The sequence below is a fragment of the Sus scrofa genome, chromosome 11 (assembly GCF_000003025.6).
Source record: "Sus scrofa isolate TJ Tabasco breed Duroc chromosome 11, Sscrofa11.1, whole genome shotgun sequence".
NCBI lineage: Eukaryota > Metazoa > Chordata > Mammalia > Artiodactyla > Suidae > Sus > Sus scrofa.
This window is the reverse complement of record NC_010453.5, coordinates 1,729,010-1,851,692: the sequence shown is the minus strand read 5'-3', so window position 1 is coordinate 1,851,692 and position 122,683 is coordinate 1,729,010. Positions and strand designations below refer to the sequence as shown.

Genomic DNA, 122,683 nt, shown 5'->3' with positions numbered 1-122,683 from the left:
CGGTCGGTTATTTCTAGAGCCTCACACACAAACCCTCTGATTTCAGTCTCCAGCCCCATCCTGTCCCAGCCAACTTCCTTCAATTAATTTCTTTTCCTGCCAGAAGGAAGCTGCATTCTTTTCATACGTTTAGTGTCTGGCAAGGCCCCACCTGGACCGAGGTCACGATACTAAGTCCCGTTTGTGACAAAAACGACGAACTCGGCCTCTGTTTCCGTGAGCCCAGCACCCAGAACACGTAGCCCCGGAAGCCTAGCCTCCTTGGACAAGGCACGGGTCAGGGTGATGGAGCTCACGCTTGCATTCAAAGGGGTAAAGTTCGTGCCACCCAGTGGGACAAATTACACGAGAAACCGGATGACTGTGACAGAGAAAATACGTAAATGCTGCTGGACGCAGAGCTGCAGAAGAGACTATTTCCAACCTCTGAGGGAGTCTGAGATGGGGAAGCTGAACAAGACAACAGAAGCCCCGCACAACGAACTTCCCACCTGTGCCTGACGTCAAACACACCCCTCCCGGAAACCGTATGAATTCTAGCCGGTTTTGACACACTGATGAGCTGCCCCACGTAAGCTCTGTTTTTCCAGGAGACCCCAATGAATTCCTCATCAGCAAGCAGTGGATGCAGCTGCAAGGGCTGGAGGTTTACAATACAGCGCTCGAATTTCTCTTGTTTCAAAAGATTTCATGGAAAACGCTAGCTAGAAATGCATTCAGATCCTGGATTAATTATTAGGCAAAACTATACAAAGTTGCAACTTATGATTCTCAGGCCACAATTAAAGGAGCCCCGAGAAAAGATGAGAACGATGATGCTGGTGGGGTGTCTTTACAAGATGAATACTTACCCAAAGACTGAACGTAAGAGGAACTAACTTGAGGGGCCAAACGGCACACGCACAGAGAGGAGTAACCAGAGCTGGAGGGGACACTGGTCGAGCAACTCTGTATAAACTCAGTTTTACCACATCGAAAACCAACAGAGGACCTTGGAGTTTTATTCTGTGGTTATGGGTTTCTGGCATATTTTTCTTTTTCTTGTCTTTTTGCCATTTTCTAGGGCCGCTTCCCACGGCATATGGAGGTTCCCAGGCTAGGGGTCGAATTGGAGCTGTAGCCACCAGCCTACGCCAGAGCCACAGCAACGCAGGGTCTGAGCCTCGTCTGTGACCCACACCACAGCTCACGGCAACACCGGATCCTTAACCCACTGAGCAAGGCCAGGGATCGAACCTGCAACCTCATGGTGTCTAGTCGGATTTGTTAACCACTGCACCACGATGGGAACTCCTGTGGCGTATTTTTCTTTTGCTGTTTCATTTCCCCGATAGTCACTAAAGACTCCAGCTGGAGCCCCCAACCCCACTCTGAGCCGCCTTGACCTAACCTTCCATCTGGGACAGGAAGCCAGAGTCGGGAGCTGAGTCGCGATGTGGGTCCTGATACAATCTGCCAGGCGTCTGAGCAGAGCCTCTGCAGAGCAGGTCAGCAGTCACTGGGACCGAGACCATTGGGACGTGGCCACGGCTGCCAGACAGGGACTTCTCTGAGGCTGACCACCACCTCGGGGGCGGGGGGACTTCCTCGGGAAACTAGAACATGTATCAGGTGGGGAAGGCAGAGAATAAACGGGATCCAGAGATCGGAGAAGAGTGATGAGAAAGTACTTTTCAATCCTGAAAAACCGACTCTTGATCCACCCTGATTCCTGCTATCACTCCACAGATAAGGGTGGTGCCAGCAGAGCCCAGCTGCCCAGCTGTATGCACCAGGCACCTTCTTACCCTCTGCTCAGGACAGCCTCCCCTGGTGTCCTCACCTCCCACAACCCACAGCCGATGAATGTCCTTGCTTATCTATTGGAAGAGAAACTGTAGTCACTTAAAAAGAAAGGAGGTTGGTTTTGTGTGTGTGTGTGCACGTGCACTTTCAGCACATGGAAGTTCCCGGGCCAGGGATCGAACCTGAGCTGCAGCTGCAACCGATGCCATAGTTGTGGCAACACCACATCCTTAACCCACTGTGCTGGGCCAGGGATCGAACCCATGCCTCTGCAGAGACAACACGGATCCTTAACCCGCTGTACGCACAGTGGGAAAGCAAAAAGAAGAGTTTTATGACCCAGTGAAATTACTCTTTGGGGCCATTTTACTTAAGGAAAGAGAAAAGTGACTTTGGCATCTACATGGCTGCATGAAATTGTGTCCTAGAGCTAATTCTTTCCTTTTACTGAGAGGTTAATTAGACCCATGGTAAAGTTCCCCTGGCTGGTTCTATGCTCACGGTGACAAAAGAGAGACTGGAAAGTCATAGCCTCCTAGGAGCATTTCCTGAGGCACTCGCACCATCAGAAGTGCTGAGAGGTGGGAGATCCCGTCATGGCTCAGCAGAATTGAATCCAACTAGCATTCATGAGGACACAGGTTCGATCCCTGGCCTCACTCATTGGGTTAAGGATCCAGTGTTGCCGTGAGCTGTGGTACGGCAGGTTGCAGAGGCGGCTTGGATCCCATGTTGCTGTGGCTCTGGCGTAGGCCAGCAGCTGCAGCTCCAATTTGATGCCTAGCCTGGGAACCTCCATGTGCCACGAGTGCAGCCCTAAAACAACAACAACAACAACAAAAAGCAAAAAAAGCAAAAAAAAAAAGAAGAAGAAGAAGCGCTGAGATGTGGTCTGTCTCGGTGTCCAGGGCCCTGGCTCGGTGTGCAGGGCGAGGCAAGACAAATGAATAAACACTGGCGCTGAGAGAGGCAGCCTCACTCCCCAAGCCCACGTCCGCCTCTGGCCAACTCCCCATGTTACACGTGTACACACAGACACACACGCATTAGTGGGAGAAGCAGGTTCAGCAGAGATAAGAAGGCTGAAGCAGCTCTGCTTGGTCAGGGCGGGTCTCCGGGACGTACAGCCAGCCCTGCATGGGCTCCGCGGGACAGCTGTCTGGCGGGAGGAGGCTCTTCACGGCGCCTGGGATGGTCTGCACCCTTCGGCCGCTCTTATCTGGCAGAGGGGCCGCTGCAAGTTCAAATTCTTTTTCCATCATTAGCCCCCAGCGCTTGCAGCAAGCGCCCTGGACAAATGATGTGAGTGAGGGCTGAGGGCGGACAGCGGGCAACCCGGGCAATCGCGCGTTTTCAGTCCCGGGGAACGAGTGACTTACTGGGTTCGGACAAACAGCAAAAACACTGGTTAGGACAGACGGCCAGTGAGCCGAGCCGCCCGGGAGGGCCTCGGGGCTGCTGTTCCCCACAGGGCACAGAAAGACCGCCCGGCCTCTGCCCATGTCCCTGCAGGGCCACTGCCAGCAAGCAGCCCCCACGGCTCCCAGCCCGCCTTGGGCCTGTTCAGACTTCACCTTCTTTCGCCTCCTGCACAGTCTTTTGCAGGCTGACCAGCCGTCCTGCGCAGCGTTCGTCTCCCTGACTGCCCAGAAAGTCCCTCTGCAGAGTCCCCAGGAGTCCTGGAGCTCAGGAGCGCGGGGACGCGGGGCCCCACCTCCAGCCGTCGGGACCAGGCCCCAGCGCTCATCCCGGGGGCCGGGCTCCCTGCTCCACTGGCAGCTGTGGCACGTCCAAGAGCCCTGGTGCCCATCCCGCGGGGCTGTTCCCTGGGCGGGAGGCGAAACGCGTTTCAAGGACTAGCGCCACCCACTGTCACTGCTGCAAACCCACCGCCTCCTCTCTAAGCTGGCACCACACATCCTGCTTTGCCCTCCCAGTCCCGTCATCCCCACACGCTTCTCCTCCGCGAGGAGACGTCGGGGCTGAAGGACACGCGCTGTGACTCACCTTCCTGGCGTGGGACCCTGGCTCCCGTCGCGGCCCCGCAGGAGGTCCCGTCCTGGCCCGGGCTTCCCTCTCCTGCTGCCGCTTCTCCACCGGCACTTCCTGCGAGCTCACTGCCTGCTGCGTCCAGCACCTTCCGTGAATGGCCTTGGCTGATCCTGCTGACACAACCGCTCCTATCACAGCCGGAGACGCTGAGAGGGGGGAGCTGCAAGCCCTCGGAGGGGTCCCTGGGCCTGGACGCTGGACGCATCGGCCCGGCAGGCGGGCTCAGCCCCAGAAGCCCCTACTCTGTCCCCACAAAGTGCTTCCGGAAGGACGGCCAGCGGCGACCACGTCTCTCCATAAGCCTCGTCCCCGGCCTTCCTTTGGGTTCACTGTCGATCACTCTAGAAGTGTGTTTCTCGAGGGCGGCAGAAAGGAGCTGGAGCACTCTCTGACTGTACTGTTGCCCCACAGTCCCTGGGGCCCTCCAAGTGCCCTGGCCTTCGCAGTGCCCCCCAAGGGGGGGAGAGCGCTGCCGGACGCCGCCTCGGCCCCGGTGTGGCCGAGGCCCGCGTGCCAAGCACTTTGGGGCCGACGCGGGTGGGCACGCCTGTCCCTCAGGAGTCACCGCTCTGGGTGTGACTGAGAAACTCCCCTGCGCCTCTGCTCCTCGTCGACACCCACGAGCTACCTGAAGACACGGCCTTCCCTCCCCCGCTCCTTCCTCGCGGGAGGGGATGCCCTGGGAGAGTTGGAACACCTGGACGGCAGCTGGGTCTGGGCACCAGGGCACTTCACCCGCAGCTGGTCGGCCTGTTCACCGCCCACTGACTCGCTCTGCGGTAAGAAGGTCACGCAAAAGTTGTCACAAGAAATCATGAAGTGCTGTTGTTTTAAGCAATTAAGTTTTGCGGGGTCTTTTTCCTTAGAGATGGACAACTTCACTGAGGAGTGGGGGCCCTGTGGGCAGGGCTACGTGGGCAGGGGCAAGGGTCATAAGGTCAGATGAGAAAGAAAAGCACACACAAACCGAATGTAAGGATATGGAGTCCAAAGAGCCCACAAAGGAGAAAATTAGAAAGTGGCAAATTCCAGAAGTAATTCTACAAGTACAACACAAAAACAGAAATTAAGAATTAGAAGTTTAAACATGACCATTCCCAAATAAAAGCAGTTACCCATAAATCTGGCGAACAGCATGAAAGTACTATGTCTGGGAAATTTTGGCTCCAAAAGTGTCTCAAAAATGCCTTCTTGGGCGTTCCCATTGTGGCGCAGCAGAAACGAATCTGAATAGCACCCATGAGGGCACGGGTTTGATCCCTGGCTTCACTTAATAGGTCGGGATCCGGTGTTGGCATGAGCTGTGGTGTAGTTCTCAGACACAGCTCAGATCCTGCATTGCTGTGGCTGTGGCGTAGGCCCAGAGCTACAGCTGATTTTACCCCTAGCCTGGGAACTTCCAAATGCTGCAAGTGTGGCCCTAAAAAGCAAAAAAAAAAAAAAAAAAAAAACGCTTTCTTTACGTAAGTTAAAATCCCACCTGATGCGGTTTGTTTGTACTGTTCATGTATCTTTACATCTTCTTGCTTTTCCTTATTTTATTTTTTCGCCATACCCGCAGAATGGTGAAGTTCCCAGGCCAGGGATCAAACACACCAGAGCAGTGACAACGCCTGGTCCTTAACCCACTGAGCTACACGGGAACTCTGCCTCCTCACTTTTCAGTCTCAGAAGCAGCCCACGGCACAAACGACAGTGGAGGACGGAGGCCGAGGAGTGGGAGAGATGCTGACACACGAGGAAGCCGTGAGCCAGAGTCGGGGTCACTCGGGGTCCGGTACATTGCACTGGTTCATTCTTAGAGCCACTGTGGGGTGTAGGAGCCAAGACACCATGCGGTCGGAGTCTGCCTCTTTGTAAATCATGATGCTGAATTTTAAAGACACATTCAAACATTCTGAAAAAAGCTCATTTTTTCAGGCTCTCTGGAAGTGATTTCTTTGCCACTCAGTCCAGAAAAGAGGAATTCCACCTGCGCGTGTCTTTACCAGGATCTGAGCCCTGAGCGGTCCTGGGAGAGAGAGAAAGGCAAACGCCTTCTGCAATTTTCCACGTTATCAGTGAGGGAGGGGCGGTGCCCTTCCATCCCTTTATCACCCAAGAGGAGGGTGTGATAACGGATTCAAGTTCAGCGCTTTCTCTGGGCAGGTGCTGGGCTCTGCTGACCCAGAGCTGCCTGTCAGCTGGAGCTGGGAGGGTGCCCTTGGGAGACAACGGGCTCCTTGTGCGAAGGTGGCCCCGAGGGGGACACACACCGGGCTCTGAACAGGAGAGGGGCCGCGTGCGCCTGGCACAGCCTCCCCGTGTGGTCCCTGCCTCCCCGCCAGGTCCCTCAGCCTCTGCCAGGGAGCCTCCTGCTGAGGTCACCAGCCTTTCCAATTTGTTTCTTCACACACTGCACAGCAGCGGGTCACAAATGCCAACCTCCTCTCCAGAAAGAGTGATGCATGCCCACAGGGCTGCACAGCGTCACAGCTTCGAGACACAGGTGCCCTCGAGGCCACAGAGGCTGCCACACAGAACGGCACCTGCAGCCGCGGCGCAGATAGGCTCGGGGACAGAGGGGACACTGCGGGGCTCAGACGAAGGCAAGGGCGGCTGGGGTCTGGGCTCCATGGGGTCACGTGTGGATTTTCCAGACCAGCGAGGTCCTTCCTGATCTACCCAACCTGCTTTCACAGCTGCAATTCTGGGGGAAGCTTCCTGGGTCATTGCACAGGAAAGTGGGGGACCCAGGGGAAAGCGGGCTGGGGGCTGGGGCCCCCAACCTCAGCACCCGCTCCACCCCACACCAGGTGGACGTGCCCGGCAGGCCACTGCTGCCATCGTTAAAGGACTGATAACACGCCATGTGTGCCGGACACGTGCAAGACACAGGCGACCATCTCCACCCAGAAGGACACTGCACGTGCTGCTGCAGGGGCCACCGAGGCCCAGGGCGCGACACCCAGATCCCCAGAAGGACGCTGGGGCTGGCAGCTCAACGAGGTGGCCGGCCTCCAGCGCCCAGGACTCGAGACAGGACACCATCCATCACACTGGGGACTACAGACGACGTCGTGTATCTGAGGCCAGAACGTCTCCGTCAGCAAAACGGGGAGGCGGCAGAATCTGAGCCCTTCCGGGGTCACATGAGGGGGTCGTACCCAAGAGCAACCACCCAGGAAGGCACTCGCTACCCGCCAGCCGCTGCCCTCCCCCGTCCTGGCCAAGTCAGATGAAGCTGTCACCACACGCGGGACTCAGGCATCCGCGACAGCAGGAGCGACACCCCTTGTCACGAGGACACGTAAGATGGGAGGCACCATCACGGGCACCCGACATCAGGAGCCACTGCCCCCCAGCTTCTCCGAATGGCAAGTGCGTCTCAACCCAGTGTCCCCGTGTAACTCGTTCTCCGTCCCCCGAAGCGTGGCCTCTCACCCGCATTCCTTGTCCTGATCAGCGGCCCCTGCGCCCCAGTCCCGTCCGGGAGGCCTGCTCTGCGGCGGTCCAGGCCCCTCGTCCTCCGCGTCCCGCATCGCCGCAGGTCCCAGGGAGCCCGCCCGCCGGGGACGCTGCCCACCTGCAGAGGCGTCCATCCTTCCCAAACCCAAACCGTCTGCTCAGAGCCTTTCGTGGCCCCCACGGCCCAGGAGACAAGGCCCAGGAGGCTGCAGGTCAGTCCCGAGTTTCGGGGCCTGTGATAACCTGACCCAAGGGCCGGCCTCCTCCCAACGCAGACTCTGCCCAGGACGCCGCGCTCTTCCTCCCACCCCAGCGCGGCTCCTGCAGCCCTTCTGGAAGCCCCTTCCCCGCTCTGCCGCCGGGTACAGTAATGCTGCCCCCAAGGGTCAGCTCCGCCTGGAAACTTCTTCCTCCTGCCCTCACTCCAGCCAACACATGGGGTTTTCATGTCTAACATGCCGCGTGACACGCTTCCTATAGACAAAGATGAGAGCTTAGCACGAGCTAAAATGCCTGCCCAGAGTCAGGACGACGAGGTGCCAAGCCGGGCTCAGGTCTCCTTCAGGAGCTAAAACGTCCCTGCTCCCGCCTAACCCGCCATCGCTCCCATCCGCCTTCTGAGGCTGTGCTGGCACCCCACCTGGCTTCCTTGCTCTTGTGCTCGGGTAACCACGTGAATAAAGGAAACGACGCCTCACCCGGGACAGCATTCGGCCAGGACCCCCGTCTCTGCAGACGCTGCGATCTCACTGCCTGAGGGGCAGCGAACGACCCCAGGGCACAAAAATACGCAATTCCTGTTTGTAGCAGAGGAAAACCTGTGAGCCTCACTGGCCCGAAGTGAGGGCCGGGGCTGGGGTGAAACGCGGGCTGCTCCTACTGGAGCCTTAGACTTCACGAGACCAATCAACAGAGCAAACCCCAACCGAGTGAATAAAACAAAATCATTAAGGAATGTACAGCCAGATGCCGTGTTCTTTTTCTGGTTTTTTGACCAGTTTGCGGTAATCTCTTTCTCCCCATTTTTTAATTTTTTTTTATTTATTTTTTTCCTTTTTTCAGGGCCACACCCGTAGCACATGGAGGTTCCCCGGCTAGGGGTCAAGTCAGAGCTGCAGCTGCCGGCCTACACTGCAGCCACAGCCATGTGGGATCCGAGCCACATCTGTGACCTACACACAGCTCACGGCAACGCCAGACCCTTAACCCACTGAGCGAGGCCAGGGATCGAACCCACAAGAGGTTCTTTTTCCCCACTTTTTAAAGTTTTACTGAAGTCTGGGTGATGCACAAAGTTGTGATAATTTCTGCTATCCAGCAAAGTGATTCAGTCACGCGCGTACATACGTCCGTTCTTGTTCAGATTCTTTTCTCACAAAGAGCATCATAGAACACCGGGTTTCGTTCTCTGCGCCGCGCAGCACGTCCCCACGGGCGGTCGTGCCACAGACCTCAGTGTGCACGTGCCAGTCAGCCCCCCCACACACACCTGTCCCCTTTGGTAACCAGAAGTTTGTTCTCAGAGTCTGTGAGGACGCCTCTGACTTCCTGATGAACTTGCTCCTGTCCGAAGAGCCCTCCCGTGCTGGCATTTTCCTGCCACATTTTGGGGAGGTTAGGGAGGCCGACACTGTTTTCTTTTTCCCACGCTTTCACGGTATTTCTTTCTGTGCCTTCTTTTTTTTTGAATTGATCAATTTCCCCCCACATTTTCCTAATATTTTAGAACACCCACTGTGTTTATATTTTTGAACGTTGTGTTACAAAGTGAACAGAGACACTGAACCACAGACTTTTCCTGGAACTGTTCCACATGCATAAAATTCGTCCCCGGACAGGACACTCGCGTGGCACAGCGTGGCACACTCCCCCTCCTCCCTGTCCAGTTTCCCATGTTGAAAACACACAGGATTTACTTTCTGAATTTTCGCTGAGGGGCAGGGGCTCGCTTTCTTTTTAAAGCTTCGCAGCCTTTAACTTCAGGGTCAGGGGGTCCTCGCTGTTCCTTGGCTGCTGCTCTGGGAACGGCCTCCCTACCTTCCCTTGGCCAAGCTCACCCATCTCCCTGAGTAAGTGTCACATGGACGTCTGCAGCTGGTACGTCTTAGAAGGTGTTTTTATCACTTCAAAGCATTTTCTGGAGTTCCTGTCATGGCACAGTGGAAACGAATCCAACGAGGAACCATGAGGTTGCAGGTTCGATCCCTGGCCTCACTCAGTGGGTTAAGGATGCAGCGTTGCCGTGAGCTGTGGTGTAGGTCGCAGACCCAGCTCAGATCCCGTGTGGCTGTGGCTCTGGCGTAGGCTGGCCGCTGTATCTCCGATTCGACCCCTAGCCTGGGAGCGTCCATGTGCCGTGGGTGCCACCCTAAAAAACAAAAAAGAAAAAAAAAAGGCATTTTTATTTACCCTTCACAGATGAATAAAAACCTCACCAGGTGCCTAAGAAATCATTATTCCGAGCCGTTTCCCCAAAGCACTGGGAGTGTTGCTTCCCCGGCATCATCGTCACTGCTCTCCCAGGTGGAGGGTGAAAGGTCTGTGTCATCTGCTTCTCTTTCATTTCCGGCTACCTGGTTAGTCTTGGTGGAAACTTCTCAGACAGTCTGCTTGACGGATGTCTGTGGCTTCGCCGGACCGTGGCAGGTGTGCGCCTCACTCTGCTAGGCTGATTTCTCCGGGTCCCCTTCCGTCCAAAGACCCGGGACCTTCTTCCGCCTCTGGAAGGCTCAGCCCTGTGTTCATCTGTTCCTTCCAGAGCCCGCAGCTGGGCGTTTATTCCAGACCATCTTCCAGGCCTTCTAACGCCCCCTCCTTCCTGTCAACTCCTGGCCGCCTGTGTTAACCTAATCTGTAGCCTCCCTGGCCCGGTCTGATCATCCGATCCTCAGCTGTGTCTACTCAGTACTTTTGAGTCCAACCGCAATCACGGCCACCGTCCAGGTTCTACGCGCCCCTCCAGAAACCTCCCGCGCCCCGACAAGGGCTGGAAGCCCTTCTGCCTCCTTAGAACCCAGACAGAACCTCACACCTTCCCCAAGGTAGAGGTGCCGGTGGCCCCAAGGCCGGGTCCGAAAGGTGCCTGGACCTCCATCCGGCCCTGGAACCCAGACGGGTCTCAGGGTCGCTGCCCTAGGACCCGGCCACCCTGCGGCGAGGAAGCCCAGGCCTCACAAAGTGCCAGCCTGGGACCACGGAGCTGAGGCCATGGAACGGGGGTGAGCATTGCTCGGAGCCCTGCCCGGGTTGGAGAAGCAGAGGCCAAACGTTTCACAGCAGCATCTGCAACGTCATGAGCTCGGGTGCCAGCGGCCCACGGCCAATACCAGGCCACGGTGCAAAGCCCTCCAAAGCCAGGGCCGGTGACCACTCCTTTTTAAACAGTAAAGGAAACACCCGACCCAGGGCTAAGGAAACAGGATGCTTCTTGCAGGAGATAAACCCTCACAAAAATGTGTCATTCATGTGTTTAATGATTCAATTCATGCCAAAAATTAAGCTCCCGTTCAGGACAAGCACGTTTTGTGGGGCAAGGAGTGGGGGCGCCAGGGGCCACCTCTATGATTAAAGCATCGTCCGCATGACACCGAGACGAACGTCCGATGGGGAGACACGAGCGGCTGTGATCGGGAAACGCACATCAGGGCTTCGGGCACTCAGCTGTCCGTTGGGTCCCTGGAGTTTGTCTTCCTCTGTTGTTACTGAATTCAGGCACATGGCTTGTGAGTGTCCTCACAATCTGAGAATGTGTCCCCACAAGACCAAAATAAATGAGGAATCACTGATTCGGCTGTTGGTCCCCGAGACAACGGGATGCAGAAGTGGGGGTTCAGGGCGGAAAAGCCCAGGCGTTTTCCAGCGCAGGACCCACAGGCCAGGCCCAGTGCTTCCCCCTGCAAAGACCTCCCAGCAGCGCTCCTGGAAGGGCTCTCTGAGGGGACGCAGAGGAATCACAGCAGCCAAGCCCAGGTGGAGCCCCGACTCTGAAACAGCCCGATCTGGTGGCGGAGTCAAACACGAGAGGCTTGGACCTCGAGGGGTCACGGTGCTGAATGGCCCGTGGGCTCTTCGGCCAGGATCCCTAGAACCCTGTGGACGCGGGGAACTCGGATGCCTCCCCAGACGAAGTATAACCTAACCCCGCGGGAAGCCTGGGCCCCGCTGGACGCCAGGGCTGGCTTACGAACACAGGCCCTGACACAGCCACCAGCGAGCACCAGGAGAAGCCACCGCCTGCTGGGCAAGCTTCCCCAACGGTCAATAGAAGTGGCGTTTGCTCTGCTGATCCCACAGTGAAGTGAGAAAAAAGGAACTGTCCTGAGTTCATTAGAAGGAAGCTATTCGAAGATCTAAAAATAAAAAATACTCTTTCACTGTGTACAACACATTACAAATGATAGTTGTTCAGGTTTTAAAATAAGCCCGTGACCTGAGATCCCTCCTTGCTTGGGAAACGCCTTGGGATTTTCAGTGTGTCCATCTGTGCGCGTGTGTGTGTGTGTGCAATTGTGTGTGAGCAGATGTGTGCGTTGTGTGTGTGTGGGGGGGTGCTTCTAAGAGTCTCCGTTTTCCTTCCTGCAGAAGCGTCGACAGCTGAAAACTGTCCAGGTTGTTGAGGGGTGAGCATCATCCCCAGAATGCCAAGAAAACAGCTTTTTTCTAGCAAGAGGGGTCAGGAGAGCCTGAGAAGCGGGCAGGCTCCTGGACTCAGGCTGCAGCGTGAGAGGGAAAGGCGGGGCCCCAAGGAAAGCATCCCTCCCACGGAGGCTTGTCCTCGCACACCTGTCACCTGTCACCTGTCAGAGCTCCCCGAGGGCCCCAGGGTTTGGAGAGCATCGTACATCCCTTCCTGAGACCCCAGGCTCGAAAGATGGGGGGCTCCCTCTGCCCTCATCTGGGAAGGCCCGGGCTTTTCCAGACACTGGCTACACTTTCTTTTCCAAAACATGGGGTTCTGGACCTGGAGCAGCTGTGATCAGTAAACAGATGAAAACTCCTTCAGAGGAAAAAAGGTGCAGAAGCTGGGGCTGCCCCCCAGCACTGGAGACGAAGGGAAGTTGAGGGGAGAGAAAGGGGGTTGGCGGGGCTGCTGAGCCGTAGCAGTGACGTGGGGCCGGAGTGTCCCTGACTGGAAACGCCTGCTCTCCTTCCCGGAATGAGAGGCACCCTCGCCTCCCTCGCTGGGCGCTGAACACGCGCGCCACCAACGCCCGTTTCATCGCGGGGGGGTTGCTGTCTGCCTGAAAGTGCCGGGGCCCCCGTGTGGCCTGGGAACCTCAGCAAACATCCAAACCCACCTGCTCTTCCTCGGGCACAGTGTCCGACGCGCTCAGGAGGACAGACCTCCCCGGAGCACCTGCCATGTCGAGATGGACCCCGAGCCTTTCGGATGCTTTCAATCCTAGAGTCGCATCAGCGCTGCCTCCAACCACACAGCCCCGCAGATGCCCTGCCTCCTTCCCAACACAGAGCCTCCTGCCTCCCTTTGCTGACAATGGTTTAAACTGGAGGCATTCCCGTCGTGGCTCAGCGGTAACGAACCTGACGAGTCTCCATGAGGATGTGGGTTTGATCCCTGGCCTTGCTCAGCGGGTTAAGGATCTGGCGTTGCCTGAGCTGTGGTGTAGGTCGAAGATGCAGCTCGAACCCTGTGTTGCTGTGGCTGTGGTGTAGGCCAGTGGCTATAGCTCCAATGTGACCCCTAGCCTGGGAACCTCCATATGCCCCAGGTGTGGCCCCAAATAGACCAAAAAAAAAAAAAAAAAAAATTCCAGTTTGTTCCAAATTAGCCTTCTCTCAATTTTAGTAAATTTTTCCCATTTTTAAAAGTTTTACTGAAGTGTAATTGACTTACAAAATTGCCATAACTTCTGCTGCACAACAAAGTGATTCAGTAACACACGTACACACATCCATCCTTTTTTCTCCCCGCCCCGTCCGGGGGTCCTTTGTAGGGACCCCATGTTGACATTCCAGGTTCCCCATCAATGGGTCCTGTTCTCCCCTATTTTCCCACGTCTTGGGCACCTATTGTTCATGGCCATAAACTTTCAACCACCCCTGCCGTGCTACATACCTGAGGAAGCCCATGTGAGAAACCAGAATACTTTTCTTTCAGAGACCTAACTATCTATTATTTGTAGGAATGTGTGAAATCTTAGGTGAGCAGCCGTGAGAATAAGACCTAATTGAGGAACTGGGCTCTCCCAGTAAATCTCACTGTTGCCAACATCCTCCAACAGCAATTCTTTGTAAACATTTCTTCAAAACCATCCTGTTGAATAAAAGTACTAAGTTCCCAGCACCCGTGCAGAGTATGACCCTGCAAGTGCAAAACGATCCACGCCGAATTTGCAAAAGTATAAACGTACAGAGGTTTCAGCGACAAACCTTGAATTGTGGTTATTTCTAGGCTCAATCTCATATGAAGAACTCATGTTGCATAAAGCCCGGACCTAAAAGGGCTTATCTGTATTGGCAAAGCGTTCTTGGTTAAGCTGCAGAGTAGCTAGAAGAGAGAGAAGTGCATCATTTTTGTATTTGTTTCTAAGTGTGAAGCTTATCATAACATATATGGGTAAGAAAAATAAATCAAATATCACAAAGCTATCCAGATAAGGGGGAAATGTGTTGATTGTGACGGCCGAAAGCAATTGTGTGTATCTTGTTAGAGCTTGGGATGATAGATCTTGGAAGAATCAATAAAAAGAATTTCAGGAATAAATAGAGGAAAATGCTGTTCACTAAAAGAAAAAAAAACTGGACATTTTTGATATTGCAACAAGCATTTCCTTGGCCACCGAGTGTTACTGGAGTATAAAAGATGCACAAAAATTTACAATCGGCAATGATAAAGCCACAGAGACCACCACCAAAGTTGCAGGCCCCCCATTTTTCAAAGCGCATCATGTGAGCTGGACTCATTTTCTGCACCTCGTGTGACCACTTAGCCTCAGGTTCTGAGATGACCTTCCCTGGAAACTGGAGCAAGGATTCGGAAATCAGAGCAGCCCAAATGCGAACCCCAGCTCAGCCTCCTGAGCGGCTCTCTTTGGCCAGCCCGTGGGGCTGGGGGTGCCATTCTGACCCCACAGAATCCAGCTACTTATAGGGCCCCCAGAGCCCCAGCATGGCCCCAGCCTGGTTTGTTTAGCTGCAAACAGATCACCTGAAGAAAGCAGCAGAGTCCTGGAACAGGAGAGGTGTGAAGTACCCTGGCCCACCCTGCGGGCGGATAACTCGTGCCCCCGTTCAGGGCCACCCTGAGGCCCTGATGCCGCAATGTCCCCATGCTGAGGGGCCTGCCTGCCTAAAGTACATCAGTCACTCTGAGGCTTAATGTCGCTTCTTCTCACCTGCCCAGCGTCGTCGTATTTAGCAAATACAAGTCAGCCGAATTTGAAATTCAGATAAGCAATGGAGAATTCTTCAGCATAAGTGTAACCCACGCAGTCTTTGGGACACATGTATACTCAGCAAGGATCTCCTCTTTATCTGAAAACCAGGGTAACTGGGTATCTATCCTACCTTGTCTCTGGCAACCCTCCACCTGACACGTGCACTAGCTTATGAGCCTCGCAGTGTTGGAAAGAAGCTAGATGCATCTCCAACAGTGAGGCCCATCCACATAAAAATACACAAACCAACTGAAAAATGAAGCACTTAATCACTGCCCTTCAATCTGAAGAGTGTGGCACAGTCACAGTAGCAGCTGCTCCGTAAGAAGCACTCGGTGTCAAACTTTATTTCCATAAATAAACGGAATAATTTATAAGGCAGAGGCTGTGATCCCCACTTTATGGTGGTGACGCCTTGATCGGCACTGGCCTGAAAGCTACCCTCTGAACTTGGGACTCCTAGTTCAGCCCTGGACGCAGGGCTTTAGGGCATGTTGGGACCACAGCTGACCAGTCACCACTCTGGGAACCAGACTCCACAGCACTGGTGAAGGTGGTGGTGACGTCATGATGGTTCATGTGTGACGTGGGCTCAGGGCCACCCAGACACGTGACAGCCCAGAGAGCCCACACCTTGGGGGACTCGGCGTGGGTTCACTTTCCTTCTCGACCCTGTGGGCCTTCTTTCCAGCCCTTCTTTCCAGACCAAGCAAATAGTACCAACATCCGAGCCCCTTGGGGTCGCGGCCATTTTTGTCCTGAGCAGGGTAACTCGGACTCTTGGGAAGAAGGAGAGCAACCTCTGTCTCCAGCCGCCCCACTGCTGACCACAGCACAGAGAGCCCCGGCCCACAGCACGGGGAGGTCAACCCAGAGCGAGGGTGCAGGGAAATCAGTGTCCCCTCCCTGGGGACAGCCTGGTGTGGGACCCCACCCGGCAGGCCGGGGGACGCAACAGCACACAATGTCACCCATGCAGGGCCTGGCCCGACGCTCCACCTCATCTGACATCTAACGGCCAATCCCCAGGCGAGGAGGCGCTGCGGTCCCTGACGCCGAGGGGTAAGTGTGGGCCTGGCTGCCTTGCCCGAGTCCAGCTGGGCAGCGTCTGAGCAGGGCAGCTGGTGGCCCTCCCAGCCCACTGAGCACACTTCGGGCCAGGCCTGGCTCGGCCACCTTGTGTCAGCCTGGCCCTTCACAGAAGGCGACATTTGTGCCATGAGGTGACATCTTTGCAAAACACCAGAAGGCTTCTGCCTGGCCGGGGTCGGGCTCAGCAGGCCTGGCCGGCGTGGCTTCTGTGGCCGCAGCGCCGTCTAAGTGGAAAAGGGGAAGGCACAGGGACGGCGCAGCCAAAAAAGGACAACAACGAGGCCCAGTCCTTCTCCCTGTTTAGAGCAGCCCTGGCTCCACGCAACCGCAGGGTCGAGGAAGCGCGGCTGAAGCCTGGTCCTTGGCAGCCAAGCAGGCCGGCGGGAGAGGCGAACACGGGGCAGCTCAGGGACCACGGGTGGCCGAGGCCCCGCAGACACTCACAGGCCCTGGAGGCCTGTCACTTTCACTCTGTGCAGGAACGCACTCCGTGGGATGTGAGCTCGGCACCGTGAACTTGGAAGCTCTCAAGGTCAAGCTCCACCTGCAGACGCCCCTCTGTCTCACCTCCCTCTGGGAAAGCCCCCTGCCCTGCCATCTGAGGGGACCCCCGCTCAGCCACTGCGCCCTGCCCGGGGCTGCAGCCTCGGAACGTGTCTGACGTATAAAAGAAGAAGAAGAGCGTGCGTCCTCCCGGGCACCCAGGCAGATGAACTCCCCTGGACGACACGGGGGTTGGGGCACTGTCTCCCAGCACCTGTGCCACGAGCCGCTGCGGGCGGGCTGCCCACGGGCTCCGGCTGGCTGCCCGCTGCGGGCCCAGGACTGGGCACGCAGGAAAGAGCGGGCGGGGGACGTGCCCAGGCCTTCCCGCCAGCTCGCCAGCTCAGGGGGCTTCCGACGTCGAGGCCGCGGCCGCAGGCCTCACCCTTCCCCGTGACGACCTAAGACCAAAGGTCTACGCCGCCCCTCGCTGCCTAAGAGGAGGGAGAAGAGGATGTAGGCGATTCTTTCTCTCGTGGCCAAGGACGTGGCGTCCGGGAAGGGGTCCGTGTAGGTGGTGAAAGAAATGCCTATTTTTATGACTGAGAACATGGCAGGAATCACTTTATTGATGCTCCGTCCCTCAGTCCTGTATTAAAAATTAACTTTCTCCGACATGAGCGTCTGCCTCCAAACTTAGCCGTGTCGGAGTACGTCATTTTTCTCCTCTCATCATAGACAGTCTGAGAACACGTTCCTTCTGCGGAATAAGAAATGAGATGAAATCACGGCAAAACGCGTAGTTTCCAGAAGTCCACACTCATCTTTGGACGGTATGTTCTTTTCTGCCAGAGCAGCGCTAATGTTTCAGTGAGGCCGGCTCTTGAGGCTTCCCCCCTTCACCTCAGCGTACGGTGGGAAACTAACGGTCTCAGCAGCAACTACAGAAAAATCCAACAGAATATTCTACGCAAGAACATGAAGAGTTCTTCCCAGGGTCTGAAACACGCCCTCACGGAGGAGGGCACAGCGCCAAGGCCCATGACGCTGAGGGTTCTGTCTGTCTGTGGCGGGAGGAAGAAGGAGAAGGTTCTGGGGTGTGTCTTCAAGGGCCTGCGGGACCAGGGAACGGGCTGGAAGTGGACCAGCGGGCCGGTGAAGACACAGGCGTGACAGGAAAGGGCACACGCTCTCCGGAGGGACATTCCAGGCCCGGAGTCGGGCTTCCGGACCCCGCGTGGAGAGAAAACTCTGCAGTGTGTGTAAAAGCCTTAAGCCTGCAGAATGATGGCTAGATGTGGGAATGCCTTCATCACTCGTCACTTTGCCTCCGTCACTCCAGGACGGCATGTCCTTCCAGACGCTTCTAAGAAGCTGAAAGAAAGCCAGATCTGGTTAAAGACGGCGCAGTGGGGCTCTGGCCTGGGAATAAGAGGATTCAGGACTTAGATTTGCACAGCTACCCCGACACCATCAGGCACAGCGGGTGCCCCGAGGCTTCCCAGCCTTCCCAGCGCCTGCCACGTGTGTCACCGCAGGAGTAAGTGAGCTGAGAGCCGTAAAAGGCTTCCGCTTCCTGGAAGACAGAAAGCACTCAGAAAGCAGCATCCGTGGGCTCGTTCTTTGGTCGATCTGTACTTCACACCTCAACCCAGTCTGTCTTCACCTGCCCAGTTTATGCAGAAGGAAGCAAGGATGGTGGTGGCTCTGGCGCTAAGCGAGGTGGCATCTGAGGACGTGCTGACCCCCAGGCGGCAGGACTGGGGCCTCGCTGAGCGCCTCACCAAGCAGGACTCAGCGCCGGGGCTTCTGGTTTTCGGCCTGGGACCCTCGCCGATGGGTTCTTCTGACGTTTAAAGGTAGGACCGGAGAACATAAACTTTCGCTGAGCTTCTTTACCGAGCAAAGGAACCCTGACGGGAGGCCCGGGTTAGCTCTCACGCGGCAGATGTTCACGACGTAGCAGGTCCCCCCGGCACCCCATCTGTCGTGGCGGCTAAGTCAGTGCCCCCCGGCTCCCTGCCTGTCGTGGCCGCTAAGTCGGCCTGAGCCGCGGGGACGTCCGGAAGGCTGGATGGCGTCAATCTGGTCCCCGGCGCGTGTGGCCTTGCTTTCGATGCTGTCACTTCGGATGGAGCCAGTTACGCCCAAACCCAGGGAAACTGGGCAGAGACGCTCATCTGTCTGTTAAGAGACCAGCTCAGTGCCACACACCCACATCCCACACGGCTTCCACCTGCCGCAGAGAAGCCGTCCAGAGGGCGGCATCGAGGCCCCGGCCCCACCAGGGAGAGGGTTTCAGAGCAGCGTCCGCAGCTTTATCTCCCGGCAGGCACTGGCTACAGACCCTCACGCAGGGGGCTGTTCCCCCCGACCAGCCGCTGAGAGAACCAGGGGTCTGACTTTCTGTCCTTCGCTCGGTCTCCTTGGACGCTGAAGGACCACTTCTAGGGGCTGCTCTGCTGCACATAAGGCCCATGGTGGGAGAAAAATGAACAAGGGAGTCCTCCAGTCTTTAAAGAAAATCAATATATGTAAGTTTATTAAAATGGTGAAAACACTAAACAATTTTTTTTTTTTTTGTCTTTTTGCCTTTTCTAGGGCCACTTCCCACGGCATATAGAGATTGCCAGGCCAGGGGCCGAATCGGAGCTGTAGCCACTGGCCTACGCCAGAGCCACAGCAATGCGGGATCCGAGCTGCGTCTGTGACCTCCACCACAGCCACAGCAACGCTGGACCCTTAACCCACTGAGCAAGGCCAGGGATCGAACCCGCAACCTCATGGTTCCTAGTCGGATTCGTTAACCACTGAGCCACGACAGGAACTCCCAACAATTTCTTGAAATGAGAGAAATACTCTATTTTTTTGGTGTTGTCACCACCACAGCCCAGGTTCAGACTCTGGCCTGGACGCTTCCACATGCTGCAGGCACAGCCAAAACCAAAACACAATATCCCCGGGACAGGATTTTAAGACCCAGAGGGAAAGCTCACTCCACAAGGTACAGAAGTTAAAAGCCACAGCATGAAGATTGCTGGGAAAGCCACCAAAAATGACATCCAGACCCCAAATTGATGCAGGTATTGGAAGGGCACTGCCCGCAGTCTGGGAAGACGTCAGGGCTCGCCGCCCGCCCGGGGGCCCTGTCTGCAGGGGCAGCGCCGTCACTCCTTTGGAACCTCTGACTGCCGCTGCCAGGGATGCCTCCGTCTCCCGTGGTCGCCAGCGAGGCGAGGCTTCCCGTGACCCAGGTCCTCAGGAATCTGCATTTCAGGTCTTCCATTTACAAAACAGCTCGACTACTACGCTCAAAATCCCAGGACTCCCGGGTCACACTTGAAAAAGCAGGAGTTGCTCAGTCTTCCTTTTGCTCCTGGATAAAAATAGTCCAGCAAGTTACTGCAGCGGAGGAGGAAGAAAAGGTATCCACGCCATCAGCTGCGTTAGGACTGTGGTGACAAAGTCAGCGTGGGCTGTGCTGTGACCCCTGTGAGCTCCCGGCGTCCACACAGCCGCCCGGCCGCTGCCCACGCCCACCCGCTGCCCACGCCCACCAGCTCCGCCCAGGGGCCTTCCTGCCATCTCTGGACCCGGGCTCTCCTGCGGGCAGACTTCGTCCTCCCACCTGGCAGGCGAAGGGGCCCGAGGACCAGGAGGACCGCCACCTGCCCCGTTCACACCCATCTGATGCCAGTCCCTGCAGGTGACACCAGTTGGCACCTGATACACCCCCCCGGGGTGGGAGGTGAGTTTCACACAGACGGAAATATCCGGGAGCAGCAGGAAACTTGTTCTAAGGACCCTTCCTCACTCACGCCCCAAGCGAAACCTGTCTCCCACCTAAAGCTCAATTTCACGAAGCGAGGGCGGAGTATCACAGACCGCGCGCGGGTGGAAGAGAAGCAGGTGCTTTTCTCTAGTTTTGGTGACGAGGGCTCATCTTCTCCAGGGACAACCCTGGGGCTGCGCTCAGGTAAAGAAGGGGCAAGCCGCAGTTATCCCCAAAGAACTGGCCCGAAACAGCAGCTCACGTGCTTGAGGGGAAGAAATTAAACATCCTAAAGACGGCCTCTGCCGCCTGCAAGAAAAGCACAGCGCTGGTGAACGAGCTAAAATGTTCAGCGCAGCACTCAGTGGGTTGCCATCTGGGGAAAATGAGAAGACTTCTGACCTAAAACGCAAGCGGACCCGTGCCGGCATCGTCTCCGAAATCCGCGCTTGCTCCTGATTTGACGGTGGTGGCCCGCGAGGGGGGACAGAGCGCGAGCTTGCGGGGACGGGGGCATGAGGACCCGTCAGGGAATAGCAGCGAGACCGGCCAGTGCTCGGTGGGGAGGAGCGGGGGGCCCAGGGCCACGGTTCCAGCGGACCTGCTGCCCAGTCCGGCTTGGTTCCCAGTGACAGGAAAACTCGGAGTCCCTGCCACTGACCCTGACCGTCCCTCAGGCCCTCAGGGCCGAGCACTCAGCGCGGACTCTCTGTGCCAAACCGGTGGCCACCAGGTGGGCAGATGATTCTGGGGCTGAGAAGGGAAGGTGCCCAGGGCCCGGGGGACAGAAGGCTCGGTGGCCTGCAGGAAACAAAGAGCAGCAAGTCCGGAGACAGACCTGGAGTTTGGATCCAGGCTCTGCTCCTGGCCCTGGAGCGGCTGAGTCCCGTGTTAGGAGGGAACTAAAGAGCAGAGCATTGACCCAGCTCACGGGACAAATCAGAGCCTTGGTCCTTGGTGCCCTCATCACCAGAGCTGAAAAGCCACTGTCACCACCATGGTGAGACCTGTCATTACGGAGACACACAGCCCAGCACTGCCACCCACCACCCACCCTGGGTGAGCAACCAGAAGAGAAAAGCCCATTTCGTGGAGCTCCCTGGTGGCACCATGGGTTAAGGACCTGGTGGTATCACTGCTGTAGCATCGGTTTGATCCCTGACCCAGGAACTTCTGCATGCCATGGGCGAGGCAGAAAAATAAAAAATGAAAAGTTCCTTTTCACCTAGTCTCCTCAAGCCTCCATGACAGGGCCTGGCCCAGGGCCCAGCTGTGCTCCCACCCGCAGGGGCCCGTGGGAAAAGCTGGGCCAGGTGTGCAGACCGAGGGTCCAACGCAGCCACTCAAGAGGGAGCTCCTCATCACCACATACAGGCCCTCGGCTTCGCAGCCCCGCAGCCGCTTCCCGGCCCCGCAGCCGCTTCCCGGCCCCGCAGCCCTGCAGCCGCGCCCCGGGAAGGACGTCGCAGGAACCAGGGTGGCATGAGTGGAACCCCCGCAAAAACTCGGAAGGACCCCCCGACTCCTACCTAAGAAACAAACAAATTCATCTTTTTGTAAAACAAAGGATTCCTGGAGAATAACGTATCTGCTGGGTTTTATGTGTTGGGGATTTAAGGACTTTGGTTTTTTACTAAGTACTCTGAATATTGAAAATACTAATTCAGGGCTGCCTGTTTTTTCATTGAGGGTGAAAATAAGACTTTCTGGAAGAGACGATCGAGGTGGGTTAGCTGACCAGAAAAGACTGCTCCTGTGACTTTGTCCCACCCAGATTAAGTCCAGTATATAATAAATGACCCAGAGAAAGGGGGCCTTAAAAGATGCTTGTCCGGGCCACTGAACACTAATATCCAGGGACTATAAGAACGTGTTCAGCCTCGACCTTGAGTAGCGACCCTGCTTTTGCCCCATGGGTCTACTTTCTCATTAAGCCCGCGTGGCATGTGTCCTCACAAGGCAGGAGCACCTCTCAGGCCCGCGGGGGTCACACGGCCGCCCCATCTTCCAAGACGGCCCTGCAGAGGCTCACGGCCCAGGAGGGTCAGAGACCAGCCGGGCACCGTCAACCCTGGAGATGGAAGAGGGCGCCCCCCAGACACTCCCCAGCCCCCGTCTCAGTCGGCCTCGCTAACACCCGAAGCCTTTGTTGATCTCCCCAAAGAGCCGGCCTCCGCCTTCGGCCTCTCCCCGCGCTCCGTCCGTCTGCGGGCTCTGGGCCGCCTCTGCGCCCTCCCCGGGGTCCCTCGCGCAGGCAGGCCTTCGTGTGCGGTGCCGCCTCCTTCCTGGTGCGCGTGTATACGGCGGCAGGGGCTTGGGTGGGCTGTGCTGACGCCTCCCTTTTAACCGTGAAAATGGCCAACGGTGCTGGGAACGGACAGCGCGAGGGAGGACGGCGGTCCTCGGCTGTGCTCTGCCCTGAGCTAGAACTGACCCGGAAAAGGTGAAGCTGCTCTTAAACTGGGCTCTTCCCTTGCCGACAAGAGAAGCTGTTTTTGCTGAGGAAACTGTGGTCCAGACAGGAGGCCCCCGGTGGAGTCTCCCCAGGGGAGCGGATCGACGCAAAAAGCAGCAGGCGAAGGGGTCGGTCCCGCAGAGAAAGACAGACACCCCCGCTGATGGGGGGCGTCTAATAAAAAATGACCCCGAACAGAAAGAGACCCAAGGATTCTGAAACCAAGCTTACGGTCACCAAAGCGGACACGTGGGGAGGCTGCAATGGGCAGATACACCCTGCTCTGCACACACTGGCGACAAGGACCTGCCGTACAGCCCGGGGAACCCAGCACAGTCTGTGCCGCCGGTGTGGGAAGAGAATCTGGAAAGGGACAGGTGTGTGCAAGCGAACAGCACACTGTGAGCCGACTCTGCGCCCATGAAACTAAGAAGAAAATCACGCAGACGTGAGAAGCGCAGGCAAACTCTACCCGCGAAGATCAGGGCAGCCGCCCGCAGGTGAACTTCAGGACAAGGGTCTGTGCGGCTGGAGGGGACGGTCCGTAGGGACCGGGCGTCTCCGGGCGGCATCCTCTGTTCCATCACCCGGGCCGGGCCCCCTGCGCATGTCACGGGGTCGGGTCACCAGCATCCTCACGCAAGGCCACCTCTCCCTGCGGCCGGCCTCCCTCGGCGGCCAGTGTGGGGAGCTGGCCACACTTCAAGGCCTGCCCGCCCCCTGCTCCCACCACCCGGGTGTGGTCTGGGACCCGGGGTCTCGCAGGCACCGTGGGCCCGCACGGAACAGAGGCGCTGGCCTCCCCAGGAGACAGAAAGCTGCGGGCCCGGCCTCCCACGGTTGGGAATGACCCTTCCCAGCACAGCACGGCTCAGCCCAGGAAAGGCCCCAGGTGATTCCAGCTGGCGGCTCGCAGTGCCCCCGCCAGGCCCTTGCTTTAGATCGAGCTCTGCGTTACCCAACAGCTGCCCCTGCTCGTCCAGGGAGAGGTGGCCGCCTTCCACGGCGGGTGAGGTCACTCCTGCTCTTATGCGCCGTTGCAGCGAGTTTCAGAACCTTCTGGCATGAAAAGCATCTCATAATACATCATGACTTATGTCCAACAATAGCCGGAGGGGGCGCGGGGGGTGCTCGGGCCCCTCCCCTCACCGTGAAAGGCGATAAGCAGCCAGGAACAGCTTGTGACAGGTCCCCACTCTCACCAGCTGATTGGCGCACAGCTGAGAATGTGGCTTTAATGGTGAAACAAATCTCAAGGTAATTTCTGGAAATGCGTATCTGATGGGCCGAGGCTGAACAATGGTCCACAAACTGAGTTTCTGGAACAATGGGAACCAGCGCGGGAAGCACCAGGTTTTTCGGGCTCTGGGTGTTGTGGTCACCACGCGCTGCTGCGCCCCAGCGACGGTGGAAACCAAATTCTTTCTCCCAGAAAGCTGCCCCTAAAAGGCCGAGGGTGGGTACATTCAAACCAAACCAAAGCTACGCATTTCCTAATCATATTCCCACTTTGAGAGCTCATCTCTTCAAGCGGGATAAAATTATTCCCCAGGCAGCGGCCCAGTTGTCGCCCCAGTGTTTTACAAATAGGACGAGTGCAGCAGACAGAAGCTGGGATGCACGCAGACCCTGGCCGCGTCAGAGAGAACCTCAGAGCAGCCCTGCCCAGGGCCAAGGTCAAGGGTCACACTTTCAGGCAAAACGGCTCCTCAGTGTCGCGTGTAATAAATTCTCAGGGTTAGCCTGATTCAAAATTTCATCGTGAAGCAGAAAGGAAAAGGAAAAAAAGGATAAAAATGGACCAAAAAAAAAATATATATATATATACAGTCAAATGAAGCCTATTTGTTGACCAAATGCAACTCAAACTCTTTGTTAGAAATAAATAGAAAACACCAGGACGACAGGCCATTTCCTTCTGCTGAGGTCGGTGGCTCACCCGCCAGTGCGTCCTAACTGTGACCTTGGGGAATCCGTCACCCACAGGCACGTTCCTCACAGCACAAACCTGCGAAGTGGTCTGAAGTGGTTGTTGACTACCACATGACCCAGCAATCCCACTCTTGGGCACATATCCGGACAAAACTTTCCTTGAAAAAGACACATGCACCCGCATGTTCACTGCAGCCCTATTCACAACAGCCAAGACATGGGAACAACCCAAAAGTCCATGAACGGACGACTGGATTGGGAAGACGTGGTACATATACACAATGGAATACGACTCAGCCATAAAAAAGAACAAAGTAATGCCATTTGCAGTAACATGGACCGAACTAGAGACTCTCCTACTGAGTGAAATCAGTCAGAAAGAGAAGAACAAATACCATATGATATCACTTCTATCTGGAATCTAATATATGGCACAAATGAACCTTTCCACAGGAAAGAAACTCATGGACTTGGAGGCATGGATTTATAGTTGCCAAGGGGAAGGGGGAGGGAGTGGGATGGACTGGGAACTTGGGGTTGATAGATGCAGACTCCTGCCTTTGGAATGGATGAGCAATGAGATGCTGCTGTGGAGCGCTGGGAACTCTGTCTGGTCCCTTGTGGTGGAGCATGACAATGTGAGAAAACAGAATGTATACATGTATGTGTGACTTGGTCACCTTGCTGTACAGTAGAAAATTGACAGAACACTGTAAAACAGGTGTAATGGAAAAAATAAAAATCATTATATAAAAAATTAACTAAAAAAAAAAAGCAAATGTCTCAGGCCCTTCAAACCGAGAAGAGGCGCCTATTTTCAAAGGTGGGCCCAGGACTGGGTGGAGGACTGTACCTTCCTTCACCCAGGGAAAGGAGGCAGCCAGACATGGAGCAAACCCTTCCTAGTGCCATGCCAGCTCCAAAGAAGCTGGTTTTGCCTGTCTTCTGAGCCCCCTCCCACATGTCTGTCCGCCTCTGATCCTTAAGCCACAACCCTGAGCCCTGCAAGGGGAGAGTCTGCAAACCGGGTTCCCGCCAACGTGCAAATTTTACCTCTGCTCAGCAAACACGGGGTCTGGGGAGCAGCTTCCGACCACCCCCCACCCCCACGCCGGCCTTGCTCCTGCCTCCTTCCTTCTACAGGGAGCGGCCGGCCTGGCAGGGCTGGGCGTTGCTGTGACCACTGTCCCGTAACCCAGCGAGGTGTGGGCAGGGGGCTGAGAAAGAGGTGGGGCTCGGAATGCAGGAACCAAGGCCAAGACCGCCCTGTGCCTGACCCACCCAGCGGCACAGGGTTCAGATGCAGCAAACCAAGGCCTCTGTGCTCCCCGGGGGGTGGGCAACCCGGGTCCGTTCAGGACACCCTGCTCCCTGCCTGCCACCATGGGGGGTCCTGGATTGCACTCGCTGTGGACCCAGCAGCACCGTTTCCTGCAGGTCCCTCCTCCCCCGCTGTCTTTCCACCCTCCCTCGGTTTGCAGCTCAGCCATCGCCCATGAGTGGCATCCAGGCCTCCACGCTCCCCGTCCCCCAATTGAGGTCCTGGGCATCCAGCCCCATGTCCCCTCCTGGCCGCCACGGCCACGGCCCCTCTGAGCCAGGCAGAGGTGCTTCGACGACACGCACCCTGGGAGGAGGGGGTGCAGGCAGGCCAGGACGCTAAAGCACAGCCTGGTTAACAGGCAGGATCTACGTGATCAGAGGGTGACAGCCGGACCCTGGGTTCGGGAGAGCCCCTGCCAAGGTGGCTGCTACTGTCCACCGCATCCCTGACAGCCCCTCAGTGCACCAGCCTTCCAGTCCTGAGCGCCCCTGCCCCCCCACCCCACAAAGCCCACAGCGCCCTCCTGCAGCCTCCACACACACCTGCCCCGCCAGCATCCCGCACGAGAGAATTAGGGAGACTGCAGTGCCCGCTTAATTATACATGAGATCACTTGGGGAAAAAGACACATCCCCAATCAGAAAGAGTGCCCAAGAAAAGCTTCTGTGCATCATACATACACCATTTTCGGAAAGTACTAGCATTGCTCAAACTAAACTGAAAAACAATTCCACAACAACAGCGTCAGAAATAAAATTTTCAAACGGTCTTGCAGGACAGGGCCCCAGACTTAGGCCCCCTTTACCCCTGGAGCTGATGCAGACAGTCACCTGCCTCCAGGAAATGGAGTCAGAAATGCTCGCGGTCACAGACACTGGCCCCGAGTCATAAATTCGCCGTCCCCAGAGGAGTCGCCTGGACCTGCGGCGTCTGGCTGTGGTGACGACGCTCAGACACGTCCAGGCTGTTGTGACCCTGCGTGCCCTGGTCATCTTGCCCCTCTCGGGCTGGGCTAACCCTTGGGCTCTCTCGTTTCTTCCGCAGATCACGCTTCGCTTTCCCAGAGTCAGCCGTGCGCCTCCCCTGCTTCTCCATCGGGCTCGCACTTGACCCAGTGAGACAAGGAAATCCACCACCCTCCTCCTCTGTCTCCAGGACACACGGCTTCTCTGCCTCTGTCCTGTGGCAAGCTTGCTTCTGGGCGGAGGCTGCTTTGTGGGTTCTTGATGGGATGGATTCACTCTATGAAATCACCGCCCTGTGGAATCAGCTCCTGAAACCCCTGGCGTTGGACATAGTGTCTGGGTGGGAGCCTTGGACTGAGATGAGCCACTAGTTCATTCCTGACCATAAAGCTCAGGGATGGGTCTAGGGCCCCTTAGCCACTCTGTTTAGTGTGGGGAATCCTTGAAAATTCTCCGTCACCAGACGTTTAAAATGATACCACTGAACAGCAAGACACCCGGCCACAGCCAGGGTGACAGCAGGAGGACACCTGCAATGAACGCTGCGAGCCATAGGCTTGGGCTTCACTCCGGCCCCACGGAGCTCAGCCGCCACAAGCTCCCTGCTGTGCCGTGTGCTCTGCACCCTTGGCCTCACAGGAGGTCCTCCGAGCCCTGCAGCGTGGATGGGCATGCGGTGGCACCAACAGGACGAGACAGTCAAGAGTCACCTTAAACCAGTGACTCCAAAGGAAAGCTCTGCTGTGTGCGCTGGCATCACCCATAAACCAGCGCCCTCCCCAGGCACGTGGCACAGACGCCCCTTCTCATTGCACACGTGCCCGCGGCACATCCAGCCTCTCGGAACCACCCCTGGCTTTGAATGTTTCCTTTGATGTTTATTTTCGGCGCCTCCTCGCTCAGTGGATGCCCTGGGGGAGAAGCAGCCAGGCTGACCTGCCCTTCCTTTCTTTCACCCCTGGCCTGGATCCGGAACGCCAGGGCCGGGCAAGGGCGGGACCCCACTGGCACTGGGGGTCACACAAGGGCACGGAGAGACCTGATAGCTGGGGGCCGCAGCTTAAGGAGCACGGCCGCCACTGTGAAAGTGGCCAGAGTCCAGCCAAGCCAGCGAGAAAAACTCAGGGCCTCAACCACCAAACACCATCACAGCCCCACCAGCATCAAGGAGGCCTGGCCAGGATCGAGGAGGAAGCTGCCGGCTCCCCAGCTGGAAGCAGAAGAATCTGAAATGGGAACGCTTCCAGGGCATCCTGATGGGCGGCTCCTTCCTGCCCCCACGTGCCGGTCTGGTGATGCCACAGCCAAGCGCCACCATCCTCCACCCCCAGGGCGGTCACCTCGTCCCACTCACTGCACAGTCAGGAGGCAGCGACAACCACCTCCCTCCCCAGCCTGGGTGCCCAGCCTCAGCTCCACCACCACCACTTCTGCTGAGGCGCAGCCACGGGCTTGCGGACCTCAGACGCAAGGCTCCCGACCCCTGGGTGACCTCGCAAGGGACTGACTCTCTGAGCCAGCTTCCTGGGGAGGGGGCTTTCCTTGTTCGTCAGCCAGAGAACCCCAAACCCCAGGTGGAGAAGCGTGATGGGCCTCAGGAGGCTCGGGCGGATGGGTGGGACCTGTTGGCAATTTCCCAGGGCTGGTGAAGAATTCGCCTCCAGAGTCAGACCAGCAGCAACCCAGAAGCCGGGGACAAAGCAGGCCTCACGTGGCGGCAGCTGCGGTCAGTTTCGGCGCAATTCACTTTCAGGAAATCTTTCAGCCTGGAGGGTCTCCGAAGAGTCAGGATTGGAGGCCCAGGTTGGACAGGCCACTGCGCTTCGGGAACGCGGGACAAATGGCTGGAAATTCTGCAGCGGGAAAGGTCTTGTCAGGCAGGCGGGGCCTGCGGTGCGGGGACACAGAGCGGGACAGTCGGGGCAGCTGGAGACGCCTGCGCCACTTGCCTCCCGCGTCATGGGAGGTGGCCTGATGCAGTCAAACCGCGTGCCCCAGATGCCCAGCCACCCAGGGCACCTCATGCAGGACTCCGCTCCACGCCGCCCGGGGCACGGACCCCGCTCTCTGCTAACGTCTGCGCCCCCCCAGGCTGTGGGCTCTCGGGACTGGCTGGTCTTTTCTGCAGGGGGCGACCGGGGCCTGGCGCTGTGCTCAGAAAGGAGCCTTGAACTGACCCAGCAGACACGCTGACCAGCCATCCGCTCCCTGCAGGTGTCTGCTACGCACCCTCCCACAAACAGAGGCCCTGCTGCGTACAAGGAGCTACCCCCGTGACATGAGAAAAACCCACCTCGGGAAAACCTGTTTGAAAGGCGGGAGCGCTCGCCTGGCATACTGTAAGCACGACCACTTCCTCAAGAGCTGTGTCGTTCTAAGCCGGCCCTCGGAGAGGGGCCTCCGCTTTAGCCGGCCTGACACTTCCCGGGGAAACCCCAACGACACCAGTAATAGTAACGAGTCTGCAGAGGGTCCCTCCAGCTCTGTTAGAGAAACCCGGGGCAGACCTCGCACCTGCTGGTCGAAGGCGGAGGCTTCGCAGGCGCTCTAGGAAACCCGCGGCAGGTTCCCCGCAAGGAGAACCCTGCGCCTGGTCCTCTGAGCCTGCTCGTGCTAATTTCTACACGTTTTTCCGGCTGACAGCAGCCCTGGCCTCAGGACGTCTCTGGGGGGCGCTTCCCAAGGCCTTCATCCAGAGCAGCACCTGGACGGGGCAGTCGCCTCACGGGCTGCCGAAGGGGGGCCGCGGGACCCTTGGCATCCTTGAACTGCAACTGTTTTCTGTCACCGTAAAGAGAGAGCTTATCACTTTTTCCAGCAAACCACCCCTCCGTCTCCTGCACAGACGATTACGAAATTGCCAAAGACCACACACTTGGCTTTCTCTGTTTTCACAGTTTTAACGGCATCATCAGAAGGCAGAGGAGCCCGCGAGGAGGGCTTCTCTCCAGCACAGCGTCTGAAGTGGAATTCCATCCGTAGGATGCCATTCTCTGCTGGCCCCTCTCCACAAGCTCCATCTTCTTGTTAAGTGTTTATCATCTCGCTTAAAGAAAAAGGAGAAAAAAAACCCCCAACTGCGTCCAACTGGGAAAGAGCCGTGCTGCCCGTACAGTCATGCTGTCGAATATTCTGGAAATGAACTTGAACGCCCCCAAATTTAGCTCATAATATGAAAGTTCAATTTATGGTAACATTTATCTCCACGTTAATAAGGAATTTGCAAACAAAGATGCTTATCCAGGTCTTTGAAGCTGTGTGCCATGAATCAATCCAGCTATGTACTACTGATACAAGGCAGTTGGTTTTAGCAGAGTTGGCCCAACGTAAGATGTTTCTTTTTTATGTGAAATTATGTTGAGAGAATTTTGAAATGCACACCATCTGAGTCACAGGCACTGGCTTGGAAGCAGGAATTTAGCACAAACATTTTTTAGCGGCAGATCCATGATGTAGAGTTTGTTTTCAAGGGAGAATAAAGTAAGTGTTTCGCTTCCCAAACCGGCCTGACCCACGGCGGGGAGGAGTGACGTGTTGCCGGGCCCTAAGCGTAGGGAGGCCAGGGGGCCTCCTGGGTCGAGTCCTCTGTGGCTGCCGTGCCACCTCCCTCACCCGCCCAGCCCACCCTCTGCCCCTGACCTGCCACCTCCAGGCCGGCAGCCTCCCGCACGGCTCAGCCTCCCGTCCTGGCCTCGCCCTCCCACAAGCGTCCAGGGCGTCATCCACGAGAAGCCCTGAGAGTGTCTGTTCATCTCCAAGGAGCCCCAGTGCCCTGGAATCGAGTGCCCACCACGCAGCATCTCAACGCCTCCGGCGCCCTCCTCATCCTCATCCCGCGACCCTCCCTGCCAGGCGACTTTCCAAACCCGACTCCCACTTCCAGGCTTAATGCTTTACACCATGGGACACCGTCCCCAGCTCTCTGCCTGCCGTTTGCCACTTCTCCCCGGTTCTGGTCCCCGCCGAGGATCCGTGGCCATAACTTGGAATTTATGATCAGTTTTTATTAGCCTGGAACTGTCTACATGCAGCTTGGTCTCCCTCGTAGACAGCCTTGGGTGGGGTCATTTGCCTCTGACCTTCCCCAGAAAGCCGGTCACAGAGGGTCCCTCGGTAAGCAGTCACGGACGGGGACACGCCCTTCAAACCTGGGGGCCGTCCTGGCTGAGGGAAGGACAGTCGTGCAGCCAGTCTCCGAAACACTGTCTCCCGGGCACTGACTTGCACTGGACCTTCAGACGTGCTGCTCTCATCTCATCACTTGTTTGTCCGGAGGGAGGGAGCCCAAGGGGACAGACTGAGGGCGTCTGAGAGCAGCGTGGCCGGCGTGCACCAGAGAGCTGGTTACTACAAATGAAGTTCAAGGCTTTCAGACTCACCCAAAACTGTGCTGGTTCTTCTGCGGCACAGCGACGCCTCTCTATCGAAACCGGCTCCTGGGAGGTTCTGGCAGCCGGCTTGGTGCAGGGCCGGCTTGGTGCAGGGCTGGGTCAGCATTTGGGAAGCCTTCGTAGGTTCCAATCCCGAGTCTGCAAGCAGAGTTTAGGAGAAGGTGGTCAAACGCTGATTCCCCACCATCTCCTCTGTGAGCCTGGGAATATTAAACCCCAGCGCCGTGAGGGGATGGCCTGGGCCCTGGGGTGGCTTGTCCCCTGGGCCTGGGAAGGTAGCGTCACTTCTCCTTCGGGGGGCTCAGCCACTTCAGTACCCGCCCTCCTGGGGGCGCTTTAGGCTGGATGGCAGCCCCGAACCCCAGGTTGGAATGCAACCTGACATGCGCATGCCGGGCAGGGCGGGGGGTGGCGAGGTAGACTCTGCAAACAGGAGGCAGGCTTGGCGCTCGGCCTGCAGAGACCTTTGCGAGGGGCGGACACCCGAGGGTGTGAGAGGAACGAGCTGTGCATCCCTCACTGTAGACATCAGTCTATTACTCTGGAAACCTAGAAAAGTCCGTTAAATGCTGCAACCTGGTCCAAGCTGTGTAGGAGGAGACGAAGAGGAAGGGCCTGTGTGAGCCTGGACCAAGGCGGAGGAGGAGGGACCAGAGTCATGCCGCCCACGCCCAGAGGGGAGGCAGATCACGGCAGGAAAGGGCTGAAACGACGCGGTTTCGGCCACAAAAAAAGAGGCTTTTACATCCACCGCTAAAGTCAGCTGACCAGTCTTCATACACAAACAGGTGCTGCAAATGCCTGCCGATGCCACTGCCTAGAATCTGAGCCCACTGACGACAGTGAGGTACGGGGCTGCTGTGACAGTGACACCCGGAGATAAAGGCCTGAAGGGGGTGGCAGGAGCCCCCAGGCGGGCAGTCCCGCCAACAGGGCCAGCGCCAAGACGGCCTGTTGAACACAGAAAGAGCCGGGGCCTGGGTGTCCTCACCGCGACCTTGGCACGAGCCTGCCCGCCTTCCGCCACGCAGTCAGGTACCGCGGAGCCCCAGACGCCTGGCGCCCCATCTCTGCGCGTCCCCGGCGTCCTGGTCAGCGGGGGTGCACCCCCACCAGACTGGGGGTCATCAGTGGGCTGAGCTCAGCCAAAGACATGCCGCCTAGGCACATCACGGGGCGGGGGGAGCAGGCCGGCGGGAGACCAGACCACGGGAGGTCCCCAACTGCCAGACCCAAGGCCGATCGGTGACGGAGCCCAGCCCCGCAGCGCCCGAGGGCTTAGAAGCGCTTTTCACCTGTTAAAAAGGAGGCTGGCACAGCTCCCAGCCCACAAGCCGCTCGGCAGAACCACGCAGGAGAGAGGGAGGAGAGCATCGTGTCCGACACGACGGCAGGGGAAGTGGAACAAGTCAGAAAGGCATTGCCTTCGCTGGAACCTGACCGGAAAACCAGGATTGACACCCCACAGCCTTCAGGGAAAGTGCCAAGAGCTCCGCGAAGACCTCACCACTTCAGGCCTTGGGGACTGAGGACTGGGGGGGCCGCACAACCCTCGACCCGTCCGTGGCGTAAAACTACAGGAAAATTATTGTGACTCCCCGTGAACGACGTCGAGCCTAATTCCTGAACTGCTGGCTCGGAGTCCTCCTGGAGGAAAAGAGGCAAAGTCTATCATCATCTATGAAGGCCGCGGTAAATCCATAGACACCTGGGAGCCAGTGGAAAGCCCTCCGAGACTCCGAAGAAGGTGGTGCAGAAGAAAGGGAAGGGGACCATCCCCTCCGCGCCCCCACCAGTCACCCGAGCACTCGCCGCGGTTCTCTGCACAGAGCGGAGCAGCTGCTGTCCAGCCGGCGGATGTAAGCGGGAGCGGGTGATGGCGACCCCCCCTCCCCCCGCCAGGAGCCCATCAGGGAGCAAAGCACAAAGGTGAAAATGAGAAAAGATGGGGTGAGCAGGTGTTGAAATAGCCACACAAGATTTCCAGTGTTCCGAGATCACTGCCGGGAGAGCGTCGGAATTGTTGGGAGGGTTTTCACCTTTGCCCAAAGTGACCTCCAACTCTAAACTCGTACTTTCATGACCGTGATTTTTGGGGGAAACAAAAGACCCCATTGTTCCTCCCCCTGCGAACCCTCATTCAAGTCCCAGGGCACACTGAGCGCCTTTCGCTGTTCTTTGGTTTCCAGCACAAAACTCTGGGGCGTCTTCTTCATTGACGGCCAAATGTTTATAAGCCTACCTTTCTGGACAGGTACTTTTTATATGAAATGCCATTGATAGATTTAATTATGTTAAACTTTCTTAACAAAACAGTCCCACTGGCATTGTAAAATACATTGAGTTTGATGTGTTGGCTGAAAACACTTTCATCTGGCCAAGGCCACGTAGTCTGAAGCCTCCAAGAGTCAATTACAGTGTTACCTGAGATGAAGCGGAGAGACACGTGCAGCGCTCGGGACGACACGCCATGCGACACGCTCCGTCTGCAGGTGTGACATCGGACTCTGTCGGCCTGGCATTGTTTCAACACAGCCAAGCTCGGCTGAAGACGACAACAACGAAACAGCACCCAGCGAGAGCAGATTTTTCTTTTAAAAAGAGAAATGATGGGCAATAGTGACAGTGAGCTAAACGGTGACGGCTCTTTGCCTGAGCAGCACAGACATCTTCCTCTTTACAGGAGTAGTTCCAGGGCTACGAGCAGCGAGAAACAAAGCCAGGGCTGGGGAGTAATAATGAAGGTAAAACTAATGATACGTGGATTTTTACATGTGAAAATAATACCGATGACTTTATTTTTCGAATACAGTTAATGGCTATATCCCGGGTCATGCATTTTCCCTCCACAACCAGGGTTTCCCTGGAGAGTGCCTGAGGCCACCTACACCTCTAAGTCAGAGGAAGGGCGGGACCTGGCACTGCAGAGCATCATGCTCAATGCCTACTGGCTGAGGGAATGACTGACTTCATCATGCTCACTGCCTATTGGCTGAAGGAATGACTGACTCATCGTGCTCAATGCCTATTGGCTGAAGGAGTGACTGACTTCATCGTGCTCAATGCCTATTGGCCGAAGGAGTGACTGACTTCATCGTGCTCAATGCCTATTGGCTGAAGGAATGACTGACTTCATCGTGCTCAATGCCTATTGGCTGAAGGAATGACTGACTTCATTGTGCTCAATGCATATTGGCTGAAGGAGTGACTGACTTCATCATGCTCAATGCTTATTGCCTAAAGGAATGACTGACCATCATGCTTAATGCATATTGGCTGAAGGAATGACTGAATTCTCCCCTCTTTCTCCTGGGCCAAAAGGATGGATCTTTGCAGAGGCATGAGCCTGCAAACCAGACAAGTGGTTGAGCTGCAGTTCTAGACCCTAATCATCAAGCAGCAAAAAATCACTCTCACTATGAAAACGGAACCTATGATCTTAATCCTATTGAGGTGTCCGCCCTGCCGGGCAAGGACCCTCAGGGCACATAGTGATGACCAGCTGCATCCGCGGATGGAAGTCCATCCTAAGACTCTGGAGGGCCGGAGGGAGGCAGGACTTGCCAACATGATTTCGAATTACCATGGACACGTTTGGATGTTAGGAAAACTTGAAAAATTGATCCTGTCAATGTTGGTGGGAATTCAAACTATGTGGCTCCGATGATTATCCACCCAGATGTCTGGCCGGACAAATCTGACAAACGCTCCTCCTTCGAGGGGAGGGAGGGACCTGATAAAGGGAGTCGTGGAGCCCCAAGCCTCTCTCTTGAAGGAACAACTCTAGGAAGATGAAACCTCCATTTATGTGCTCAGTTCCCTCTATGAGGGAGAGGAAAGCAGTGATTTCATTTGCTTAAAATTCAAAGATCTCAAAGTGATTCTATACTTATTATCTCATTGGATCCTCAGACTGTCCCCAAAGGCAGGCAGGGATTCTGATCATATCATGTGGGTTCGGAAGGACGTTCACCATGGGCAGACCCCACGTCCCGTGTTTCTTCAGAGTCTCTCAGTTTGCCACCTAGTCATTTACTCGGGCTGGGGGCCTTCGGAAGCTCAGACCTCTCTCACCCACACCCTGCCCTCCTTGCTCCTTCACTGCCCTGTAGGTTAGACGGTTCCATCCTGTGAAACTTGTGACCTTGAAGCTGATTTTTCATAAGCTCCACACTTTTGAAGGTCAAACCTGGCACCCCATCTCCTCTCACTGACGTGCCAGGGGCAAACAGAAGAAACTGCAATTGTTGCTTTTGACCAGGGTGTGTGGTACCAGAAGGCTCCACACAGCCACGTTCAACCAGAGGATCCAGCCGTCACGGAGCAGATGCCCCTAAATCTAACCAGGCTTCCTCAGCGAGACTTTTCTCAAGTGCTGATAGGTATCCGGTAACATCTCAAAGCGGTTCTGAACAAGCGGGGCAGTGCCATTCCTGCCTATGTGTGAATTCACACCCTGTTGCTTAGCAAAGCCAATGCTAGGAAAGCTTTTGGCAACTTCTGAGAAATCATCTCAAAGCCATTTTATACATGTTTATTGAGGTTTGTTTGTTTTTTTCCCTTTGTAAGTTTCTTGGAGGAATAAAAATGGTGCAGATCATTGAGAAAATACATATTCATTCATTCACCCACCCGTCTAAACTTGGTAATTTCATAGAATGGAAAACAGCTATGGAAATCTAGAAGGAAGACAAACCAGAGAGAGACGGTGGTGGGGCGTTTCCATTTCTCCCTAGGAAGGTCCTGAACAGAGACACGGCAGCGCCTAAGACGCAGGCGTGCGTCAGGCTGCGTGAACTCCCGGTGTGCACAGGCTGAAGCTGGGTCTGCTGTACTGAAAACCGTCAGAAGAGAGAGGACGTTTAAGGAACGTGTGAAGAATGAGTAAGAGGTTACTTACCAGGTTTAGTCAACTCTCAAGACTAGGGCAGCCCTTTCCCCAAAGATTTAAGGGGCATGGCTGAAGCAAGAGGCAGATGAGAACACCAAGAGACCCCAGAAAGATTTCAGAAAACTCAGAGATACCCAATTTTTCAAAAAAGGGAATGGCAAGTATGTTATCAGTTCTCTTGATCACTGAAAATGTTACGGAATGAATGATTTAACAAATACTCCATGAATACCTAGAAAAACAAAGATTTACTAGGAGGTTCCAAGAGTTGACCCAGGAAAAGTTATGTAAAATGGTATTAACGGATGGGTATTTAAGGGTAGGAGAAACACGTACACAGGCTATTTTTTAGTGTAACTACACTGAATAATTACAACAAAATTGTACAGTGGTGTTTACTTTTCTGAACGTTCAGCTAAGATTACGGGACATGATGAACATAGTTGTCTAAGGTTGAAAAGGACGGCTGGCAAGCTTCACGGGATGCTTCCGCACGTAAAAGGAATAAAAACGGGATTGATTAGGGTCCCGCTCAGGGTTCTCCGTGCGCCATGACGAACAAGCTCGGGCTTGCAGCGGCTGCATGTGATTCACGTGTACTTCTCCCCGTACGACAATCCCGTGCGGGTCAGTGGAGGACTCTAAAGGATGCCACCAAGCCTGGCTCCACCCTCTCTCCACGGCACAGCTGTGCCTCCTCCAGGTCTCCAGAGACAAGCAGAGCGAGAAAGGAGGGAGCCTCGCAGGCTTCTGAGCACCTTGCCCGGAAGTGGCTCGCACGCGTTCCCTAGTCTCAGGGCCACCCCTACCGGCCAGGGGGCTGGGAAACCAGGTCCAGCCGTGGGCAGAAGGCGGCAAGGGAAGCACAGTAACACGAACCGTCGTGAGCACTCCCTTGCCACAACGACAGGACAGTGCTGGCGTCTACACAGCTGTCAGGGACCTTCTGTGGCCTCACCGCGCCCTGCTGCACCTAATATGTTTAGAAACAACACAATCTGAAGGCTAGAGGTGTTCTAGTTTTCGGATGGCACCTGATTGGCAAAAAAGCTAATTATGCTGGATCGGTGGCTAGCAAACCTGCTCTCGAAGAGAATTAGAAGGACACCTCTCGCCTTCTGATTACGCCAGACGGGATGACCTCCGTGCCCTCACCCACTCCACAGAATGTGTGGACCGAAGCTGCACAAGACACGTGCCTGGGAGTTGCAGCTCAGGATCTGGCATTGCCACAGCTGTGGCTAGGGTCTGACCCCCTGGCCTGGGAAATTTCATACGCTGTGGGTGTGGATGAAAAATAAAAATGAAGTAAACAAACGAGCCTCGGCGATTATTTGCACTCACGAGAACCGAATGTTCTGGAAGAGGAAACGCACGCTCTTAAGACAATCTTCCTGACCTTGCTCCCAGAGTTCTCCCCGCCCTTCCACTGCCCAACTGCCACAACAACCCTGCCGGAGAGTCGTCAGGTCTCAGCACCAGAAGAGCCATACTCCCACCCAGGGGACTCGCCTGGGTGTCGGCACCAGCCAGCGCCCACTCAGCTCTGCGCGGACACATGGAGAGCCGGGGCACGGGGCCTCATGAGGCCACCCACTCGCCCCACAGTATCATCTGCTAGAAGCCCATCCACGCGTCCAGCCAGGGTGCACCCTCTTCAAGTCTCATCTGTTGGTCCCCAGTGTTGCCTGCTTTCATTTCAGCGGCTCTCCGACTCAGGTCTCCTTGGAAGTCCAGCCTGGGCCCCAGGTTACTTTGCTACCATGCGTATGTTAATCCACCATCTGAAGCTGACAGCTCTGCTGGTGAAGATACGGGGTCTGCCCAATACCCATCATTAGCAGTATCACTAAGAGTAACAGTAACTGCCACTGATTAAGGGCCTGGTGCTAGACAGACAGGAATCACGTGAGTCACTCGGGGTGTATCACCAATCCTCACAAGCACAGCAGCAGCTTTAGTACTGCGTATTAGTATTTTTAGTATTTTACAGTTGAGTAACCGAGACCTAGATCGGTGCACTGATAACAGCCAGGGTTCAGACCCAGGTGGGTCTGCTCCCAGGTGCATGCTCTTTCCACCTGCCCTCCAGATTACTGTTTACCTGTCCAGGTAAACTGCATCTTAGCCCCACTTAATGGTTTGTCATCACATTTTTCCCATCTGTGACAACCACGTCACGCTGCAGCCCAGACTTCCAGAGAATCAGTGATGGCTAACCAGACAGCACAAAGCAGAGGGAAATACGGTAAATGTACGAGCAGAGCCCTGCGAAGCATACCTAGGTGTGTCTACGTACCACACACTAACCAACTGCGCCCCTGGAGCTCCAGGTACTTGGGTTTGAATCAAAGAACATTACGATGTACAGTAAAAATTAAGACATCGTTGTCAATCTACCATATGTCAATAATTAAAAAAAATAAAAATAAATCAGAAAAAAAATTTCGATGAAAGCACGAAGTCTAAAAGAGAAAGGGCCTGCCCTCTGCCTGCTCTGGGGAGTTCCAGTCTGGGGGACAGAGATACTGCCAACCTCACCAGAATGTGCGGGTCAGAAAAGTCGAGAGAGATGCTGTGGACCGTCTCATCCCACACGCAAGGCGTGCAGCCCTCTTCCGACACCTGGAAACGCACGCCTGCAGACCACAGGCCGATGACGTGCACAAGCGCTGAAGCCAGGGCGGGGAGAGAAACATTCTTCTGAACTGCGAGACCTCCACTCGCACAGGGAGTCGCGCGGACGTACTGACTACGCCTCGCAGGCGATCCCGGAGGGCCAGCGACCGTGCTGGGTTTCTCTCTTCTTCACAGGACAGGAGGACCGTCACACCGGGCCGTCTCTGAGGTGCTTCCATCTGAAAGAGGCTGTCGCACGAATTCTCCAGCAAACTGTCATCTCCGCTGGAAACCAACCCAAGCCCTCATTTCAAACAACTGGCCCGATGCAAACAGTTACTAAACAGAGCTCTGCGAGGTGCCCAACTGCTCCACAAAGGAAAAGACGCAAAAGGACCTGCCGCTCTGAGTTGGTTCTTGATGTTTTTCACAAATTCGCTCTTACACAGCCATGTCCACTCCGGCTTTTCATTTTTCTGCCTCCCGAAAGGAGATGTGCATTCTTCCAGGACTCTGTCCAGCTCCGACTACACAGTGTGGGCCAACTCCAAACACCTGGTTTGCAGAAAGAACCATGAGGGCCCCAAAGTGACCGAACTGGCACCCACCTTAAGCCGTGTGCAAACCCCGGGGCCCTGGACCAGAAACCGTGGGGCTGCTGTTCGCTCGGCATTCCTGTGATGCGGGTACAAGGTTCTGGAGCCAGTGACCAGGCGCTGAGCTCCGACACCAGGTTTGGAGGAGGTGCGGAGCCCTCCACGTGGGTCTGGGGTGTGTCCACCTCAGTGGCCCTGGGCCCTGGGGCAGCTGGCAGGGGCTGGTCTGCAGACCGAGGACCCTGGGAGCACAGGCCGCAGGTATCTCTGGAGGGCCCCTCACAGGTCCCAGGTCCCCCAGCCCCCCATCCCCTCACCTGGCCTGACAGACTGGGCTTCTGTTCCCTGTTCCCCCCACTCGCGCCTCCCCTCAGTGCCTTGGCATGAGCCCTTCCCTCTGCCTGGAACTCACTCATCGGAAGTCAGCCCAAAGATCCTGCCTGGATGGGCTCCCCTCTGACCCCCAGCCATCAGTCCGGGAGCCTGCACCCTGCAGGCGGGTTGAATGGGGCACTTCTGCTCTGGGACACAGCCCAGCCTGGCCAGGGCACAGAGGCCACCTGAGGACGGGGGCCTGGCCGCCCAGCACGGGGACCCGCATGTCCCAGAGAACCTCCAGCAAGTCATGTCAAAAATGTGTATTGAATAAAAGGATGCCTAACAGGGGCAAGCGTGTCTACTTTACAACATGACCACAGAGACGGATAAGCAAGTCAGGAGCTGCATTCTGGCCTTTAAAAAATTCTTGTGTTTTTAAATAAAAAGCCCACAATATAAAATGATTCCCCCAAGAGCCAGCTCGCTGTGTGCCCCCTCTGCCCCGCCTTCTCTTTTCTGAAAGACCAACTCCCCAGATTAAGTCAGCTAGGGTGTGAAGGGTTCCATCAGCCATTTGTACAGATTTGGTGTACTTTTCATTTATCAGAATTGAAGGCCCTCTCTTTTTTAAAAAAAACTCCATCCAAACTTTACCAAAAAAATCTAACTTCACTCGGGACGCCTCCGGGGAATGAGAGCATCACTGTATCCTCTTTTCCCTAAAGTGAAATAGATTTGAGGCTCCGGCTCTGACGATCCATCCAGAGGCACCCGACTGACACGGACCATCACAGAAAGCAAACCTGGACAGGGAGGTGGCGTGGAGCGCTACCTCTGAAAAGCCGAAAGCGGGCACCCGCCTGGCGTGGAGCGCTACCTCTGAAAAGCCGAAAGCGGGCACCCGCCTGGGGCGTCTTCCCGGGGCAAGGCCGCACCCACCGGCAGGAGTGCCACTGCAGGGTGCGAGGGGTAAGCAAAGGGAGGGAGGAGCCTCTTCCCCAGGTACACGTGTGTGTGTGTGTGTGTGTTTGTGTGTTTAGGGCCATATCCGAGGCATATGGAGGTTCCCAGCCTACGGGTCCAATCGGAGCTGTAGCTACCGACCTACACCACCGCCACAGCAACTCCGGATCCTTAACCCACTGAGCAAGGCCAGGGCTCGAACCTGCAACCTCGTGGTTCCTAGTTGGATTTATTTCCGTTGCACCACAAGAGAACTCCCTGCTTGTGTGTTTAAATGAATGAGATGCTGACGACGGATCATAACCAGGCTGCTTTCTCACCGTGACCATAATGAGCAAAACGAACTTAGAGTTTAAAACATGTGCTTCTGACTGGGCACCTTGCGCAACAGCGGAAGCTGGCACAACACCACACATCCACTCCACGCTAATAAAAAATGTCTAAGAGACCGAAGATCCACCAACAGCAAACTATGGGGTCAGTGCATATAAATCCATTTCATCACCAAGCTTATCACTGGTGAGGAATAAATGTTTCTTAAAAACAAAAAATAAATTTAAAATGTACTTAATTTAAACGGTTTGTTAAAATACATGATCCAGATTGAAACGTTCAGATGTTAATAATAACCAAAATCAAAATCTTGTGGAAAGGACAAAGGATGCTTTCCCAAACAGTTTGCAGTTGCTTTTATCCATTTTTTTGCGTTTAATCAACCTGTAAATCAGCAAATTAATGGCAATCTGAGTTTGCCTTGGATAAACGTACATTCTTTCTCTAATTAGAAACACCACCAGGGAGTTCCCGTCATGGCACAGTGGAAACAAATGCGACCAGGAGCCATGAGGTTGCAGGTTCGATCCCCGGCCTTGCTCAGTGGGTTAAGGATCCGGCGTTGCCGTGAGCTGTGGTGTAGGTCACAGACGTGGCTCGGATCTGACGTTGCTGTGGCTGTGGGGTAGGCCGGCAGCTACAGCTCCAATTAGACCCCTAGCCTGGGAACCTCCATAAGCCACGGGTGTGGCCCTAAAAAGACAAAAAAAAAAAAGGAAACACCACCAGATTTTAACTTGTCAAACATACACGTGGCCCATCTACAAGGAAGCCGAGCAAGGCAACGGCTCCGCCCACAGGTAGAAATGTAATAGCTGGAGAAAAGGGTGACACAGCTAAGGATGGAAAGATTCCCCTGGACCCACAGCAGTGCTGGAAGCAATGATGTGAAACCTCTGTATGTGCCTCAACGTCCGTACCTGGAGCCTCTCACTCTGAAGGAAGGATGCCCTTCGAACACCTTAAAATCCATCCTGTGCTATGGCTGCCGCCTCTCCAGCCACTCCAACCCCTTCCTCCTGGCGTCAGGGACACAGCAGCGTCGCCTGGGGCAGCTCTGGGGCACCGTGAACAGAGAGCCCAACCTGCTGGGTGACGCTTCCCATCAGGCTGAGTTGCCTTTTCTGCCAGAACAAAGCGAGGTGGAGAAAGGAAAGGAAAGAGCAGACGGGCAAAGGAAACGGGTGCACAGCAAGGCCCAGACGCCTCCCGCCCGCAGCTGCGCCTGTGCCCGCCTCATCGTCCACGTCCCTTCCCTGTGTGATAAGAAGGCTGAGTCTGCAAATCACGAGGCTTCATCGAGACTTCACCATCCTAGACTTGCGAGACGTGGCTCTGCTGCCGGAAGCCAGACTCTGAACAGTGACAGCCTCGGGTGGATTTTCTTTGAGGCTGGACCCATGGGCAAACTCAGCTCCCACGCTGTACCAGCGACTCTCGGTCCCGCACTGCCTTCCTGCACCTCCTCCACCTCTACCTCCAGCCCGGAGGACCGCGCTGGGACCAGAACACGGCCGGGAGGGGCCATCGTGAACCGGAAAACTGGCTTCCTGACAGTCCCGCCAACTGCCCATCCATCCTCCACTCTACCAGCTTCATCCCCCAGGATGCCGGCCCAGACGATGCCCAACTGGATCCACGGAGCGAAATCAATTCGCTCTTTCGAACAAAACCTCAAAGAAAGCCAAAGAATGCCCACGTCCTGCGCCCACGCCCACCTTCCCTCCGGGTCTCCATCTCAGAGGGACACTTTCCGCGCCCATTCCTGAGAACACCCGGCCGGCCACCCCAGAACGGCCAGGCAGGCTATGGGCTACGCTGCAGAAGCGTGGTAGAAATCCCCAGAACTTCACGCACTCACGCAGAAGATACTACTGATGGTCTACTCGCTTCGCAGCTTGCGCCCCTCAAAAACACGGAAGAGGCACCCACAGGCGCTCCCTGAACTGGGTGTCCTCCGATCAGACAGGCCGAGACGACCGCCACCTCCTGCCTGCCACTTCCTAGCTGTGTACCTACTCAACTGAGTTCGGAAGCTCGATTTCCTTCTTAATAAATCAGCATAAACACTTATTTCAAAGGACTGCATGGAGAGCAAAGTGAGGCGAAAACTCATAGTGAGTGCCAGGCACACGGACAGCGCTGCCCAAATAATAACCAGGCATCGCCTCAGCCCTGCAATCAACGCCGCCACTCAGCACGCTGGTCGTCGCGAGCAAGTGGCTGCGCGTGTTTTCTCCTGATAAATGCTGATGAGGAAAGAGGAAGGAGCAAGTGGTTAAAGGTCTGCTTTTCTCCTCAAGGAGGCACCTCTTCTTACTCTCAATGTGGGGCGACGGCTCAAATCAATCAGCTTTTAAATTCTTAGAAATCCTCTGCAGATGGCTCTGCCAGCAAGCTTCTCATCCCCTGAAACTCATGGAGTTCGAAGGAACTGGCTTTGGCCAACTTTCGCTGAAGATAAACAAAGCCAGGCTGTGGAGGGAAGGCCTTCCGAGACCTTCGAGGGAGCGACCCAAGCTCGCAGGCATTTGGGAGGCGTGGTGAAACAAAATCACAACAGTGCCATCCCCCATACGTTTCTCTCGCTCCGAGGCAAAACTGTTTGTAAAAACTTTCCTTTTGATTTTTGTTATCCAAATAATTCCAGCTTAAATTGGAACTCGAGTATTAATCTGATAATGACACCGTTGAGACACATTCTCTGACGACTGATCTCAAATGACTTACGAGGCTTTACTTTGCCCATATTCTGCATTCCTTTCCAGCCAGGGTTTGCCCGTCCTTTCCATCAGCCCCCACCCCCGCCACCGTCACCACCTCCACCGTCATCTGGGAGCCAAAGAGACCCTGAAGTGAGTGTCTTAAGGTGATTACTACGTGCCTAGGAATATCCTTTAATTTAAATTTTGTCGTATTTTATTTTTAGCTTCAAAGCTTCTTCAGGAATGAACACCTGTCTTTCAGGGCATTATAAGAAATTGTCAGGTACCTGACATACTTTGTTTTGTCAAGTCTTCCCACAGTGACACCACGGATAGAAGTCACATTCTAATTAATGATCAAAGCAAAGGACACCTGTAAGGCTGGGTGAGACTTCTAAATTCTTTGATATTAAGTTTACAAATCTGAAAGAACCCTTTGATGCGCCCGTGCATTTGTCCTTTCTTGGAGATCAAGCCTTGTTTTTTCTTCCAAAGCAGCGTATTCAGCTAATCTGAGGCACTGAAGTGATGGGTGACAACGTCCATCCACACAGCAAGGCTCAGCACCCTGTAAGAGCCGCTCTCTGTTTCAAAGGACACGAAGGCATCCTTGGAAAGGCCCCCGCCTCCCCCCAGCCGGAGAGCTGTTTGGCACATGAGCCCCCCCAGGGGGCTCTGAAACCCTGAGCTTGGACCCCACTGTAGGGAAAATGTGCTTGAGCCTGGTTTGTTTTTTGTTTGTTTGTTTGTTTGTTTTGGTCTTTTTGCTATTTCTTGGTCTTGGGCCGCTCCCGCGGCATATGGAGGTTCCCAGGCTAGGGGTCCAATTGGAGCTGTAGCCACCGGCCTACGCCAGAGCCACAGCAACGCGGGATCCGAGCCGCGTCTGCAACCTACACCACAGCTCACGGCAACGCCGGATTGTTAACCCACTGAGCAAGGGCAGGGACCGAACCCGCAACCTCATGGTTCCTAGTCGGATTCGTTAACCACTGCGCCACGACGGGAACTCCGCTTGAGCCTGTTACTGTGAGGGGAGAAGGTAAGACCCATGGGGACAACTCAGAGCCAAGTTCAACTCGAATCAGCCCATCTCGTAGGCAGAAACCACTTATTTTACATAAACTAAAATACATGCCTAGATGTACACACGTATCTTACATGACATGTAACGTCAACCTACTGATATACAGCTACTCACCGAGAGACAGCCCAACAGGTATTGATACATTAACATGGTCACACGTTACTGCACACACACACTACTATACAATATAGATGCAACACGGACTGATAGTATGGAGACTAATTTTATATACGTGCCCACTAATGACTGCTGTGGTGAAGATGCAATTTGTACAGATGTGTAAAAAGTAGCTTGGGGTCTCCAACTGGCTACTAGAAATAGTACTTCAGGTACAAGAGTGAAAATACAGAAAAGCATAAAGAACAACGTCCAGAAATAATCTGCTTCATATTCTGGTGTCCCTTTATGAATTTTTTTTTTCTTTTTAGGGCCGCACCTGCAGCATATGGAAGTTCTGGGGCTAGGGGTCGAATTGGAGCTGTAGCTGCCGGCCTACACCACAGCCACAGCAATGCCAGATCCCTGACCCACTGAGTGAGGCCAGGGATCGAACCTGCATTCTCATGGATATGAGTCAGATGCATTTCCACTGCGCCACAATGGGAACTCCCCCTTTAAGCAATTTTTAACGTGAACAGAATTTTTCAGTTCGGGTCCTGAGTGTACCATTTCGAATTTCTTCTTTCTTATAAATAACATGAGCATTTTCCTTCAATGTTTAAGGGAAAAACTGTCCAAGTATCGTCTAATGACTGTCCCATGATAATTTACTAGAGTATTTCTAATTTTCTGTGAGCCTAAAAATGCCGCAGTGAAATAAAATAAAACTGTTTAGACATTTCCTGATGTGCAGCGCTAACCGTCCTTTCCAATGGCTCATACCAGTTGGCAGCTCTACCAGTGACACACAGAAATGACTATTTACCATTGGTGTCACTTTCCATTCTTTGATCCTACTGTAGCTTTTAAATTTTGCACCGTTCTTATTATTAACATGATTGAATATTATCAAGCATTTCAATTTTCTCTTCTCTTACTTACAGAGATTGTCTTATTGACTATACATTCCAATTATTTATTTGCATGAGCTCTTTATATATTAAGAAGAGTAATCTTTCATCTTTAGGTCTACAGCAGATAATTTTTAAAATTTTTATCAATGGAAATTTTAGTGCGTAAAGATATATAAAGATTTTTAAAGTCTTATGCAAGCAAATTTACCAGAATCAAAAATCTTTTCCATAATGGAGAAAAAATTTTTAAAAAACCATTTTAAAAAAGAATGTACATGTGTATGTGTGACTGGGTCACCTTGCTGTACAGCAGAAAATTGACAGGACACCATAAAACAGCTATAATGGAAAAAATAAAAATCATTAAAAAAAAAAGTCTTTTCCCATAGAAAAATGAGAGCAAAATTTGCCATTGTTTTCTTGTTGTTTATCTCACATTAGCTCCACTTAAACCCATATTCCTGCAAATTAAATATCTGTAACAAAGCTAAGCTTTTGTTATTCATCAAAGCACACTTTGCAAATATTCCCATTATTTTTCAGAAACTAACCAAGAAAAAAACTAAGTCATTCCCCAGCTAAGAAATCCATGAAAGCATCAAGCTATACTCCATGGGGTTTTAAGGAGTTTCCATTTTCCTCCTGCCCTGAGTTCATAAAGAACCAGTGTAATGATCTGTCACACAGAGAATTTTAATTTCTCATGAAGAAATAATCTGAGCATAATTTTTGACTCTATAAAGGAGAAGGTGATTGTGGTGGGTTCTATGTTCTAATGGGGTGACCTTCGGGGTTGCTGTGACATTCTGAATAAAGGACAGCTGCAGAGTTACACGTGCTCCCCGAAGAGGGAATGCGATGAGAAGGAGCACTTAGTATTTGCTATGAGGTCACTCCCCTTCAAGCAGCTTTCAACAGCTTTTGAAGAAATCACCCTTTAAAGCTTCACTGATCAAAGTCAGAGGCCCTCCCTGGCCTGCCCATTCCAGACGGCGGAGACTCAGGACCCAAGGTCAGTGGAGAATCCAGAGTGGAGTTGTCCGCCGGCTGCCCACCCATCCGAGAGAAGGATGCGAACGAAGCCAGGACCCCATAGAAACGCGCCCTGGAGACTTGGTTGTCAGTGGCATGATCAGAAAATGATTTCCCTCCAACCCCAATCAGACCACAAGTGGTTGGAGAGCAGCAGGCCTCCTCCTCGTCCACGACTTCCAGAGCCAAGGAGAAAAACACTCGTGCAAGTGCCATGCTTCAGAATCTCGCCCGCATGGAGACCAAGCACCAGCGGCCAATCTGGGCTTTAGAAAAACGGGGGAAATTGCCTTAAACTTCCCGAGAGGAAGGGAATCTGGCCATAACGATGAAAGATAACCAAGAGAGTTTACAGGCCAAAAGGGAAGCTCTGGTTAAAAGAAATATCACAAGAATAAATGTTCACCTTGGGTAAAAATGTAGGATGGAGAGGCAGAGGAGAGGCACGAGACGGAGACGAAGGAGATTCTCCATCTAAACTTAATTAGACTTTGATGGCTGTGGTCACTGTACTGCAACGTGTTTGCTTCACATGGAGCTGCCGCAAATTATGATTTATCAGGTCCTGTGTGAATTACATGAAAGGAAAGCCCAGTTGCAAGGCATTATCCAAAATATCCCCAGTTGGGATCATGAAATCTGGGTCTATCAGAGTAGATATAGGTCCCATTCCTAGTCCACGTAGGCTAATGTCATTTGCTATTACTTTTTATTGTCTAGAAAATAACAAGTCTGTTCCATTAAACATCTGGACCCGTGCAGACAAGTGCCTCACGTGTGAAAAATAAGGTTAGCCTGAGTGTGAGGACGGCGCATGAGACGGATCCTTATCCTTAGAGGAACTGAGGCGAGAACCAAAAATTCCTAGGAACACCTTTCCCGGGTCGATGGCACATTAAAGTGGCCCTTCTCTGTCCCCAAACCTCCACCCCACCCCACCCCCCGACAGCCCTTAGGTGCACCAGTAATTTCCCTGTAATTGAAACAGAGCTGGTGGTTTTTATGGAGAGTTAAGTGAAAGCAACTTCGGAGCCAAACCCCAGCAGGACTCTTTCCCTCCACAAAGGCGGACTGTGGACACAGGCGGGGCTACCAGACGGCGGGAGGAGGCGGGTCCTCGAGGGTTGTCACCCAGCATGCCCTGGGCCCCCGCGGGTTCCAACTCTATTCTCTGCATGTCTTCAGAGGAGGAAGATCAGAGCTGGCTCTGGTGGAAGATTTGTGCCTATTCCCCCCCCCTCTTTTTTTTTACCTTTTTTAATTATAGTTGAGGTGCAATTTATTACAGTTGAGGTTCTGTCAGTTTCTGCCGTACAGCCAAGGGACCCAGTCAACACAGATGTGCATTCTCTTGTATTACGGTCCGTCATGGTCTATCCCAGGAGACTGAACAGAGTAACATCCTTGCACAGCAAGACCTCACTGCCGGTCCACTCTAGATGGAATATATTTTCCTCTTGCTCGTCCCCCTGGAAACCTCCCTTTGAACAAGACTTGCACATGCAGAAAGAATAGAGACGAAAGGCCATAACGGTGTGTTCAGGGTTTTGACAGCTCCTGCAAGCCTGGCGTTTGCCCGCGATGTCTGCGGCCTGTCTCCCCCGTCGAGGGCCGTGCTGCATCCCTCCCCAGTGCCACTGCTGGTACTCTCGTTCCATGCCAGCCTGAAAGCCCAATTTCCCTGGGCTTCCGGTGTTGGGCCCTAGGCTAGGGATGCACACATCCCAGGGCCTCCAGGGAAGAAGGCTAAGGGATTCCCCCAGTAAAACCCTTGTCCCCCGGGATCCTGCTCTTCTTCAAAGACGAGGCCAGCGGTTGAGAGAGGAGGAAAGGGGGCAGGACTTAGAAGCGCCCCCCCACCCCCCACCCCCCGAGGAGGACAGAGTCTGCATCCGAGCCTGGGGTGCAGGGAGGTCCCAGAGACCCACCCCACCCACGAGGAGGGCAGCTGGTCCTTGTTCACTTTCCACAGGGTTTGGTGCCTGGCTGTGTGTGTTAACCACCCTCCAGAACAAAAGGCAGCCAGAAAAATGAGGTGCGTGCCAAGCGTCCTGAAGTGGGGAGGTGTGAGCCGTTTCCTGGTGGAGCCTCAGCCCCTATGGCCCACCCGGCTCGCCCCTGCTTCCCACGGGTCAGGGCCGGTCAATCACCAGCCTTGTTCCCCCACGAACAAGTGGGGATTGTTCCCGGTGCTGGCTGCCGGCTGGGATCAGGTTCCAGCCTTCTTTGGCACGCAGGCTTTGGGCCACAGAAACAAGGGAGTCACGGGGGTGTGAGTCATAAATAACCCGCTGGGGCCGTCGGTGTGGCCGTGGGCAAGCTTGCTCTCGATGCCAGGGCCGCTGGACGGCCCAGACCTGAGCCAGGAGCCCCAGTTTTCCCTCAACCCACGGCCAGACCTGCAGCGGCCTCTCCATCAACAAAACCGCCCCAACACAGTGACCTCCGTCCTCACGGCGCTGCCGGGCTGGGGAGGAGAGGAGGACGCAAACTGCGGGGGAGATTCGAGCTCCGCATGCCAGACGCTTCACGAATGAAAGTACACTGGCACCACCTCTGTGGAAAACAGGATGGAGGTTCCTAAAAAAACTAAAAACAGAACTACCATGTGCTCCAGCAATCCCACTCCTGGGCATCTATCCAGAGAAAGCCATAAAACTGGGAAAGATCCACGCACTCCAATGTTCACTGCAGCACTATTTACAGTAACCCAGACAGGAAGCCACCTAAATGTCCATCGACAGATGAATGGATTAAGAAGATGTGGTGTATATACACTGTGGAATACTACTCAGCCATAAAAAAGAACAAAAATAATGCCATTGGCAGCAACATGGGTGCAACCTGAGATTCTCACACTAAGTGAAGGTAGACAGTGAAAGACAAATACCATATGATATCACTTGAAAGTGGAATCTAAAAAGAGGATACAGATGAGTTCGTCTGCAGAACGTGAACAGACTCACAAACTCTGCACACAAACTTATGGTTACCAAAGGGCATGGGGGGGTGGCCTGGGGGGGTTGGGATTAGCACATGCACACTGAGGTATGTGCAATGACTGGCCAACGGGGGCCTGCTGAGCAGGGAATGCTACTCAGTAGTCTGTGATAACCTGCACAGGAGAAGAATCTAAAAAAGGACGGCTGTGTGGCCATGTGTAACAGAATCATTTAGATGAGATTCAGACATTACCACAGTGTTGTAAACCAACTAGACTTCAGGGAAACTTTTTTTAAAGGGCGTAAAAGTATCTGATAGATAAATGCATTTGGCGTTACTGTAGTTTGGATAACATAGATTTATATGTATGTTTATAAACACACACGTGTATTATAGTTTTAATTGTAGGAATAGTCAGGAGCTCCCATCATGGCTCAGTGGTTAACAAATCCAACTAGGAACCATGAGGTTGCGGGTTCGATCCCTGGCCTTGCTCAGGGGGTTAAGGATCCGGCGTTGCCGTGAGCTGTGGTGTAGGTTGCAGACGCAGCTCGGATCCTGCATTGCTGGAGCTCTGGTGTAGGCCGGTGGCTACAGCTCCAATTCGATCCCTAGCCTGGGAATCTCCATATGCCAGGGAGCGGCCCAAGAAATGGCAAAAAGACGACCAAAAAAAAAAAAAAATTGTAGGAACAGTCAAAGATCTCCAAGGTGTAGGAGATAAACGGCTTCTGTGCTCAAGGAGCATGTGCCCTGTGGAAGCCACAGCTGAAGGTTCTGGCATCTTGAAGACTTAATCAAAAGCAAGGTAGCAGTATGGGCTGTCAGAATCTCTGGGTCACAACTGAAATGCGGTCACATCACCCATCATGTGACTTTGGACATAAGTTCACCTCCTTCAAGTGCTGGTGTCCTAAACATAAAAGAGAGATAATGACGGAATTTGCTCAAAGACGAGTCATGAGGCATGAATGAGCTGCTGAATGGGAACCTTGTCACCTAAGGTCCTGGCAGAGTGAGACCTGAGAAAACGCCATTCATGCGGTGCTGTCAGAGGCCCCCTCGCCCTGGCACCCGGTCCCCACTCCGAGAGCATTTCCACATGTGTAGAAAAATGAACCGTGCAAGGAAAACTAAAGCTCCAGGAGCAAAACATTTGCTTCTACCTAAGCTTACATTTGTTCGTTTTTGCTTTTTAGGGCCACATGTGCCGCATATGGAGGTTCCCAGGCAAGTGGTCCAATCGGAGCTGTATCCGCCGGCCTACACCACAGCCACAGCAGTGCCAGATCCGAGCCGTGTCTATGACCTACACCACAGCTCACAGCAACGCCGGATCCTTAACCCACTAAGCGAGGACAGGGATCGAACCCACTCTTAATGGATACTAGTCAGGTTCATTTCTGCTGAGCCACAATAGGAACCTCTACGTGAGTTTAAATTTTAAGTCAGCTCAAGATCTGAAACCTTCACGTGTCTTCCCAGGCCAGCATCTCCTCCGGGACCTCTGCATGGCCACGCCAGCCCACGTCCCCCGCAGACTCAAGGGGGTCGTGACAGCAACCATGACAGGCCCTGAGAAAGCACACTTGGCTCCTGGGATGGAGACACAGTTTGTATGACGATGCTGACCTTGAGCTGGAGGGACCCAAGGACCCTCTGAGTCAAATACCTGCATCCCCGTGACACAGCCGCAGAAGGAGCAGCCCCTGCCCCGGCGTGGGCGGAGCCCATGAGTTAGACCCCTGTGGCCGCTTTAGGGACGAGGAGCAGGAGACTGAGGCTTGGGGGGTCACCCCTGCTGCTGTGCTCAGGGGCGGACAGCCTCGCCATCCAGGAGTCAGGCAGCCGCTCTGGGGTGGCCTGAGCTTTGTCGCCACTCCCCTCCCATGAGAAAGGTCTTATTTCAAAGCGCAAGTGGGGCTTGCCGGCCGCTTCCTCACAAACCGTGGGGTGGTGTTTATTCCACCTTGCACTTGGGCGACCCTGCATGAGCGCTGTGTACGAGCCCCAGAAACTGCCCAGCAGCTCCTAATGCAAACCAAACCCCCAGCCGTCGCAATCTGTTCATCTGGACAAAATGCAGGGGCGGTCCGGGCTGCACCGCGTCCGGGCCCGGGGCTTCCTCCGGGGGTGATGCACCTTTAACGTCAACTTGCGTTTCTCAGCTCTGGCCCCGGCCTCACGGTCACGACAGTCAACAGCAAAGCGGAGCCCAGCCAAAGAGGCGGCACAACAGGAAACTGGGGGAATTTTAAAAACAAAACCAAAACAGAGACCCAAAAAATCCCTGTCAATCTGAAGAAAGGTTTAGGCAAAAAGAAGACCTGTCCCAGCGAAACCAAACACCAAAACCACAAGGCAGTGGCTCAGCCCCCCTGCGGGGCTGGAGCACAGGCACCAATCCCACCCCCGGAGCCTGCGATCCGGCCCTCAGCCTATTTTTGGCCACATGGCGAATGATCGGTTGGTGCCCACACTTATCACTGCCACGACGGGGGCCTCGCAGCTGAAGCACAGCTGGCCCCGGCTGCCCAGCCCTGTAATTTAGTTGAACAGCTTGACGGACAAGAGGAAGTGGCGGAGTGCCCCGGAGCCACACACTTGCTGCAGAAATGAGTTCCGTCCCAGGCTGGATATACACTCGCAAGTATTTTAGGCAGACAGTGTAGGCAGGGCAGGCCCGGCTGGCGGGGCACAGGGCCCTGTCACTCTGTGCCTCAGGCTGGGCCGTCTGGCTGGGGGAAGGGTGTGTGTGTAAGTGTGTGTCTGCAAGTGTGTGTGTATGTGTGTGTGTGTGTGTGTGCAAGTGGGGGGGATGCTTGCCTCCGAGGCTGGGTGGGCTGGTGTGAGCGGCCGTGTGTGTGTGTGTGTGTGTGTGTGGTGCCTCGAAAACCGCAGGAGGCATCCTTTACGCACACATGAGCCCTGTGCTCAAGCCTGAGGCTGCAGGCCCCTCGGGCGCTTACCCGGGGCCCTGAACCCCAGCCTCGGCCGCGCTCTGCACAGGCCGGGCCTGGCCGAGGGGAAGGGGCTGCTCCTCCCAGAGCCTCAGCCCGGCCCCCTCTGCCCCGTCCCCCACCCGGCCACCTCACGGGACCTGCCGGCCACAGCCACCCCGCGGGCGTTCAGGCTCCAGACCCCGGAAAGCCTGTCCCCTCGGCCTGGTCCTTCCCCCCGTCCGTCCTGCCTCAGACAAGATGCAAGAGGCTCCCTCAGGGAGCGGGTTCCTGAGGAATGAGCGTCCACGCGGGCAAACGGTCCCGTTCAAGGCAGCCCAGGGCCCCGTCCAGCAAGGCAGGCTTCCCGCGGCTCCATGAGGCCCGGGGCACACCCCTCGGACCCCGGCCCACGAGCCAGCAGTGTGGACGGCAGGAGAAGAGGCGGAGTCTCTGGCCCCGCGCCGACAGCCCCCGCCTCCGAAGCCCCGTCCACGGCGCCCAACCCCGGCTTCCTGGCTTCCCGCTCTGGCCAGGCCCCCTCTCCCCCGGGCGCCAACGGCTCCGTCCCCAAACCCCGGGGCTCTCTGCGGGGGCTCCAAGGGTCTCAGGTTGTCTGCTTTCCGCCAGGAGGGACATGGGCCATCCTCATCATCCCAGTTGGTTCACGGTCCTACAGACGAGGCTGCAAGTAGCCGCATCGCCCGCGACCCGACCGGGGACGCCGGACATCCTGGCACAGCAGCGCGTCGGGACGGACGCCAAACACTGTTCATCTCACAGAACCGACACCCGAAGCTTGAAGCCAGGCCCTTTGGGGACAGGGACCAACTTCGGGGGGGGGCTGCAGACACCAGGAAGGAAGAGCACACGGCCCTTACTGACAAGTGTCCTTTCATTTTCCCTGAGCCTGTCCGAGCTCCCGAGCCGCCCTGAGGAAGCTGCCTCCTTAAGGGAACAAGGGGGTCCGTGAGCCTCTCGGCCAAGAAGACACAGTTCCTGCGCTTAATTCATCTTCCCGGGACTCCGACCTATTCGAATTTGGCCTGAACACCTTGAGAGGGGGTTTTATCGACACATCTGACTCAGTTTCCAGGGGCAGAACTGGCATCTTTTTGAATAAGATGTCCTCCAGCAATTTCTGCCACCCCTGCCTGTGGTGTGTCGCCTGGAGAAACGAGAACGTGGTGCCAGGCCGTGTCCTCGAGGCCCCACGGTGAGAGGGAGCCCTCCCCACACTCACTGAAAATCTGCCAGACCAAGAAACGGGGATCTGGAGGGCGTGCGACGTAGGGGTGGGTGGGTGTGGGTGTGTGTCTCTATGTGTGTGTGTGTGTTTGTGCGTCCGTGTACGGAGTCCATTGTTTAAACAACTTTGCTCTCACGGAATCTCACCTTTTGTTCCAAAAATTTTATGGATGGTTTTGAAGCTAATTCCTTCAGCTCCCAGTCAGAACAGCTTTCTCTATCTGGCTAAGTCTATATTATTATTATTAGGGGCCTTCGACCAGCTTCCCTGAGCGTTTTTTTGGTTTTGTTTTGCATGTTGCCAGGCTAGGGGTCGAATCATAGCTGCAGCCACCAGCCTACACCACAGCCACAGCAACAGGAATCTGAGCCGAGACTGCAACCTACACCACAGCTCACGGCAACGCCAGATCCTTAACCCACTGAGCGAGGCCAGGGATCAAACCCGCATCCTCATGGATACTAGTTGGATTCGTTACTGCTGAGCCAGAATGAGAGCTCCCCAGAAATGGTTTTGAAATGATTCGTGAATCTCTGGACACGCTCTGCAAATTGTGCCTGTTGGTGTGTTTACCCCTTGTTCAGGAAGAGAAGCTATGGTCGGATTCTCATAAAGGTCCAGGATTGCTGCAAAATTAAAAACCACTGAAATTAAAAGGAAGGAAAAGTGGTGCCCCAGCTCTGGAGGTGAACTCAGCAAGCACTGAAGCTCCATCAGCCCTTTAAAGGGAGCGCCAGCCCGCAGGAAAGGTTAGGAGCAGAGGACTCAGTGCGTGTCCAACCCTGAGCATGCAGAGGTGCTAAGAGTTTCGGCCAAAAATAAGCACTGGTTAATCATGTCTACACACTTACCCCACCCCACCCCAAGGACCGGGTTGGAGGGAGGCCAGGGGACAATGCTGCCCACGGCTCAAGTTCAGGGCCCCTGGTTCCTGCCTCCTGTGGCCTGTCGGGGGCGCCATAAGCAGAAGGCCAGGTGCTGACTTCCTGGCATCTTTCGTTTCTGAGAGGAGCGTTCTTCAGCCACCAGAGTGTGGAAGACGCGCCAGTAAGGACATCCACCGTCCACGAGCCCCAGTCGCAACCCCTCCTAGGCCTCCTCTCGGGGGAGATTACCCGTGACGCTCCGCTGATCACACGCCTTCCCAGCTGCATTTCTTAACAATCTACTTCCAACAGTGGGTGGCGAGGTGGAGACCTCAGTTCTGGCCAAATCACAGACCCTCCTGGCCCGGAGCACCTTGGGGCAGGGGCGTCTCTCCAGCATCCGAGCCCACCCCCAGGGCACCAGGCGGACCAGCACCCACTGAATCCCAGTTTTGACGGAGGCACTGCACGAAAACCACTTACATCCATCACCATGCCTGTCGTGCACAGTGCACTCCGTGACTTTCCTTCAGGCCCTAGCAGCTGATCAAACACAGAACAGCAGACGCTCCGTCTGAAAGCATCTGTACAGACTGTACTAGTTTCTCACAAGTCTTCCTTCTTTCCCGCCCTTGCCTGGCTCTGTGCGGGCAGAGCAGGCAGACCCATTCCACTGTGAGCCTGGCCGTGGAGGTGGGGGCAGGGTCACTGTGCTGGGGCCAGGCCACGGCTGCAAGAATGATCTGCTGGGGCTGGTCCTCCTGCTCCCATTTGAGGGCCACATCCTCAGCCGGGCCCCCAGGTGGGACGTATTCAGGGCAGTCCTGAACCCGAAGGTGATGACCGGCCGAGCCGTCACGGGTCCACAGGTCCAACCACCACGACTGTGTGTGTGTTTCAGTACACAAGACGGCGAGCTGTCTGCTACCTACCACGACTTGGCAGAAACCTGTCAGTGTGACTCACCTGCTCCGGAGGGACCCTGCCTGACTGGACGTGACTTCCACCCTGGCAGATGCCCAGACCACCCACGAGGCCCTCGGTCCCGCACTGCTTTCAGTTGTTAGTGACCAGCTCATGCATCACCTTCGTGGCCAGAAAGCAGACAGACCCCTGGATTCAGGAGACATGTCCCCTGCTTGCCTGGATCTCCTCCTCTTCCCAGATCATGCTGCTGCTCCAAATCTAAGGGTACGTGGACGTGTTCATCATCATGTCTCTGGAATGTTCCGTAACCGCCCTCGACGGCTACTGCAGCGTGCCGTCCCATAGGAACGGGCTCGGCAGGTCTTGGACATAACAGCTCACATTCACCGAGGACGTGTTCAGCCCCAGACAGTTCCAGGCACTTCTATTTACCCACTTCATCGTCAGGCGGCCAGGCGACAGAGAGACGTCGCCTTCCCCAAGTTCACAGGACCAGCACGCAGTCCCGCCAGCTAGAGCTGAGGCTGCAGTCACAGACCCCACACCAGCAGCCGTGAGAGCTCAGGCCTGGGAGCCGGAGGCCTCCCTCCCTGGTGGCGCTGGGCCACTCAGCCCCGTGGTCTCAGGAGGGGAGCGCCCTGGCCCTCAGGCGGCCTGTCCTCGCAGGACAGCGGCAGCTGTCAGGACAGGCTCCAGTGTGACCCCAGCGCTCCTGCTCTGCAGAGCCGTGCAGAGCATGTGCTGGTCTCCGGCCACGGAGGCTGGCGGTGTCCCCGTGGAGGTCTCCCCACTGCCGCCCGGAGGTGGAGAGGCTGCCATGCTTGCTGTGGACAAGCAACTAGGGGTTGTGGCTCCCGAGGCCGGGCTCAGGGTCTGGTGCTCCCCACGTGGCCTCGCCCCTCCTGTCTGCGAAAGGGCTTTAAAATCAGCCAAGCTTGGACGAAAACAAAGGCATCATGAATAGTCCCAAGTGATCGCCTGGGCAAGAGACCCCTGTCAGGCGGCGGGGGGCGGGGGGGCCTGCTGGGAACAAGGTCAGGAGGAAGCCCAGCTGAGGGTCCCCCTCGCGACACAGCCCTGCCCCGTGGAGGCCGTGAGCTCAGCAGGTCCACACTCAGCTCTCCCGCTACAACCACAGAAGCAAAGGGAGCACGGCGAGGGCTCTCCCCGTTCCTGAGCCCTCCCACTGCAAACTCATAAAGGGGGTGCTTCTGGCAATTCCTCTTCCGGGTCTGGGAAAATCCACGCGACCTTCTCTCGGAGCCGCCCTCCTACAAACTCAAAGGCGGCGGCTAGTGAGACGGTTAAAATCAGCCAGGATCCCAGTTCTGGACCCCCCTTTATGAGGCGAGTGTGCTGAGCAGAGGCTGGGTCTCAAACTCCTCCCAGCTAAAACGGAGACGGCAACAGCCAGAGGACTGGTTCAGGCTTAAATGAAGCAAAGCCACTAAGATGCAGCCAGCCCACAAGCAGGAGGCCCCACCCAGGTGCTCTGGGGTTGGCTGCACAAACCGGGAAGCGGGTCCCCACCTCGGGAGTCATTGTCACTGCTGAGCACGGCTGCTCAGGCCACACGTTGTACACGTGGGAAGAGCCCAGAGCCCCTGGCCCTCACTGTGAGCAGACTCGGGGGGCTTCAGTGCTCCCAGGGCCTCAGCTTTTCTCTAGAAAGCGAAGGTGTCGGCTGGCAAAGCTTCAAGCTCCCTTTCTCCATGCTCCACAGGCTACGAACCGGCTTCGTGAGCTGGAGCAAAGCTGTAATTGACAACAAAGACAGAACACGCTCTCCAGGGACAGGCCGAGCTCGCCTCTCACGGGAGAGGAAGAGTATGAGCTACCGATGGAACGGATGGAATGTCACTGCTTGAGCTCAGAGAGGGGGAGAGGCGCTCAGCGCCAAAGCTGAGGCCGTGGGTGATGTGCCCTCTTCCTCCGCGCCCGCGCGGTCCGTCCTCCCTTCCTCCCGCCCACCCCTCGCCTTGCGTGTCTTCTTCTTAGTTCTTCCGGCGGGTTCTGAGTGTGTACCGCGCGCCTGACTACCTGCTACGAAGGCGAACAAGGCCCCGGCCACGCCCCCAAGCAGGTGGCACTCCGGCAGGACAGAGACCCTTGAAGAGAAACGCACAGCCACGAGCACAGTGTGGTGCAGACACCAAAGAGAGCCCGGGACCCGGCCCTCAGCGCTGGAGAAGATCCCAGCACTGGGCACACGGGGAAGAGGCTGGCTCTTCAAAGAAAGGCCTGTGTGGTCACCGTCTCTGTTGGACTGAAACGTTCAAACACGTGCTGACTGCCTTCCTGAGGTATCTGTCCCTAAAGCCCAGCAGACCCAGGGTGAGCGCAGTGACTTCGTGAGACGTCCCGCCCTCAGCACAGACGGAACCTCCTCTGTGGCAACAGAAGGGCAGGTGGGGGGGGGTCCTTCCCTGAAGGTGGATTTAAAAACTGATTTCATCCAGAATGTTTCTGTTCTCTGTCTGTCTGTCCCACGCGTAGGGAAGGGGCAGTGAGTTGAGCGGTCCAGTGAGCTGGGCTCTTGTGTGCCCCTAGCTCGGACCAGCTCGGGTGTGGACACGCGGGCTCACCCACCCGAGGGGGTACCTGCACATATCCCTCAGGGCCGCAGAGCGCCCACCACGAGGTGCTGTCAAAGAGGCCCAGCTTTGTCTCAGAAAGGCCTCACCTCAAATTCTGGGTCTGACGCAGGCTGCCTGGGTGACTAGGAAAGGCACCTGCCCTCCCAGGCCCTGAGCTTCCAAAGGACAAAGTGCGGTGACACTGCGGTCCAGGTGTGATGACCAGTGAGGTGGCCCAGCCTCCAGCTGCCAAGGGAGAGCGTGTGGGGCCCAGGCACTGCCAGCACTCCCACTGCATCTGCCTCTGTCTTAAGGAGACTGGGTAACTCATCAGAGACACAGAGGCAGTGAGGGCAGAACCGCAACGGCAGCCCGGGCTGTCTGTATCCACAGACAGGAGCCAGGAGAACTCAGCAGTGTCTCTGGGTTCTGCAGCTGGAGCCACCATCCAGAGCAAAGCTACACGAGATGTGACGGCAGACGTATGGCTCACCTCGGCCGGGAGACAGGGCCAGTTACCGGCTCCGGCACCAGCCTGGACATTGCTGTGAGGCTGGGTTTTTTTGGCCGCACCCGTGGCATGCAGAAGTTCCCAGGCAGGGATCAAACCAGCACTGCAGCAGAGACCAGAGCCACAGAAGTGGCAATGACAGATCTTGAAACGCTAGGCCACCAGGGAACTCCCTCGAAGTGGTTTTAAGTGTAATTGACATTTGCAACCAGCAGACTCTGAGTGAAGCGGGTTGCCCTCTGCAGAGTGGGCGGCTTCGCCCAGGCAACAGAGGCCTGAGGGGCACCCGCTGAGGTCTCCTGGGGAAGGAGGACGCGGCGTAAAGGCAGTGACCCAGAAATGCTGCCCGCCTTTCCAGCCTGCTCGGCTGCCCCGTGGGTTCCAGGCTTGTCAGCCCCAGGACCACATAAACCAATTCTTCAAAATCAGCATCTCTCTCTAGATGACAGATGGATGGATAGGTAGATAAACAGGTATAAATTCTACTGGCTCTGTTTCTCTGGAGAATTCTGAAGCCTGACTGATAGGCAGACATTAACTGAAAAAATAAAAACTCGTATGCGACAAACATGAACCTGAAACAGCTAAAGTCACAATATGGGAGTAACTCTTAAATGTGCTGAGACGGTATAAACTTCACCTTCAACTCGGAGGTCAAGAATGTACAGAGATCCAGACTGGGATTCACCCTCGTGACTGGACCTTTGAAGCCAGGGGCTAAACAAACTCTGAAGAAGCACGTTCAGGCCCCTGTGGTGGCCAGGCAGCGCCCTGGTGCACTGTCATTTCTGGTGTGGAAGGAGGAGGGAGCAAGAGCCAAGTGGCTCAGAAAACGTCCCAGCAGACAGTGGACACCAGGCCCCAGCCTCCCTGGCCTCTGAGCAGCTGTGGACCTTCGTTTCTCCCCTGCCTCCTGGCTTGTCTCAGCGACCCAGCTGATGCAGGGCCTGCCCCCCGGAGCAAAAGCTGCCAACGCTTCCCATGCTTTATGCTCCCGGCCCAGCCGTCTGTGCACTCGGGGCACATGGCCACGGCAGGCAAACCAGCATCCTGCCCTTGATCTGGATGAGGAGACGGTGGTTCCGAGAAGCGGGGCCGGCAGGTAAGGTAGCCTAACATGACTTTCATTATAAAACACCCAGAAATGCCAGGTACATTGAACATATTCTCAAACGCATAGTGAGATCACAAAAATAAAAAATGAATATTTAGGCACCAAAAATAAGATACTGAAAAAAACAAATAAAAAGATATACACATGAGCTGAGGGATCTGGCAGCAGATACAAGTCAGGCTGTCATTACATATTTAATTCCCATATGGGAACTGTAGAGTTACCAAAAGTAACAACTAAATGTTAAACAGATAATCACTAAAATAAAAAATGCAAAGAAAGAACTAATAGTGGATGAGACACAGCTGAAAAGAGACTTAGTTAACTGGAAAACAGATGTGAGGAGAATATCCAAAACGCAGATCAGAGAAGTATAGGAAAAACATGAGACATTTCCTTTTTTGGTAGTACTCTCCCACTGAAGATTAAAAAAAAGAGAAAACAAAAAACCTGCTGCCTACAATATTTTTAAAGTATAAAACTTTCATCAATGAGATGGTCAGATTATAAGGCTGCTTCAAAGAGGCAGTAAATAAATAAATAAAGTGAAGATTCCAATTCAGAGAAACAACATGAGTGCTGGAGACTGGATTGTGCCAAATGAACCCCTGAAACAGTGAGTTACTGTGGGTTCAAGGACTAGAAGAAAAATCACAGGGGCATCTCAGAGGTGACATCTGATCAAAGACCAGCTAGTAAAGTCGGAACCTTAAAGACTTACTTTGCTGGACTAGAGACTAACTATAAACAGTGCAGACCCACACTCACCAGCAACCCTAAGAAAAACCATCTACAGCAAAATATCACTAAATAGAAAAATATTTCCTCTGACAATCTGTAACCACAAGCTGGCTACATGGCAAATCTATAGTCCTAGGTGATGGGCTGGAAAACCTCAAATTTAAAAATGTAAATGGTAACCCTAGTTTTACAGTACCTAGGTCCCTGACAGATGTAAATCCAAATTCTCTCTGGAAGAATACATGTTTATCTCAATTTCATGTAACTGTCACTAATTCCAAGTGATGTGAATTTGCAGCATCACAGAATACAAAAGGAAATAAGGCAAAAAAAAAAAAAAGAGAGAAAAGAATCAGTAGGAATAACAGACAACAGAATCAGACCCCTAATGGCTTTAAATATTGGAATTACCACATATAATCATAAAATGGGCATACATACTTGCTTAAAGAACTGAATAAATGAGCAAAGAGCAAAAATTATTTCGTAATTACTCAAAAGAGAACGCTTAGTGATACAGTATTCTAATTCAAACTAGAAAATCGGTGAATGTTTTTAATAGATGCTTAGACTCCCTTGACGACATGTGAAGAAGTTTTCCAGAATGAAGCCCTGTATTAATAATTTAAAAGAAAAAAAAAAAAGGCTTACGACTGAGGCCAGATTGCCTCTCCAAGAGCCAGCTAATTCCTAGAGATAATCAGTGCATTTCATCCATAAACCAACCAATCCCGGGTCCACACTCCCAACGGCCTCCTTGTGATAATAACTCACACAGCAAATCACTACTTCCTCTGCTCCAAATCAATCCAGGGCCAAACACCAGCCAACGAAGGACAGCCCTCACGTCCCAGAGCCCTTGAAGTTATTCAAAGCAGCCAATCCTCAACTGTCAGCCTGCCCCGCCTTGCCTTTCCCACGGAAACCCCAACTGGTTCTGTGGGCTGGGCTTTCCCCTCACCCTTGCTTCTGCCTCCTGACCGACTCAGACGCTGCCACGTGTGGCCCCGCGTGTTGTGCGACACCTGGTTTCCTAGGAAAATGCAAGTGACAATAAGGGTTTCTCTCAGTGCCACTGACCTCTTCCTGTTGTCACTCAGTCAACTTCGAAACTTAAAAAGCCCGTGGACACATGTGAACACAAGCACAGAGATACAAAGGAAGAGCAGAGGCAGAAGAGTTGAACAGACAGAAAACACGCAGTAAGAGGGCCTAACGCTGATCTACCTGGGATTCAAAGAAGGGGAGAGAACGGACAACGGAAAACACGTGTGAAGAAACACAAGTTGAGAGTTTTCGAAACTGGTTAAAGAACCCCACTTCTCGGGGGGTTGTTTGTGCCAAGAAGCTCAAAAATTATAGAAAATATGTTCCTGGAAATACAGGGAACCCGCCAACGAGCAATGATGAGATGAACACGCTTGAGGCAGACGGAAATGAAAGCGGTAACGTACAACAGAACAACAACGACTCCAACCTGACTTTTCAACAACAACCGCGGAAGCGGGGGTGGGGTGGAAGGGACGGGGCGCAGGTGTCAAAGCACTGGGAGACTGTAACTGTCAGGCATTACCACCAACTCAGAAACACTATCTTTCGAGAATGGGACAATTTTCAGACAAACCAAATCGGAGGGAGTTTGCTTACCCCGGGTCCTCACTAAAGACAGTTTCAACCACAGGAGAAAATAGTCTCAACAGGACAAGAGCAGAAGACAGAAGACAAGAAAAGAGTCTCTGAGCTGCTGAGGGACACAGATGCCACCTGGAACCCTGGACAGTCAGGCGATTACTCACGACTAAGGGCCAAACAGACAATTTTAGATCAACAAAATCCAAAGCCACTTCACTTCTAACAGAGGTCCATGGAGAGGTCTACTTGGGAATGCATTCCTGAAAGAAAAAACTGCATCTAGAAAGAATGACTGATATTCAAGAAGCTATGATGAGATGGTCACATTTATAGTTAAATCCAATTTATCGCTATTTGGTATGCATTTAAAAACAAGCTGAGGAGTTCCCACCTTGGCCTTGGCGCAGGGGGTTAAGGACTCAGTGTTGCTGCAGCTGTGGTGTGGGTCACAGCTGTGGCTTGGATTCGATCCTTGGCCCAGGAACTTACATATGCCATGGGAGCAGCCCCCACGACCACCCACCCCCCCGAAAAAAGTTGAGAGCTAAAATACTGGGGGAAAAACAGCATGAGAGCCAGACATGGCTCATCAAAGTGAACCTGTCATGAGACCCTTGATCATTCTGCATCTTCCTAAACATCTCAGCTCCGGTGCCGGCTAACGTTAGACTATTGTTTCAAACACACACGTTAAATTTTAAGGGTACCTACCAGAAGAATAAAAAGTTCTGCGTAGACAACCTCCAAGCAACAGAGAGAAGGCAGGCACAGGGATAAAATGAAAGAAGCACAGAAAAATCAGGATTAGGTGGCAGCGATGAAATCAAATATATGAGCAAGTGTAATAATAAAAAAGGGCTTAACTTGATACTTAAAAGACCAGCACTGTCGGCTCTGATTTTTATAAAGACGCTTTGGCTAGACCCAGCAGAACTGGAGATGCATGTGCCCTTTTGACCCAGCCCTTCCAGACCCGGCTCGGGAATGTGAACTGCCGCACGCCTTGCAAGAGCACGCGTACTGGAGACGACCTAAATGCCCATCGCAGAGGCATTGATCAGTGCTGGGTGGGTCTGGTCACACAATGGGAGGCTCTTCTGCAATCAGAGCGAATGAGCTCGCCAGAGCAGCGCCGATCCGCGTGGACGGCTTCCACACGGTTACCGCGGAGAAAACCGTTGCAAAAGTACACGGAGACCACCAAACCATTTTTATATACTTAGCAATACGCCAAACACTGCTAGGTATTGTTTAAAAATACACTCACAGATAACAGAGGTAAAAACCTGCATGGGAATAATATCAAACAATAAATTCAGTAGTTGTTTCTTTTGAGGAGTGGGGATGAGAGACGGGTTAGGAAGGAGTAGGTGGCGCCTCGACCACATCTATATTTTCTTTAAATGATATTGCAGGAATTATAAACGTAGTAAAAATCTATAAGAAAAGCAGTCAGACACTTTAGACTTAACAAAGTTCGATGGAAGATACCACCAAGAGACTATGTTTGATTATTACTTACTATTACTTAGTATTATTTACTATAGTATTATTTACTCTGCTTTTCTGCATGACTTAAACATTTTATCCTGAAATAAGTAAATGGGTAAATGATATCATGAGAATTTAAGCTTTCAAAAGGTTCAGTCTTGAGTTCCTGCCATGCCACAGTGGAAACAAATCTGACTAGGAACCATGAGGATATGGGTTCGATCCCTGGCCTCGCTCAGTGGGTTAAGGATCCGGTGTTGCCATGAGCTGTAGTGTAGGTTCCAAAAGGTTTAGCCTTAATACTCAAGTCAAAGGAAGAGGAAAATGTGACGGAGCACCTGGTATGTCCCAGCCACCAGGAAGGTACCGTGACAGTGGTAGACCCAGCACTGTCGTCGGGGACCTAAAACAGCAGGAAAGGCATGATATGATGTGGCAGATGCAGTAAAAGAGGTGAGCACAGGGCACTATGAGAAAAACAAGAACAAGGTCTGACGCGGTAAGTGCCAGTGGCTGAATAATTGACGAGCGAGCACACCATGCCCAAGCGGGGCGAAGGCGCGGCTGCAGAGAGCTTGCTCGTTCCAGATGCGAGGCCAGATTAAAAGCCTCCAAGGCCACGGTCGGCCCAGCGTGAAGAAGAGAGTCAAGCATGGCTGAGGCTCACAACCCCTTCTGGTTTGGAAACAGCAGGCGGGGGCTGCTGGGCATGGACCAGAGACACAACAAAGTCACCTGGGAAAGTCGGGAGCCAACTGCGCGTGCACATGGGCCGCGTGGCAAGAGGGCAGCAAGCAGGGGCAGCGCTGCTCATCAATTATAGACACGCTCTCCCGGAGCACAGGCTTCGCCTTCTAACTCATCAAGAACCATCACATTCAATCGCTTATCGGCCGAGGGACTTGCCAGCCTGCTCTGATCTGAACGGGGTGTGGGGCGCCGGCCGCCGCCTCCCCGGCCCCCGGGCCATGCAGCGCCCCGAAGTCCTGCCTCCAGGATTCCCGGGCTGGCGGTGTTAATACACAGAGATTATGGGATTATGGGGCTGTCGAGCGCCAGAGCTAAGAAAGAGTATGTCTGAAAAACCCAGGAACGACCTACATTTTAACCGTGTGTGTATGACTGGGAAGCAAACGTGGGTAGGTCGCTGTTTCGATGGCTACTCTTTACCTTACATCTTTATCATGGACTTAAAATTGATTTCAGGAGTTCCCTGGTGGCTCAGCAGGTTAAGGATCCAGCACTGTCGCTGCTGTGGCTTGGGTCTCTACTGTGGCACAGGTTTGATCCATGGCCCGTGAACTTCAATACGCCATCAGTGCAGGGGAAGAAAAAAGTTGATTTCATAAGTTGGTAATTAATGCACATGCACCTGCTTCAATTTCAAGTCTTCAAAGTGTCCTGAGGATGCCCAGGACCCGTCCCTTGGCTGCAATAGCAATGTGTCACCCAAGGCTCATCTGGCTCCCACTCCTGTCTCAGCACTTTCTGAGGACTGGCCACCCTCCTGTTCTGTAACATTCTGCTGACCTTTCCCTGTATGTCTGGTCAAAGGTGTGCCTTGTGAGTTGTCATTACTCAAATTACGGGAAGTCATGAACTGGGAAAACGTCTCCTTTGACGCAAGCACACAACCTTCACAAGGCGTATGTGTGCATACGCGTGCGTACAGCTCCCCTGCCGTTATCACCACCTTTCTCACGTCCACGCACCTCGCCCCAGCCTGCGTCCCTGGAACAGCGAAACACCAAGAAGCACACAGGACTGAATTTAGTCTTTTCTCGCATTCTATTTTTATTTATTATTATTATTATTATTATTATTATTATTATGCTTTTTAGGGCCGCACCCACGGCACATGGAGGTTCCCAGGCTAGGGGGTCCAATTGGAGCGACAACTGCTGGCCTACACCACAACCAGGGCAACGCCAGATCCGAGCCACATCTTCGACCTACACCACAGCTCACGGCAACGCCAGATCCTTAACCCACTGAGGGAGACCAAGGATTGAACCTGTAACCTCATGGTTCCCAGTCAGATTCATTTCTGCTGCGCCACGGTGGGAAATCCTTTTTTTTACATTTTAATCTGTTCTTTCATATAAACATTATTCACAGATTTCTATTTCTACTGCATGTCTTTACTTACTTAAAAATGTTCGAAACTGCTTTAGAAACAACTAGACATTTAAAATAAAACACTACATATGTGAAATAGCTTATTCATTTAAGACTCAACCTAAATGACCCGCAAGAGGGAAAAATAATAATAAGTGGGGGAACCATCCCCTTATCCACCCACACTCTTTGGCGAGCTGTCAGGAACATTTTTCTGCACAAGGAGCTCAGTGTCTCTTCAGTGGCCGAGAGTTGATTAAGATGCTGATAAGCGAAAGCTCAGTGTTTCCAAGGGCTCTACTGTAAGCAGAGACTGGTGGTAGTTTAGAGCCCAGGTCCATCGTAGAGACTTCTGGCCAAACATCGTAACTTAACAGACCCAGAAGCTGAGGCTTGGAGTCTGGGGCTCTGTCAATAGCCCACGGCGAGGAAAAGGGGCCCTGAGCCCAGGGCTGTGTTCGGCCACTGAACCTACTCTACCTTGAGATTAAGGGGAGGGGCACCTGCTGTCATTTAACACAGAAGAAGGAATTCTGCAAATATGGCCTTAAAATGTGAATTAATTAATGACTGGAATTCCTGAGCTGATTATTTTCAATCTTTCTTTATTCATGCCAAAATGATTCCTATATTAGCAAGGAAAATAAAAGCTGCTCTAGATACCAGACTCCTTTGGCATAGAAAATATTGTCCTTTTAAATAAAAAAGAACCTAAAAGAGATACAAAGATTAGCTGAAAGAAATACTATCTTAAAGATAACTCCCTTGAAAGAAACTTAATTTAGCAGGAGATAATTAAGATCGAACGGATAATGATACAGCAAAAAATTCAACAGCAAAAAAAAAAAAAAAAAACCCTGAAACAATGTATCATTTGTCTAGTGCTCTCTCTCTCACACACATACACACACAGAGTCACACACACAACTTTAATAATAACTTTCAAAGAAAGATAGAAAATGACCAGAGGTTGAAAGAAACACAAAGAGAGATGGAAAACCAGAACTGTCCACAAAAAAAAGTTGCGCCTGTGTGTTCTGCTTCCTGCACGGCTCTGCCAAGATGAGAAATCGGTTTGAAAGTCTTTCCCAAGAGTGCTTTTTGGTCAAATATCTAGAAAAGTCATACCATTTGAATGCACAGTTGGGAAATCCCACGACTGTTTAGAAGTCAGTGTGTACAAACGTCATGTAACTTAATATAGAATAAGCAGTGAAAATTGTTTCAGATTAGTTGAAAGAAAAATATCTTTGCTTAAGCAATGAAACATCTTTAAAACTCACTTCAAAGGCTTTATTCTCTTAATGTTTAAAATAATCATTAATTCTCTAAGTATGTGTATATTTCTAAATAAAAGCTTATAAAAATCAAAATTTTAAACACACAATTTTGTGAGTACAGAGGAAGGCTGCAGATTTTGCAGACAGCTAGATGGACGTAGTTTCTCAAAATGACCTCAAAAATCCCTGAGTTAATCAAGATTCAGAAATACGACAATTTGTGTACGCTCTTTTGTAGGCTGCCTCTCTTTTAGAAAAGATGAAGTCATGTTAAGATGTTTTAAATAATATTGCTCTGGTCTTTTCAGAGCCTAAAACAAAATGTACAGAATCTTGGCAAAAATATTTCCCTATCCTATGAGCTCAACTTCCATAATGAGCCGGTGTGGATGGTAACAGACAACAGCTAGTGCTACGGACAGGCGGCAGACGGTGCCCTGTACAGCCTGGAGTAAAACACAGAGACGTCGGGTTGGGGTTCTTCACAAAGCCGAACACAAAACGACCGTGACGAGCATCCACTTCACTCCTGGGCAGGTACCCCAAGGACTGAAAGCAAGGACTGAGCAGAGATTTGTACACAAGTGTTCACAGCAGCACTGTTCATGGAAGCCAAAAGGCAGAAGTCACGCAAATGTCCACCAACAGACGAAGGGATAAACCAAATGCGATACACGTGGAGTATTTCTCGGCCAAAAAAGGAGTGAAATTCTGACACCTGCACAACATGAATGAACCCTGACCACTACAACCAGCGAACTCAGCCAGACACAAAAGGATGACTGCTGCATGACTGCCCTTCTCTGAGGTCCCTGGAACAGACAAGTTCATAGGGCAGACAGTGGGGTGGTGGTGCCAAGGGCTGGGGGCAGGAAGAAAGAGAAAGGGCAGAAAGACGTGGGCGAGGAGAAGAGAGGCCAGGTAAGAGGGCAACCGGGGAGAGCCAGCATCTCCCTGAGTGTCCCCTTGCCCTCTCTCCTGGGTCCCCGAGGCCTGAACCCTGCCAGGGTTGCTGATGTACCCCCGAACCAGCCTCTCTGAGCGCCGGGTTCCCCAGCGGTCCTCCCGAGAGGCCCTTCCAAACTCAACCTTCCCAATCGGCACTCCTCACACAAGCTCTCCTCCTCGGGGAGGACATTTCAAAGCACTTTTCCCAACACTTTGAAGGGTTATTCCAAACCAACGCCCCTCAGCCTCACGACTAGGCCAGGTGTTAACAAGCATATTCCACTGTTACTTAAATCAGGACACATGCACTTCATAACTTATTCCAACCTTCACTGCCAGGATGAGGACATGTTCTCAGATCGGCGTGCCACGCTCAGCACATGCCACGCTCAGCACAAGACAGCCTTCTGTCCACAAAACAGAGGCAGCAACTTACTAGAAACACACACTGTCCGATGGTTAGACAGCTGTTAAAAATTTTCCAGTCGGGATGAGGGAAAATTCTGCTAGAAGAGGGTACCAGGTGGAAAAGTGAGCCACTTCTCTTCAGGCCATAAACGCTGCTCTAAGTGGGTGTGCAAAGCATGACTGTGAAACAGCCTCTCCACAGAGAAGACCCACCAGTTCCCGGCAGAGAGCAAAGCCTCAGCAGCACTTGCTTGCAAGTCCCTCCCTCGCGCGGGGCACAGGACAGGATGCCCAGGAAGAGGAAGCTGTGTCTTTTGTTTCCAACAGGAATGCAGTGGGTTTTGCAGTTTCCCAGAGAATCCCTGCATCTGAGAAGCGAGTATTCTACCAATGAATTACACCGTGCTCCCCCAACGCTGCTACTGGAACATCCTTACGGCAGCTCGTATTTATCTTATCTTTTGCCAGCTTGTTTAGAAAATAATTTTTCAATAAGCCATGGCGACAGCAAAAGAAAATATCATTACTTTTTTTTTTTAAACAATAATTCTTTTTTCCCTTTGAGGCAGCCCCCTCGCTGGATGAACAAAACCATCCCAGAGTCAAAAATGCAGACAGACTTGGTAGCAAAGATAAATCTCAAACCAGATGCAAGATTTTTACACACATTTCACTAGGTTTTACAATAGGCCGTGGTGCTAAAGTCAGTCTTTCCACTGGAAAGGGTGGCTCTCGTCCAGGGCTTGGTGTGATATTTTTTCCAGAACCAGCTATGTCTCTTTTCCAAGAATCTTTTGCTTCTGCGAGAAGAAAGAAAGCGTCAGCTATGTAAGAGCTGGTCTGGCTCAGCCCTCGAGGCTGTGCTCACCTGCCCTTTTTTCACACCTGCTCACACCTGCTCCAGCAAGTGCGTCTGGGAACTCCAACCCAGACCAAGGCCGTCTCGCTGCTCTGAAATTGCTCAAGACTTAGACCCCTTGGCTCCATCTTTATAATTCTGGCCCAACAGTTCTAGATTAACTCAAAAAAAAATGTCAAAGTTAAGCTTTCTGGAGACACTCTCACTCGTCTTTGCAATGCAAAGCTGCTGACTGAGCAGAAATGTCTCAAGTGCTCTGTGCAGGTGAGCTGCATGTCAGACTCCAAGGACACCAGCTGACGGGCATCTCTGTGGTGACACAGGGCTCCAGGGCTTAGCACGCCCTCCTCATAGGTTCCGGCCCTGGGGTGCCGTCTTCCTGTCCGCGAGGGCAGGGCAGCTTCGGCATCGCCAGGAACAGACGGGGCCTCTTCTCTGCCAGCGCTTCACCGAGTTGGGTCATCTAGGGTGCCGGGACCTGGGCACACAGTACACCAGCTCCACGCACGAGTATCGAATGGTTTCTCTGAGTGGACTACTTCTCAGTCTAACTCCCTGCACTTCCAAGGGAAATTTCCTACCATTAGGAAAAACGGAACACAGGGTCACCTGCCAGAACTGGAGGCTAACTGTAAAGAGAAACACCATGGAAGCCCAGCCCTTCGGCCTCGTGTCGCCAGGAACCCTCAGAACGCTTTGCCCCAGAAAAGCTGACGGACGGGAGCCCGGGAGAGGACTCCCCATGGGAAAGGATAGGTCAGCGTGTCCCCTCTGGGCTAAGCATCCTTTTCTGGCCGTGAGCTGGCCTTCCCCAGCCTGCCACTGCTGGCTCGTGGACTCCAAGCTGGACTCCATCCGGCCACAGGCAATGGGGGGAATGGGGGCAAAGGGGGTGGGGGCGCCCCCAAGCCCATCCTCCCATGCGCTTCCAAAGGGCTCAAAGCACCTGGTCTACGCGGGAGGAGTTGAGGACAGAATCCTCCCCTGGCAGGGGCTCCCGCTTCACCCTCCCGGACCTTCTGGAACCTTCCAGATTTCTACAGCTCTTCTGCGGCTGTTCAGCCAACGGGAACCCTGCTGAGGCAGCCTACGGTTGATGGAGACCGCAAGGGAGAGGGCTCCACTGGGAAGCTCTGCAGAAGAGCGGGTGTGACAACTGCCCTCAAGCACCGTGAGGACGCCTGGAAGGAGTAAGAAAACAAGGCGGGCCCAAATTCAGCCCTTCAAGCAAAACTGCTTTCTGCCCCTGGTCCCTGATGGCGTGCCAGGAAGTGGAGATGCAGAATGGGCAGGGGTGTCCTCTGCCTTGGCGAGCAGTTTCCGGGGAGACTTGGCCCTGATTATTTCAATTTCGGCCTTTCCCCCCATGTTTTAGGAATGCACAAATCCACGGCATAAACATCAGGGAGGTAACTTTAACAGCAGATAATTTTTAACTGGACTGTTTCTCAGGCCTATCTCCGTAATTCTAGCTGATTAAATGACTCCCAACGTGGGGATTCTACTAAAGTAATAACAACCAGTGATCTACCTCTAGTCACCCTGGCACTAAAAACACCGTATCACGGGCTTTCACCCGATTTCATAAGCTTCTGTGAGAAAATAAAACTTAGAATGAAGACAGAACAATGATCATAAATACTTTTCCCACAAAAAAAGACCTGTAAAGCATAACCAGTTTCTGTGCAAACTGTGCTCCTTGAAAGGCTTGATTCATGATCGCCAAATGAAAAAACCAAAAAACCAAAAGGCACAGCCTTGACTTTTTTAAAGATACAATTTTCTTCCAATATTTGTCTGTTTATATTGTCACTGACTGCAAGCACTCACGTGACCACTGCTCATGTCAACCCACCATTACCAGGCACGAAGGGCATGTCTCGTCCTTGTCCCCAGATGGCAGGACACACAGGCATTTCTCCGGGTGGCCCAGAAAAGGGCGCTCATTCCATCAAGCACTTTGGGGCACCGCTGGAGCGGGTTCTGCACGCCTCGGACTCAACCACACTTGCGACACCTCTAACCAACCCAGGTCCCGTTACACAGCGTCACGAGTTACGTTCCAAACAGCAAAAGCCAACATGAGGTGTATTAGAAAACAGCATCTTTCGAAGTGTTGGATGCTATTGAAAAGATTAAATATCATTAGCAAAAACATTCCAATCCTGGTGATTCTAACAGGGTATTAACATGTACCGCGAAGGACTCTGATCAGAGGCATGAAACGCTCTTCTTTTTCCCTGAACGTCTGTCCAGGATGAAAGGCTTGGAATTCTTAATCGACCCCTTCCAGGAACGGACAAAACTGCGCAGAGCCTACGAGCTTTTCCACCTCCTGCCCTGCGCTCTAAACAAAGATTAAAAGAAAGATGCTGTAAAAAATGTTTTTGACATTTCCCATTTTGAAATATAAACACATTGATGTATTTTAATACTGTGAAACAGATAAAAGAGAGAGCCATATTTTTAAAGGGTGGAATACTTTATGGTAAAGTAAACAAAACAGAAGAGCTGTCCAGGAAGTCAGAAGTTATTACCCATGAGAAGCAGCATGTTTTCTTCATTATAGAAACAAGCAGGTCCAAGTTGGACACGTGACGGCCAAGGCCACATCCATCTTCCCAGGACTCAGCCCCACGGCAGGGAGAGCCGACTGCCCAAAGCCGCAGAAGGATGCTCCCCACGGGTCTCAGGTGACAAGGAGAATGTCCTCCCAACCCTGCTTCCTGCGTCGCCACCAAGCACCTGCACATGCGTGTGTACACACACACACACACACACACGCGTGCACAGGCACACACAAGGGCCTTCCCTGACTCATCAGCCTGAGTACCTGCAAACGACAGGTGCTCCTCCGCCTCGTGCCTCCACCCATTACCTGGATCCAGTCATTGTGGCTGGAGATGCAGTTCAAAGCCAGAGCCCCTGTCTGGCACAGGACGGAGAGTAAAGACTGGCATCTTCCATGCCAGCCATCACTTCCCCCCAAGCCATCACTGCCAGGCATGCGAGCAGCACAGGAAGCATGTCATCGCTCGTGGCTGCACAGCTCCCTGGGTCCCTGAAACAGCTCGCCCCACGCGCAGAATGAAGGTCACGTCCAAGGAGGCAGGGAGCTGGCGGGGGCAGGAGTCCAGCTTCCCAGGTGTGGTTCTCAGCGTGTGGGTCTCGGCCCAAGTGAGACCCCTGCATGTTCGGGCACGAGGGGCGGTCAGCAATCCTCTCCTAAGATCCAGCACGTGCCAAGAGGACACAGCGTCCTCAGGGAGGAGACGTGCGCGTGCAGCTCATGAGCTGGTCTTCGGGGAAGTGAACCCGTCGCCTCACGCTCACGTCGCCATTTCTACAGAGACCAAGATGCTTCAGCACCAAAGCGACTCACTGTCTGAGGCTCCACATTTATCTTACAAGGTGGGTGTTTGCAAACAACCTGCCCGAGACGCCTCCAAACGACTGCACGGGACAGAAGCGTGCACACATACGGGCTCGCGTGCACACACACCACCAGCATGCAGAGCTTTCCAGCTGACCGACCGCACTTACTGTCACCTCTCATCGCTCAGAGTTCATAAGCTCCTTCCCGCCACTAACTCAAGGTCAGAAAGTCCCGCTACCAAGTTTCAGGAGCCCACCCTTCACGCTAAATACTGCGCCGAGTTCTGAGCATGCGAAGGTGAACCTCCGCCGACCAGCTGCCTGGGTTTGCGGGGTGGGTCGCCCTGCCCCCCGACAGAGCTCACTTAGAAGGCGACCGTCAGATGTCATTCGGCGTAGACAAAACGCAGCCCTCAGTTCAGCATTTCTTTCAGACAACGTCTGCCCACAAACTACGTAAAACTGATGTGTTTTGTTAAGCTGAGGCTTTCGTGAGCGTTCCCTCTGAGAAAACGGCAGTCGAAACCTGACGTGAGTCCACTTCTCTGCGGCGATGCCCCAGTGGGTGGGCCCAGCCACAGCCGCGACGGACGCTGCAGGCACATCACTCCACCAAACTCGGTGCGCACAGCCGGAGGTACACAGGAAGGCCAGGGCCAGAGCTGAGGGAGGACCCACGGGGGCGGGGGGGGGGGCAGACCCCGTGGGCCCTGACCTTGGACGAGTCAGCCTCCCGCAAGCACGCGGGATGGGAACGGTCGCTCCTGCGCCCGCCCGCGGGGCTTTGCAGAGCTGCACTGGGCTCGGCAGGACAGAGTCCCACACGGATGAGGGGAGGCGGGACATCGGCCAGTGCGGGGGCACTGCACAGGGACCCTGATCAGCCCGGCTCCCAGGCCACACCCAGGGCCTCAGCCAACCCTGGGCTGCAGGTCCCAGACACCCTGCCTCGAGAGCGCGAACCACTCGGGGCCTGCTGGAGGTGGAGCTGTGGCCCGGCTGCCTCCCAGGGCCCCTTGAACTACCAAGTGCTGAGAAGCTGGCAGTTCGGGCGACCGGACCCTCCGCATCCGCCCAGTGCTCGGCCCGGCAGGAGACAGACTCTGCAGCCCCGCTAACACACCCCCAGGCCTTTCCCAGCATTTTCTTTTCAAATGTTTGCAGACTCTATATCTGCTCTATAGAATATACATTTTGATTCTGAAAGTAGGTTTAAATTTAGATGTAAAAATTGTAGAATACTCCTGAGTCCTTTATTTTCAAAATGGTATTTTCTTGACAATGAAAAGTTACATTTATCTAAGAGAAAACTCGTAAACTCAAAGCTGCTCCCTGTTCAAGAGTCATAACCTGTAACACACAATTCAGGAGTGTCTGAGGGTCCCCCGTCGCAAGCCCTGAAGGGCAAGTCCTAAAAAGACCCCGATGCACAATTTCTCATTTTTTAATTATACAAACTTTATTTTCTCATGCATATGTGTGTGTGTGTATATACACATATATATTACGTACATATTACATTTGCATATGTGTGTATATACGTATATAAGCAAGTGGAATATTTATATCATAGCACCATCTGTGATAGGTTTTTGGCACCCATAAAACAAGACTTGGTTCGATAAGGTCCATTCCACAATGAACAGAGAAGATGAGCCTGTTGGGATAAGGCTGGAGAAGGAAACATCAAAGTTACAGTGAGTCTTGGCCTGGACGGTGTGCTGTGTTTCTCTCCAGGCGTGTAACAGTGTTTGCATGAGCGAGACAGGCAAACAGGGAGAGGAGAGAGGGTGGTGTTTGTTATAAACTCTGCTGCCGGGTTTCTGACTCGGAGTTACGGCCTCTCCATGCATGTGCAAACGTGGAGAACGCAATTACACGCGCTCACTAGGAACACCTTCCTGGACGTACTCGGAAGGTCTCCGGGGGGATTCAGATCGCATTTCGAAATCGCTTAGCCTTCCAAAGATTTCACTGTAAACAACCGCTGTATCAGCAACGAACAGAGGTTTAGGGTGACTCGAGGTTTAGGGGTGCACAATGGCAGGAAGAGGGTTTCGTAGATTCTAAAACCGCACTCTCCGAAGAGCCCCCCATCCCCTCAAGGACAGAGTCTAATTATCTCTACCGCAGTGGCGACGCCTTCCCATTTCACACACAGAGAGGCCAGTGGAGCTGTGCTCCCGGGCGCTCCGTGACGTACAGCGACCCGGGATGGACCCTCACGTCTGCTGGTTCTTAGTGCGGGAGGTTAGCCAGCAAACTGTCATCTCTGAGACAAAGTGCTGGGGAAAACCAGGATGCACTTAGGTTCAAATCTAGTTGGAAGAGAAATCAACAAACTGAGTGAAAGATTCGACATGACACACAGGAACAATTAAACGGCAAGGCAGTTTAACATGTGAATTACCAAAAAAAAAAAAAAAGATTTCATTTTTCAAATCTTCCAAATGTGTTTTAAGAAATAATCCTTCTGGGAGAAATCAGGACAAACAGGAGTCCCCAGGTCACAAACAGAACAGGGAGCCAGAGACAGTTCTGGTGAGGACATTCCTTCCTGGAGGCCTGTCGGGGGGAAGCAGGTCCTTGGTTTGAAACACTGCAGGCTCTGGGGTTCCAGAAAGGCAGAGTTTAGTGCTAGGAAGACGGGGACAGTCCAGGGAGGAGAGGAAAGGCTGGATCCTGAAGCTTCTTTGCATGGCAAGGGTGCTGCTTCTACCCCAAACTGGTGTTTCCTGGGGGTGGTTTAGGGACTAAAAAGATGGAGGTTTGGGGGTGGCACGGAGCCACCATCCTGCCCCAGCCAGCACTGCCTGACAGGAGGCTTCGCCCTTGCCATGCCACTGAAAAAAAGAAATCCATTCATTTGGTTAAGAATTTTGCAAAGGTGGCTTTTATGCTAGATGTCAGAGACTTTGGGAACCAAGAGATATGGACAGAGGGGTGTCCCATGAACTTCCGGGCCCGCAAAGGAAGACTGTGGTGATGGATGCATAACGAAGCCCCTCCAGGGCGTAGCTCTGTCCAGGCTGCGGGCGGGAGTGGGTTTTGGGTTGAACCTCCCGGTGCCAAGCCCAGTGCAAAGCCAGACACACGAGCAAAGGCTCTGCCAACCAGTCTGGGGGTGCCCCCCTCACTGAGCCCAAGTACACGGAGGTGGCTGCTCTCAGTCAATGACCTTAGACATCAGAGACCACGGTCCTTGAGGAGGCCTGGTCCTGCTCTAACTTGTCTTGGCTCGACGAGTCCACTTCACAGCTGAGGGCTGGTGCTGTGGGTGACTCTGCTATAGCCAGGCTTACACTCCCAACGCAAAAGTTCTCTGTCAAAGAGATGTGTACTGAAATCCATGCCTTGCAGTGCGTGTGGCTTCTGCCCGTGTGAAGCAGGCCAGGGGGTCCCCAGCCAGGGTGCAGTGTCACCTGGAATAGCATTAAACACAGGCACAAGGACGCGACCCTCTGCCCCATGGCCCCGCAGGAGAACCACCACGCAAACTCTGTGCAGGCCGAGGAGTGTGCTGGGTGCGCTTTCGGTGGCCTGCAGAAGCAGCCTTCCTGGAGATGACACAACACTGTCATTAAACCACTTCAAGCCATCTCACTGCAACATGGTGGCACAGGGTCCCCTTTGTAGTCTGCAACTCCTGTCTTGAGGAGGGTTTTAGACTTGCTGCTTCTCAATCTCTGGTTGCAGCAGTGTGCTTAAGAACAAAGGGAAGGTTGAACCTCTCATTAGAAACAAAGTTATAATTCAGGCCCCTGCATTTCCTCCAGTGCGTTTGGCGCTAGCGATGCATCAGGAGCAGACTGTCATCCCGGGATTCGATAAAACCATCATTTTGGCAAAACAAAACAAAACAAAACTTTGGCCTTAGGAAACCGTGAGTCATCTGTGTGATCCTTCCAGCTGTGCTTTGCACGGGGAGTAATAAATCACGCGTAAATAATAATCACCAAAATTAAATGTGTGGCTGTTAGAGAATTCCTTGTCATTGCTCCTCACTAATAACAGTAATTTGGTTAAGTAAACTGTATTGATATCAAATGCTCCTCGTGTGCAGCTTTCAATTAGCAGGTCGAGCCTTCCTCCTTCACAGGACACCTCGTTTCACTTGATGTTTCCTCTCTGATCGCGTGGAAAGTTTCCCTTCCTCTCGGGCCCTGATGCCTTTTTCTTCTTTGATTTTCTGATCTGGTTTTCCTTTGATGGCTCCATACCACACGGGGCTGTGCTGCTACAAACAGCCCCAGGGCAAGGTCAGGCAGGTGGAGTCCTGGGTCAGGCAGGTAGAGTCCTGGGTCAGGCAGGTGGAGGCCAAGGAAACCACATCCATGGAAAAGCTTTGCCATGAGCATTCAGTATCACACGGCGAGAGACAGGCCAGAGTCACGAGGAAGAAAGGACTGTGGGGCGGCCGGGGGCTCAGGAGAGAGGAGCTGAGCCCACCTCAGACCCTGCAGACCCCGTGCCCAGGGTCCTGCCTCCCTCTCCCCCCATGAACCACCTCAGGACCAGGCGGGCCGCCCGCCCCCACCACTGGCCCTGGCAGAGGCGTCCTCGCACTTCCAACGTCTCAGAGAGGTTTCCGAACTAGTAATGACGGGAAAAGGTGTGAATGTTTTAAACAGAAACTTTGATGAATACGCAGTGCGGCCAAGGGCATTGGCCAAGGTCCTGCTCGGGCTGGGGGCCTGACGTCCCGCCGCCCCCCCCCCCCGGGCCTCCCATCGCTCTGGCAGCAGAGGAGGCCGGGCGGCCGCCTGAGCTGTGCGTGTCAGAGCTGTCTCCGGACGTCAGGCCCTCGCTGGGGTCCAGGCTGACGCCAGAAGAACGTCCTGCACCCCCTGCCTCCTGGAGAGCCGGTGAGCCGAGCTCGGGGCTTGGCCTGAGCGCTGCTGAGCTGACGGCCTGAGACCAGGCGGCTGCTCTGGGGAAAGGACGGCAACATCAAGGCTGCGTCCTCCCTGCCCCCAGGAGAAGGTGACCCCACCAGCAGGGGAGGGCACGCCGGCACGCCCTACGGGAAGCGGACAGAGACACCTCAGTCCGAAGGCGTGTTTTCCTTCGGGCACCGAGTCCCCTTTCAAGGGACGATGGCTTCGTTGTCAGAGCAGAGAATACACCACCCAAGATCACCTGCCCTTCCAGGGCTGGGACCACGACTCTGCCCCCGCGTCAGAATGGTTCTGACAGCCGTCCTTTCTCAGTAACCATGCCAGAGCTGCTGACTCTTTGGGGGGGGGAGGCGTCAGCCCGGCTTCAGGATGGCTCTGACAGCCCGTCCTTCCTAGGTAACCATTCTGGAGCCACTGACTTTGGGGGACGCTCCCAGGGAAAGGCAGATCACCTGGAAGAGCCTCCCCTCCAGGCCCCTCTGCCACAGGCGCCCCTGCCCACCTAAGGGAAGCCTGCTGCCTACAGCCCTGACCTCACTCACGACTGCTCAGAGGAGGAGGGCGGGTGAGAGGTCCTAGACGCCACCCCCACTCCTGAGAGCCCGGAGGCACCGGGAGGAGCAGCCAGCACCCGGGCCCAGAATAGTGCTCCTCTGTGAGCCCCAGGTCCTCGCACAGCCAATGGCACTGCCTGGTAGGGTGTCCAGACCCCCGAAAGCTCCAGAGTGGCCGTGAGGGTGGCTGCGGGCCTGCCCCTCACTCCCTGGGTCTTCAGCCACCAGCTCGGCCCCTTGAAGGTAGACACACAGATTGGGGGCTGTGGGAAAGTTGTCTTTCAGAAAAACAAAGACGCTGCATAGGAAGACATCTGCGGCCCCTCCCAGTCGGCCAAGGTTTTATCAGAAGTGGTCCGTGCTCTTCACAGAAACGAGGGGATACCCCGCAGCAGGGAGGGACCGAGGGCCCGGGTTCCCATCAAGCACCCCTGTGGGCATCGCCGGAGTCCTGAGGACCCTGCGTGCTGGATGGAAGCTAATGCCACGTGGGCGTCCCTCGAAAGGTGACAAGAGTGGGCTGGACGGTGCATCTTAATATCACTGTAGCCCCTGCAAGGACACGGCCTTAGAAGAGGACTCTGCCCAGTGTGGAGAGTTAGGGTGCCGCCCTGGCCCCCGCTGAGCCACACCCAGAAACAGGCCACGCTGAGGACGACGAGGCAGGTACCGTGTGCCCCAGACTGTGCCCTGGCCTTGTGCCCCCCACAGGCCGCCTCAGAGCCCCCACCCCCGCCCCCTCCCCCACATGCACACGCAGCACAGCCCAGAGTCCTGGGCGCCTTCCTATGGACCTGAGTTCTACTCCCAGGAAATGACAGACAGGTAAGGAAATCAGGCCTCGGCACTGAGCTCAGGAGGTGCTGTGGCTCTGGGGGCGGAAGAGCGGCCGCCACTCTGGGCCTCGCACTGACTGGGTGACGGCAACCCACGGCTCCAGCCCAGCACTGCCCTTTCGAACCCCTCGCAGCGTCGGCGGAGGGAGAAGGAGCAGCGGGCTCCGGGCGTCCCCTGTCGAAAGGGAACCTGCCGCCGCGTGGAGGGAACGCTTCCCCGCATCTCCAGGGAGGGGAGCCCTACCCAGCCCGGGCCGCGCGCGCCGCTTTCTCCTCCACCACCTGGGGGGCCGCCCCGGTCCGACTTTACCACGAGGACTTGGTTTTCCGCCCACTGGGAGCAGCTCGCTGGCCTGAGGGTGTCAGCGCGGCCCGGCCGGGGCACGACTGGCTCTTAGTGACAACCAACAATCCTGCGGGTGAATCGACGGCAAAGCTTGGAAGACAGCCCGACGCGTTCCGTGTTTGCTCAAGTCGGTGGACCTGCGCGGTGGACTGCACTAACCTGTCCTTGTGGTTTTTCCTTTTCCTGAAAAGGGATATTTGGATCAACTGAGGAGCAGATTTTGCTTGGAACCCCTAAGCGTGTTTCCTGTCCCCAGCTTCCCACCACGCTGAGAAGAGCGCTTCATCGGCTTCCCCTTCAGACGGCTCAGCCAGGGAGACGGCAACCCGTTAAAGTCAGCTCTCAAGCGACAGGGTGGAAGTTATCCTTGGAGAAAACAAGCTCGGGCTGCTTAAAAATAGCCCTTGCTGGAGACTGGGTATTTCTGGACTGTCTCTGCTCCAAGGCTTCTGCGGGTTCCTGCGAAGGAGCCAAGGCCCTCATCTGTCTAAATTGCCTTCTGCTGCTGCGAGGGTCAAGGGGTCGAGCAGACGCGGAAAGACAACGGCAGTCACAGCTGCTCTGCCCAGAAAACGAGGAGAACCTGGGCAGACACCACGAGGCGGGCACAGGGCCCTTCTGAGAAGGAGCGGCCGGCCGGGCAGGGCTCAAAAGGGCCGTCTGCAGCATCAGGCCGGGCTCCTCTGTGATCCCTCCTAGTCCCTCTCAACGTGCTCGACGCGCTTATCTTGCTGGGGCCAAGTGTAACCGGACGCTAACTCGCTCTCAAATGAATGATCTGACCTCCGCGGCCCTGTCTTCTGGACGCTGGGCCCCCAGGCACAGAGCCGCCCCAAGTCCAATGCGGCCGTGGACACAGGATGGGAAAGCGGGGCGGGACGCGCACACCCAAGAGCAAGCCCGCCCGTGGCTGGAAGGAGGCCTCCTTAATGGGCCGGGAGGACGCAGAGGGCTGGGGCTGCTAGGCCCGGGTTGGGGGCGGGAGTGGGGTTCCGGGGCAGAGGAAGCTGGAAGCAGCAAGGGAGGGAGAGCCCGTGGTGGCCAGCCAAAGGGCCACACTGAGGACTCTGGTTTTATCCCACACGATGCATCTTAATATCACTGTGGCCCCTGCAAGGACACGGCCTTGGAAGAGGACTCTGCCCAGAGTGGAAAGGCAGTCCCCCAGCTCCTAACCCGCCCCCTGGACGCTGCCTGGTGAGGGTGGGGCTGTGATCCTGGGAGCCCCCCGCTCCTGGCACTGCCTCCAGCCAGGCTCCGCAGAGGGGGAGGCTGGCGGCAGGGCTCAGGGCACAGGGAACAGCCGGCCCAGTGTTGATTCCTGCCGCCTGGCAGCAGAGCCAGGAACAGGTCCCCACTGAGCAGCTGGGGCTGATCCCCGGTTTTGTGAATTCCTAGAACCCACCCTGTGAGCCTTTCAGAGGGGCCTGTGCTGGCCCAGCAGCGACCCCTCCCCAGAGCTGGGAACCCAGGTCTGTGGGCCCGTCTGCAGCTTGAGGGCAAAACATGGTTTAAATGGTCAATCTGGACACTCGCCCTAAGGACCTAACACGTGTGCAAGTGGCCTCAGCGGGGAAGAGAGGAAGCAGGCTAGACACCCTTCTGAGGAAGCCCCACCCAGGCCAGCAGGAGGGGACGGTACCTGCCTCGTTCTGTGACACTGACATTTTCCCGCTGCCAAAATCAAACCAAAAGATGCACCCCCCACCCCGAAAAGACACCCACATACTTAATGAATGTAGACTGAAAAGCCCTTAGTGAAACATTAAGAAAGCAAATCACACCAGGAAATACCTAAAAAGTACAGTGTATCACGACTCGGTATCTACACGTCAAGTGAATTTAGGGCGGGAACACAGGGTTGGTTTAACATCCCACAAGCTTCGAAAGAAAAGCCGTGGGATGATCCCAACCGATGCAGAAAACGCGTCTGACAAAACCCAATACCCATTCATGCCTTAAAAACAGCAACGCTCCTCCGTCAACCAGAGGCGCTTGCCCTCAGTCTGATAAAAAGTGCCCCCAAGCCCGCAGCGAACATGACCCTTAGAGGGAAAACTCTGGACTCTGTTCCTGTGAGACTGGGAACAAGGCAAGAATGTCCCTCTCATCTCCTCTATTCGGTTATTGTACGAGGTCTTAGTGCATAAAGTAAGAAAGAAAATAAAATAAAGATTAGGTGATAATAATAATAAAGCTGGCTTTATTTACAAACACCATAACTGCCTATGTGGAAAACCCTAAAAAGTCTATAAAAGAAAAAACTACTAGGAGTTCCCATCGTGGCGCAGTGGTTAACAAATCCGACTAAGAACCAAGAAGGTTGCAGGTTCGATCCCTGGCCTTGCTCAGTGGGTTAAGGATCCAGTGTTGCCGTGAGCTGTGGTGTAGGTCGCAGACACAGCTCAGATCCCACGTTGCTGTGGCTGTGGTGTAGGCCGCGGCTACAGCTCCAATTAGACCCCTAGCCTGGGAACCTGCATATGCCGTGGGTGCGGCCCTAGAAAAGGACAAAAACAAAAATCTACTAGAATAAGCACAACGTCATAGGGTATAAGGTCAATATAAAACTGTCAATGGATGCATACGTGTATGTGTGACTGGCTCACTTTGCTGTACTGCAGAAAACTGACAGAACACTGTAAACCAACGATAACGGAAAAAAGTCATTTTTAAAATAATAAAAAAATAAAAATAAAATCGAAAAATACAAAATATTAAAAAAACTGTCAGCGGAGTTTCTGCAATGAGTGATGTGAAAATATAGTTGAAATGCAATAGTAATTAAAATCAAACTAAAAGCATAAAATGTGTGATACAATTAATAAAATAGGTGTAAAACCTACACACTGAAAAATATAAAATGTTAGAGAAATATAAAAAGAAAGACCTAAATAAATAGATGTACCATGTTGGTGAATTGAAGCCTTACTCAGAATTGTTCAGATGCCAATTCTCCTCAAATTCATGTACAGATTTGATGCAATCTCCATCAAAACCCCAGCAACTTTTTTTCCCAGAAAATGACAAAGTTCCTTTTTTTAATGTATATGACATGCCAAAAACAATTAGAATAACCAGAATATATTTGAGAAAAAAAAAAAAAAAAAAAAACAAGCCTAAAGAATTACATCCTCTGATTTCAAGAATAACTGTGAGACAGCAGTAACCAGTCAAAATACATTGAGATGGGACAAATACATTTTTGGGGCAAAAGACAGAAACAGACTCATGCCTATGCAGGAAATTTTTAACAAAGGTGCTGAAACAACTCAATCACCCCAACAATTAGTGCTTGAATAACTGGCTGTCTCTGTGAGAAATACAAATTACCACCCCTGCCAGCATGAACTTAAATGCACAAGTTAAGGCTGCAAAACCTACAGAAGAAAATAGAAGGAACTATGTTTTCAATCTTCAGTTGGAAAAGCTCTCCCAGAACAGAGAAAGCACAGACCAAACGCTTCAGGAAAAAACGGAGGCTTTGTCTGCTCCCGAAGCACTTGTACACAGACGGCCAAGCAGGGCACATGTTCGGGGCGGGGGGCGGGGGCGGGGGGGGTCTACAGGCAAATCTCACGGAGAACCTTCACCTGAGACACACAATCAAACAGCCCAACTGATAAAGGATTATTTAACTCAGCGGCAACTCCGTAAGAGACCAACCGCACTTCAAAACGGGCTGAGGCCTTGATCAGGCACTTCACCACGGAAGACAGAAATCAAAAATATCCCCATGGAAAGGTACGCAGCAGAACCGTCAGAAAAGTGCACAGGGAAACCACGACGAGTGCCACCCATCTAGAATATGCTCTAGAATGGTTCAAGTTAAAAAGATTTACATCAAAGGAACACGGGCCCTTTGAACAACCTGTGCGGAGCTTCTTGCGAAGTTAAACTCAGACCAACCTGGGACCGCCACTCCTATTTCCAGGCACTTGCCCACTAAGACACATATTTGAAAAAATAAAACAAAAACAAGCAAACAAAAGCCCACGTAGCGACATTTAGAACACCCTTCCTTAATACAGTCAAAAATGGGAAACCACCCAAGTATCCATCAACAGGAGAATAAACAAAGGGTCCCAGTTCATGTCATAGAATATTACTCAGCCACTGAAAAAGAATCGACTGCGGACACCTGCAAAATGAGAGTTGAAAGAAGAAACCGAGACGTCCCGGGTGACGGCTCCGTTTCTAAGACGCCCCACGACAGGCGAGAGGTGTTTGTGCCGCTAGAAATCAGACCTGCAGCTGCAGCGGCAGAGCTGGAGGCAGACGGGGGCTCTCTCTGTGACAACGGAAATGACCGGGGACTCGACGGGGGTCAGTGAAAGCCTCAACCGCATCGCAGTGCCCAGGTGAGATGTGTGCATTTCAACCAAATCCGCTGTTAACGTTATGCCTAAGGAAGGAGAGTTTGGTTTTTTAAATTCTAAATTAAAAAAAGATAACCGTTTCCTTTTCCCCAACTTTCAGTGAAAACATCCATCTACAAACCATACTCTTGAAAACAATCAAACAGCACAACTAATAAAGGATTATTTAACTCAAGTACAGCATCCATCAAAATATTATACAGCTACTATGATGATGTTACAGAAAATATTTAATCATAAGAAATTCACAATCTTAAGTGAAAATCTCAGCTTATTAAACAGGCTGTGCAGTCTGACTCCCAGTTTGGAAACTGTTTCCCTGAGTGTACACAGATACAGAAAAAAGGCCAGAAGAATTTACACCAGAATGTCATCTATTTTTAGGTTACGAAACTACATGTCATTTTAAATTTTTTGATGCATTCGGCATTTTCAAAAATCGTCAGCAATGAATATATGTCACTATGATACCAAGGGGGGATTATTTTCAGAAAATAAGATTAAAAACCATAGCACTGGAGTTTCCCGTGGGGTAACGGTCTGGCATTGACACTGCTCCGGGTCAGGTCGACGATGGGGTGTGGGTTCAATCCCTGGCCTGGGAACTTCTACAGGCCGTGGCCACAGCTGAAATAAATAAATAAATACATTTCCTTAAAAACAAACAAACAAAAAAAAAACACCACCATAGTACTGGAGCTCCCTGGTGGCTCAGCAAGTTGATGATCAGGTGTGGTTACTGCTGTGGCGTGGAACTATTTTCAGAAAGTAAAAATAAAACCGTCTAACCTTCTCATAGTACTAAAAAGAAGCCTGGGCTCTCACACCCTCCCGGGCAGTCAGTCACCTTGCGGCCCTCGCCTTGCTTCTCTGTCCTGCTCCTCAGGTCCCCGGTTCCTCACCCTTCAAATCAGAATGTCCATCCCCTCACCTACTTCACGTTGCCGTCGCAGAGATGACCAAAGTACACATTATCTGTAAAGGCGATTTCAAAAGCCTAAAGCACCACAAAACCATGAAGCCATGTGGCTGGATTTCTGTCCACCCGGTCCTGTCACCACTTGGCCACCTGGAGTCTCCAGGTGCCCAGCGGAGGCCAGCTTCTGCTGGACCCGCTTCCCCATCCGGGCCAGCCTCTGGCCTGAGCTGCTGCGGAGGTTACACAGAAAGTCTGATGGATGCAAAGCAGTATCTGCAGGCTGGACAGACGAGGCCCCGTGCACAGCACTGGGAACTGTGCCGACAGCTTGTGAGACACTGTGACGGGAGAGTCCGAAGGCGAGTGTACGTGTATACGCAGAACTGAGTCGGTTTTCTGTCCCCCTGAAACTAACACTGGGTTGTAAATCAACTGTACTTCAATTTTAAAAAAAGAAGGCAAACGAGAAGGCAAGCTTAATGGAAAGTGCCAGGCCCCCCATTAATTCCGCCAATACGTAGAGATTATCTACCTCCCGGCCTCCGCTGGCTGGACGTCGGGGCTGGCCTCACTCTGAGACCTTGCCCCCACCCCCCACCTTTTTTATGGAGCCACTGGCAAAGAAAGGTTACCGGTCCGAAGTTGAAAAGGGACCAACGAGATGAGGTCACAGCCCTTCCCCTTGAGCAAGAGCCATCATTTCAACCCGACCCTCTTCTCAAGGCACGAGCGCCGTCGTGAAAGCAACATCACAGCGAGTTTCTCTGAGATAAAGAGACTGTGCGTGTTTCTCACACGGGAGATGCCACATCCGCCGCGGGCAGTGGAGAGCAGCTTTGAAACCACAGGGGAAGGGGTTCAACTTCTCCCACTTCCACATGTTAGCGGTGTCATCTTGGGCAAGTGGCTTACACATCCTGACCCAGCTTCACCACCTATACAACAGGGATGGTGACACCCAGCCTCCAGTGCCACTGGAGGGTTACGGAGAAGGGGTACACGTGTTGTGCCAGTTCTGTTCTCTGTACCTCACACCGTCCTGTAAGTTAGGAGCCTGAGAACTTCGTCTTGTTCTCTGCAGTGTCCCGGGTACAGCGGGTCCTCAGGATTCGTTGAAGAATCAACACGTGAAAAACATGCAGAATGATGGCAAAGGCGTGCGTGTACATTTCAGCACTTGCCACGGAGAAATCCACCAGCAGAAGCTTTCCTCTAGCATTTGTCACGGGGCAGTCTTCCATTTGGGGATGTGTCCTTGTCCTCTCGAACTTATGACACTGTCAGGCAGCGGCTGGGCCCAGCTGGGCCCCACTTTGCACCCCCAGCTCCCACCCCCCACGTGCCCGGAAATGACCAGGCAGTGAGTATTTACCGAATTAATAACGAATATTTTTCAACAGCAAAACGGGATTCCATCCCTTGGCCTTTTCCCTGTTTTCCAAACCACGTCAAGGACCACTGATTTCTCGGCAACTTTTCATCTTCACCCGGCTCCCTCAGATTCAGCACCTCCCCTCTCCCCAAGCTCACCCCCAACCCCATGTCTCAGGGTTCAAGAGCGGCTTTAGAAAAGGAGCAGACGCAGGAATGACACCCGTGCAGGTGTGGATGCTAATCGGATGCCGGTACTTGGTATCCGTGGAAGAAAGCGAGCCATGCGGCTTCGGCTGCTTACACGACATACCTGCTCTGCCTTGCTCAGCCCAGTTTCTTCCATATTTTCCTCCCCTAAACTCCCTACAAACACCTTTTTACCCAGCTCCAAGATGCTCCACCATCTTCTGAACCGCCAACTTCCGCCACCTCCCTTGGTGCCCCGTGGGCAGGCCACCTTCCTCCCGGTGCCTGAGTCTTAGGAAACGTCGCTCTAGAGTCACGGCTACACTTAGAGTCCAGCAAATTTTAAAGATTTTAAACCCATGGGGTTCCTGTCGTGGCGCAGTGGAAACGAATCCGACTAGGAACCATGAGGTTGCAGGTTTGATCCCTGGCCTGGCTCAGTGGGTGCAGGATCCGGCGTTGCCACGAGCTGTGGTGCAGGTCGCAGACGCAACTTGGATCTGGCACTGCTGTGGCTGTGGTGCAAGCCGGCAGCTACAGCTCCGACTGAACCCCTAGCCTGGGAGTCTCCATATGCTGCAGGTACAGTCCCAAAAAGACAGATAGACAGACAGACATTTTTAAACCACTGTATCGCCCTAGAGCCTCTCTAAAGTCAGTCCGACTCTCTAGGGAGAGACCCCAGCGCTGAGCAGCCTCGGGCTGTGAGGCATGCATTGCTCCACACGGATTTGCAAGGACACACCTGAGTTTCACAGCCTCGGTGCTTTTTCTTACTTGGATTTCAAGCATGGGGTAAAATCTGGAACAGGAAAGTAAAGCGACTTTTTTATTTCGAGGTCACAGTATTTATAAAACTTTCTCTTTTGCTCCCCTCCTGGGAAACCTGCAATCTCAAAAAATGTCAAAGGGACTCACATCAGTGGCTGAGCACATGACAGAGATTAGACTGGATTTAAAGGCCGGTCTGGAGGATCTGGGCTTGACTGCAGGCACCTTGATAGGAAACACACAGACACACAGAGGAAATCCTGGGTGTGCCTGACAATCGCAGATAAACCTCCACAGGGACCACGTGCACCCCAACCCAATACTGATCCAGAGCGGCTAAGAGATGTTTTCTTAGAGGTGAAGGACTGACCGGTCCTCAGAGCCATTTGGTGTTGGCTTAGTCACAGGACAGCAACAGAGAAAACACAGCAGCCTTAACCTCCAGAGCTATCGCCCAAAGAAAACACATTCCAGCAATGCTTCAAATGGCAACAGTCACTTCTGGAAACGAGGCCTCCTCTACACCCAGCACAGCTCCCAGGGTCAGGGCGAGGCCCTCAGGTGGGCACAGAGGTAGCCACCACGTGGGACACGGAAACTTATGGCAATTCTGCAGTTCAACGCTTCTTCCACCTGTTCCTCAGACCCTTTCAGCCGCATCTCGGCGGGGGGGGGGGGGGCGGGGGGCAGGTTCGAGGGTAAGATGGCTCGGGATCCGTGCACTTCTGTTTCCACTCTGATGTGCTGTCCTTGTGCACATGGAGCAGGTGAGCATGTGCCATTACTTATAAGGCAGGTGACAGCAGGTGAGTCTGGCGTGTAGCCGACACCTGGGGGACATTTGTTGCTGCGGTGACCGGGTCTCTCCAGGCTGTACTTACCCCTCCCGGAAAATGCAGGCACCTCACTTCCCAGCAGAAGGTCGCTCTGCCAGAAGGACAAAGATCCAACCCAGGGGTCATGCTGATTAGCTTTTCCTGACTATCCACTCAGGCCTGAATTGAAACCAGTAACAGTGTTACTTGTAAATGTGACAAAAGAGTTAGGAGGGTGATGGGGGGGGGGGTAAGAGAACTCGTGGGGGGCACAGGGCCCTCAGGGGTTTTGCTTCCTCCCCACGCCCTGATGACTGGTGGTCACGCGGCGCGCGAGTTCCCCGGCGGACCCAGACGCGGGCCTCTCCCGGATGCTCGGCAGTGCCCTCTCGCATTAGGAGGTACTCAAGTTATGCAGAGAATGTTCCACTTGGCTTCTGTGCAGAGGATTGCTCGTCCCGCTGGAGCGCAGCCTCGGGACAGGCCTGAGAAGAAGTCTGCAGCGGCCCAGAGGCCTGTCACCACCCCCGGGGCCGGGGCCAGCCGCCAGCCTGCCGATCCACGCGCAGCTGCGGGCTCGGCTCTGACAGCACCGGCTGCGTCCCCTCCAGCCGCCCTGGGAGCCCGCCTGGCCGTCTCCTGACGCCTCAGTAAACAGCTCGCCTGAGGTGGACGTCAACTTGGAGACTCGTTCACACTCTGAGCAAACACCTCCCTGCCTCCGGCCTTGGCGTCTCCGCGCGGCCCACATGTCTGCTCGCTGACCTGGGGGCTCAGGGTTTCCCATCCTGGACCTGTCCCCAAGCCCTGGGAGGACCTGCTGCTCTGGGCCCTTGGCCTCAAGGGGCTTCCCACACCCCCAGGCAGGGAGGACACCAACAGCGGTGCCAGCAGCACGCAGCATCTTGCTTCTCATGCTATGGTGCTCCCTCACCAGCTAGAAAGGGAGAAGAAATTCCTACGCAAAGGCAAACCTCACCAGACAGCTGGTGGGGGGGGGTTTACCAGATCAGTGCCCACAGAAGAACGTGCATTCACGGACCCTCGGCGGTCTCACCACGGGGAGCCAGAGAGTCGCTGTGGGTCCCAGAAGTCACAGGAGTAGGGTGAGAGCACAGGTGGCCTTTGAGAGGAGGGGCACCAAAGGCTGGGGGGGGTTCACGACATGGGCTGTTGGCCCCCGAGCACAGGGCACAGGGTAGCTCGGCCTTGTCACCTGCCCCCAGGTCTTTGGGTGTGACCGAACCAACAGCCATGAGAACGTGCCCACCTCAGGGCTCGCACCCAGGCCACCAGCCCCAACGCGGAAAACAGGTCAGCTGGGAGCCACCTCCTTGGGGTCCTGAACGGAAGTCTGGTCGCACAGGGCACAGGGCTCGCGCTTTCTCAGCCATGTGAACGGGAGACAGAGCTGGAGGATGCACACCAGCCAGCAGAGGACACAGGAGCCGAACGGCCAGAGACAGAGGCCTGAGACCACAGGGCCCTGGGACGGCAGGAGGAAGCTCGGGGAGCGGAAAGCAAGACACGGGAGGAGGGGCTGGCACGGGGTGGGGGGTGGATGGCATCAGGAGATGCCAAGAGAGGGACCCTCCAGCCACCGTGTGACAGGGGACCCGCCGCAAGTCCCCTAAGGGCACGCGTGCCTGGCGCCTGACCCTTGTGTTAACACCCCAAGGTATGTCTTTTGCAGCCGCTCCTTCCCCTGAAAATCTGGTTTGCGGACCTAACAGAGCAGGTCATTCCGTTATGAGTGACAGCATTAGGTCTGTTCTCTACAGATCTCAGAATACACACACAAACAAAAAGAAAGATTACAAGGTACCTTTTTGGTTCCATTAGCCAGAGAGAGCAATGTTCAGTGGGCGGGGTTTTTTCCATATTTACGGGGCAGATTTAATCTATCATGTTTATTTGGTCCCACCTTTGTTAAGGGCTTAACAAATAAGATGAGGCCACAATAAACCAAGAAAAAAGTAGTAAGTTTTTCGTGATGCAAACTGTAGTCGATTTAAAAGACTCATTTACTTACAGATTAGGATCCCAAGCTTTTCAAATATTTTAGTGTTGAAATTTTATTTCTTCCAGGAAACATTCCGTGGTTACAGGTCACAGAGGGAGTATCTGTGATCAGATTTTCGTTTATGTCTTCTTGGTTCTATTTTTAACACGCTTCGTTTTTAGCAAAATTAACAATTAACAAACGTACCAACATTCTGATGTTTTTGGAAATTGTACTGCTGCATGCAATTCCAAAGCCCGGGAGCTCTGAGCCAGGTCCACAGGGAGACTGAGGAGCCGTGGGAGCTTCCGCAACGGAGAGCTCTGATCGCCGCTCCTTCATTCCCGTTCACCCGCCCTCACCCTGGCTTTCGGGGGCAGACCCTGCACAAAAGGTAAACTATTATGATGCTATTTATTAGGTGCCTATGGCACCGCCACCCACGTGCCACCGCCACCCACCACACATCACCGTTTAAAGGGTCTCTTTACCTCTTTGAGAAAGAAGGTATGCTCCCCACAATGCGGAATAAACCACAGCCGCAACTGCGCCTACGGAAAACAGCTCCTCAGAACACCCCAGGCCCTCTTACCATCTCCCAAGTTACAACTGAAACGAGAAGGGAAATTACTGAACCCACATCCCAGCAGGCACAGACATCCAGCCACTTAATTGACAGAGACGGAGAGAGGGAGGCTGGGGAGGGGCGGCCCACTTCACCCCCTCGGGAAGGAACAGGCCCACGCAGCACAGAAGGGAAGGCCCACACCCGTGGCCCCGTCCGTCTTTCTGAAAGGCTTCGGAGCTTTAGAAGCCCAGGATTTTTCAATGAGCCGTGATGGTCCCTGCCGGCACGGACCAGGCGCTCTTCTCCTGCAGACATTGTTCGAAGACGAAGACGAGAGATGGGGAGGCCGGGCGTGGGAGTGGGGGCAGCGGCCACCAAAGAGTTAACGGCAGACGACCCGACCCCCCAGGACAGGGATGGGGCTTTGGAGCTGGGCTGTGGGGCCAGAGCCTCCCTGGCCACAGACGCCTGAGTTCAGGGGCTGCCCACCCTGCAGCCAAGCCGCTGGACGTGGCCTGGCTCCTGCAGGCCAGGACCTTGTGAAGAAGCCCCAGGGCAACTGCAAAGACTCGTTTACAACAGAGGGCAATGCAGCCTGGCAGCCTCCCTCTGCAGCGCACAGGCACACACCTGAAACTTCTATAACAAAACTAGATTTTTTTTACAACGTGTCTTTTTTCCATTCCGACAAACACATACTCGAGTTCAGGCCCTCCCTTGCCTTCTTTGTGCCTCGAGCCTCAGCTTTCAAGTGCATGAAGTACCGAAGGTGCTGGTCCTGCCACGGCCCGGGACCGGGAAGGCGTGAAAGCACAGGCCCAGTCAGTCATCACCGTTCCGAACACCGCACCAGGCCTGATTCAAACCCCCCCGGAACAACCGAGCGCCAGCTGCAGAAGCAGCTGGTGTCACCACGCAGCCGGGAAGCTCAGCCAGACCAGAAGGAACAGGCCTGGTGCAGCCAGGACAGTGGACTCTGCGATGGACGCCTGGCTTTCTCAGTCCTTCGTGCCAGGAGAGCCGCACGGCTCCATCAGGAAGACCAGAGCAGGGTCAGCACCAACTGTGCCCCAGGCCCTGCGCCCCACACAGTGGATCCCACCAGCCGCTGTCTTCACCTTCACCTTCACGAACCCAACAATATCCCCTGGGACACACTGGCAGGTGGGGCTTATACCCATGGGGCTGTGGGTGCCCCCAGGTCTGCTCTGCCCTAGAAGGCTCACTAGTAACTGCCCCGCCTGCCATGCTTCCGGCCCCTCAAACGCAAGGGGGTTCACGTGCCTCCGCCCCCACTGGGTCCCAGGTCTGCCCCACCCCCACTGCGTCTCAGGACTGCTCTTTGGTCCAGGACCAGGCTGTACTGCTTCAGTCCTGAAATCACAGCCCTCTGTCCTCCCATCACCTTGACAACAGGGACAGCGTGAGGGATGCAGCGAGGCACGGGCTCCACGCCCTGAAACCCTCAACCTCCAGCCAAGCCCTTGGGTGACCCTCGGCAAAAGGCTCGCTGCCCTGTGACGACGGCTCTGCCCAGGCAGCTCCACGGGGAGAGGGACGACAAAAGCCGCCTCCTTCTGCGCGGGCATGAGCTTGGCCAGAACCCCACCCCCGCCCGAGGCAGCGCCCTTGGCACTGCTGACAGCCAGTGGTCCGATCTCGCCAGGCTGCCCCAAGGCGCCGTCCCGGCCATGGGTCCCACAGGCGGAATGAGGACACGGAGCCCTGGGGACAATGGAGCCCAGGCTTCCAGTCCTGACAGCAGGTCAGGTCAGGCTCCTTCCCAGGCGCTTTCAGCTTCGGTCTGCAGTTGGATCTCATTTCACTGCTGTCATTTCAGGCCCTCACTGCGAGGCCCCAGGCACACTCTGCACCTTAACAGCCAGGCAGAGATCCCAAGAAATAAATTCAATTTCAATCTTTCCAGGCGCTGAAAAGCAACCACGTAAGAGAACCCTGATGTGTCTAAACCCTCCAAGAAGAACTTCTCGGAGGAACAACAACCAACACAAAGGTCTCACAGTGTCAGGAGCGAGGTCAGGAAAGAAAAAGAGAAAGAAAAGGAAAGAGAAGCCAGACAGGGACAGGGACAGATTCCTTCTCCATCTTCCCGATTCATTACCCTGCTGTGTAAACACCACTAACTCTGAGCCCATTTCACCGTGAACGCTCACCAAACGCTACACACTCCGGCTACCGAGAACCTGCCTCACGACACCTGGAAAGCCACACACAATGCCCGTCGTGCGAGTCACGCGCCCGTGGTGCGCGTCTCAAAGCAATTTGCTTTCATCTTCTTTCTTGCTCCTTTGCTACAAGCCCAAATTCAAGTACATTCCAGGGAATAATGGTCAGAGAACAGAAAACTGAGTGTTTGCAGAGAAACAAACTCAGCTGCTGTTTTCCTCCAAGTGGACTGGGCAGGCACACATGCACCACGGGGGACCTGCCCCCCGATCCCCGTGGGCACCACACTGCCTGTTCTCCACAGGAACCACCAGGAAAGACCGGCTGCCCTGACACCAAGCAGCTGACCTGACCCATCCCCTGAGATGGCTCCGCCACAGATCCGGCCCCCAGAGGGATCCAGGGAAGGTCCAGTGGGGCCAGGACCCGACCCCAGGAGGCAGGGCGGAAGGCAGGGACTGAAGGAGAGCAGGCGCCTGCCCTCGGCCGTCGTCTCGGGGTGGGGGGTGGGGCAACCCGGCTGTGCCCAGCCCTGCGGGCGGGTGGGCGGGCGGGCGGAGGGACGGACAGCCTCCCAGCCCTTCCCTGTGGCTGCAGCTTCCCGGCCTTCCTGAGCAGGTGTGAGCCAGGCTCGCTTCCAGCGTCCGGTGTTGAGGTGGGCCTCACACTCAAGATGCCCGGGCACTGGCCACCCCGTGCGAGCAGGAGCAACGTCCGTGGAGACGGGAGCCCCAGGCGAGGCAGCTGCCGTGGGCCCCTCCCCCCGGCCACCCTGCGTGTCCCCAGCACCACCTGGTTCTGGGGACGTCTGCACCTGCCATCTGGGCGGAGAACCACCTCCAACCTCCCTTCAAATGGGAGACTTTTGCTCAAGGGAAACGGCAACAGCGAGGCCGCTGGTCACTACACTGGGCCAGCGGCCCCTCCGACCGTCCCGCTTCCCGGTGCCCGGGCTGTGCTGGCCGCTCCCCCCTGGAAACACACAAAGGAGGAGCCCACGGCTTAGGTCTGCACTGGGCAGCTCCTGGATGTCACAGTGGGACTCGAGAAAGTCAACGCTGACGCACTCACGCTCCCGTGGGTCACTCAGCAGGGTCCCTGTGACCTAGGTGTGGCTGGGGCTGTGTCCCCTCAGGTCCTGAGGCAGTGACAGCAGAGGCATGGCCCTGCCCCAGGGGCTCCTCATTCAGGGTGGGGTGGCTGCGTGGGAGCCTGCCTCCCCCAGCAAGGACCCAGGCGGAGGCCAGGGTGGTGAGCAGCTGAGAGCACAGCCCCTCGCTTCCGTGTCCGACAGGGAGCAGCGCGTTCAGACCCAGCGGCTCGGGGGGCGGGGGGGGGGTGTCCCACCAGGACAGGGGCTGCTTCCAGGCGCGGCTATTATTATTACTAAGAACATTCACACAGACAGAAGCACCACAGGGGACGGCCAGCAACAGCCAGTGCCGCCTCTTTTACTCCAAAGCGCCCAGTCTGACAACAGAAAGTCTGATGCTCCCTCGTGATCAGACACCCCCCGTCCACAGGTTTTCCTGAGGCAGGATCTGAAGTCCTTGACCGCGTCTCGGGCGCCTGCTCCCCGAGGCAGGGGCCGGTCCCGCCACCACGACCGCGTGCAGCGTCGCCCGGCTTTCTCTGCCTCGGTCCATACCTTTTACTGCATTTTCTACCTCGTAAGTGTTTTCTTACTCTGACAAGTGATCCGGCGATTCTACACCCTGCTGTAATTCTGCGGGATTACACGGAGCGCAGGTCTGGATTCACAGCTGTGTGTGAATACGTGGTATATATTCTGGACGTCATGAGGCAATGGCATCACGTATCATGTGTATTTACCAAAAACAATATGTGGGCGACACCTTGAAAAGGTTTCTGAAAATCTTTCAACCCTTTAAACTCCTGCCTGTGCCATGAATACACCGGGAAGGCAGCTTCTTGCGTCGGCTGTCCGGTTTCTCAAACACGACAGTGGACAACCAGTAAACAAGAGGGAACGTGAGCTTGAGGGGAAGCGCGTCTGTTGTGTGAACTGCACGCTGCTAGTTCAGTCTCTCTCGGACCGACTGCCTATCCACTTTTCTTCATAAACATTTCCTAAGGACAAAAGTATTTCTGCACATATGGGCCATGTCTCTGTTTTGGATGTAAAAACTTCTGGCATTTCGCTGACTTCATTTCACTCTGAGTCATCCTCCCACTTGCTATAAACATCAGGGGATTCTGATCAATTAGGAATAACTGAGATGCTTTGGGCATCACACTGCTATCGCTCTGAGCTTCCCAAGCGCAGGGCTCCCTGCCCAATGGGCTCTTCTCCTAATCATTTTTAAATTTATATTTTCTGTTTATTTATCGTTCCTGAAACAGATGGTCTAAGCGGAGTTTTTGTGAGACGCCAGATACAACGCTGCCTGGTCCGGTGCTCGAAGGGGATTACACAGACTGCCCGGGCCGGGCGCCGCGGGCTCGCTCCCTGCCCCGACCCTCCTAGAGGAGCCCTGAGGACTGTGATCCGCACACGGGTGACACTGCAGGAGCCTGAGGGATGGACGACCTCTCCCGGCTCCGCCCCGAGCCCCGGAATTGCGCAGTGCACTGGTCTTACAGGCGCGCGCGCGCACACACACACACACACACACACACACACACACACGGTGGATTCAAACCCACCCGCTGGAAAAAGAAAGAACACACACACACACACACACACACACGGTGGATTCAAACCCACCCGCTGGAAAAAGAAAGAACACACACACACACACACACACACACGGTGGATTCAAACCCACCCGCTGGAAAAAAAAAAAGAACCCAATGCTGATCGAGGTTCTCCATACGGCCTGAAGCAGCGGCCAAGACAGCGGAATCTCTACTCTCAGGAAACTCAGTTCGAGTGAGAGGCAGGCAGGTAACCGACAGGACCTCAAGCCTCAGAAGGCGCTGTGAAAATACAAACCGTGCGATCTGAAGGCACAGGAGGCATGCAGACAATTTTAAGGTCAGGGAGGAACGCTGAGGCAGGAACATGCAGGTTGTGGGGGAGGAAGCTGCGTAAACGCCTGCGAGGGCAGCACGAGGCCAGCAACTCGAGGGCCCGTCTGTGGGCAAAAAGTGTGGCTACAGCCGCTGGGTGGTTTCCGCTGACGGTGGGGACAAGGGTCCTGACCCCGAGGACCCTCCAGGCTGGATCTTGCAAAACGGAAGGCAGCCAACTGGCATCTTAGGTTCCCCACCAGTCTCCCCGCCACCTTCCGACTGCCATCTTCCCAGGCTGTCATATCAGCGCCTTATTCTGACAAGTCGTTTCCTGCACCAAAGCCAAGCGGTCCCCAGTCCACCCGGCCCAGCCCACATGCCACTGGGCACTCACTGTGAGAAGGGCTGGGCGAGGTGGGTGAGGCCCATCTGCTCACAGAGCAGAAAAGCCCTTGTTTTCTGCAGACCCCACACCAAGAAGAGCCCCACTGACCCAGGCCCCTTGACTCTTCCACCAGCTGAATTCCGCAAATTAAACGAGGTTCACCAGGCAGGCTTTCAACCTCGGCCCACCTGGCATTTAGACCAGAGACTTCTTCGGGGTGGGAGGCTGTGCTGCGCATTCAAGCCTACCCACCAGCATTCCTGGCCTCTGCCCTCTGGATGGGATTAAATCCCTCCAACTGGTGACAATCAAAAATGTTCCCGAGCACAGTGCCCACTGTCTGCCCTGTGCCCAGACCCCACACCGCCCACTGCCCGCCCTGTGCCCAGACCCCGAACCACCTTCAGGCGGGACCCCGAGGCTTCGTCAGAAACCGCAGCCTGGAGGGACGTGGTCCCTGGCCTCGCTTTCTTCCCGAGCTACTGACCCACTCGCACCGTTTCAGTCTATCTTCAAAATCAGTATGAAACCATCCTCCCTGTGGGCATCTTCGGAGGCCGGACGAAAGCACCTGTCAGGTGCAGGCCCGGGAGTGGCTGGCTGGTCCCGCCCGGTCCCTCCCTCCCCCAGACCAATGCCCCCCAGCCACGTGCAGCAGATCCGCACGAGGGGCCTCGGCTGCACCTTCTGAGGGCCCTCCGGACCAGACTTTTCTAGGCTATTCTCAGACGCCCATGACTAGCAGGCCCTTCGCCCTCTTGAACCATCTGGGAAGGAACGACGTGGGCACAGGGGCTAAGGGTGGGCGGGGTGGGCAGAGAGCAACGGCCTCCCTCACCCACGCCTGCCACGGCCTGTGGGAACCAGGCCACGGAAGGCAAGTCTAGGAAGAAAACACGCCCGCAGAAAACCGGTCGTCTTCTGAGGACGCGTCGCCAGCAAAGACCAGTCCGCTGCCTGCCAGGGCCCCTTCCTGGGCACGGACACGGGAGGCAGGAGCGCAGAGCCGACCGACCGCACGGGAGCAAGACGGGCGGCTCTTGGGCCCCCTCAGGGCCAAGCGCCTCCTCTGGCCCCTCTGCCCTTTCCTCTGACCCTGACCTTTGCTTCGACGCCAAAAGGGAGCTCTAGGTGCGCCGAGAAGCCCAGCACGACTGAGAGCCACCCTCACAAGTCGGCTTCCTAGGGCGCCGCTGCCGGGCCCGGCAACGTCCCGGGAGGGAGAGCAGCGTGGCGCCTGCCCGGGAAACCTCGGCCCCGCTCTTGCGAAACGGCTCGTCCTCCAGCGGCTGCGTGGGCCTTTCTGGGGCCTGCTCGCCCTGAGTCGGGAAGCCTCCCGCAGCCTGGGCCAGAGCCGTGAGAGCGGGGGGTCTCGGCGGCGGCCAGGCCCGAGCGGCGGCCTTCGCCGTGCGGGGCACTGAGCTGCTGTCGCCCAGGGACGGGCGCAGCGCTGGGCCGCCCGGTCTCCTCTGTCCAGGTGTGGAGCACCCGCTGCCCAGCCGGGCAGGCCACGCACTCCCTCGTTCAGGGACCAGCAGGTGCCCGCGAACCGCGAACAGACACGCGCTGCGCGCGCACGTTCCCCTCCAGCCGAAGGGACGCTTCCTCAACGCGGGGCGGCACCGTCTCGGGTGTTACCACGAGCTTCTCTATCACGGTCGGACTGAAGGGTAGGCCAATTACAACAGCGGTGACACACTGCTTGCCCGCCGAGGACGGACCCCGTCCTCAGGGAAGCTGGTCTGGACGCTCGCCGAGCCTCCACGCCCCGCGACGGATGCAGAACGGATGGGCACGTGTGAGCCCCGCTCCGCGGGATCTATTCCGGCCAGTGTTACACACACGCAGCGCTGACTTGGCGACGTCTCGGTGTGCCACGCGGTGGGACAAACAGTGACGACGACAACCCCGCCTCTGAGAGCACGCGGCACAGGCCTTGCCACACTGGATCCCTCGTCCCCTCCCACAACCCCACAGGGGAGGCCTCCTCACTCCCGCTTTAGAGAGAAGGAACCTGAGGGCAGGCAGGTCTCCCCAAGGTCACCAGCCAGAAGGTGACAGAAGGTGAACCTGCATGTCCATCCGACAGGACCAGGACGCAGAGCGCCTCCCGAAGCACCACCGCCTGCGCCCCCGTCCTACCCCGCCCGTGGGCTCGGAATCCAGGCCCCACTTTGGAAAAGAGCTAAACCAAAGAAAACCCTGTGAAAAACCGGTCTGTTTTCTTAGCTGCCAAACCTGGGCTATTCAGACACAATGTTTTCTGGACCTTGATGTCCCACGGCCGTTTCTATCCTATTGTTTCAAAACGGAGCCTAAGAAGACACCCCCCCCACACACACACACACACGAGCACGCACACGCACACAGGGGCTCCAGGGCAGGAAGGCACTGCGTCCAATGAGGGCTGACTTCGCTCAGCGTATTTTAACGGATCCATCTCTATTCCTGGAGGAGTCCCTTTCTTTCTGCCTAAGCCGAGCATATGAGTGATTTATGACTACAAGCGTGCTCTCAGCCCAGGCTCAGACAGCCAGCGAGCAAGGCTGCCTGACGCACCTGACCCCAGAGTGTCAGGAGAGAGACGGGGGCAGCAGGGCTTTTCTCCAAAACGACATCCACCTCGTGTGGCCCCCGAAGGCAAGAACTCGGCCCGAAAGAGACAAAGGCCCCACGGCCCCACGGCCTGGCCACCAGCAAAACCAGACAGTGGGGATGCAGACGTTCCTCTGCTGTGTCTCAGCCCGGAGCCCGCCTCCCTCCGACTCAAAGCAAACACAAAGACGGGAAGGCCGAGCTGCCCAAGCCGAGGGGGCCCAGCCCTCGCCCGCGGGGGAGCCGGCCGTGGGGCCCCTGGGAGACCCACTGGAAAGCGCGGAGCCCTCAGGACAAGGGCCGCGGCTGCGGCCGCGAGGTACCACATTCTGCGGGGCAGGGGCTCCCCGGAAGGAGCAGGAAAGCAGGGGCTGAAGTCAGAGAGGGGGGAGCACACCTAAATTGTCTTTTTTTAGACCTTGAATAAACCTTGATCTTATATTTTTAAATTTGCTTTTAACGGATAATGACTTCGGCACAAATTATAGGAAGGTAAAAAACATGAAGGATTATAGGGATACAATATGTTAAATGTCACTTTCAAAGGTCCTTTTTTGTGAGGAATTACAGTAAATTTCTCTGAATACAAAGTGACTTTGAAGTAACTTGTGCTGTGTGGCCGTCTGCGCTGTACGCGGGCCAGAACTATCATTATGCTGTCAGCAACGGTGCCTCTTTTCTATACGTGTCTGCTCGCTATTCACAGAAAATCCTGCCTCCCAAATACTCTAACAAGTTGCTAAAGCCAATAAAGAGGGTCATTGTACACGCTGAAAAGTCGTGCTGGGATGTCGCCCGGGAGCCCTTTACTCTCTAAAGGAAACACATTCTGGACCTTTCTTTGCTTTTTTTTTGAACTCCTTTTCCCCCAACTCTTTCCACAACAGCTCAGAGTGAAATCTTTGTTCCTGAAAGGTAATAAAGAGAAATACTTACTCCTATGACTCTTTCAAACAGACTGACCCAACACACTGAATATGTTTTATAGTTACCACATCATCTATTCCTCTTCAAGTTTCCGAAAAGATGTTTCTGGGCCATTTGAGATGCAGCAGAAGCGAGAGGTGAGGTCGGGCAGGCGGATGTTTAGATTCCAGTTACGGAAGCACAGGCCCCACGCCGCCCATTCCACTGGCTGGTTCCTCTGTGCACCGGGCCTGTGCACCCAGAAGGGCAGCAAGACAGAGCCCCCTGCCAAGCCCCCCAAAGAGAGACCCTGCACTGCTCGGCTGAGCCCTGGTCCACGAACGCCACTTCCTCCGCCTGAGCTGCCCTCTCCAGCCCCTCCCCAACTAACCCTTTCTCACCCTCCAGCCTCCGCCAAGTCCCCCCATCAAATCCTCCCTGACCATGGTGCCCCCTGGCCCAGGTCTCGGGAGGAGGCCATCTGGTTATTATTCACGGTACCCGGCGGCTGCCTCTACCAAATGACCTGATTAATAAGATGAGTTTTATCAGAATTACCTGGGATTGTGTTTTGCTATTTTTAATTAATAAATTCTACCTTTCCCAAAGTTTCAGGTTTAGAGCAGAACTGAGCCGAGCACACAGGAGTCCTCACGCACTCCCTCCCCCACCAACGGCGCCTCCTGTTATCAGCAGCCTGCCCTGAAGGGTCCTCCAGGTAGCTCATTGCTTTCTGACCCCTGACCAGAACTCTGTTGTCTGCATGCGTCACGGTGTGTTGTTTATCTGGTCACCCGCTCAAGGAAGTCTTGTTTGCTTTCTAGCTTGGGGCAATTAGAAATAAAACCGCCATAAACACTTGTCTGCAGGTTTGTGTGTGGACCTAAGCTTTGGACTCATCTGGGAAACACCGAGACGTTTGAGGGCTGGGCTGCACGGCAAGGATGTCTTTAGCTTTGTAAGGAACCGCCAGACGCTCCCACCGCAGCCGCACTGACCTGCGGGGCAGCAGGGAGCAAGAGTTCCCGCTGCTCCACCCCCTCGGCAGCATTTCATGGTGTCGCTGTCTCGTGTGTGGGCTGTCCCAGTAGACATGTAGTGCTATCTTGCTGTTCCAATTTGTGTTTCCCTAAAGATGCAGGATGCTGAGTATCTTTCCCCAAGCTTTTTCGTTACCTGTGTATCTTCTTTGGTGAGCTGTCAGTTCAGATCTTTCACCATTTTCTGAGATGTTTTCCTATGGCTGAGTTGGAAGAGGTCTTTGTCCATTTGGGCCACCTGTCCTGTATCAGACACGAGCTTTGCCGATATTCTCTCCCAGACTGTGGTAGGTCATCTCCTTCTCTGAATTCGTTGTTTCACTCCGTCTCCAGCACCAGGCTGAGGACTCGCAGGCTTTTCTCCCTGGTCTTGGGAATCCCTCCTGCCCCGAATTCTGGCACGTTGTAGCCATCTCCAAACACCAGCACACAGCCTGCCGGCAGGTCCCTCGCTGCCTATCGCTCTCGGGGGACGCCCTCCCCCAACCGAGCTGCTGGCCTCTCGGAAGAAGGGCAAGGCTGGATCTTACTGGCATGTGGAGTTAGGGTTAAACTGGCTCTTTCAGTACAGCTGGCTGGACTAGGAGTGGGTAGAGATTACATGGTAGGGGTTTAAGATGAATGGTCTGTGATCACCTATCTGGGAAAAGGCTCTGAAAAAGAATGTGTCTGTATAACCGAATCACTGCGCTGTACACCTGACACACAACATGTAAAGCAACGACACTCCAATAAAACTTCGAAAAATGAAAGGAAAAAAAAAACTGATGGAAGCAGCAACACAAGGGTTTTGAGAGGAGGGTAAAGTGCCTATCAGTGCTTTTTGCTGAAGAGTGGATGGGTCTTTCTGGAAGCCTCTGAAACAAGCAGTAACATTATTTGCCCAGGAAAGAGTTTGTAGGAATAGCAACATCACACCAACCGGGACAGCGTGACGCTGAAGTCGCGTTAATGGGGGCCCGCTCTGCGGCGGGTTCTAGCTGGCACTGGCGTCCTTGGTCCAGGATGCAGGTGGACAGACAGGCCATGTCCCCAGGGCCCAGTTCAGGGTCACCGATGGCCTCCTCGTCTTCCTGAGCCCCACTTTCGCAGACAGGAAACACTGTCCAGCAAGACTCCCGGGACATCTGCTCCCCAGCCCCCGGCCCTTTTACCCCGGACGTCTCCTTTAAACGGCAACTAGACAGGCATCTATAAAGCACCACGCGGACGGTGCCAAGAGCACAGACTCCGGCTTCCTCTCACGTCTTGCCGCCCCCCCACCCCAGGGTTTCTCTCCTATGTGACGTCTCTGAGAACCAAAGGGCTCCCCGCGTTTACTGTGACCAAGGATTCGCCTCTAACAGGGATCTTCCAATGGGGGCTGGGGCGGGGGAGGGTCCCCGGGGCGTTCCTTCCAAGTCTGAATTCTCTGACGGCTGCAGAAGCGTGAGTTACGTCTGAGGCTTTCCACCATCCTCTTGTTTTTGTAACAGTGATTCTTCTGATCCTTGGCAACACCCCCCATGACCACGGCATGCAGGGATGCTGGTGAGGTCTCTGATGCCGACCCCATCCCCCACCTGGATCACTCAGCTCCAGCAAACACTGCTGCCCCTTCTGTTACGCTGACAGTCAGGGCCCGTGCCTGCCCCAGGACCTTTGCATGTGCTGCTTTGCTCTTACCCCCTGCCTCTCTCTCAGGGAGCCCTCTCCTGCTGCCCCTAAGCCATCTCCAGCTCCTGGCCTTGTTGTGCTTCTCAACACCTGAAACCACACGACACTATGGACGTGTGTGGGGGTTGCTGTCTGCCCCCTCCCAGTGGAAACTGAAAGTCCTCCTAAGGGTAAGGACACCACCTAGCTCGTGCCGGCACCCCCGGGGCTGAGCAGCGCCTGGCAGAGCGATGGCACCCCATGACTGGACACGGAGGTTCAGCCTAACGGAGGCCTGCACTCTTGACACAGTCGCTGCTCTCCTGTCACGTCCCCTTCTTGTCCAGCAGGACTGCGCTGCCTGCACAGCTTTCTGCACTAGTTCTGTATCACGCGTCTCTCCATAACGGACGCTGTGAAGTAAAACGAGAGGCCTTCCTGCTGCAGGCTCCCGGACGTGACAGCCCGCGTGGGCCAGCAGCTCCCGCCTGGGTGCTGGCCAGGACTCAGGAGGCCCCCTCCGCGGAGTCTCTCTGTGGCCCTCTGTGACGCCTAGGTCCTCCGCTACCGGATCCTGTACCACCCCGAAGGTGATCGCAGGGCTTCCCAGAGGCCCCCGGCCTCCTCCGCCCGCTTTCTGTCTACAGCACGCACCCCAGGGCCTTCCGCCCGACGGGAGCTCCGCAAATGCTTGCAGCACTAGTACCCTCCTCCACCCCCATCTTCCGACACCTTTGAAGACAAATCCGTGAACTGAAGGCTCTCCCTCATCCGCCTACACTTACGACGTTCCTTCTACTACTAAGTCTGGGATGCTCAGGATGGGATGCACGGGGCTGAAGACAGTCTCTGAGGAAAACCGCTGGGGAGCATCTGGGAGCAGGACCCTTTTGCCTACGGCCTCTGTGGTCGTTCTTAAGTCAGCAAATGGGATGCACGTGAACTAGCTAACCAAGCAATTCCAGTTCCATTAAAAGCAAAACCAGGGCATGTTAGCTCCCAGCCCCCACACCACCGGCACCTCCACTCCAGCCCCGGGCGCTGGGAGCAAGCACAGGGCCCAAGCCCACCAGGCACTCAGAGCATGTCCACTGGTGAGGACACCCATCTGGACGGACTCTCCGCTCGCTCCATGTGACAAGTTAAGAGGTGGGGGTGTCGCCTCCCAGCCCCCCCGCACACCTCCCTACATAAGCCCCTTCACAGCCAGGAGGGGATGGTCGCCTCAGACCCCCGGACCCCCGGGCAGCTCCTCAGAGGCTGCAGGAGAAAGAGCCAACACTCATCACAATGGGAGGTGACGGCCGCGATGCAGACTCGCTGGGGTGGTGGCCTTGCCATGCATGCGAGCAGCGAATCAGCCCGCTGCACACCTTATACGCCCACGCAGCTGGATGTCAGTTAGAGCTCAGTAGAGCTGGGAACAAGAGGAGGCTCGAAGCCAGGAGCCAAAGTGCCCACAGCTGCACAGCTCGTAGGCCACAGAGAAACTACAGGTCCTCTCCGTCATGCCACCCGCCTCCATGGCACAGCACAGGCAGGCAGGGGTCCCCACGGGGAGCGAGCACTGAAGTTTTCAATGTTGTAGACACGACGTGTGTCAGAGGACAGGGCTGGGAAAGCAGGAACTGAACAGGGACTATTCCGGCAGGTAACCTGCAAAGAACAAAAAGACATCAAACTGCCTCTGACAAATAACGTATGCCTCCAACTCCGAGATGCTCCTTGTGGGTAAAAACAGGTGTGAAGGAAAAGGTTCTAGGGACAGTGTGGGTGTGTCCATAGCAGAGCAGGAGAAGGAGGAAGGCTGGGGGGAGGGGCAGCCCCTGTAAATCAAGATCGGGGTCTCTCCTGGGATGCTGAGCACCTGAAACGCAGGTGCAGAGAGGGGCCTGGGACCATCGCGTCCTGTCTCCCAGACAGACCTCCTCTCGGCTCCACCATCGAGGTCTCCGGCGTCCTTCCCACCAAAGCACTTTCAACAACCTTCCTCAGGGAGATCATTCCCCAAATTTCAAACCTCCGGGCTTAAAATGAATCATCCATGATCTACTAAAAAAAATATTTCCAAATGAATGCTGTGTACAACCTCTACTATTTCATGACTGAATAACAGGACCCATGAAAATATTTTTTACAGCTAGGATCCTTCCAGCACCAGGAGAACTCTGAGACCCAGTGGAACAAATGTTTAAATTCAGACTCTCCAGTTAAATGGATGTCAGAGCTAAAAGCCTCCTCGTGTCACAAAGAGACACTCTAAACCCTGTTTGTTCCACTTTCAGATAAAAACTCTGGCAAGAAAATGGGTATTTTCTGTGCTTTCCAAAGCAGTCACTTCCAAATTTTCTTCTCTTCTTTGTTCAAAAGGTAATCAGACTTTGCAATAAACACAGATTTCCTGGGTCTTCCAAAGCTGACTAAGTGCGCTCGCTGGATTATGTAACATCTCCAGTCCTCATGACAAAACGCTCAGATCCTTCACACAAGCCCAGGCTGCAATGCTCCAGAGCCAAGGCTTCACGCACTTTCTCTGAACTCATTGTCTTGAAACTGGGAGGCCTGTTTTTCTGAGACAGACCAAGCAGTTCAGAGCTAAAGAATTGAAAATAAATTACTTTCTGAAGATATGCCTTCTTGACTCTTAAGAAAATCGGTTATCTCTTGACACAGCTTTTCCTCCTTACTCTGTAGAGAGGTTCATAAATGTCAGAGCGTCGCCTCTGAGGAGAGCCATCCACTTTCATCCACTTGGCTCACCTGGATGTGTTCTATGGCCAACTCTGGCCCCAAATGCGGACGGGGGGGGGGGAGCCCAACACCCTTCCATGAGCCGGAGAGACTGAAACTGACCACGACACCTCCTTGTTGGGGGGCTGCTGGCTTACATTGTATTGTCCTATTGATTCCAACAATCCTGGAAGGTAAGCAGCATATACCTAAGTTCTCCAGTTTCACGGCTGAACAAACGAAGACCCAGACATGAACCACAGCGTTGCCTCACTGAGACTCACATTCAGCCCAGACCGTTGGCCCCCACACCTGAGGGGGTCCTCCACCTGGCCCACCTGCGTCAAGCCGCCGCCGGGGCCTTTGCACGGCTGGGGGCCGGGGCTTCGGGTTCTCCCGCTGGTTCCCGCCCCTCGCCTCCCTGCTCTGCCTTCAGACCCCACACCTCACCAATTGGCCATTTCATCAACACACCTAATGAGCTCCTTGGAGCAGAAGGAGAGTGAGAGCGTTAAAAACGCCAAGGAGAGACTCGAACCCAACACCATGATACTCCCCTTAAACCGTGCCTCGGCCCTCAGCCCTTCAAGGCTCAGTGAGGGGTGTCAGGCTGCAAGGCTGTGTCCTTCGAAACCGCCAGAGACCAAGGGACCACTGACCTCGCAGCCCGAGAGCAGGGCGCTCACCGACGGGACACCTGGTCCACGGCCCGGACGGTGTTCAAACGTGCTGAGACGCGAGCGAGACGGTGCGCCGCCTACAAATGATGCTCCCCACCTACCCCGCTCCTCCCTCGTCAGAAAGAAATGTGTTTCTGCTTTGGGATATTCTTTCTGTTCATCTGAGCCAACACTGCATTTTATATTGATCATCTGGTTTTCCACCCCCAAAAAGAAAGGCGCATCTTTTCCACACTAAAAACACTGAAAAATAAATTTCTTTTACCTCCTTCCATATGGAAGAATCCCCTCAGTTCTGCCCAAAGTGTGGCCTGACTTAATACCCAACCGAGGGGAGCTCAGGTTCTGAGCAAAGGCGGTGGAGCCTGGACGATGAGCCGAGTCAACACGCAGCTGGGATTCTCACGCCAACAAGGCGTTCAGCTGCGCTTCTGTGCACAGACCCTGCTCCCTCCCGGAACAAAGCAGCAACTGCAGACCCCGCTAAGAGGGGCTTCTTAGAAAAAAGTAGGCTTGCCTTTTAAACCAAAAATCCAGCAGCGGGAACCTCCACCCTCGCGGCCCCAGGACCTGCATTTAGGGATCTGAGACCACTTCTGCAACATGAAGGCCGCGGTTCCTGTTCTCAGAACCCCTCCCCGGCCATTCCCAAGCTGAGTGAAGCTAGAACCACCCAGCTCAACTCAGAGAAGGACCCTTCCTTCCACCACTGAGGTCACAGCCACTGGCAGACCTCTCTTTGCAGTGCTTTGCGGAAGCAGCATTTCTCACAGACGCGAGGCCTGACAACCCTGCGCTGAGCAGGCCTCTCGGGGCCATTTGCCCATGGCATCTGCTCGCTCTGCGTGTCTGTGTCACATTTTGGTAATTCTCACAACATTTCAAACTTTTCCACTTTTATTTGCTACGGTGATCTGTGACCTTGGATGTTACTACTGTCATTGCTTTTTTATTGTGCTTTTTCGTTTGCTTGCTTGCTTTTTAGGGCCGCATCAGCAGCATATGGAAGTTCCCAGGCTAGAGGTCGAATCTGAGCTACACCACAGCCACAGCAAAGCAGGATCCAAGCCGTGTCTGCAGCCCACACCACAGCTCATGGCAACGGCCAGATCCTTAACCCACTGGGCTGGGCCAGGGGTCGAACCTGCGTCCTTGTAGATACTAGCCAGGTTCTGAACCCACTGAGCCACAACGGGAACTCCCCACCTGCTGATATTTACTTTTTCAATGTGCCCACTGGGCAAGTGTAGGCTCCGTGCATGGCTCGCATTATAACCCTCCCGGACACGGCTGCCCTCCAGAAGAGGCCCGCAGACGCATTCCAGAGAGGACTGGGTGGTAAGCCGTGTGGGCTCTGTGAGTCGCACTGTCTCTGTCCCAGCAGCTCAGCTCAGCCCTGATGGAAAAGCAGCCCCAGGGCCTATGCAGGGCAGCCAGCACGGCTAACAGAACCGTCACCGCAAACCGGGCGCTGGGCCTCAGGGTGCCAGCACGTGCTTCAGAGAGTAACGGGCACTTTGAAATTAACATATTAGTTTCCAACAATGCGGCTTAATTCAGCGGCTTTAAAGGAGCCAGTAGAAGAAGGGAAAGCAGAAAAGGCCTTACTGCGTCTCCTGGGTGTGGAGCAAGCACGATGTTCCAGCCTCGCGGGGCAGGGTTCGCGTCCTCAAACCCCAGCGCCTGGCTTGAGTTCTCGCCATCGTCACGGTCTTTGGTCTCAAGCGCCGTCAGACGTGATCAGCCAACCACTACTCCCCAAGAGGACAGGACACGCTCTGGACAGCAGCGACCTTCCCTGGCTGGAGGGAACCTCGTGCACGGGCTCAGCCGCGACTGCCAAGCCAGGGCCCCAGACGCAGTTCGTGGGTGAGGGCCGTGCTGAAACGCTGTGGCTCTCTCTCCAGCCGACAGCCCAAACCTGCCTTTCAAAGCTGCACTTGGACACTGTGACACCACTGAACTGGCACGCCCTGGACGTGACTCCTCGGGGACACTCTACAGTCCCCAGGGCAAAGGGCAAAGGGCAGCTCCCACTCCAAGACCTCAAACCAGAGATGTTCCAGAAAGAAGGGTGTGGTCGGAAAGAGTTGGCTCTCGAGGCCTCGCGAGAAGACAGGGACGCCTGCCGAGGCCTCGCGAGAAGACAGGGACGCCTGCCGAGGCCTCGCGAGAAGACAGGGACGCCTGCCAAGGCCTCGCGAGAAGACAGGGACGCCTGCCGAGGCCTCGCGAGAAGAAGGGGACTCCTGCCGAGCTCGCAGGCTGAGGTCCACAGGCGAGGCGAAGCCGCCAATCTTGGGCGTGTGAACGCGGAGTGCGTGGCTGCTGGCGGTTTCCCTAGCTCTCCTCTCCAGGCCCAGGCACCTGCCAGACTCCAAGCCTGGACCGTTCTTGATCTGCTCACAGAGAAAGCAAATTCACCAACATTAACCCGAGCCAAGGACCTGCTTCCTAGGGACAGAGCTACTGCATGGCTTTCGAGTTGCGCCTGTAGACACGGGGAAGTCAGCACCTGAGCAGGCCCCCCACCGATAGCAAGACCAGCCTCGCAACCATCGCCACCTCATCGGACGTGTTTACCTTTATGAATATATCCGTGACCTCACTGACATGTTTCTTGATGAGTGAGAATTAATATGTGTACTTTCAGCTGCACAGGGCACCGCCTCTCCCGGCCTTGCCTTAGGACAGCAGCTCGCTGCCCCAGCGCTTCCTGGTCTCATTTCTCTGCCTACTTTCAACAGAAAGGATCAAGTTACTACTTTAGAAAATAAGCAAAACAAATCATTAGTGATATTAATCACTGTCAGTTTATTTTTCCCCTTTTTTATTTAGTGAGGTGCTGACATGTATAAGCTTTAAGTAAATTGAACGTCCACTTGTATTTTATTGCTCGTTACAAACCTTCAAACCACAGTAAGAGGCTCCGTTTATGTTAGAAACGGTGGGATCGATGTGGATCTGGAGTTGCCCATGACAGACGAAAGCGTCGCACAGATGCTCCTGCTCTGGCGGACCCTGGGGACTGCCACCATCAGAAGCCCAGGCCACACGGAAGGCGGCCCCCAGCAGGTTTCCGGTGCTCCCACAGGCCAGTTGCTGGGTTTAGCTCATTTGCCATATGTACCCAGAGCATCACTTTGTCTGAGAAGCAGATGCAGAGGCTGCGCAGTCCGGGCCCTGTGCAAACGCACTCTGGGTTCTGAGGTCTGGGATCCACCACCACAACCCTGCCATGGACTTGAGATCCGCGTTTAGGGCTGGGAGCAGCGGAGGAGCTCCTGTCCTCCCAAGGGCCACCGGTGACACCTGCAAAGTCACTTCTCCCTTTGGACCCGGCCCCCTGACCCACATGGTTATCCGTGCCCAAAATGCACTCCTCCGGGCTTTATAGCCAATGCTGACTGTTGTCTGAGGCCCTGGGACCGTGTGACACTCCAGCCCCCACCTTTTCCAGGCCCCACCCTAGAAGGTGGGCAGGTGAGAGCACCTGGTTTGGGAAGGGCGTGCCCTGTCTGCTCTGGGCAGACCCGCAGCCATGTTCCTAATGACTCAAGCTCCTTCCACAGTTGATTCCAATCATGCTTAGAAAGAGGCGGCTCACAGAACGCAGCAGCTCATTATTTTTTATTGAGGGATAATTGGTACACAATGTTATACTGGTTTCAGGTGTGCATCACAGGGACTTGGAATTTACCTACATTTCAGAATGGTCGCCGTGGCAAGTCATCTGTGTGGAATTCAGTGGGGTGATACTTGGTTGAGGATTTTCCATGTTTATCAGTGATATTGGACTATGATTTTCCTTTTTTCTGGTGTCTCTGTCTAGTTTTGGTATCAGGGTGATGCTGGCCTTGTGAAATGACTCTGGAAGTAGTCCTTCCTCTTCAGTTTTTTGGAATAATTTTAGAAGGATATGTATTACCTTTCTTTAAATGGTAGTTGGAGTTCCTGTCGTGACACAGGGGAAACGAATCCGACTAGGAACCATGAGGTTGCCAGTTTGATCCCTGGCCTCGCCCAGTCGGTTAAGGATCTGGCGTTGTCGTGAGCTGTGGTGTAGGTCGCAGACGTGGCTCAGATCCCACGTTGCTGTGGCTGTGGCGTAGGCTAGCAGCTATAGCTCGGATTCAACCCCTAGCCTGGGAACCTCCATATGCTGCAGGTGTGGCCCTAAAAAGACAAAAAAAAAAAAAAAAAAAAAGTTTGGTAGTGAAGCCATCTGGTCCTAAAGTTGTCTTGGGAGTTTTTAATCACTTACTCATTTTTATTACTAGTAATTAATAAATTCAATGGATTTTCTCTCTCTTTATTATTCAGTCTTGGAAGATTGTGTGTTTCTAGAATTTATCCACTTCTCCTCAGTTGTCCAATTTGTTGGCATTTCATTGTTCACAGAGGTGTCTTACAGCCTTTTGTATTCTTGGTATCAGTTGTGACTTTTTTTTTTGACGTTTTAGGGCCATACTTGAGGCATATGGAAGTTCCCAGGCTAGGGGTCCAATCAGAGCTACAGCTGCCTGTCTACACCACAGCCACAGCAATGCCAGACCCAAGCCAAGTCTGCAACCTACATCACAGCTCATGGCAATACTGGATCCTTAACCCAGGGATCGAACCGGCATCCTCATGGATCCTAGTCAGGTTCATTAACCACTGAACCATGAAGGGAACTCCCCTCCTCTTTCATTTTTTATTTTATTTGGGCCTTCTCTTTTTTTCTTAACAGGTCTGGCTAAAGGTTTATCAACTGTGTTTATCTTTCAAAGAACTAGCCCTTAGTTTCATTGATCTTTGCTTTTTTTTGAGTCTCTGTTATTTTTTTTTTCGACTGTGGTACTTATTATTTCCTTCCTTCTACCTACTTTGGGTTTTGTTTCCGTTTCTAGTTCCTTAAGGTGTAAAGTTAGGTTGTTTATTTTAAATTTTTCCTGTTCTTGAGGTAGGCCTTTATCACTGTAAATGTGCCTTTTAGAATTGCTTGTGCTGAGTCCCATTGATTTTAGAAAGCTGTGTTTCCATTTTATTTGTCTCAAGGTATTTTTTAAATTTCCCCTTTGATTTCTTTCTTTTTTGCTACACCCTTGGCATGCAGAATTTCCCAGGCCAGGGGTAACACCCATGCCACAGCGGTGACCCAAACCACAGCAGTGACAATGCCAGACCCTTAACCTGCCACCATGGATACTGGCTGGATTCCTTTCTGCTGAGCCACGATGACAGCTGCTGTTTCTGTCTTCGTTTTAAAGTCTGTTTTGTCTAACAGAAGTATTGCAGCCCCAGCTTTTCTTTAACTTCCCTTTGCACAGAATACCTTCTCCATCCCTCCACTTATAGTCTATGTGGGTCTTTAGATCTGAAATGCGTTTCTCACAGGCAGCGTATTGATGGGTCTTAGTTAGCCATTCAGTTGCCCCACGTCTTTTGATCAGAAAATTTAGTCCATTTACAGTTAAATTATTGATAGATATATACTTATTGCCATTTTTTATTGTTTTCCGGTCATTTTGTTGTTCTCTGTTCCCCTGTGCTCTGATGATTTTCTTTAGTGTTACGTCTAGATTTCTTTCTCTTTATTTATGTATTATTTATTTTTTGTGTATCGGGTGTAGATCTTTGGTTTGTAGTTACCATACGGTTCTTATAGAACGATCTACATAAAAGCAGTCTATTTTAAGGTGACTGCTTAAGTTCAGATGCCTTCTAACAGCACATTTCAACTCCATCTTCCCCATACTTTACAGCTTTTCGTTCTGTATATTCATCATTTATTTTACTTATATTGCTTTTACTACTTTTGTCTTTTAACCCTCATACTAGCTCTATAAGTGGTTGATCCACCATCTCTGCCATATACTTGCCTTTACCAGTTTAACCTCTTTTCTTTCAGATATTTTCTTATTTCTGGTTACGGCTTTTCCCTTCTCTCTTAAAGGAGTCCCTTTAATGTTTCTTATAAGACGAGTTTAGTGGTGATGAGCTTCTTTAGTTTTTGCTTGTCTGGGAAATTCTCTCTCCTTCAATTCTGACAATAACCTTGCTGGATAGAATACTCTTGGTTATAAGGGGTTTTTCCTTTCAGCTTTTTGAATATATACATACCACTCCCTTCTGGACCCCAATGTTTCTGCTGAAAAATATACTGAGAGCCTTATGAGGGTTCCCTTGTACACAACTAATTATTTTTCTCTTGCTGTCTTTTAAATTTTCTCTATATCTTTAACTCTTGACATTTTTAGTTATAATGTATCTTTGAGACTCTTCGTGCTTCCTAGATCTAGACTTCTATTTCCTTCCCCAGGTTAGGGACGTTCTTAGCCATTTTTACTTCAAATAAGTTCTCTACCCCCTTCTCTTTCTTCTCCTTCTGGGACCCATGATGTTAGTGTGCTCGGGATGTTAGGATGCTCGATGTTGTCCCAGAGGTCCCTTAAACCAATCCTGTTTGTTTTTACTCTTTTTTTCTTTTTCTGTCCAGCTTGGGTGATTTCCACTACTCTGTCTTCCAGATCACTGATTCATTCTTCTGCATCATCTAATCTGCTGTTGATTCCTTCTAGCCTGTTTTTCTTATTTCAGTTACTATAGCCTGAAGCTCTGATTGGTTCTTTCTTACACTGTCTAACTCTTTGTGGAACTTCTCACTGTGTTCGTCCATTCTTCTCCCGATGTTTGCGGAGTATCTTTATGGCCATTACTTTGAATTCTGTGTCAGGTAAATGACTTATTTCCGTATCATTTTCAGAGGTTTGTCTTGTCCTTTTGTTCTCTCATTTGGAAACTATTTCTCTGCTTCCTCCGTTTGCTGGGTGCTCTGTGTTTCTTTCCATGTATTCGCGGAAGCAGCTACCTCTCTCAGTCTTTAGGGAGTGGCCTCGTACCGGCCACGTCTCACTCAACCCTGCCCCAGCTCTCAGTCTTCTCTCCAACCTTTGCTGTTGTCCACACCACGTGATTTAGCCCTGAGATGCCCTTGTTCTTGAGGGTGTGCTGAGACCTGTCAGCGAGTCAAGGTGAGGAATCCCACGTAGCACCTAGTTTCAGGATGGTTGGAAGCCAGACCCTCAGGCAACACCTTTGAAAGGATGCAGATGTATGCAGTCCTCTGGAGCCACAGTCACCATTCCTGTTGGCCTCCACACCAGGAGATCCGGAGGTGTCTCTTGGGAAAGAGTTACAAAACTTGGGGCTGCTGACAGGTATATTAGCCCCTTGCTGGGGAGCCCACGGGATGTATTGGGCTGAGGGTGTGCACAGGGATGGTATCTCCCCTCCTGTTTTCCCTGGGGTCACCTCCTGAGCCCCTGGACATGAGGCTCAGGGTGAGGCTCCAGGCTAAGTGAACAGGCCTTTGCACAGGGAGACAGGGGTTGTGTTTCAGTCCACTTTCTGTGCCCTGGGGGTGGTGGCCTGGAAGCACTGTCTTCACAGTTGTTGCAGCCCCATGGACGTCACAGACACCAGCCCCTGGCCACCAGAGCCAGGCAATTGAGGGGTGTCCCTGTGGGGACTAGGCACACAGCTGGCTTCAGCAGCTGGAGAGTGTCAAGGTGGGGCTGGCTGAGCCACACCAGAGCGCCTGTCTGTGCTCACACCTCAGCTTTAGGTTGGAGCCCGTGGATGCCATGACCGCTCGCACCCCAGCCCCAGCCTGGAAGCTGGTGTCCTCTAGAGCTGTCCCCTTCAGCAGCGTGGCAGGACAGCACCTTCTCAGTCACCCTGCTCCCACTCAGCCACCTGTGCTGGCAGCTTAAAGAGGGGTGCAGCACCGGCTCCTGGGGGTGTCCACCAGCTCTTGGGTGTCCAGGGGACATGTCCACTGTCCCCGTCCCCTCTGCTGATGCTCTCAGATTCACTAATGATGCTCCTTCACATGGAGTCCGGGAACTTTTCCAACCGATACTCACTGGCCTCAGGGCGAGCGAGAGACATTGAGCCCTTCAGAGAGAGTCTCAGTGTCCTGGGCACTTAGGGACACCTGGAGAGACAGACGTGCTGGGGGCTTACCCCTCCAGGATGGATCCCAGGGGCCAGGTGTCTGATGGGGGCACCACCCCTCCATCCTCCAGGATGAGACCCTCCCTGCTGTGCCCCCATGTTCCTCGGCCTCTCCCACCCATCTTCATGGGCCCGTTTCATTCTCTGTCCTGGGCCAGGTGCTGGGCCGGCTCCCAGGCTCCTTTCAGACAAAACAGGTCCACAGGCAGCTGTCTATTTGGTGTGTCCGTGGGAGGAGGTGAGTTCAGGCTCTTCCTACATTGCCCCCTGTAGCTCATCACTATTACAACCGCTTTCTCCTGTACCACTATCCACCCTGCACCTGACAAGTCGACCCATGGCTGCGGGTGGCACTTATCAGAAACAGCACAGTCCTGAGCCTATAAACGGTTCCATGAAACAATGACAATAATTCACCCAGTTGCTCAGCATTCATCTAAATTTAGCAGATAAAGACCCAGAAAGTATAGACAGAAAGTCGTAAACAGCCCTAGTTATAACAACACCATTAACTCAGCATGCTCACTGTTCCTGGAGCTGTGTCAAGCCCTGTAAAGTTCTGTGAATTCACTCCTATTCAGGGAATCCTCTCAGTAAGTAACCCTGCGAGCTACCTGTGGAATCAGCCCCCCACGAGAAGCCAGGGGGCAAGGGGCTAAGGAAACCTCCTGTGGCCTCGTGGTGGGGCGGAGAGCAGCTTCAAATCCACAGCGTCCACAGAAGCCACACTCCACGGGAGCACTCTGTTGGCCTATGAAGGAAAATTCCAGATTGCTAAACAATCCCTTAGAAACCACTTCTTTAGGCATTCCTTGGAATACTGCTTCCCAGTCCCCAAATCCGTAAGTTCTGGGCTTCCAACTGTCCCAGCACCTGTATTTTAGGTCACGATTGCATGCCTCTTAAAGTCCACCTGCTGGAAGAACAGCCCCTGCCAGGCTCCACGTGTCCTGGTTCCAACAAACAGGAGAATTTCATGCAGGGGGGAAGAAGCCGTGTGGGCAAATGTTAACGAAAGCCTTTTGAAAAACCCTCCAAAATGGCTTAAATTGTCAGTTCAGGCTGCAGGACAAAGCTCCGAGGAAATATCGAGGAAAACTCACCTTCTCTTTGTCTGCCAAGAAAATGCAATGCTCAGCAGCCTCTGAAGTCCCTATTGGGTACGAATCCATCCCAGGTGGCGAAGCCATTGACAAGGCTGGTTTAACCTAAAATACAAATGCAATACAAGCATGATACAGAATTAAAGATGAGACCGTCTAGGACGACTTCTCAGGAAAACGTCCCAAAACATGAAATTACAGGCCACTCATCCTTCCAGGCCTGATGACTAGAGAGAGGCAGAGGCCGGGAGCCAGCCACCGGGACTCTGTGTGAGATTCCCGCAGCGCTCGCAGGCTTCTCTGAACTCGAAGAAATGCCCTCTCCTCTCCTCAACCCAAGTCCGCACGATTGAGAGCTCTGTGGTTGTCAGAAGCTATACGGCAAACCTAACACACAGAATCAGTGTGTGTTCCAGAGCCTTTTCGGTCTTTTTATGAAAGTAAAACCAAACCACAAAATCTCTTCAGATTCTTGAGGCCACAGGTCTCCGTAGAAGCCAAAGCAAGGGTTTTCCTACAAATCATACCCAAAAACTGTTACGGCGAGTGATAAATCCCAACCAGTCTCTATCCAGCGCCAAAATGGCACAGAGAAAATAACACAACTCATTCGGTCTTTTGAATGAAAAAGGCCCTGCCCATCCCACCTGGTGCCTCTGCCCCCAGCAGACAGTGCCTCCTGATGGAGCCGAGGCCTTCTTCAAGACCCAGCCCCATGTCACCCCTCGAGCCCAGGACCTCGCTCGAGACCCAGCCCTGTGTCACCCCTCGAGCCCAGAGCCTCGTTCAAGACGCAGCCCCGTGTCACCCCAGTCAGTGATAGGGGCAGTGCTGCCTGAGTCATCCAGGGCGCAGCCACCTCACCAGGCACACTGATGCATTTCTGTCTCCCCCCTCAGGTCTGCGGACAGCATGTGACCTCTCACGTCAGAGTGTCTTGAAGCAGCCCGACCATAAGCGCCCCCGGGTCACAGTGGCTGGGTCCCAGAGGTTCCGGAGGCCTTTACCTTGCATACCTCCTGCTGCTACTGGGTCAGCACTGGACGCATTGCCCGCTGCAGCCTTGCAGCATTAATGTCCAGGACCACCTGCAGGCCCATCCATCCCTTCTTTTTTTTTTTTTTTTTTTTTTTTTGTCTTTTTAGGGCTGCACTTGTGGCGTATGGAGGTTCCCAGGCTAGGGGCCCAATCGGAGCTGCAGCTGCCAGCCTACACCACAGCCACAGCAACGCCAGATCCAAGCCGCATCTGCGGCCTACACCACAGCTCCTGGCAATGCCGGATCCTTAACCCACTGAGAGAGGCCAGGGGTCAAACCCGCATCCTCATGGATATTAGTCAGATTCACTTCTGCTGCGCCACAGTGGAATTTTCCAACCGCCCCCTCTTTGGGCAGGTCTGGACTCTACTAGACTCTCACTGAGGGTGGTTTCTCAAGTGGGGCAAAGGCAGAGGGCAGAGTTCAGAGGACAGAAGGTTCCAGAACAGCAGCTACAGGGCATCTCCTGGCAGGAGGCACTCTCCCCAGCTCCACATCCAAGGTTGTGCCGGGGACGTACCTGGTCCTTGGCTTCTCAACCCTCCCCTCCGCCCAGCCCTGTGTCACAGACACAGAGGGCTGAGAACTACATTTCACAGACCCCCTTCAGCTAGGAGCCCCGTTGTATTTAAAGTCGCTGGGATTTTGAAGGTGAGATTGAGGGAAACGGAGGACTGGTGCCTCGCAGCTTCTTCTGCTGGGATCTGAGCTTTCTCTGGGGTTCTGCTCCTGGTCCAGCCCCAGTTCAGACTCATCCTGGACCAGGACTTCCAGCCCTGACTCGCCAGCCCTTCCAATGATGCTGTGAGCTCCCAGGTCTCTAAAAACCGTCCTTCCTGCTTCGGATTCCTAAAGCGGGGTCTGTGTGCTGCTCTAAGCCTTGACTGGCAAAGGAAAAGGAAAGAAACATTTTATTGGCTGCTCCACAGGCCAGCGGGTGGGCTCAGGCCTGTATCCGTGAACACTGCTGGGTTCTGCTCAAATCTCAGAGGCCCTCCCTCACCATGGTCTGTCATACAGAATCCTGGACACCACACCCACAGGTGGGGACCAGAAAGCTGTCTTTGTCGGGTGTTGTATTTACTGCGGGAAATTTGCTGTCTTCAGAAACTCACTGACACATGCAGCAGAGAACTTGAACGGTACCTTTAGAAGCCACTTGACCCAAACATTTCAAGGGAGCAAAAGCCACACAGAGCTCATCCAGGTCAGAGACAGAGATGGAGACGGAGGTGGGTGAGTCAGAGATGGAGACAGAAGCTAGACAATTTTTAGAAGGTATGTTTTGAGTTTTCAAAAATCAGATATGCAAAATCTCCAGTGCTTTCAGGATCAGCTTTCAGAGTCAGTCAGTAGAAACAGAATTTTATGCCGAAGGCTCAATGAGGCCTTATGTATCTTTGGAAGGAAAAAAAATATAAAGCTGGTAACCTTCCTACAATCAGATCACTACAGAGAGAGTGGGTCACTGCACATTTCTTCAGTATAATAAACTAAATACATTACAGTAAAGTCCTGTCTAGAAGGAATGAGTGACTACAGATAAAGTTCCACCACCTAGAGTCTCTAGATTTACAGGACAAAGATTTTACTTAATCTGTCTATTCCAGCAGCCCATCAATCAGGCCAAGCACAGAAGAGACCTTAGATAAAAATCTGATAAGAGGAGGATGGTGGGGTCAGGAAGGGAGGAAGAAGAAAGCGATACCTGTATTTGGAATCTGTACTCATACAAACGCTAACAATGGAAGCTTATTCGGAGTGAAACAGAACGAGACAATTTTAAATGAAAGCACAGCACCAGTGAGTTGGGAGGGGAGACGTGGAAGCCGGGAGGTCAGAGGACATCACCACAAAGTGCTGACCTGCTCATCAGCCGAGCAAACTCATAAACGACCTAGAAAGACGCCAAAACACCCACATCATCACCTACATTTGGCTGCCAGGTACTAGAAAGAGCAAACCAGAATCAATGTGCTGCCTGAGAAATGGGCAAAAGAATCATAAACATCCCAACCCTTGGACAAGATGGAAATGGAACAAACACAGGTTCAAAGGAGACCGACGTGTAACAGAAACATCCCACGTGAAATGTTGACGTGTTGGCTCCCAACGATGAAATCTGCTTTGCCAAACACTGAATAGATTCCTAAAAGATCTAAAAAAATTACTTCATGACTCTTAGTAATCAGCAAATGGCATATTTCTTAAAAGGCAGCCTTAAAAACAAAGCAAAGCTTGTCATCAAGAGCTGCTGGATGCCAGGGCCTCTGCCGCCAGCACGGGTCCCCCAGGCTCCACGCACCTGCTGCCGGCTGGGCCCACAGAGGCTGGGGCTCAGGACAGCCTCACTCTCCACTCAGGGACGCGCCCCCGGGGCCCTGCTGCAGGGGTGGGGACGGAGTACTCCCGTAATCCACACCAGGAAGCAGCCTCGTCCTCGTCCAGGTCCTGTGGTCACCTGCTTCCTGAGGGGGTCTCGGTGCAAATGTTCTATGAAAGGATGAGCGAGCAAAGAGGAGCTGCCAGGGGGCAGGCAGGAGGGGGCACCAGGCCTGCAGCACCCGACAAAGGGCTCGGAGGGGGCACCTGGCCATCCACGTGACAGCCGTGACTGGAGCCACCCCAGCAGGAACCAGAGCAAAGCTCTCACCGTCCCGACGTTGTGAATAAACTCGTCACCTCCTGGAGGCAGAAACACAGAAGGACCTCTGAGGACGGGTTTCCAGTCAGAGCATAACGGGCGAGCCGCTTACACACCCGGCACCGAAACTCAGGGTCACGCTGGATGCAGATGGAAGGGAGGGCTGACCTGGGGCCGCCACGCCCCCAGGGATGGGTTATTGTCATAAACGAGGGACCCGCCATGTGCAAAGGACCACCCGCCCCAGCTGTCCCGCCAGCACTGTGTGGGCTTTGACACGGGGCTTCGGAAAGCTATTTTACTGTTGGTCCTAAGAGGCACCCATGGTCATGCCGTCGCCCTCGTCCAGAGTAAAACAGGGGCGACCAGTGCTCTGAAGGCCCAGGATAAAAATACAAATGCTGTTTGCCCATCGGCCTGGAAGACTGTCCCCAAAGAGACGAGCTGTAAGGAGAACCCAGAAGGAACTGCATCTGCGGCAGATCCCAAAGTCAAAGGCCGAGAGAAACATGAGAGAAAGAGAAAACTAAAATAAAGGCACAAGTGTTTAAAGAGCTGCTTGAGGCTTACGAGGAGCGTTAAAGCACAGCCATCCTGTGGGATTACGGAATTATTTCTGGCTTGGACCTTGCAAGATATTAAATGAACTCACGCTAATTTCTGCTTTTAAAAAATAAAATGGCAAAGATCAAGGGCAGAATATTTAGTTTAGAGTTGGCTGTCCGTGCCTGTGCCTGTCACTCATGTGCCCTAAATCTCTCCCCTCCAAAAACAACTGAGAGAGAGCCTGACAGATAAAAATATGCCCCTGGTCCAGAAATAAAAGGCCATCGGAGCAGACGGTGAGAGTAACTGATAGGCTGAAATGCTCCTCTCCTCACACCAACACGCGGTTGTCTTCACAGGACGCTGCGTGAAGGCTCTGACCCGTCCAGACAGCAAAAGTACGTCTCTGCAGAGGGCGAACCAGAACCAAACGTGCTCAGATGCTCCCGCCATTAACTGCCCAGAAATGGACTCCTGGGTGCATGACACGCACACCTCTCCCCGCACAGCCATCGAAGTGACAAAAGTGATGGGCCTTTTGTGTGTAAACTCGCACTGCCTCCTGTCAGTGCTTCAACAGCGCCCGCACAAAGCCAGGCCTTCACCTTTCTCAGCCATCTCTGGAATGTGCACGTGTGTGTCTGTGTGTGCGTGTGTGTGTCTAGGTGTGTGCATGGCTATGTGTGATTGTGTGTCTGTGTGCACACACGTGTCTGTGTATCTGTGTCCGTGTCTGTATCTGTGTATCTGTCTATGTGTGATTGTGTCTATGTGCACACACGTCTGCGTATCTGTGTCCGTGTCTGTATCTGTGTATCTGTCTTCTGTGTCTGTGCTCCTGTGTGCACACGTGTATCTGTGTGTCTGTGTGCACACATGTGTGTCTACGTGTGTCTACTGTGCTTGAAGATCAAGAGCCACAACCGCACAGACTCAGGACAGGTTTCGAAGATGAGGCGGGACCTCACGTCCCGGCGCGGCGTCTGTGCCGCAGGGCTGGGGACCCTGCTCCTAGGCCGCGGCTCCCGGGCAGAAGCGCCAAGCAGAGGCGGGGAGCAGCTGGCGGCGGGCAGGCCTCGGGCCGGGTGGCACCGCGGAAGGCCACAGGCTTCTGCAAACGGCTCCTGTTGACGGCCCGCGTTTCTCTCCCCCTGCAGCTGTCTAACCGTGAAAAGCCTGGAAGAGACATCAAAATGCAGTTATTTTTTACACGGGGCACATTCCATACAACCCGAGCTTCTCCTGTGGAGTTGACACTTCTTTGCTGCTAATCCCCTGCCTCTCATCTTTCTCCCTCCTCATCCCCCTAATCCATCTTCTCCAACCGCCGGCTCCACTCACCTGCGGGGGCCCCGGGCCTGCGCCCCGCCCCCACCCCCGCGCCCTCGGACCTAAGCAGGCTCCGCACGCCTGTCCCGGTCCGGCCCGGGCCGCTTCCCGCAGCTCGGAGTCTGGGCGGTGCTGAGCCCCACTCGGCGGGCGAGGCTTTGCTGCTGCAAGTGAAAGACGTGATTCAGGTACGAGAACGTGAACCAGGCATCCGACGGCTGGAGCGCACGCTCGTGCTGGGCGACACGGTGGTCAGATGCCCCGTGGGGGTCGCCTCAAGACGCCCGCAAGCTGCCCCACGTCTCCCTGAAGTCACATCGCAGGGGGAGCATTTACACAGGTTGTCAGGGACTTCATGACCTTTTTAAACGAGTCATGAAACAAAAGGAATCGCCACAAGGGACTGCACTCCGACCCCCCCCCCCAACTGTAAGAGACCCCAGGGAAGAAACCTCGGCCTGTCTGCCCCGGATCCGGGCCTCAGCTCTGCCTCCACCCCTGCGTGGCAGGGGCCCCACATCCACAGGCCACACCAGCCCCAGGGACACTCTGACACAGCATGTTGTGTTTCTTTTACAGACACACTGAAGAGTCACTGGAAACGTGTCTTAAGGGCTCTGGAGTCACCAGAAAATGTGGCCGTGAATTGCCAGCAAGTCTCAGGAGGCGCCGCCTGTCACCTCTTTGGTTTCACACGGCATCCCTGGCACCAGTGGGGGAGAAGCATTCTGTGACTTTGGGGAGGGGGCGCTAAATCAGGAAACAAAGGATTAAATAGGTGCTAAATACTGAAAATCTCTAAGCTCCAGCTGCCTCCTTCAGTCCTAAATTCAGAATAACCCAGCACATGTGCCAACAAATCAAACACCATCACCGCAGGTCCCCTGCTCCCCTCCTCCCCCAAAGTTCCATCTTTGCTTTCATGTGAGCGGGTCTGTAATCTTCCCGCCCAACCACCCTTCCAGGGCAGCACAAACGTCCCCACACCTGCGTGCGCACATACACAGACACACACCCCCCAAGACACAACACTTGTGCACACATCCCACTCATAACACCCCCCCACACACACACACACTCACACACTGCATACACCCTACACACACACACACACACACACACCACCCCCTTGGCCATCTCGCTGCCCCTTGCCGTCTGATCGTCTTCCCCAACCTGGGGAACCAGCTCTCCGCTCACCATGATGGGAACCTTTTTGGGAAAAAAAAGTCCATCTTCTCCTGCACGTGTGTTTTAGATGCTTTTTCCCTCTGAAGCCCATGAAGAAAGAGACAGAGCACAGCTTAACCAAGACTGAAGTCCTGCCTCAGCTCTGACCCAGCTGCCCTGGGCCTTCGTGGGAGCTCCTGACCTGACCCCAGCATCTGGAGTGTTGCTCTCCCAGGGCGTGTGGGAGGACCCAGTCCAGTCACAAACACCAAAGAACTCTGCAAAGCAGGTAAACAGTCTGAACACGTTGTGTGTGGTGCTGACTGCGTTGGAGGCAGCTTCAGGTGCCTCCCTCTCTTCATGAGGCAGATGTCATGGAGGCTGAGAATTACACTTCCTTCTAGAACATTCCTTGTCTGAGCCCGCCCACTGGAGAATCCGGACAGTCATGAGCAGGCACCAACTCCCAATGCCTGGGTGATCCCACCACCCCTGCAGCTCGGGGACTGGCAGAGGGCCTGTGCTCTCTGGGAACAGAGCCCACTTGCATGGCCCTAAGATTTTACACTTTTATGAGCTCCCTTTAAGGAAAAAAATACAAAATTACTAGTTAAAAATTAAGTATAGGGCCTTAGAAGGGGCCTGGGCAAGTGAGATGCCTAAACAGTCTCATTAGCCTCATGTAAATCCACCTCTAAACTGTCTCAGTGGAAAGTCCACCGAAGGCACATCCAAGGCTTGTAATCTTAGGAAGCCTCTTAAAACCCTCAGGGTCTCGAGTCTGCAGGCGGTGAGTGCTCAGAGCTGCTGCAGCCTAGCCCACCCTGGCCTCCTGCCCCCACGTCTGACAACACAAGTTAAATCATGTCCATCAACAGCTATTTCAAGGCAGCTCCCTTCAGAGCAGTTTCCAGGCCACAGGGGAAGGAAGGTGCAAAGACACAGGAGGCAGAGCCTGGCTCTCCAGGGCCCAGGCTTGGTGGAGAAGGATGTGCAAACCACTGACCATAACACAGGAGGCAAATTCTCAACTCACAGGATGGGCTGCGCACGTCAGTGGGCACAGAGGCAACACCGAGTCCTGTGCCTGAACAGCCCTTCAGAGGAACGGGTGAGGGAACAGGAGCACAAGCGCATGGCAGCTGGTGGCTGCAGCTGGTCCAGAGGCCCCAGAGACTGGACCATGGAACAGCAGGTGGTGATGGGGCTATAGCCATCCTGAGATGGCAGGAAGGCCAGTCGAGATGAACAGACAGATTTGGGTAGCCAGCAGTCACAGAATACAGAATATCCACCAGAACCCACTTAGTAAAACACAGTCTCATTGGATCAAATGTGGGGATGGTAACCACGGGGTTCATGTTAATCCCACAGTTAATCCATCAACCGATTGCTACACGTGCCAGCCCTGCTTTACCCTGGACACGGACTCGACAGGTCCTC

General features: G+C 54.0%; 1 long non-coding RNA gene across 1 annotated transcript; it reads right to left on the bottom strand.

The window, feature by feature from the left end:
• LOC110255791 lies at window positions 5,301–107,582 on the bottom strand. The gene is made up of 3 exons (XR_002336604.1): window positions 107,020–107,582; window positions 31,084–31,233; window positions 5,301–5,848 (listed from the first exon to the last, which is right to left on the bottom strand). It is a non-coding gene; the product is annotated as an uncharacterized LOC110255791 (long non-coding RNA).